General features: G+C 39.9%; 1 protein-coding gene across 5 annotated transcripts; it reads left to right on the top strand.

The window, feature by feature from the left end:
- Positions 1-4191: 4191 nt before the first annotated feature.
- PFKFB1 (6-phosphofructo-2-kinase/fructose-2,6-biphosphatase 1) lies at positions 4192-107609 on the top strand. Of its 5 annotated transcripts, none has more exons than XM_061410261.1 (16): positions 4195-4450; positions 10223-10735; positions 56461-56586; positions 59993-60086; positions 60899-60965; positions 61791-61865; positions 70703-70759; positions 82607-82728; positions 89257-89464; positions 92913-93059; positions 98722-98826; positions 102948-103077; positions 105783-105905; positions 106024-106086; positions 106876-106940; positions 107292-107609. In XM_061410261.1, the coding sequence occupies exons 2-16, from the start codon at positions 10354-10356 to the stop codon at positions 107349-107351; spliced, it is 1824 nt and encodes a 607-aa protein (XP_061266245.1). In that variant the 5' UTR covers positions 4195-4450; positions 10223-10353; the 3' UTR covers positions 107352-107609. The 5 variants fall into 5 exon arrangements, with proteins under 5 accessions (XP_061266247.1, XP_061266245.1, XP_061266250.1 ...); XM_061410266.1 differs by lacking the exon at positions 10223-10735 and adding an exon at positions 4970-5047 and having other exon boundaries at positions 4196-4450; XM_061410263.1 differs by lacking the exon at positions 92913-93059 and having other exon boundaries at positions 4192-4450.
- The last annotated feature ends 1866 nt before the right edge of the window (positions 107610-109475 follow it).

The raw sequence follows: 109475 nt of genomic DNA, 5'->3' as shown, positions 1-109475 counted from the left end.
AGGGAGCTTTGTGGCTGGAGGCCTGAGCAGTAAGAAAGGCTCTAGATTTTGGAAATTTAAGCACTTGTTGATAATTGTTTGCAATTACTTTCTCCCAGTCTATAGGTTGTCTTTTCCTTTTGGTTTCCTTTGTTGTGCAAAAGCATTTAAGTTGGATTAGATCCCATTTGTTTATTTGCTTTATTTTTTTGCCTTCGAAGACTGATCTAAGAATATATTATCAGGATTTATGTCAGAGAATGTTTTACCTGTGTTCTTTTCTAGGAGTTTTATTGTGTCATGCCTTATATTTAACTCTGTAAGCCATTTTGAATTTATTTTTGTGTATGGTATAAGGGAGTGTCCTAACTTCATTTATTTACATGAGGTTGTCCAGTTTTCCCAGCACCACTTGCTAAAGAGACTGTCTTTTTTCCACTGTATGGTCTTGCCCCCTTTGTCCAAAAGTAAAAAAAGAAAGTAAGCGTGTTGAGACAGAAATATAGACCAGTGGAGCAAGGTAGAAATCCCAGAGATAAACCCATACACCTATGAGCACCTTATCTTTAACAAAGGAGGCAAGAATACACAATGGAGTAAAGACAGTCTCTTCAATAAGTGGTACTGGGAAAATGGACAGCTAACTGTAAAAAAATGAAATTAAAACACTTCCTGATACCATCACAAAAATAAACTTAAAATGGATTAAAGACTTAATTGTAAGGCCTGAAACTGTAAAACTCTTAAGGAAAACATAGGCAGAACTCTCTTGGACATAAATCACAGCAAGATCCTCTATGACCCAGCTCCTAGAGTAATGGAAATAAAAGCAAAAATAAACAAATGGAACCTAATTAAACTTAAAAGCTTTTGCAAAGCAAACCATAAACAAAATGAAAAGACAACCCTCAGAGTGGGAGAAAATAATAGCAAATGAAACAACTGACAAAGGATTAATCTCCAAAATAAGCAAGTGGCTCATGCAGTTCAATATCAGAAAAACAAACAATCAAAAAATGGGCAGAAAACCTAAACAGACAGTTTTTCAGAGACATATAGATGGCTAATAAACACATGAGAAAATGCTCAACATTTCTTATTATTAGAGAAATGCAAATCAAAACTAGAATGAGGTGTCACCTCATACTGGTCAGAATGGCCATCATAAAAAAAAAAAAGAAAAGAAAACTCTACAAACAAATACTAGAGAGGGTGTGAGAAAGGGGAATCCTCCTGCACTGTTAGTGGGAATGTAAGTTCATACAGCCTCTGTGGAGAACACTGAAGATTTCTTTAAAAACTAGGAATAAAGTTGACCCATGACCATATGACCCATACCATATGACCCAGCAATCCTGGTACAGGGCATATACCCTGAAAAAACCACAATTTTAAAAGACACATGTACCCCAACGTTCATTGCAGCACTATTTACAATAGCTAAGACATGGAAGAATGTAGATATCAATCAACAGATAAAGAAATTATGGTACATATGTACAGTGAAATATGTGTGTGTTTGGTGGGGGGTAGATATCCATCACATATTGTGTGTGTTTGGTGGTGGATATGATGTAGATATCCATCAACAGATAAAGAGACACTGATGTATAGATCAGTCTTGTGGACTCTGTGGGAGAGGGAGAGGGTGGGGAGATTTGCGAGAATGGCATTGAAACGTGTAATATCATGTATGAGACAAATCGCCAGTCCAGGTTCGATGCATGATGCTGGATGCTTGGGGCTGGTGCACTGGGATGGCCCAGAGGGAGGGTATGGGGAGGGAGGAGGGAGGAGGGTTCAGGATGGGGAGCACGGGTATACCTGTGGCAGATTCATTTCGATGTTTGGCAAAACTAATACAATATTGTAAAGTTTAAAAATAAAATAAAATTTTTTAAAAAGAAATTATCGTACATATATACGGTGAAATATATGTGTGTTTGGTGGGGGGTTGGGTGGGTGTGTGAGCACATGCGTGCTCAGTTGTGTCCAACTCTTTGTGACCCCATGGACTGTAGCCCGCCAGGCTCCTCCGTCCGTGGGATTTTCCAGGCAAGAGTACTGGAGTGGGTTGCTATTTCCTTTTCCAGAGGATCTTCCAGACCCAGGGATCTAACCTGGGTCTTCCACATTGTAGGCAGACGCTTTACCATCTGAGCCACCAGGAAAGTCTATGCTATGTATATTTTACCATAATGAAAAATAATAATAAAAGGAATGAGGAACCATCACCTCTTCCTAGTTCCAAAACATCACCTAAAGGGAAACACATACCCATTAAGCAGTTAGTCCCTATGCCCTTCACCACGAGCACCTGGATGCCATCAATTTGCTTTCTGTCCCTCTGTGTTTATCTATTTTTGATTTTTCACATAAATTAAATCATGGCAAACTGTACTAAATCCCACTGAATCGTACACTTTAAAATTGTTAATTTTATGTTGTGCAAATGTTACCTTGGGCTTCCCCAGTGACTCGTCGGTAGAGAATTTACCTGCAGTGCAGGAGACATAGGAGACATGCGTTTGATCCCTAGGTTGGGAAGATCTCCTGGAGGAGAGAGTGGCAACCTACTCCAGTATTCTTGCTGGGACAATCCCATGGACAGGGGAGCCTGGCAAGCTACAGGTCAAGGGGTCGCAAAGAGTCACGACTGAGCACTCAAATTTTACCTCAATTTTTAAAAAGCATATACACACTATAATATATAAAATAGAGAATCAACAAGGACCTACTGTAAAGCACAAAAAACTCTACTCAATACTCTGTAATAACCTATATGAGAAAACAATCTGAAAAAGAATAGATGTATGTATATGCTGTACTTTGTTATACACCTGAAGCTAAGACAATATTACAAATCAACTATACTCCAACATAAAATAATTTTTTTTAAGAAAAGGAGAGGATAATGAAATGTTCTATGTGCATTTATATGGGAAGATATCAAAATATATTGGGGGCAGGCTGCAAAATAGTATTGAACCTTTTGAATAAACCATGGGGAAAATGAGGGGGAGAAAGCACCCTAATGGAGTAAGACTTAGGAGAGGGCCTCTGGCTTTATTGGGCTGGGAGAGGGAGATGGGGAAGTTTTATCCAGCCCACCCTGTAGCCATCATCTTTCTTTGACTTTATAGCATCCCTAGGATGCGACCTGACAAGTACTTTCTTTTCATTTCTCAGATGATTAAAATCAAGACCTAGAGAATTTAAGAGGATTATCCATGTTCCAGAGCAGCACTGTCTCCCAATATAACCCAAGGCTCTTCCATATGCATTTATCTCACTTCCTTGTCAGAGCAACTTTGTAAGGGACATTAAGGCTAAATAAGAGAGGTTCAGTGAATTTGAATTAGTATCACAGAAGTAGTAGAGCCAAGATTCAATCCCTATCTTAATCAGCTCAAGGAATACTTTCCTGAGTAAGTTTTTTTTTTTTTTTAAATAATCACCCATGCACTACTTTTTCTCTGGGCCCCCACACCACCCTATCGTCCATTCTGTCACAGCACTTACAATGCACAGCTACCACTGATTTATATTTCCATCACTAGGCTGCCAGCAGCTTGAGAGCAATGACTATGTCTGATTCATCTCATTAGTCCCATCCCCTAATATAGCACACAACACCTAATAGGAGTTAATAAATGTTTGCTGAATGAATGAACAAGCAAGAGCATCAGCAGGTTAGTGACTTGTTTTCTGAGAACATAAGAATAGAGATAATAGACGTGCCCAATATCCAGGGGAAAGTATAACTTTGCATCCTTAGGTTCCTTACCCAGAATTGCAGTATAATTACTTTTCCCCCAGAATTCCAACCATCACTCTCAATGTCTACAAAAAAGACCTAAAGATCTGCTTTTCCCCTTGGAGGACTTAAAAGGTTACATTCCCTCTGATGGACTTAAAGGTTGTTGCCATCAGAAAATAGTCTTGCAATTAAAATTAAAATGTTGGTGCTTTAAACTTTTTCATGTTTTGATGGTTATAAGCTTAGGATTGAGTCCCAAGGGTGGAATAATTAGGACAAAGGAAATGAACATTTGTATTGCTCTTACTTCATATTGCCAAATCACTTTCCAGTAAGGGATCATGTCAATTTGCACTGAAGACCAATATGAAACAGCCCTAAAGAAATCCAGATCTTGCCTCTTTCCATTGCTGGTTTTCATTTCCCCATTCTGCAGTTGCTTGTTAATATTAGTTCTGACCTTCGGGATTGGCCTGAAGAGAAAAGGCTCCGGATGACTCAGGAACTTCTTTGGCAACTACAACAGCTGATATTTCAACAGCGGGTACACTGCCCCTCTTACCAAGGGTACTTCCCAGCCTTCCCAGAGAATCAACAAGCACCTCCAGACTCCCTGTTTGATGCCACCCTCTGGACCTGCTTTGGGGGTCTAAATGCAAGAGTCGTGTGTCGGATAATTAGTGATGGAAGAAAAAGCCTCTAGGAGAACAGGTAAGTGAGACAGAAGAAAAATAGATAGGAGTTAATACAAATATAAATCCACTCTTTAGGTTCTCTGGAAATTTTTCTTAGTGTAGGCAGTCACTTGAACTGCTCACTAAAGGGTATGGGAAGTTTAGGATTAATATAATTTCTATATCTCATTATCTACCATCCATTCTGACCTGTCTTTGTGAAACACTGGCCCAAAGGGCAGTTCCCTAGCACTTTTAGAAGTCTCTCTAACTTGGTCTAGTCCAGTTTAAAAAAAAAAAAACTGGATGATAGATATTAATTTCTTAACTGCCAACTGGTGTATAAAGTAGGACTGGTTTGCTGTGGCACTTTGAACAAGCTTTTAGCTTCTTTGGGCTTCAGTAGCCTCCTCACTAAAATAAAATTAAAGTCCCTATCCTATTTACCTCAGAGGGCTGTAACAAGGTGAAGAAGAGTAGGATGAGAGGAACCAAAGCTCTTTGGAAATATTTCAGAATTTCCGTGATCTGTGTTAGTGATCTTACTTTTCTGTAGCCTCCACAGGCAATACCACCCACAACTCTCTTCTCCCTGAGTGACTGTGGTCTGTGGAGTGCAAACCTTGGGCTCCAGGTATGGCACTGAAAATAGTGAGAGGATAGTAGGTAAGAGAAGTGGCTAAGAAAGAAATGGCTCCTAGGCTGCTGCCACAAAAGGCCTAATATACACATATAGACACGTGACCTATAAGCATACAATCTCCGTCCTCACTCTAACACGAATGCATTCACATCCATACACTCCAAGAATTACGAATAAGGAGACTCCATTTGTGATTTTGATACCCATCAGTACTGTCTTGATATTGCTTTTAATGAAATTCTTCCATAAATTACATACTTTGGGAAGATGATCAGAATCTGCATGCCTCAGGAAGTCACACTTCATTCTTTCGTCTATACAGTTAATCCCAAATTAGAATTTGTGGTTCAACTCTTAGTCTTGAGTTAGGGTAAGTGAGTTTCTGATACTGAGTGAAACTTTCTTTTTCTGTAACCAGTTATTTGGATCATTTTTGGGAGTGAGGGGACTTCATTCTTTAGTTCTTTTTGTTTTGCCCCATTCAGAGTTGAGAAACTCTCTAGATCCTCCTACCACCTTCTACCTTCAGTTCAGTTCAGATGCTCAATCATGTCCGACTCTTTTTGACCCCAGGAACTGCAGCACACCAGGCCTCCCTGTCCATCACCAACTCCCAGAGTCCACCCAAACCCGTGCCCAATGAGTCGGTGATGCCATCCAACCATCTCATCCTCTGTCATCCCCTTCTCCTCCTGCCCCCAATCCCTCCCAGCATCAGGGTCTTTTCAAATGAGTCAGCTCTTTGCATGAGGTGGCCAAAGTATTGGAGTTTCAGCTTCAGCATCAGTCCCTCCAATGAACACCCAGGACTGATCTCCTTTAGGATGGACTGGTTGGATCTCCTTGCAGTCCAAGGGACTCTCAAGAGTCTTCTCCAACACCACAGTTCAAAAGCATCAATTCTTCAGCACTCAGCTTTCTTTATAGTCCAACTCTCATATCCATACATGACCATTGGAAAAACCATAGCCTTGACTAGACGAACCTTTGCTGGCAAAGTAATGTCTCTGCTTTTTAATATGCTGTCTAGGTTGGTCATAACTTTCCTTCCAAGGGGTAAGCGTCTTTTAATTTCATGGCTGCAATCACCATCTGCAGTGATTTTGGAGCCCAGAAAAATAAAGCCAGTCATGGTATCCACTGTTTCCCCATCTATTTGCCGTGCAGTGATGGGACTGAATGCCATGATCTTAGTTTTCTGAATGTTGAGCTTTGAGCCAACTTTTTCACTCTCGTCTTTCACCTTCATCAAGAGGCTTTTTAGTTCTTCTTCACATTCTGCTATAAGGGTGGTGTCATCTGCATATCTGAGGTTATTGATATTTCTCCCGGCATTCTTGATTCCAGCTTGTGCTTCTTCCAGCCCAGCGTTTCTCATGATGTATTCTGCATACAAGTTAAATAAGCAGGGTGACAATATACACCCTTGACGTACTCCTTTTCCTATTTGGAACCAGTCTGTTGTTCTATGTCCAGTTCTAACTGTTGCTTCCTGACCTGCATACAGGTTTCTCAAGAGGCAGGTCAGGTGATCTGGTATTCCCATCTCTTTCAGAATTTTCCACAGTTTATTGTGATCCACACAGTCAAAGGTTTTGGCACAGTCAATAAAGGAGAAATAGATGTTTTTCTGGAACTCTCTTGCTTTTAAGATGATACAGCAGATGTTGGGAATTTGATTTCTGGTTCCTCTGCCTTTTCTAAAACCAGCTTGAACATCTGGAAGTTCATGGTTCACGTATTGCTGAAGCCTGGCTTGGAGAATTTTGAGCATTAATTTACTAGCATGTGAGATGAGTGCAATTGTGTGGTAGTTTGAGCATTCTTTGGCATTGCCTTTCCTTGGAATTGGAATGAAAACTGACCTTTTCCAGTCCTGTGACCACTGCTGAATCTTCCAAACTTGCTGGCATGTTGAATGCAGCACTTTCACAGCATCATCTTTCAGGATTTGAAATAGCTCAACTGGAATTCCATCACCTCCACTAGTTTTGTTCATAGTGATGCTTCCTAAGGCCCACTTTACTTCACATTCCAGGATGTCTGGCTCTAGGTGAGTGATCACACCATGGTGGTTATCTGGGTCATGAATATCTTTTTTGTATAGTTCTTCTGTGTGTTCTTGCCACCTCTTCTTAATATCTTCTGTTAGGTCCATGCCATTTTCATCTTTGCATGAAATGTTCCCTTGGTATGTCTAATTTTCTTGAAGAGATCTCTAGTCTTTCCCATTCTATTGTTTTCCTCTATTTCTTTGCATTGATCACTGAGAAAGGCTTTCTTATCTCTCCTTGCTATTCTTTGGCACTCTGCATTCAGAAGGGTATATCTTTCCTTTTCTCCTTTTCTTTTTGCTTCCCTTCTTTTCACAGCTATTTGTAAGGCCTCCTCAGACAGCCATTTTGCTTCTATCTTCAGACCAAGTTATTTCCCCGACTCCCAGTTCCCTGAATAGCTCCCTTTTAATAAAATTTATCTTGTTGAATGGGGATTGTTTGTACACATGTTCATCTCATCCAGGCAGAGAGATGTAGATTAAGCAAGTATCCTCTGTTCCAAGGCCTGAGCTGGACATCTGGAAACAGATCACAGATAACTGAGATCCAGTACCTATCCTTAAGGAGATCAGAATCTAGTAGGAAAGTAGACTGGTAAAACACAGGTTGATACTTGCTCACATAAACAGAAGCATATAAGCAATGTGGGGACCAAAGCCAATGCTTCTCAGAGGAAGTGAGAATTGAGCCCAGCCTAGAAAATTGAGTCATATTTCATTGAGAATGGAAAGGAAGGGAAGGCATTCCAGGCTGAGCAAACACCCAGAGGCAAAAAAGTACACAGTAAGTTTGGGGGCCCAGTGAGTCAGCTGGTACAATTTAGCCATGGGAGTCTAAAGAGATAAATGACTGGAGAAGTAGGTTTGATTGAGAAGAACCAGGGCTGAGGCCCTTCAATAAGCTTGTTGAGTTTTCCTACTTCTGGGGATCACAATGGATAACAGTGGTTAAACACACAGACACACAGACACATATACATACACATACACACACAAACACACATACAGAGCTAGTTCCAGGCAATTATAATTTGGGTTTTCAAGCCTGGACCCCAAGTTTGCCTTTCAGACCTTGTCAAAAGTCAGCTAAGCTCCTATCTCAGATTTCCTGCTGCTAAAATTATCTTTCATGCAGGGTCATGAGGACAAAATTGTAAACATAGTAAAGGGGTTCATATGACTAGATTGATTACATTAGACAAGCCACTTTCCCTCCTGAGACCTCAGTTTCCCTGTGAGGCTAGTGAGAATGTTTGGAAGGAGCAACTATGAAAAAGAATATGTTTCTTTGTGGGCCTTGGAAAACATACTTGTAAAGCACTATTATTAAGATTATTAGCATTAGCAGAGTGATACAGTTAGGAGACTTATTAGAATTAAGAGAATTGTATCTCTTCCAAAATCTAGTTCTAGGACTCTAAATGTTATGAGCTAATCTGGAGGACCACATTCTTAAATCAAGCTATTTTTACCAGTTAAACCAAAGAAAAACCCTGGACTGGAGAAATTAGATCCCCAGTGTTTTATTCTTGACTTGGAGATTTAATTTGCTATAGGACCTTAAGAAAATACTTTCCCTCTCAGGCCTCTATTTTCTTACCTGAGAGAGTTGAATGAAATAATTTCTAGGGGTCTTCTGCATGATAAAACCAAAAAATAAAAATGAATTCATCTTTCTAATTGATTGGCATGAGTTCTTTATTATAAATGTTAACGCTTTGTCATAATTTTGTAAGTTTCTTTTGCTGTTTCCTGAATTCTCACCATCACATTAGAAATTGTAGATTAGCCCAAGAGGTGATTGATCTTTTACTTCACAGAGGGAATCACAGTGTTACATAATATATATTGAACATTTCACAGATTACTTTATATGTGTTAACACACCGAATCTTCAACTACCTTAAGATACTCTTATGATATGAAAACACAAAGTGTTTCACCAGGGCACTGAAAAGTTGTGTTCTGCCCAGGGTCTCCTAAGCAAGGGGAAAGAGGTGGAATTCCACTCAGGTAGCATGGCTCCAGAGCCCAGTGCTTTTAACCACTGTGATCCACTGCCTCAAGAGATTCATTTAGAAGGGAAGGCTCTGAAATGTATTGAAAGTTTGGTATGATCTATACACAGAAACTGGAGGGAATCTAACCCTTAGGTAGACTGGGATAATGAGAATGTATTTTAGGGAACTTCTTAAAAGGCAAAGTGGAGCTGAGAGCACTGGAGGTCAGGAATTGGAGATTTATATCCCCAAGAGACCGGCCCAATGTTGCCCAGCTCAGAGGAAGAAACTGAGCTTCCATGTAGCCAATCACTGGGGTCTATCAAGGGGTGGGAAGGTTGCAAAAGAATGAAGTAAGAGCACACTTGAACATCTTCCAGGTAAGCTATGCTGTTAGATGAGTTTTACACATAAAAGTTTCAAAACAATCGGGGGGAGGGTAAAGAAGAGAATTCTGAGTAGGATGGCTCTGGCCTATGGACTTGTCCTACTTTGAGGCCATTGCTCCCTATTCCCCACAGTGTGCTTGCTGCAGCCTCCCCCCAGGCCTCCATCCCCATGGCTTGGCATGAAGAACTTTAGTCAAGTTCTGGGTCAGATCACAATTCCGTTCTCCCTAGAGGACCTGATGACAGTTGGCAATCATACTGTGACTCTTCCTAGCAATGGCTGCATGAACGTCTCTTCCCAAGGTGTCAGGTTTACTCTGATTTATTTAGCTTTGGCTGGAGAGAGGATAAAGATGATCAAATACTGCCCATCTCTCTGAGAGTGTCCCAGGCAGCTCACTTTCACATTTTAGGAAAGCAGGACCCTCAATAGGAAAGGTAGCTGCATTCAGGGGAAGAAAAGGTTTGTAGTGCCTTTGGGAAGGCATTGAGGTGGTAAATCTTCCACTTCCAGTTCGGGACAATGATTGCTAGCTCAAAACATTTTTTTCAGTAGGGACATTGTGTTTGTGTGTTTGTATTTGGGAATCTTGCATTTCTGATGTGGATCTCTGTTTCTGGTCTGGAGCCTGACATTCTGCTTGGGCCTGTTTTTTTATTGCAAAGCTATGAAAGCTGCTGAGATCTGATTCCATCACCTTTGCTTCCCCACCTCACACAGGACATAAGCACATGATCTTCAGTCTTTTATTTGCATACTCTACTAGTCCTGTCTTCATTGGAGGGAAGTGATTGGCCAGATCTGGGCTGTCTTGCTGGCTGCCTTCCTTGCTGGGCTCCAACTTATCTCCTATGTACACAGCCCTTGGAGTTCAGAGGCCTCTGCTAACCTCTGCCCAACCTCTCCTCTGCACCCAAGCCCTCGATGGTACATACAAGAGCAGAGGAAGGCAAGGACTAGGAGACAAGAGAGAGGCTGGAGACAGGCTACAAAAGGGCTCAGAACCCCAGCACACCTCCCTGTCCCAACTCTGTCCACCACCTGCTGTGGCCACAGCAAAAGAAGAGAGAGCTATAAGACAGAAAGTAAGGCCGGGTACCTTGTGGACAGTAGTGTCGTTAGCTGTGACGCCCAAGATGTCTCAAGAGATGGGAGAGCTCACCCAAACCAGATTACAGAAGATCTGGATTCCACACAACAACGGCAACAGCAGGCTTCAACGGAGGAGGGGCTGTAAGTGGGGTTTGCTTCTGTGGGCTTCAAGGTGGTGGTGGTAGAATGGGTGTAGAAGATCAAAGGACATGGCCCCCTGTCCATCCCCACCCCAACCTGAAAGTTGGAAAAGATGAGCAGCTGGATGAAATAGCTGTAGGGTAACAAGATGCTAATGTCAAAAACAGAAAGAAGGAGAGAAAGAAAAACAGAAAGAGAGAGGTGAATACAGAGAAAGAATGATGGTTACATAAAGACCATCTTAATCAGAGGAATTTTTGACTAGGAATTTTTTCTTTTATCCAGAGCTTATTTGGAATACTTCTTGTTTGAAATCTGACTATTCTAGATCAGTGCTAGCCTAAATGTTTTATTTTGGTGACCTCAGTTAAATGTCTGGAAATCTGTACTGTCTGATAGCGCTTGGGTGAAATAAAGTTCTTGGCATTATTTCTTAGAGGACAGGTGCTGGGTACACAACAGTTCCATATCATTGGTCAGCTTTGGTCCTCCCTTTTCTCAAGCCTCCTTGAGAAACTGGGTTTAACTGGGTTGGAAAAAGCTGGGTGTCCTGCCTAACTGGGTTGGTAAAGACTGGTGTCCTGTCTCCTGCATTGCCTTCATGGCACATATGGACACATTTGCTGCTCTAGAAATTTGAGGGATAAGACATCCAGGGATAGACTACTGGTGTAATGTCCACTTTGAAAAATTAAGAAAGACTAGGGTCAAAGGGGGAAAGCAAACAAAACCTGTAAATATATTTTTAAGTAGATTATACCATTTCCCATAGATAACAGGGGACAGTTTGCAGATCAAGGTGTTTGCAGCCCAAGAATTTTGACCTGAGGAGCCATAAGGTGGGTGGAGATAAGACAGCTATGGACTGTGGGACCCACACATCTTAAGGACCAGCTGACCAAGCTTCCACTATGCTAATGCTAGAAGAGGTCCAGGCTCACAGCTAGTGAGAGGAAGATCCAGGAAGATGTAGGATGTTAAATATACTATGTAAAATGGAGGGTATGGATGGACGGAGAGAGGGAAAAAAAACCTAGCCTTTTGTTCTTCCTTTTCCTCTCCATCAGCAGTTTCAATCACTCATCTGGAGATCAAGGAGCCCAGATGAAACTGAAAATTACATCCCACCCTCACCCACCAAGCCACTTTTATTCCTTCTAAGGGGCTATTGGGTTAAGCTGGCAAGCAGGCAAGCCACTCTCTGCATACCTGGGTCCTCTATAGTTAGAGCCCTTATATTCCTGGGAACTCTTGTCTTTCAGTTGGAGAAATAATATACATAAATCACATAATATAGTCTCTGTCATATAGAGGATGCAAAATAAATATGCATTCACTTTAAGAGTTTGTCTCTCCTCAGCTATAAGACATAATTAATACCTACTTCCCCACGTTGTTGGGGTGTTTAGTGATTCAGACTGCCTAGCTTTGAGTCCCAGCTCTGCCACCTCCTGCTTCTGTGACATTGGATGTCTGGATCCCTCTTAACTTACATGTGCTTCCATTTCCTCATCGGTAAAAAGAAGTTAGTAATAGTATTGGGAGAATTAGAAAGCTAAAGCATATAAAATGCTCCAAAGAATGTCAGGTGTACAGTAAGTACTCAATGTTACTGTTATTATTTAAACAAGAAGGTGGGTGTGTGGTCTTTTGCCATCATATCCCCAGCATCAAGCTTGAAGCCTGGCACATAGCAGATACCCAGTAAATGGTAACTCTTTGCTACATCCACTCTACCCTCACCATAGCAAAGCATGGGGATCTGTGTGTACAAGATAGTGACTCATAAGTGATTCACTGAATTATGTCAGACCACAGATATAATAAACTTAGTGACCTGGGGGTGGTAGAGGTACACAATTATTTAATGACTATTCTGAGAAGTAAGTGCAGTAGTGTGTAAAGTTCTTGAACAACTGTGTATACTTTTTTTCTCATTCAACATTATATTTTGTGCCATCTATAATATTGTTGCATGCAATTGTTTATTCTCTTTGCTGTATAATATTACATTTTGCAAATATACCATGATTTATTTATCCATTTTACTGTTGATATATATTTATGTAATTTTTAGTTTAGGGTTATGAACAATTACACAATGAAAAATTTTGTCCCCATAAATTTTGGAATCAGTTTTTCAAATTACACACATGTATACAAATTTTGGTGTTTTGATTGGAATTGGAATTACAGTCAATCTATATATCATTTTAAGGAAAGTTAACATCTTTGTGATATTGAGTCTTCTATAAATATGGTGTGTCTCTATTTAGAAGTTTTTAATGTTAAGTGAAGTTTTATAATTGAAAAGGGCTTGTGTGTCATTATAATTTTTGTTTATTTTGTTGCTATTGTATACCTTTATAGAAAGTTACATTTTATACCATTTTATTGCTAATGTATACAGCTATAATTGTGGGGGTTTTTGTGTGTTGCATTTGCAACTAGCAAACTTGATAAACTTAATTTTGATAATTTATATGTAAATAACAGCTTTCTATTTTCCCTTCCAATCCTTACTTTTTAAAATCTCTTATTCTTATATTACATCACTGCTAGGACCTCCTACCTTCAACACATTAACACCAATGTCAAATAAAAATGTTAAAATTACTCATGTTTATATTGGACTTAATTTTAAAGGTAATGTTTTTAAAGTTTCACCATTGAGTAAGTTTGCTGTAATTTTTTTGTACGTATCACTTAACAGGTTAAGGAAGTTCCAGTTTGTTCTTTGTTTGCCAATAGGATTTTTAAAAAATGAGTAGATGTTGAATTTTATAAACACGTTTTCTGTATCCACTGAGATGATAGATTGCTTTTCTGTTTTAATCTGTTAATGTGAATTACACTAGAGATTTTTCTTGTCTTTTATTTGTCTTGAAGTCTTAGGATAAATATTGGATTTTGTTCATTAATATTTTATTTACGGATTTGGCATTTTGTTTATGAATGAGATTGACCTGTACTTTTTCCATTCTCATTGTTCCCTGTTTGACTTTTGTGTCATAAAATGAAGTGGGAACTACTTCCTTTCATTCTATTTTCTGACAGAGGTTATTCAAGGAACTATTTGTTCTTTAAATATTTGGCACAACTTCCAGGTAAAAACATCAGACCAGGTGTTTTCTTTGTGAGAAAAAAAATAATTGATATAATCTTTTGAATAGTTACAGAATCATTCAGGTTTGCTATTCCTTCTTGTCAGTTTTGTTAAATTATGCTTTTTTAGGAATTATTCTATTTCACATCACTTTTCAAATTTATTTGCATAAACTTACATCCATATTTTTAAAGTCTCTATTTCATTTGCAATTATATCCTCTTATCCTTGTTTATTTGTACCTTCTTTTTTTTATTCTTGATCAATATTGCCATACGCTTGTCACTTTTATAAATTTTAAAAAATATTCGACTTTTGGCCTTCTGATTCTTTCTGTTATGTCTCTGGCTTTTTATTTAGCCATTTTCCTCATCATTATTCTTTTTTTATACTTTTTTTTTTTTTTACTTACTCTGTTTTTCTTTTTTAACTTCTGGGGTTGGATGCACAGTTTATTAATTTTCAGACTCTCTTCCTTTTAAATATAAGCATCTGATGCTATAATTATCATATGAAACAGATTGGTATTCCACAGATGCACAGTTGTATGGACATATGAATTTTTAAAGTATTTCCAGACTATTTGGTAAATAGACACTGCTCAGGGCTTTCTTAGTTTCTATATCACTCAGTTGCCCTGGCCACCTCAGTCCCTTTCTCAGGACTGCTAAGACCTATAGATTATCATCTAGCAACTGAAGAGTTAATGCCTGACACAGACGGAGTCCTCTAGAAATTGGTGCCAAACCCTTGGGTCAGCTTCTGTTTTGCTAGATCAGTGCCCTTACCATTTCCTGTCTGATTCCATCCTTCTTCAAGAACAAACTGATTTCAGTTCTTTGATATCTATTGAGATTTGCTTTATGGACCAACATATGGTAATTTTTGGTAAAAATTCCATGAGCACTTGAAAAAAATATACATTTTACAATTCAATTAAGAATACTATATACTTCAATTAGTATTCTTCCAGGATTTTGTCTGCTTGTTGATATGAAAAATTTGTTAATATCTCCTTGTAACTATGTCAATTTTGAATCTTTGTAAATAGCTACAAATTTAAAATTGCTATATATTTCTGGTAAACTGAATATTTATCAACGTGTAAGGAAATTTCTGCTAATCTAGTATAATTAACATTTTGTCCTACAATTTTTTCTGACATTATTATATGTATATTTGCTTTATTTAGCTTTATATTTACCTAGTATATCATTTATACACTTTCAAATAATGTTTTTACCATTTTAGTGAAGTGTAGTTAACTTATAATGTGTTAGTTTCAACTGTGAGCAATTCAGAATATATATGTATGTATATATATATTCTATACATTCTTTTGCAGGTTCTTTTTCATTAGAGGTTATTATAAGATATTGATTATAGTTCCTTGTACTATACGGTAAGCCCTTGTTGTTTATCTATTTTATATAGGGTTACATATATTAATTCCAAACTCCTAATTTATCTCTCTCCTAACTCCCACTATATTCTTTGGTAACCATGTTTCTTTTATGTTTGTAAGTCTATTTCTGTTTTGTAAATAAGTTCACTTGTATCATTTTTTTTTTATTCTACTTATAAGTGATATCATATGACACTTGTCTTTCTCTGGCTTACTTCACTTAACATGATAATTTCTAAGTTCATCATGTTGCTGCAAACGGTATTATTTCATTCTTTTTCATGACTAACATTCCATGCTGCTGCTGCTAAGTCACTTCAGTCGTGTCCAACTCTGTGCGACCCCACAGATGGCAGCCCACCAGGCTCCACCATCCCTGGGATTCTCCAGGCAAGAACACTGGAGTGGGTTGCCATTTCCTTCTCCAATGCATGAAAGTGAAAGTTAAGTCGCTCAGTAAGTGTCTGACTCTTCGTGACCCCATGGACTACAGCCTACCAGGCTCCTCCGTCCATGGGATTTTCCAGGCAAGAGTACTGGAGTGGGGTGCCATTGCCTTCTCCAACATTCCATGGTATATATGTATCACATCTTCTTTATTCATTCATCTGTTTGTTTTTTTTTTTTTTCATTCATTTGTTGATGGACATTTAGGTTGCTTCTGTGTCTTGGCTATTGTAAATAGTGCTGCTGTGAACATAAGGATGCATGTGTCTTTTCAAACTAGATTTTTCTCTGGGTTTATGCCCAGGAATGGGATTGTTGGATCATATGGCAACTCTATGTTTAGTTTTTTAAGGAACCTCCACGCTGTTCTCCATAGTGGCTGTACCAGGTTACATTACAACCAATAGCATAGGAGGTTTCCTTTTCCTCCACATCCTCTCCATCATTTATAGACTTTTACATGATGGCCTGTAAGAAAAATGTTTCTGATAGAGATATAATACACATACCATAAAACTCATTATTTTAAAGTGTACAACTTAGTAGTTTTTAGTATATTCACGTGGTTATGTACCATCATCACTAATTCCAGAACATTTTCATCACACTCTCCCAAAGAAACCCCATATGCTTTAGTGTCATTCCAGATTTCCCCCTCCCTTTAGCCACTGGCAAACCACTAAAATCTACTTATTGTCACCATAGATTTGTCTATTCTGGATATTTCACATTAATGGAATCATACAATATATGTTCTTTTGTATCTGGCTTCTTCCACTGGGCATAATATTTTCAGTTAATCCATGTTGTAGCATGTGTAGATACTTCATTCCTTTTTAAAGCTGAATAATATTCCATTATATAGATATACAGAATTTTGTTTAGCAAATTCAAATATGAATTGAGGGAAATTTGGTTTATTTCCACTTTTGAACAATGTTGCCATGGACATTTGTGTACAAGTTTTTGGGTGGGCACATTTTTCATTTCTCTTGAATATATACATAGAAGTAGAAATGCTAAGTCCTCTGGTAATTCTACCTATTAATACAATGATTTAAAGAACTGCTAAGCTGGTTTTTCAAGTGAATTCATGTTTTATATTTCCAAAAGTAATATATGAGGATTCTAATTTCTCTATATCTTCACTAACAGCTGGTTTTGTCCATTTTTAAAAGTATAGTCATCCTAGAGGATGTTCAATCTGCACTTGAGAAGAATCTCTAATCCCTTGAATCTATTTCTCACTGCCACTGTATAATTGTACGGGATTTGATTTAGGTCATACTTGAATGATCTGGTGGTTTTCCCTACTTTCTTCAATTTAAGTCTGAATTTGACATGCTCTGAGCCACAGTCAGCTCCTAGTCTTGTTTTGCTGATTGTATAGAGCTTCTCCATCTTTGGCTACAAAGAATATAATCAATCTGATTTCAGTAGTGACCATCTGGTGATGTCCATGTGTAGAGTCTTCTCTTGTGTTGTTGGAAGAGGGTATTTGCTATTACCAGTGCATTCTCATGGCAAAACTCTGTTAGCCTTTGCCCTGCTTCATTCTGTACTCCAAGGCCAAATTTGCCTGTTACTCTAGGTATCTCTTGACTTTCTACTTTTGCATTCCAGTCCCCTATAATGAAAAGGACATATTTTTGGGGTGTTTGTTATAGAAAATCTTGTAGGTCATCATAAAAACATTCAACTTCAGCTTCTTCAGCATTACTGGTTGGGGCATAGACTTGGATTACTGTGATATTTGAATGCTTTGCATTGCAAATGAACAGAGATCATTCTGTCATTTTTGAGATTGCATCCAAGTACTGCATTTTGGGCTGTTTTGTTGACTATGATGGCTACTCCGTTTCTTCAAATGGATTCTTGCCTACAGTAGTAGATATAATAGTCATCTGAGTTAAATTCACCCATTTCAGTCTATTTTAGTTCACTGATTCCTGATATGTCGATGTTCACTGTTGCCATCTCCTGTTTGACCACTTCCAATTTACCTTGATTCATGGACTTAACATTACATGTTCCTAAGCAATATTGTTCTTTACAGAACCAGACATTACTTAAATCACCAGTCACATCCCCAAGTGGGTGTTTTTGCTTTGGCTCCATCTCTTCATTCTTTCTGGAGTTGTTTTCTCCACTTTATTCCAGTAGCATACTGGGCACCTACTGACCTGGGGAGTTCATCTTTCAGTGTCCTATTTTTTTGCCTTTTCATACTGTTCATGGGGTTCTCAAGGCAAGAATACTGAAGTGGTTTGTCATGCCCTTCCCCAGTGGACCATGTTTTATCAGAACTCTCCACCATGACCCATCTGTCTTGGGTGGTACTACATGGCATGGCTCATAGTTTCCTTGAGTTAGACAAGATTGTGGTCCATGTCATCAGTTTGTTTAGTTTTCTGTGATTGTGGTTTTCATTTTGTTTGCTCTCTGATGTATAAGGATAAGGATAAGAGGTTTATGGTAGCTTCCTGATGGTAGAGACTGACTGGTGGGCGGGGGTGGGGGGGGTGGAATGGGTCTTGTGTGATGGGAAAGGCCATCTTTAATCCAATTTTCTGTTGATGGGTGGGGCTGTGTTCCCTCCCTGTTATTTGAACTGAGGCCAAACTAATGTGGAGGTAGTGAAGATAATGGTGAGCTCCTTCAAAAGATCCAGTGCACGCACTGAACTCAGTGCCCCCGACCATGCAACAGGCCACCACCGACCCATGCCTCCACCAGAGACTCCTGGACACTCATGGGCAAGTCTGGGTCAGTCTCTTGTGGGGTCACTGCTCCTTTCTCCTGGGTCCTGGTGCACAAAAGGTTTTGTTTGTGGCCTCTAAGAATCTGTTTCCTCAGTCCTGTGTAAGTTCCGGTGGCTCTATGGTGGAGTTGATGGCAACCTCTTGCAAGAGGGCTTATGCCATAACCAGGTCTCCTGCACCCAGAGCCCCTGCAGGGCCTGTACCTCCACAGGAGACACTCAAACATGCAAAGGCAGGACTGACTCAGTCTCTGTGGGATCTCCTGCTGTGCACAAGGTTTTATTTGAGCCCTCCAAGCATTTCTGGCTGGCATGGGATTTGACTCTAAATGTAATTTTTTCCCTTCCTATCATCTTGCTGGGACTTCTCCTTTGCCCTTGGATGTAGGGTATCTTTTTTGCTGGGATCCAACATTCTGCTGTTGATTGTTGTTCAGCAGTGAGTTGTAATTTTGTAGTTCTCACAGGAGAAGATGAGTGCATGTCCTTTTGCACTGCCATCTTACAAATCTTGGTGAGTAGGGAAAGGTTATATAGTCAGGCAGGAGTTTGTGATAAGGATAAATGCAATAACAGTCTTGTATTCTTTCTTCAACACAATTAGGGTGTGTGCAAGTTCTTAGGTGGTCCAGCCTCCTAATTTTGATGAGCCCCTCTGGTCCTTTAATCTTACCTCAGGTGGTTTCATTGCTGTTCCTTCTTTGGTTAGCAACTGTTCTGACCTTTGAAACTGAGAGAAGAGCATGGATGCTGGAGTCTTGTCTGTAGGAAATGAGGGACAAAAAGGCCTCCATGCCAGGCGTCCCACAGGGCCCTGCTCAGCACCAGTAGTGGCTTCTTGGGGCACATTTACTTACTGACTGGGGTGTGCAATAGTTGCTTGCAGTAACAGGGACCAACAAGCAGTTTTAAATAAGCTAGCTCCCCAGTGCTGGATTTAGAAAAGGCAAAGGAACCAGAGATCAAATTGCCAACATCTGCTGGATCACTGAAAAAGCAAGTGAGTTCCAGAAAATCATCTTTTTATGCTTCATTGACTACACAAAAGCCTTTGACTGTGTGGATGACAACAAACTGTGGAAAGTTCTTCAAGAGATGGGAATACCAGGCCGCCTAACCTGCCTCCTGAGAAATCTATATGCAGGTCAAGAAGCAACAGTTAGAACCAGACATGGAACAACTGACTCTTTCCAAATCAGGAAAGGAGTACATCAAGGCTATATGAACTCACCCTGATTATTTAACTTCTATGCAGAGTACATCATTCAAAATGCCAGGCTGAATGAAGCACAAGCTAGAATCAAGATTGCTGGGAGAAATATCAATAACCTCAGATATTCAGATGACACCCCCCTTATGGCAGAAAATGAAGAAGAACTAAAGAGTCTCCTGATGAAAGTGAAAAAGGAGAGTGAAAAAGATTGCTTAAAGATCAACATTCAAAGAACTATGATCATGCTATCTGGCCACATCACTTCACAGCAAGTAGATGGGGAAACAATGGAAACAGTGACAGACTTTATTTTCTTGGGCTCCAAAATCACTGCAGATGGTGACTGCAGCCATGACATTAAAAGATGCTTGCTCCTTGGAAGATAAACTATGACCAACTTGGACAGCATATTAAAAAGCAGAGACATTACTTTGCCAACAAAAGTCTGTCTAGTCAAAGCTATGTTTTTTTCCAGTAGTCATGTATGGATATGAGAGTTGGACTATAAAGAAAGCTGAGTGCTGAAAAATTGATGCTTTTGAATTGTGGTGTTGGAGAAGACTCTTGATAGTCTCTTGGACTGCAAGGAGATCCAACCAGTCTATCCTAAAGGAAATCAGTCCTGAATATTCATTGGAAGGACTGATGCTGCAGCTGAAATTCCAATACTTTGGCCACCTGTTGCGAAGAGCTGACTCATTTGAAAAGACTCTGATGCTGGGAAAGATTGAAGGTGGGAGGAGAAGGGGATGACAGACGATGAGACGGTTGGATGGCATCAGCGACTCGATGGACATGAATTTGAGTAAGATCCAGGAGTTGGTGATGAACAGGGAGGCCTGGTATGCTGCAGTCAATGGGGTCACAAAGAGTCGGAAATGACTGAGCAACTGAACTGAATTGAACAGTGCATATACAGGCAGTTTCTGGCGTGTGGAGGTGATGGTGACCTAGCCCCCATACACGTATCTCAATAGTGGTGCCTCAGTTTCCAGGCACACTATGCCTTGTCTAGGAGCATTCATGGCTGTGCATCCTTTCCCTCCTTGTTCCCTTTGCTGTAGCCACACAGTCAACCGTGTTCCTCTCCCTGAATCAGTTCTACCAACCTCACACTTTAGCACTCAGTCCCCACCAGCATTGGCAGACTCTTGTCCCAGAGAGAGGCACCCAGTGGTGATTCCCAAGGAGGCTTTGGGATGATTGGTGCTCAGGCAACCAGAGCTCCAGAGGGCAGAGGAGACCCTGACCTGATAGCCCTCCCTGCTCAGAAGGGGACTCCTCTCAGTGCCTGCAGATGCTGGTGGGTGGGGGGAGGAATAATGATACTTTGCTTCTATGATGTCCTGGGCTTTTTCTGAGGATACTCCTAGTTGTGGAGCTCCTTATACCTGTCCCTTCAGACTGACTTTTCACAGCTAATAGCTGTCTCTTCCCAGTGAGATGGGAATCTGAGTTCTTGTCCACGGACCCAAAGAATGGAATCCATGAGCAAACACTCAAGGTAGCAAGCAAATAGGATTTATTAAAGAGGAGGAAAGTACAAAGCTCTCAGCATAGACCCTGACGGGGAGCAAAGAGTCCCCCCCCCCCCCCCGCCAAGGTGGGACTTACAGCAGTTTTTATATCCTTCCTTAAATCATGGGTGTCTACCCAATCAATTTAAAATTTAAGATATTTAACAACTTTATGGCTTCCCTTGATCCTTGGATTAACATCACCCTTTCTAATACCACCTAGACATTTTACCAGATATATGGGCTTAAGATTAATGATCACTGGTTGTTTTTCCCAGGCATTTGGAACAGAAGCTAATTACTGCCCTTTCTTGGATCTGAGTGCTGATAATTTATCAGACTAAAGACAGGCTCAGACGGTAAAGCGTCTGCCTGCAATGCAGGAGACCCGGGTTCAATTCCTGGGTTGGGACGATACCCTGGAGAATGAAATGGCAACCCACTCCAGTACTCTTGCCTAGAAAATTCCATGGATGGAGGAGCCTGGTGGTCTACAGTCCATGGGGTCGCAAAAAGTCGGACATGACTGAGCAACTTCACAGAAAGACACATTAGAGGATTTCAGGACAATGGAGTGGAATGTTTACTGAAAACAAGACCAAGGTCTCAGAGTTCTACACTGATTGCTACATATCTCTAGCAATGTTTTTTAACATCTTTTCATCTGATATTAGTATAGCCACTTCATCTTTCTTCTGGTTGCTCTTTGTGTGATATACTTTTTACATTCTTTTACTTTTAATCTATCTGTATCTTAAAATCTAAAGTGTATTTTCTGTAGGCATCATAAACCCGGATCTTGTTTTTTTATTTTTTTTTAATCCAGTCAGACATTTTCCACCTCTTTCTTAGATGGCTTGATCCATTAATATTTAATATTATTATGTATGTAGTTGGATTTAAATGTACCATTTTAAAATTTTCTATATAGATTATGTCATTTCCCCATATTCCTCCTTTCTTTTGTGTTAATTTTACCTAGTTTAATATTTAATTCCTTTAAATATGTTTTTTACTATATATTTTTGAGATATTTCCATAGTGGTTGCTCTAGGGCTTTCCATATACAACTATTAGAATCTACTTTCAGTTCAGTTCAGTCGCTTGGTCGTGTCCGATTCTTTGTGACCCCATGAACTGCAGTATACCAGGCCTCTTTGTCCATCACCAACTCCCAGGGTTCACACAAACTCATGTCCACTGAGTTAGTGCCATCCAACCATCTCATCCTCTGCAGTCTGCTTCACCTCCTGCCGTCAATCTTTCCCAGCATTAGGGTCGTTTCAAATGAGTCAGCTCTTCACATCAGGTGGCCAAAGTACTGGAGTTTCAGCTTCAACATCAGTCCTTCCAATGAACTCCATGCAGTCCAAGGGACTCTCAAAAGTCTTCTCCAACATGACAGTTCAAAAGCATCCATTCTTCGATGCTCAGCTTTCTTTAAAATCCAACTCTCACATCCATACATGACTACTGCAAAAACCATAGCCTTGACTAGACAGATCTTTGTTGACAAAGTAATGCCTCTTCTTTTTAATATGCTGTCTAGGTTGGTCATAACTTTCTTTCCAAGGAGTAAGTTTCTGTTAATTTCATGGCTGCAGTCACAAGCTGCAGTGATTCTGGAGCCCCCAAAAATAAAGTCAGCCACTGTTTAGAATGTTTCCCCATCTATTTGCATGAAGTGATGAGACCAGATGGCATGATCATAGTTTTCTGAATGTTGAGTTTTAAGCCAACATTTTCACTCTCCTCTTTCACTTTCATCAAGAGGCTTATCAGTTCTTCTTTCCTTTCTACCATAAGGGTGGTGTCATCTGCATATCTGAGGTTATTGATATTTCTCCCAGCAATCTTGATTCCAGCTTGTGCTTCATTCAGCCCAGCCTTTCTCATGATGTACTCTGAAGGGTAACAATATACAGCCTTGACATACTCCTTTTCCTATTTGGAACCAGTCTGTTGTTCCATGTCCAGTTCTAACTGTTGTTTCCTGGCCCACATACAGGTTTCTCAAGAGGCAGGTCAGGTGGTCTGGTATGCCCATCTCTTTCAGAATTTTCAACAGTTTACTGTGATCCATGCAGTCAAAGGCTTTGGCATAGTAAATAAAGTGGAAATAGATGTTTTTCTGGAACTCTCTTGCTTTTAAGATGATCTAGCAGATGCTGGCAACTTCATCTCTGGTTCCTCTGCCTTTTCTAAATACAGCTTGAACATCTGGAAGTTCACAGTTGACATATTGCTGAAGCCTGGCTTGGAGAATTTTGAGCATTACTTTACTAGCATGTAAGATGAGTGCAATTGTGCAGTAGTTTGACCATTCTTTGGCATTGCCTTTCTTTGGGATTGGAATGAAAATTGATCTTTGCCAGTCCTGTGGTCACTTCTGAGTCTTCCAAATTTGCTGGCATATTCAGGGCAGCACTTTCACAGCATCATATTTCAGAATTTGAAACAGCTCATCTGGAATTCCATCACCTCCACTAGCTTTGTTCATGGTGATGCTTCCTAAGGCCCACTTGACTTCACATTCCAGGATGTCTGGCTGTAGGTGAGTGATCACACCATCGTGATTATGTGGGTTGTGAAGATCTTTTTTGTACAGTTCTTCTGTGTATTCTTGCCACCTTTTCTTAATATCTTCTTCTTCTGTTAGGTCCATACCGTTTCTGTCCTTTATTGTGCCCATCTTTGCTGGAAATGTTCGTTTGGTATCTCTAATTTTCTTGAAGAGATCTTGAAGAATCTACTTTAGATTTGTACTAACAATTCCAGTCAGATATAGAAATGTTACCCTTATATAACTATATTCCATTTTCTTTTCTGTGCTATTATTTCATACATATCATATCTTTACATGCTAAAACCCCCAATATATTGTTGTTATTTTACAAACTTTTATGTTTTAAAGAAGCTGAGAAAATAAAAGAGAGCACGTAAATAAAGTTTATTATATTGATATTTACTGTCTGATTCTGTTCATTTGTTCCTGTGGGTTTGAATTATAACTCTTTGTGACTTGATTAGCCTATTTTAGAGAAGTTTATTTCTTTGCAGTGGGAAGCCTTTGGTGTTACTTCTTGGAGGCCGTGGGACTTTCCTGGCAGCTCAGTGGTAAAGAATCTGCCTGTAATGCAGAAGAGCCAGGTTTGATCCCTAGGCTGGGAAGATCTCCTGGAGGAGGGCATGGCAACCCACTCCAGTACCCTTGTCTAGAGAATCCCATGGACAGAGAAACCTGGTGGGCTGTAGTCCATAGGGTCACACAATGTTGAACATGACTGAAGTGACTCAGCAGTAGCAGCAGCTTGGAGGGCAAAGCCTTCAGGCTCACTTTGACTATCTCTTTCCCTGATTGGGCTTCCCTGCTGGCTCAGACGATAAAGCTCCGGCCTGCAATGCGGGAGACCCGGGTTCGATCCCTGGGTTGGGAAGTTCCCCTGGAGAAGGAAATGGCAACCCACTCCAGTATTCTTGCCTGGAGAATCCCATGGACAGAGGACCCTAATAAGCTACAGTCCATGGGGTTGCAAAGAGTCCGACACAACTGACTTCACTTCCCTGATTATAAAGCTATCAGTTTCATCTGGTGTTACATTCTGGGATTCATAAATTACAAGCTGATTGCTATTATATTTTACAATGCCCTTAAAGCATACATTGCTCAGCAGTGTTACCCAATTAAAGTCTGGCAAAGGTAGTCTTTGAGGTTAGCTCCGACCCCAGGAGGGCTCTTCTTAATAGGCTCTTTCTCTGGTTCTCTCTCAAAAAAGATGTCCTTTTCATTATAGGGAACTGGAAAGCAAAAGTAGGAAGTCAAGAAACACCTGGAGTAACAGTCAAATTTGGCCTTGAATTACAGAATGAAGCAGGGCAAAGGCTAATAGAGTTTTGGCAAGAGAAAGCACTGGTCATAGAAATCACCCTCTTCCAACAACACAAGAGAAGGCTCTACACACGGACATCACCAGATGGTCAACACCAAAATCAGATTGATTATATTCTTTGCAGCCAAAAATGGAAAAGCTCTATACAGTCAGCAAAAACAAGACCAGGAGCTGACTGTGGCTCAGATCATGAACTCCTTATTGTCAAATTCAGACTTAAATGGAAGAAAGCAGGGAAAACCACCAGGCCATTCAGGTATGACCTAAATCAAATCCCTTATGGTTATATGGTGGAAGTGACAAATAGATTTAAGGGACTAAATCTAATAGACAGAGTGCCTGATGAACTATGGACGGAGGTTTGTGACATTGTACAGGAAACAGGGATCAAGACCATCCCCAAGAAAAAGAAATGCAAAAAAAAAGCAAAATGATTGTCTGAGGAGGCCTTACAAATAGCTGTGAAAAGAAGAGAAGTGAAAAGCAAAGGAGAAAAGGAAAGATATACCCATTTGAATTCAGAGTTCCAAAGAATACCAATGAGAGATAAGAAACCCTTCTTCAGCAATCAATGCAAAGAAATAGAGCAAAACAGTAGAATGGGAAAGACTAGAGATCTCTTCAAGAAAATTAGAGATACCGAGGGAACATTTCATGCAAATATGGGCTCAATAAAGGACAGAAATGGTAGGGACCTAACAGAAGCAGAAGATATTAAGAAGAGGTGGCAAGAATACACAGAAGAAGTGTACAAAAAAGATCTCCATGACCAAGATAATCACGATGGTGTGATCATTCACCAAGAGCCAGACATCCTGGAATGTGAATCAAGTGGGCCTTAGGGAGCATCACCACAAACAAAGCTAGTGGAGGTGATGGAATTCCAGTTGAGCTATCTGTGAAAGTGCTGCACTCAATATGCCAGCAAATAGAACTCCTAATCGTGGAAAGATGATTTTTGTATATTGATCTTGTATCTGTCAACTTTGTCGAACTCATTTGTCAGTTCTAAGGATTTGTATGGTTTTGGGGATTTCTACATAGATAGTCATTCAGTCTTTCACGTTTAAGGCTAATAATGACAGTATGCTTTTGTTTTAAAGGTTCCTTATCAAGTTTAAGTAATTCACATCTATTCCTAACTTAATAATTTTTATTACTAATTGGTTTTTAAAGTATGAAGTGTTTTTCCTATGTGCATTGACATATTTTTCTTCAATAGCTTGTCAATATCATGGGTTGCATTAATTGATATTTTTGAATGTTCACCTAACCTTGCAGACTTGCACTGAATCACACTTAACCATTCTCTATAATTCCTTATTTGTAATATTGGATTTTTTGAGCTTATAGCAAATAATTTATTGAAAGCTGAGGATGGGCAACATTACTTTATAAGAACTAATAATATTTAATATTTTACTTTCTTCTTATTTAGCTTCTATGATAATACATTCATTCTTTAAAAGTTTAGAAAATATATAAAAGTATAAAGAAAAAAATGGTATGGATCTAACAGAAGCAGAAGATATTAAGAAGAAGTGGCAAAAATACACAGAAGAACTGTGCAATAGAGATCTTCATGACCAGATAACCATGATGGTGCAATCACTTACCTAGAGCCAGACACCGTGGAATGCAAAGTCAAGTGGGCCTTAAGAAGCATTGCTACGAACAAAGCTAGTGGAAGTGATGGAATTCCAATTGACCTATTTCAGATCCTAAAAGACGATGCTAATAAAGTGCTGCACTCAGTATGCCAGCCAATTTGGAAAACTCAGCAGTGGCCACAGGACTGGAAAATGTCACTTTTTTTTTTTTTTAATTTATTTTTTTTCTAATTTTATTTTATTTTTAAACTTTACATAATTGTATTAGTTTTGCCAAATATCAAAATGAATCTGCCACAGGTATACATGTGTTCCCCATCCCGAACCCTCCTCCCTCCTCCCTCCCCATACCATCCCTCTGGGCCGTCCAGTGCACCAGCCCCAAGCATCCAGCATCGTGCATCGAACCTGGACTGGCAACTCGTTTCCTACATGATATTTTACATGTTTCAATGCCATTCTCCCAAATCTTCCCACCCTCTCCCTCTCCCACAGAGTCCATAAGACTGTTCTATACATCAGTGTCTCTTTTGCTGTCTCGTATACAGAGTTATTGTTACCATCTTTCTAAATTCCATATATATGCGTTAGTATACTGTATTTATGTTTTTCCTTCTGGCTTACTTCACTCTGTATAATAGGCTCCAGTTTCATCCACCTCATTAGAACTGATTCAAATGTATTCTTTTTAATGGCTGAGTAATACTCCATTGTGTATATGTACCACAGCTTTCTTATCCATTCATCTGCTGATGGGCATCTAGGTTGCTTCCATGTCCTGGCTATTATAAACAGTGCTGCGATGAACATTGGGGTACACGTGTCTCTTTCCCTTCTGGTTTCCTCAGTGTGTATGCCTAGCAGTGGGATTGCTGGATCATAAGGCAGTTCTATTTCCAGTTTTTTAAGGAATCTCCACACTGTTCTCCATAGTGGCTGTACTAGGTTGCATTCCCACCAACAGTGTAAGAGGGTTCCCTTTTCTCCACACCCTCTCCAGCATTTATTATTTGTAGACTTTTGGATCGCAGCCATTCTGACTGGTGTGAAATGGTACCTCATAGTGGTTTTGATTTGCATTTCTCTGATAATGAGTGATGTTGAGCATCTTTTCATGTGTTTGTTAGCCATCTGTATGTCTTCTTTGGAGAAATGTCTATTTAGTTCTTTAGCCCATTTTTTGATTGGGTCGTTTATTTTTCTGGAGTTGAGCTGTAGGAGTTGCTTGTATATTTTTGAGATTAGTTGTTTGTCAGTTGCTTCATTTGCTATTATTTTCTCCCATTCTGAAGGCTGTCTTTTCACCTTGCTAATAGTTTCCTTTGATGTGCAGAAGCTTTTAAGGTTAATTAGGTCCCATTTGTTTATTTTTGCTTTTATTTCCAATATTCTGGGAGGTGGGTCATAGAGGATCCTGCTGTGATGTATGTCGGAGAGTGTTTTGCCTATGTTCTCCTCTAGGAGTTTTATAGTTTCTGGTCTTACGTTTAGATCTTTAATCCATTTTGAGTTTATTTTTGTGTATGGTGTTAGAAAGTGGTCCAGTTTCATTCTTTTACAAGTGGTTGACCAGATTTCCCAGCACCACTTGTTAAAGAGATTGTCTTTAATCCATTGTATATTCTTGCCTCCTTTGTCAAAGATAAGGTGTCCATATGTGCGTGGATTTATCTCTGGGCTTTCTATTTTATTCCATTGATCAATATTTCTGTCTTTGTGCCAGTACCATACTGTCTTGATAACTGTGGCTTTGTAGTAGAGCCTGAAGTCAGGTAGGTTGATTCCTCCAGTTCCATTCTTCTTTCTCAAGATCGCTTTGGCTATTCGAGGTTTTTTGTATTTCCATACAAATTGTGAAATTATTTGTTCTAGCTCTGTGAAGAATACTGTTGGTAGCTTGATAGGGATTGCATTGAATCTATAAATTGCTTTGGGTAGTATACTCATTTTCACTATATTGATTCTTCCAATCCATGAACATGGTATATTTCTCCATCTATTAGTGTCCTCTTTGATTTCTTTCACCAGTGTTTTATAGTTTTCTATATATAGGTCTTTAGTTTCTTTAGGTAGATATATTCCTAAGTATTTTATTCTTTCCGTTGCAATGGTGAATGGAATTGTTTCCTTAATTTCTCTTTCTGTTTTCTCATTATTAGTGTATAGGAATGCAAGGGATTTCTGTGTGTTGATTTTATATCCTGCAACTTTACTATAGTCATTGATTATTTCTAGTAATTTTCTGGTGGAATCTTTAGGGTTTTCTATGTAGAGGATCATGTCATCTGCAAATAGTGAGAGTTTTACTTCTTCTTTTCCAACTTGGATTCCTTTTATTTCTTTTTCTGCTCTGATTGCTGTGGCCAAAACTTCCAAAACTATGTTGAATAGTAATGGTGAAAGTGGGCACCCTTGTCTTGTTCCTGGGAAAATGTCACTTTTAATTCCAGTCCTTAGGAAAGGCAACACCAAAGAATGTTCAAAATATTGCACAATTGCACTCATCTCACACACTAGCAAAATAATGCTCAAAAATTCTCCAAGCGAGGCTTCAACAGTACATGAACTGTGAACTTCCAGATGTTCAAGCTGTATTTAGAAAATGCAGAGTAACCAGAGATCAAATTGCCAACATCCACTGGATCATCAAAAAAACAAGAGAATTCCAGAAAAACATCTACTTCTGCTTTATTGACTCTCCCAAAACCTTTGACTGTGTGGATCACAACAAACTGTGGAACATTCTTTAAGAGATGGGAATACCAGACAACCTGACCTGCCTCCTGAGAAATCTGTATGCAGGTCAAGAAGCAACAGTTAGAACCAGGCATGGAAAAACTGACTGGTTCAAATTGGGAAAGGAGTACGTCAAGGCTATATATTGCTACCCTGCTTATTTAACTTACATGCAGAGAATATCATTCAAAATGCTGGGCTTGATGAAGCAAAAGCTGGAATCAAGATTGCTGGGAGAAATATCAATAACCTCAGGTATGCAGATGACACCACCCTTATGGAAGAAAGTGAAGAACTGAAGAGCTCTTTGATGAAAGTGAAAGAGGAGAGTGAAAAAGTTGGCTTTAAACGCAACATTCAGAGAACTAAGATCATAGCATCCAGTCCCATCAGTCAGTCAGTTCAGTCGCTCAGTCGTGTCCAACTCTTTGCAACCCCATGAATTGCAGCATGCCAGGCCTCCCTGTCCATCACCAACTCCTGGAGTTCACCCAGACTCACGTCCATCGAGTCAGTGATGCTATCCAGCCATCTCATCCTCTGTCATCCCCTTCTCCTCCTGCCCCCAATCCCTCCCAGCATCAGAGTCTTTTCCAATGAGTCAACTCTTCGCATGAGCTGGCCAAAGTACTGGAGTTTCAGCTTTAGCATCATTCCTTCCAAAGAAATCCCAGGGCTAATCTTCAGAATGGACTGGTTGGATCTCCTTGCACTCCAAGGGACTCTCAAGAGTCTTCTCCAACACCACAGTTTAAATTCTTCGGAGCTCAGCTTTCTTCACAGTCCAACTCTCACATCCATACATGACCACTAGAAATACCATAGCCTTGACTAGATGGGCCTTTGTTGTCAAAGTAATGTCTCTGCTTTTCAATATGCTATCTAGGTTGGTCATAACTTTCCTTCCAAGGAGTAAGCGTCTTTTAATTTCATGGCTGCAGTCACCATCTGCAGTGATTTTGGAGCCCCCCAAAATAGTCTTACACTGTTTCCACTGTTTCCCCATCTATTTCCCATGAAGTGATGGGACCAGATGCATGGCAAATAGATGGGTAAGCAATGGAAACAGTGACAGACTTTATTTTCTTGGGCTCCAAAATGACTGCGGATGGTGACTGCAGCCATGACATTAAAATATGCTTGCTCCTTTGAAGAAAAGTTATGAACAACCTAGACAGAATATTAAGAAGCAGAGACATTGCTTTGCCAACAAAGGTCCATCTAGTCAAAGCTATGGTTTTTCCAGTAGTCATGTATGGGTGTGAGAGTTGGACTATAAAGAAAGCTGAGCGCTGAAGAATTGATGATTTTGAACTGTGGTGTTGGAGAAGACTCTTGGGAGTCCCTTGGACTGCATGGAGTTCCAACCAATCCATTCTAAAGGAAATCAGTCCTGAATATTCATTGGAAGGACTGATGTTGAAGATGAAACTCCAATACTTTGGCCACCTGATGAGAACTGACTCATTGGAAAACACCCTAATTCTGGGAAAGATTGAAGCCGGGAGGAAAAGGGGATGACAGAGGATGAGATGGCTGGATGGCATCACCGACTCAATGGGGATGAGTTTGAGTAAGCTCCTGGAGTTGGTGATGGACAGGGAGGCCTGGCGTGCTGCAGTCCATGAAGTCACAAAGAGTCTAACAGGACTAAGGGACTGAACTGAACTGAAATGGTGGGCACAGCCTTTCTTAGTAAAACTGTAATCCAATTATGTGCTAATGGGTGGAGTTACATTCCCTCCCTGTTAGTTCTTTGGCCTATGGTTACCCAGCCCTGGGATCTGTGGGCTGTATGGTAGGGTTAATGGCAACCTCCAAGAGGGTTTATACCAAGGGGGACCTTCCCAGCCTACTGCTGCCAGTGCCCTCATCTCTGTGGTGTGCCCCTGCTGACCAACACCTCTGCAGGAGACCCTCCAACACTAGCAGGTAATTTTTGTTCAGTCTCCTGTAGGGTCACTACTCCTTTCTCATATGCCTTGGTGCACACAAGATTTTGTTATGTTTTCCAAGACTGGAGACTCTGTTTCCCCCAGTCCTGTGGAAGTCCTATAATCAAACCTTGCTGGCCTTCAAGGCCAGATTCCCTGGGGACTCTCAGTCACTTTGTCAGATCCCCAAGTGAGAAGCCTGATGTGGGATTCAGAAATTTCACAACAGTGGGATAACTCCTTTCATATTGTTTTTCTCCAGTTTGCGGGCCACCCACCTAGCAGGAATGGGATTTGATTTTATCATTATTATGCCCCTCCTACCATCTCACTGCAGCTTTTTTGTCTTTGGGTTTGTGGTACCTTTTTGGTGGGTTCCAGTGTCCTCCTGCCAATGGTTGTTCAACAGCTAGGTGCTCTCACAGGAGAGATGTGCACATGTGCTTCTACTCTGCCATCTTGAACCTGAAGCCCCTTATTAACTTTTAAATGACTGCAGCATATGTAGTGATATCTCGTATATATTACTGCTGATATTGGTCATTTTTATCTCCTCTCTTTTTATATGTGTCAGTCTTGCCAAAGGTTGTTCATTGATTTTTCACTGAATGGTTCATTTATTTATTTAGTAATCAACTTTTTGTTTTATTCATTTTCTCTATTGTTATTCTGGTTTCAATGTCATTGATTTCTGCTCTTATCTAGAATTTCTTTCCTTTTGCTTGCTTTTGTTTATTTTGCTCTTTTTTCCTGTTTTTGTTTTAAGTGGCACTTAGATTATTGATTTGAGCCTTTTTTTCAATGTATAGCATTTTCAGTTTACAGCATTTTAGTGCTATAAACCCCTCTGTCATCATTGCTTTAGCTGCAACCCTCATATTTTGACGTGGGTTTTTTGTTTTTGTTTTTTACTTTAAATCAGTTTTATGTGTATTTTCAAAATTTCTTTTGAGACTTCTTTTATCAGTCATGGATTATTTGGAAGTATGTTCTTTAATTTTCAAGTGCTTAGAGACTTACCTGTCTTCATTCTTTGACTGATTTTACTTTGTTACCTTTAGGATAAGAGAATACACTATGTTAATGTCAATCAGTTTTTACTTACTGAATGTTGTTTAATGGCCCAGAGCATGAAAATGTGCCATGGTCACTAGAAAAAAATATTTATTCTGGTGTTTTCAAATGTAGTACTTTTATATGTCAATTAGATACTGCTGATTCATTATGTTGCTTAATTCTTCTATATTGTTGCTGATTTTCTGTCTAATGATTCTATTAATTCCTGAGAGTGTATGTTGGAGTCCTCAAGAGTCTTTGTGCATTTGTCTCTTTTCTCCTTTTAGTTTTGCTTCATTCATTTTGAGACTCTTTTTTCTGGTATGCATATAATTTGGATTATTATATATTCCTAAGGGATTGATCTTTTATCATTATGTAATTCTCTTTTGCATGTAGTATTTTTCTGTGCACTGAAACATAATTAACTGGATATTAATAGACACTCTTGCTTTTTTAAAATTAATGATTGTATAGTACATATTTTTCCTTTAAAATATGCTTTTATGAACCCATTTAAACATGAAAATAATAAACCAATTACATGTTAACATAAATAGCGTATTTTTCACAAAAATAACTATTTCCCCAAAAAATGATGAAGAAAAATTATTTCATGTATTTAAAAACCTATTTTATGTGTGACTTAATAGTAGATGTATTACATGTTCTGCATTCAATCTGTTGTAGTGCGTTATCTTGGTTGAAATACATGAAGAAAATTTGTCCTCCTCTACGACAGCTTGGGAAAACAACAATACCCTAATACCGTTTATTTTTAGATAATTGCATTTTTCTTTGATTTGATACCAAAATTCAACAACTGGCAGTTTTTTTTTTATATTGTGACAAGAACACTTAATATGAGATCTACCTTGTTAACAATGTTTTAAGTGAATAATAATTATTGTTAATTGTAGGCACAATTACAATAAATCTCTAGAACTTATTCATCTTCCATAACTCAAACTCTATACCCATTGAACAACCATTCTACCCTCTGCTTCTATGACTTTGACTAGTTTAGATACTTCATATAAGTATAATCATGCAGTATTTGTACTTGTGTAACTGATTTATTCCACTCAGCAAAATGTATTCCAGGTAAATCCACACTGTCACATATGACAGGATGTCCTTATTTTTAAGGAAATGGCAACCCACTCCAGTATTCTTGCCTGGAGAATCCCAGGGACAGGGGAGCCTGGTGGGCTGCCATCTATGGGATCACACAGAGTTGGACACGACTGAAGCAACTTAGCAGCAGCAGCAGTATTCAATTACATGTGTGTACCGTATTTTCTTAATTCATTTATCAGTTATGGATATTTATGTAGTTTCTATATCTTGGCTACTGTGAATAATACTTCAGTGAACATGGAAGTGCAGATAATTTCTTGATGATATTGATTTCAAGGAGAGCCTCTTAAACAAATGGTAGTAAGAAAGGTGGATATCCACATGCAAAAGAGTAAAATTGGACCCATATCTTACAACATACACAAAAATCAAGTCAACATTGATTAGCTATTTAAATAAAAGACCTGAAACAGTACAACTCCTGGAAGAAAACTTAAGGATAAAGCTTCATGACATTAGTCTAGGCAAGGATTTCTTGGATATCACACAAAAAACACTAGCAACAGAAGCAAAAATAAATAAGTTGTACTTCATCAAACTAAAAAGCTTCTGCATGGCTTTCACTGCATTCACTGCATTTGAGTGGATTTATTTCTGGGGTTTCTAGTCCATTCCATTGATCTATATGTCTATCCTTTGCCCACACTACACTGTCTTGGGTACTATAGCTTTATAGTAAATCTTAAAATCAAGTAGAAAGTTTCTTTCAAAATTTTTCTTGTCTTGTAGTTATTTTAGTCAGTCTAGTTCCTTTTACTTTCCATATTAATTTAATTTTATTTTTCAATTTTTATTTTATATTGGAGTATATTTGATTAACAATGTTGTGTTACTTTCAGATGTACAGGAAAATGATTCAGCTATACATATACATGTATCTTTTTTTTTTATTATTTTCCCATTTAGGTTATCACACAGTATTGAGCAGAGTTCCCTGTGCTGTACAGTAGGTTCTTGTAGATTATCTATTTTATATATAACAGTGTGTACATGTCAATCCCATCTCCCAATCTATCCTCCTCCCTCCTTTCCCCAGGTAATAATAAGTTCTCTAAGTCTCTGAGTCTGTCTGTATTACAAAAATGTTCATTTGTATAATTTTTTAAGATTCTGCATATACAGAATATCTTATGCTGTTTGTCTTTCTCTGACTTACTTAACTTAATACGGTAGTCTCCAGGTCAATCTATGTTGATGCAAATGGCATTGTTTCATTCTTTTTAATTTCTGAGTAGCATTCCATCATATATATGTACCACATCTATTTCATCTATTCATCTGTCAATGGACAATTTAGGCCTGCTTCCATGTCTTGGCTGTTGTAATGAACATTGCTGAAATGAATATCAGAATGCATGCATCCTTTCAAAACATGTTTTTTTTCCTCCGGATATATGTCCAAGAATGGGATTGCTGCATCATATGGTAGCTCTATTTTTACTTTTTAAAGAAACCTCCATACTATTCTCCATAGTGGTTTTACCAATTTACATTTCCACCAACAGTGTAGGAGGGTTCCTCTTTCTCCCCACCCTCTCCAGCTTTTATTATTTGTAGACTTTTTGATGATGGCCAGTCTGACTGGTGTAATGTGATATCTCATTGTAGTTTAGACTTATATTTCTCTAATAATTAGCAATGTTGAGCACCTTTTCATGTGACTCTTGGCCATCTGTGTATCTTCTTTGGAAAAATGTCTATTTAGGTCTTTTGTCATTTTTTGATTGGGTTGTTTTTTTTAAATATATTGATCCTCATGTTTGTAAATTTGGGGAATTAATTCCTTGTTGGATACATCATTTGCAAATATTTTCTCCCACTCTATAGGTGGTCTTTCTGTTTTGTTTGTGGGTTACTTTGTTTTGCAAATGCTTTTGAGTATAATTAGGTCTCATTTGTTTATTTTTTTGTTTTTATTTTACTCTATGAGATTGGTCAAAAATATATATTGTTCCAATTTACGTCAAAGAGTGTTGTGTCTATATCTTTGTTTAAGAATTTTATAGTTTCTAGGCTTACATTTAGGTCTCTAATCGATTTTGAGTTTGTTTTGGGGTTTGGTGTTAAAGAATATCCTATTTTCATTTCTTATCTGCAGCTGTCTAGTTTTCCCAGCACTCTTTATTCAAGAGATTGTCTTTTCACCATTGTATAATTTTTCCTCCTTTGCCATAGATTAATTGACCATAGGTGTACAGGTTTATTCCTGGGATTGCTATCCTGTTTAATTGATCTGTATTTCTATTTCTGTGCCAGTACCATACTGTCTTGATAACAGTAGCTTTATCGTATAGTCTGAAGACAGGGATCCTGACTCTTCCAGCTCCATTTTTCTTTCTTAAGGTTGTTTTGGCTGTTTGGGGTCTTTTCTGTCTCCATACAAATTTGAATACTTTTTGTTTTAGTTCTGTGAACATTGGTAATTTGATAGGGATTGCCTTGTTTGGGGTAGTACAGTGATTTTGCCAATGTTAATTCTTCCAAAACTCCAGAAGTTGGTGATGGACAGGGAGGCCTGATGTGCTGCAGTCCATGGGGTCACAAAGAGTCAGAGATGACTGAGTGACTGAACTGAACTGAATTCTTCTAATCCAAGTATATGGTATATCTCTCCATCAGTTTGTGTCATCTTTGATTTCTTTCATCAGCCTCTTATAGTTTTTGGAGTACAGGACTTTTGTCACCTTAGATAGGCTATTCCTATGTATTCTTTTTTTTATGAGATGATAAATGGGATTGTTTTCTGCACTTCGTTTTCTAAACTTTCATTGTTAGTGTATAGAAATGAAACAGAAAAAAAAAATGTAGCTGGAGGAATTAGGCTCCCTGAGTTCAGACTACTACAAAGCTACAGTCATCAAAACAATATGGTACTGGCACAAAAATAGAAATATTGATCAATGGAACAGGATAGAAAACCCATAAATAAGCCCATGCTCCTATGGTCAACTTATCTATGACAAAGGATGCAAGATGATGTCGGAAAGATGGTCTCTTCAACAAATGATGTTTGGAAAACTGGACAGCCACATGTACAAAAATGAAATTAGATCATTTTTAAACCCCATACACAAAAATAAGCTCAAAATGGATTAAATACCTAAATGTGAGCCCAGACACTTCAAAACTCCTAGAGGAAAACATTGGCAGAACACTCTCTGACATAAATCACAACAACATCTTTTCCAATCCATCTCCCAGAATAATGGAAATAAAAACAAATAAATGGGGATATTTAAACTCAGAAGCTTTTCCACAGCAAAGGGAACAATAACAAAAATGAAAAGACAACCCACAGATAGGAAGAAAATATTTGCAAATGATGTCACTGATAAGGGAGTAGTCTTCAAAATTTACAAACAGCTTGTGACACATAACAGCATCAAAACAAACAACCCACTCAAGAAATGGACAGAAGAGCTAAATAGACATTTCTCCAAAGAAGACATAGAGATGGCCAATAGACACATGAAAATGTGTTCAACACCACTAAGTATTAGACAAATGCAAATCAAAACTACAATGAGATATCACCTCATACCAGCCAGAATGGCTATCATCAAAAAGTCTACAAACAATAAATGATGGGGAGGGTGTGCAGAGAAGGGAACTCTCCTACATTGTTGGTGGGAATGTAAATTGGTACAGCCACTATGAAGAACAGTATGGAGGTTCCTTAAAAATCTAAAAATGTAGCTGCCTTATGACCCTACAATCCTACTCCTGGGCATGTATCTGGAGAAAAACATGATCTGAAAGTATGCATGCACCCCAATGCTCACTGCGGCACTGTTTACAATAGCCAAGACATGGAAGCAACCTAAATGTCCATTGACAGAGGAATGGATAAGGAAGATGTGGTACATATATACAATGGAATATTACTCATCCATTACAAAGAATAAAATAATGTCATTTGCAGCAATGTGGATGGACCTAGAAAGTGTCATAATGAGTGAAGTAAGTCAGACAGAGAAGGAGAAATATCATATGGCATCCCTTATATGTGGAATCTAAAAAGAATTATACAAATGAACTTACTTACAGAACAGAAAGAGACTCATAGACTTATAAGACTTATGGTTTTCAGGGGAAAGGGATAGTTAAGGAGTTGGAGATGATCATGTACATACTGCTATATTTAAAACGGATAACCAACAAGGACCTATGGTATGGCACATGAGGCTTTGCTCAATGTTATGTGGCAGGCTGGATGGGAGGGGGATTGGGAGGAGAATGGATACATGTATATGTATGGCTGAGTCCCTTCGTTGTTCACCTGAAACTATCACAACATTGTTAATTGGCTATACCCAGACACAAGATAAACAGTTCAAAAGAAAAAAAAATGAAATTCAACAGATTTCTGTATATTTATTTTATATCTTGAAACTTTACCAAATTCATTGATGAGTTCTAGTAGTTTTAGTGTAGCATCTTTAGGATTTTCTATGTATAGTATTATGTAATCTTCAAAAGGTAACAATTTTACTTCTTTTTCCATTTTGGCTTCCTTTTATTTATTTATTTTTTTCTTCTCTGATGGCCATGGCTAGGGCTTCCCAAACTATGTTGAAAAAAAGTGGCAAGAGTAGGCATCCTTGTCTTATTCCTGATCATAAAAGAAATGCTTTCAGCTGTTTACCTTTGGGTATGACATTAACTGAAAATTTGTCATATGTGGCCTTTACAGTGTTGAAGTAGGTTCCCTCTCTCCCACTATGCCCACATTCTGGAGAGCTTTTTTAAAATCACAAATGGCTGTTGAATTTTGTCAAAATATTTTTCTGCATCTATTGAGATGATCATATGATTTTTATTCTTCAATTTGTTGATATAGCACATTGATTGATTTGCAGATTTTAAAAAATCCTTGCATGCCTGGTATAACCCCACTTGATCATGGTGTATGATCTTTTTAATGTATTGTTGGATTTGGCTTGCTACTATTTTGTTGAGAATTTTTGCATCAGTGTTCAGCAGTGATATTTTTTGTGTGGTATTTTTATCTGGTTTTATCATCAGAGTGATTATGGCCTCACAGAATGAGTATGGGAGTGTTCCTTCCTCTGCAATATTTTGGAATAGTTTCAGAAGGATAGCTGTTAACTCTTCTCTAAATGTTTGATAGATGTTCCTGTGAAACATCTGGTCCTGGACTTTTGTTCGTTGGGAGTTTTTAGTCACAGTTTCAATTTCAGCACTTGTGATAGGTCTGTTTTTATTTTCTAATTCTTTCTGGTTCAGTCTTAGTAGATTGTGCCTTTCTATGAATTTGCTCATTTCTTCTATTAATATGATGTCAAATTTATTGGCATATAGTTGCTTATAGTAGTATCATGATCCCTTGTATTTCTGTGATGTCACTTGTAACCTTTCCTTTTCCGTTTCTAATTTATTGATTTGAGCTCTCCCTTTTTCTTAATGAGTCTGGCTAAAGACTTATCATTTTATCTTTTCAAAGAACTAACTTTTGGTTTCATTGGTCTTTTCTATTTTTTTTTTTTTGTCCTTATGTCACTTATTTATGCTCCAATCTATGATTTCCTTCCTTCTACTAACTATGGGTTTTGTTTGTTCTTCTTTATCTAGCTGCTTTAAGTGTAAGGTTTGGTTGATTACTTGAGATCTTTCATGTTTCCTGAGGTAAGATTTTATTGCTGTAAGTTTCCCTCTTAGAACTTTTTTTGCTGCATCCCATAGGTTTTGAATCATTTTGTTTTCCTTTTGATTTGTCTCTAGGTATTCATTGATTTCCTCTTTAATATATATTTTTAATAATTTTATTTATTTACTTTTTTTTGTCTGTGCTATGTCTTCATTGCTGCGTGGGCTTTTCTGTAGTTGTGGTGAGCAGGGACCTCTCTCTAGTTTTGGTGAGTGGACTTCTCATTGCAGTGGTATCTGTTGCAGAGCATGGGCTCCAGGGTGCACAGGCTTCAGTAGTTGTGGCTCATGGTCTCATAGATGTGGCTCTCAGGCTCCAGAGCACAGGCTCAATAGTTTTTCTGCAGAGGCCCAATTGCTTTGCAGCATGTGTCATCTTCCTGGACCAGGGATCAAACCTATGTCTCCTGCACTGGCTGGAAGATTCTTGCATTGCAGGTGGATTCTTTGTCTCTGAGACACCAGGGAAGCCCAGCAGTTGGATTCTTTCCCACCAAACACCAGGGGAGCCCCATCCTCTTTGATTTCTTCAGCTATCCATTGGTTGTTTAGTACCATATTGTTGAACCTCCATGCGTTTGAGATTTTTTTATATAATGTGTTTTCTTGTAGTTGATTTCTCATTTCCCATAGCTGTGTTTGGAAAACTTGTTTGATATGATTTCAATTTTCTCAGATTTACAAAGTTTTGCTTTATGTCGATCCTGGAGAATGTCCATGTACACTTGAAAAGAATGTGTATTCTGCTGCTTTTAGATGGAATGCTCGATAAATATCAAAAAAGTCAATCTAGTCTAATATGTCATTTAAGACCTCTGTTTCCTTACTGATTCTCCGTCTGGGTGATCTGTCCATTGATGAAAGTGGGGTGTTAAAAGTTCCCTACTATTATTGTGTTACTTTTGTTTTCTCCTTTTATAGCTGTTAGCACTTGCCTTCTATATTGAGGTGCTCCTATGTTGGGTGCACATATATTTAAAATTGCTAAAAAAAATAAATAAATAAAATAAAATTGCTATATCTTCTTCTTGGATTGATCCCTTGATTATTACATATCGTCTTTCTTTGTCTCTTGTAACCATCTTTATTTTAAAGTCTATTTTGTCTGATATGAGCATTGTTACTCCAGTTTTCTTTTGCTTTCCATTTGCATTGAATATTTTTTTTCCATGCTCTCACTTTCAGTTTGTAGGTGTTCTGAAATTTGAAGTGGGCCTCTTGTAGATAACATATATAGTGGTCTCTTATTTGTATCCATTCAGCCAATCTGTGTCTTTTGATTGGAGCATTTAGTCCATTTACATTTAAGGTAATTGCTGAAATATTCTTTTTTATCTTTTTAATTTATTTTTTACTGGAGGACAATTGCTTTACAATGTTGTTAGTTTCTGCTGTACAACATGAATCAACTATAAGTATACATATATCCCTTCCCTCATGAACCTCCCTCTACCACCCATCCCATCCCTCTATGTCATCACAGAGCACCAAGCTGAGCCCACTATGTTACAGAGCAGCTTCCTACTAGCTATCTCTTTTATATACGGTAATGTATATATGTCAATGCTACTCTATCTCAATACGTCCTACTTTCTCCATCCCCTACTGTGTCCCAAGTCCATTCTCTACATCTGCATCTCTATATCTGCCCTGCAAATAGGCTCATCAGTACCATTTTTCTAGATTCCACATATGTTCATTAATACATGATATTTGTTTTTCTAACTTATTTCACTCTGTATGACAGGCTCTAGGTTCATCCATATCACTACAATTGACTCAATTTTGTTCTTTTTTATGGCTAGGTAATATCCTATTTATATATGTGCCACAAATTCTTTATCTATCCATTCACGGGTCTATGGATATCTAGGTTGCTTCTATGTCCTGGCTATTGTAAATAGTACTGGATATGTATATTCTTATCACCATTTTCATAATTGTTTTTGACTTTTTTTTAGATTTTTTCTTCCTTTCTTCTTTTTTGTCTTCTATTTTGATTTGATGACTGTCTTCTGTGATGCGTTTGTATTCCTTTTTCTTTTTGTGTGTATATATATTGTAGATTACTGCTTTGTGGTTACCATAATGTTTTTTTTTTTCTTTTTTAAAATTTATTTTTAATTGAAGGATAATTGCTTTATTTTTTTTAATTTTATTTTATTTTTAAACTTTACAATATTGTGTTAGTTTTGCCAAATATCGAGATGAATCCACCACAGGTATACATGTGTTCCCCATCCTGAACCCTCCTCCCTCCTCCCTCCCCATACCATCCCTCTGGGTTGCTTTAAAATATCATGCTGGTTTCTACCATACATCAACATCAATTAGCCATAGGTATACATATATCCAGAGAAGGCAATGGCACCCCCACTCCAGTACTCTTGCCTGGAAAATCCCATGGATGGATGAGCCTGGAAGGCTGCAGTCCATGGGGTCGCTAAGGGTCGGACACGACTGAGTGACTTCACTTTCACTTTTCACTTTCATGCATTGGAGAAGGAAATGGCAACCCACTACAGTGTTCTTGCCTGGAGAATCCCAGGGATGGCGGAGCCTGGTGGGCTGCCGTCTATGGGGTTGCACAGAGTCGGACACGACTGAAGTGACTTAGCAGTAGCATACATATATCCCCTCTTTCTTGAACCTCCCTCCCAACACCCACCTCATCCCATCCCTCTAGGTTGTCAAAGAGCCCTGGTTTCAATTCCTTGCATCATACAGCAAACTTCCACTGGCTATCTAGTTTACATATAGTAGTATATATGTTTCCATGATACTTTCTCCATTTGTCCCACCCTCTCATTCCCTGCCAACAGCATGTCCATAAGTCTATTTTCTATGTCTACATCTCCATTCTAGATTCCATATATATATATATATATATGCATTAATATATAATATTTGTTTTTCTCTTTCTGACTTACTTCACTATTTATAATAGGCTCTAGGTTCATCAGCCTCATTAACACTGGCTCAATTCATTTGATCCAGTCCCATCACTTCATGGCAAATAGATGGGGAAACAATGGAAACAGTGAGACTCTATTTTCCTGGGCTCCAAAATACTGCAGATGGTGACTGCAGCCATGGAATTGAAAGATGCTCGCTCCATGGAAAAAGCTATGACCAACCTGGACAACATAGTAAACAGAAGACGCATTATACTGCCAACAAAGGTCCATCTAGTCCAAGCTATGATTTTTCCAGTAATCATGTACAAATGTGAGAGTTGGACTATAAAGAAAACTGAGTGCTGAAGAATTGATGCTTTTGAATTCTGGTGCTGGAAAAGACTCTTGAGAGTCCCTTGGACAGCAAGGAGATCAAACCACTCAACCCTAAAGGAAATCAGTCCTGAATATTCATTGGAAGGACTTATGCTGAAGCTGAAGCTCCAATATTTTGGCCACCTGACACATATAAATTGTCTCAGTGGAAAAGACCCTGATGCTGGGAAACACTGAAGGCAGGAGGAAAAGGGGACAACAGAGGATGAGATGGTTGGATGGCATCACCTACTTGATGGACATGAATATGAGCAAGCTCTGGGAATTGGTGATGGACAGGGAAGCCTGGCATGCTGCAGTCCATGGGGTCACAAAAAATCAGACACGACTGAATGACTGAACTGACTGAAATGCATTGATTTTTATGGCTGAGTAATATTACTTTGTATATGTATGTACCACAGCTTCTTTATCCATTCATCTATCAATGAACATATAGGTTGCTTCCATGTCCTAGATATCATGAATACTGCTGTGATGAACACTGGGGTACATGTGCTTTTTTTCAATTATTATTTTCTCAGGGTATATGCCCAATAGTGGGACTGTTTTGTTATATGGTAGTTTTATTTCTAGAGTTTTAAGCAATCTCCATACTGTCTTCCTTATGGCAGTATCAATTTATATTTCCACCAACAGTTGAAGAAGGTTCCCTTTTCTCCACAACCTCTCTAGCATTTATTGTTTGTAGTTTGTTTTTGTTTTTGTTTTATGATGGCCATTCTGACTGATGTGAGGTCATATCTCATTGTAGTTTTGATTTGCATTTCTCTAATAATGAGCAATGTTGAGCATCTTTTCATGTGTGTTTACTAGCCATCTGTATATCTTCTTTAGAGAAATATCTGGTTAGGTCTTCTGCCCACTTTTTGATTGGGTTGTTTGTTTTTCTGGTATTGAGTTGCATGAACTGCTTATATATTTTGGAAATTAGTTACTTTTTCAGTTGTTTCATTTGTTATCATTTTTTCACATTCTGAAGATTGCTTTTTCACCTTATTTATAGTTTCCTTTGCTGTGCAAAAGCTTTTAAGTTTAACTAAGTCCCATTTGTTTATTTTTGTTTTTATTTCCATTACTCTAGGAGGTGGATCATAGAGGATCTTGCTGTGATTTATGCTACATGTGTTCTGCCTATGTTTTCCTCTAAGTTTTATGGTTTCTGATCTTACATTTAGCTCTTTAAACCATTTTGAATTTATCTTTGTGTATGGTGTTAGGAAGTATTCTAATTTCATTCTATTTAAAACACCTAGGAATAGACCTACCTAAGTAGACAAAGAGCTATATACAGAAAACTATAAGGCACTGGTAAAAGAAATCAAAGGTGACATAAACAAATGGAGAGATATTCCATGCTCCTGAGTTGGAAGAATCAATATTGTGAAAATGACTATACTACCAAATGCAATCTACAGATTCAATGTAATCCCTAGCAAATAACCAATGGCATTTTTCACAGAACTAGAATAAAAAATTTCACAATTCGTATGGAAACACAAAAGACCCAGAATAGCTAAAGCAATTCTCAAAAAGAAAAATGGAGCTGGAGAAATCAACCTTCTTGGCTTTCGACTATACTACAAAGCTACAATCATCAGTAGAGTATGGTTCTGTCAGAAAAACAGAAATACAGACCAATGGAGCAAGATAGAAAGTTCAGAGATAAACCCATGCACCTATGAGCAACTTATCTTTGACAAAGGAGGCAAGAATATACAATGGGGCAGAGATAGTCTCTTCAATAAGTGGTGCTTGGAAAACTGGACACCTACCATGAGGTTTTGATAGAGCAATCTCTCTATACACACTATACACAAGATTGTTTTAAGTTGCTAGTCTCTTAATTTCAGATGCATTTCAAATATCTTGCATCTATACTCTTCTCGTTGCACAATTATTGGTTTTGATATCATATTTTTGTGCAGATTGTTTCCTGCCCTTATTATATGTTTGCCTTTACTGTTGAGCTTTTCCATTTGTAAATTTCTTGTTTCTAGTTGTGGGTTTTTCCACCTAGATAAGTTCCTTTAGCATTTGTTCTAAATCTGGGTTCATGGTTTTGAATTTTCTATTTTTTTAATTAATTAATTCATTTTAATTGGGGGCTAATCACTTTACAATATTGTAGTGATTATTGCCATACACTGACATGAATCAGCCATGGGTGCACATGTGTTCCCCATCCAAAAACCCCCACCCACCTCCATCCCCATCCCATCCCCCAGGATCATTCCAGTACGCCAGCCATGAGCACCCTGTCTCATGCATTGAACCTGGACCGGTGATCCACTGCACATATGATAATATACACGTTTCAATGCTACCCTCTCAAACCATCCCACCCTTGCCTTCTCCCACAGAGTCCAAAAGACTGTTCTTTACATCTGTGTCTCTTTTGCTGTCTCGCATATAGGGTCATCTGTACCATCTTTCTAAATTCCATATATATGTGTTAGTATACTGTATTGGTGTTTTTCCTTGTGACTTACTTCACTTTGTATAATAGGCTCCAATTGCATCCATCTCACTAGAACTGATTCAAAAGCATTCTTTTTAATGACTGAGTAATATTCCATTGTGTATATGTACCACAGCTTTCTTATCCATTCGTCTGCTGATTGACATCTAGGTTGCTTCCAAGTTCTGGCTATTGTAAACAGTGCTGGGATGAACATTGGGGTGCACGTGTCTCTTTCAATTCTGGTTTCCTCAGTGTGTATGCCAGCAGTGGGATTGCTGGGTCATATGGCAGTTCTATTTCCAGTTTTTTAAGGAATCTCCACAATGTTCTCCATAGTAGCTGTACTAGTTTGCATTCCAACCAACAGTGTAAGAGGGATCCTTTTTCTCCACACCTTCTTCAGCATTTATTGTTTGTAGACTTTTGGATAGCAGCCATTCTGAGCAGCATGAGATGGTACCTCATTGTGGTTTTCATTTGCATTTTTCTGATAATGAGCGGTGTGAACATTTTTTCATGCTCTTGTTAGCCATCTGTATGTCTTCTTTGGAGAAATGTCTATTTAGTTCTTTGGCCCATTTTTTGATTGGGTCGTTTATTTTTCTGGAATTGAGCTGAATGAGCTGCTGCTGTATTTTTGAGATTAATTCTTTGTCAGTTGCTTCGTTTGCAATTATTTTCCTCCATTCTGAAGGCTTTCTTTTCACCTTGCTTATAGTTTCCTTCATTGTGTAAAAACTTTTAAGTTCAATCAGGTCCTATTTGTTTATTTTTGCTATTATTTCCATTACTCTGGGAGGTGGGTCATAGAGGATCCTGCTGTGATTTATGTCAGTTAGTGTTTTCCCTAAGATTTCCCCTTGGATTTATATAGTTTCTGGTCTTACATTTAGATCTTTAATCCATTTTGAGTTTATTTTTGTGTATGGTGTTAGAAAGAGTTCTAGTTTCATTCATTTACAAGTGGTTGACCACTTTCCCAGCACCACTTGTTAAAGAGATTGTCTTTTCTACATTGTGTATTATTGCCTCCTTTGTCAAAAATAAGGTGTCCATAGGTTCAAGGATTTATCTATGGGCTTTGCATTTTGTTCCCTTGATCTATATTTCTGTCTTTGTTCCAGTACCATACTGTCTTGATGACTGTAGCTTTGTAGTATAGTCTGAAGTCAGGTAGGTTGATTCCTCCAGTTTCATTCTTCTTTATCAAGATTGCTTTGGCTATTCAAGGTTTTTGTATTTCCATACAAATTGTGAAATTATTTGTTCTAGTTCTCTGAAAAATGCCGTTGGTAGCTTGATAGGGATTGCATTGAATCTGTAGATTGCTTTGGGTAGTATACTCATTTTCACTATATTGATTCTTCCAATCCATGAACAAGGCATATTTCTCCATCTCTTTATGTCCTCTTTGATCTCTTTCACCACTGTATTATAGTTTTCTCTATATAGGTCTTTTTTTTTCTTTTGGTAGATTTATTCCTACGTATTTTATTCTTCTCGTTGCAATGATGAATGGAATTGTTTCCTTAATTTCTCTTTCTGTTTTTTCATTGTTCATCTATAGGAATTCAAGGGATTTCTGTATGCTAGTTTTATATCCTGCAACTTTACTATATTCATTGATAAGCTCTAGCAATTTTCTGGTGGAGTCTTTAGGGTTTTCTATGTAGAGGATCATGTCATCTACAAATAGTGAGAGTTTTACTTCTTATTTTCCAATCTGGATTCCTTTTATTCCTTTTTCTTTTCTGATTGCTGTGGCTAAAGCTTCCAAAACTATGTTGAATAGTAGCGGTGAGAGTGAGCACACTTGTCTTGTTCCTGACTTTAGGGGAAATGCTTTCAATTTTTCACCATTGAGGATAATGTTTGCTATGGGTTTATCATATATGCCTTTTATTATGCTGAGATGTTCCTTCTATTCCTGCTTTCTGGAAGGTTTTTTTAATCATAAATAGATGTTGAATTTTATCAAAGGCTTTCTCTTCCTCTATTGAGATAATCATATAATTTTTATCTTTCAATTTGTTAATGTGGTATATCACATTGATTGATTTGTAGATATTGAAGAATCCTTGCATCCCTGGGATAAAGACCACTTGGTCATGGTGTATGATCATTTTAATGTGTTATTGGATTCTGTTTGCTAGAATTTTGTTAAGGATTTTTGCATCTATTTTCATCAGTGATATTAGCCTGTAGTTTCCTTTTTTGTGGCATCTTTGTCTGGTTTTGGTATTATGGTGATGGTGGCTTCATAGAATGAGTTTGACAATTTATTTCCTCTGCAATATTCTGGAAAAGGTTGAGTACTATAGGTGTTAGCTTTTCTCTAAATTTTTGGTAGAATTCAACTGTGAAGCCATCTAGTCCTGGGTTTTTGTTTGAGGAAGATTTCTGATTACAAATTCGATTTCTGTGCTTGTGATGGGTCTGTTAAGATTTTCTATTTCTTCCTGGCTCAGTTTTGAAAAGTTGTACTTTTCTAAGACGTTGTCCATTTCATCCAAGTTGTCCATTTTATTGGTATACAGTTGCTGATCGTAGTCTTTTATGATCCTTTGTATTTCTGTGTAGTCTGTTCTGATTTCTCCATTTTCGTTTCTAATTTTATTGATTTGATTCTTCTCCCTTTGTTTCTTCATGAGTCTGGCTAATGGTTGTCAATTTTATTTATCTTCTCAAGGAATCAGCTTTTAGCTTTGTTGACTTTTGCTATGGTCTCTTTTGTTTCTTTTGCATTTATTTCTGCCCTAATTTTTATGATTTCTTTCCTTCTACTTCCCCTAAGGTTCATTTCTTGCTTTTCTAGTTGCTTTAGGTGTAAAGTTAGGTTATTTATTTGACTTTTCTCTTGTTTCTTGAGGTAAGCTTGTATTGCTATGAACCTTCCCCTCGGCACTGATTTTACTGAATCCCATAGGTTTGGGGTTGTTGTGTTTTCATTTTCATTCTTTTCTATGCATACTTTGATTTCTTTTTATATTTCTTCTGTGGTTTGTTGGTTATTCAGAACTGTGTTGTTTAGCCTCCATATGTTTGTATTTTTAATAGTTTTTTTTTTTTTTTTCCTGCAGTTGACATCTAATGTTACTGCATTATGATCAGAAAAGATGTTTGGGATGATTTCAGTTTTTTTTTTTAATTTACCAAGGCTTGATTTGTGGCCCAGGATATGCTCTGTCCTGGAGAAGGTTCTGTGTGCACTTGAGAAAAAGGTGAAATTCATTGTTTTGGGGTGAAATGTCCTATAGATATCAACTAGGCCTAACTGGTCCATTGTATCATTTAAAGTTTGTGTTTCCTTGTTAATTTTCTGTTTAGTTGATCTATCCATAGGTGTGAGTGGGGTATTAAAGTCTCCCACTATTATTGTGTCATTGCTAATTTCCCCTTTCATACTTGTTAGCATTTGCCTTACATATTGTGGTGCTCCTATGTTGAGTGCATATATATTTATAATTGTGTTATCTTCTTCTTGGATTGATCCTTTGATCATTATGTAGTGTCCTTCTTTGTCTCTTTTCACAGCCTTTGTTTTAGAGTCTATTTTAATTTAAATTTATTTATTTTAATTAGAGGCTAATTACTTCACAATATTGTATTGGTTTTGCCATACATCAACATGAATCCGCCACAGCTGTACATGTGTTCCCAATCCTGAACCCCCCTCCCCCCCAAAAAAAAAGAATATGAAAAATTATATATATATATATATATATATATATATATATATATATAAACTGAGTCACTTTGCTATACAGCAGAAATGAACATAACATTGTGAATCAACTATATGTCAATAAAAATTTAAAAAATAATAATAAAGTGTATTTTACTTGATATGAGTATTGCTACTCCAGCTTTCATTTGGTCTCTATTTATGTGGAATATGTTTTTCCTGCCCTTCACTTTCACTCTGTATATGTCCCTTGTTTTGAGGTGGGTCTCTTTTAGACATCATATATAGGAGTCTTGCTTTTGTATCCATTCAGCCAGTCTTTGTCTTTTGATTGGTGCATTCAACCCACTTAAATTTAAGGTAATTATTGATAAGTATGATCCCGTTGCCATTTACTTTGTTGTTTTTGGTTCGAATTTATACACCTTTTCTATGTTTCCTGTCTAGAGAAGATCCTTTATCATTTGTTGAAGACCTGGTTTGGTGGTGCTGAATTCTCTCAGCTTTTGCTTGTCTGTAAAGCTTTTGATGTCTCCTTCATATTTGAATGAGATCCTCGCTGGGTACAGTAATCTGGGTTATAGGTTTTTCTCTTTCATCACTTTAAGTATGTCCTGCCATTCCCTTCTGGCCTGAAGAGTTTCTATTGAAAGATAAGCTGTTACCCTTATGGGAATCACCTTGTGTGTTATTTGTTGTTTTTCCCTTGTTGCTTTTAATATTTGTTCTTTGTGTTTGATCTTTGTTAATTTGATTAATATGTGTCTTGGGGTGTTTCACCTTGGGTTTATCCTGTTTGGGACTCTCTGTATTTCTTGGACTTGGGTGGCTATTTCCTTCCCCATATTAGGGAAGTTTTCAACTATTATCTCCTCAAGTATTTTTCATGGCCTTTCTTTTTGTCTTCTTCTTCTGAGACTCCTATGATTCGAATGTTGGGGCATTTGACATTGTCCCAGAGATCTCTGAGGTTGTCCTCATTTCTTTTAATTCTTTCTTTCTTTTTTCCTCTCTGCTTCATTTATTTCTATCATTCTATCTTCTACCTCACTTATCCTATCTTCTGCCTCAGTTATTCTACTATTTGTTCCCTCCAGAGTGTTTTTGATCTCATTTATTGCATTATTCATTATTGATTGACTCTTTTTTATTTCTTCTAGGTCCTTGTTAAACATGTCTTGCATATTCTCAATCCTTGTTTCCAGACTATATATCTGTAACTTCACTTTTTTTTTCAAGATTTTGGATCATCTTTACTATCATTATTCTAAATTCTTTTTCAGGTAGACTCCCTATCTCCTCTTCTTTTGTTTGGTTTGGTGGGCATTTACCATGTTCCTCTACCTGATAAATATTCCTCTGCCTTTTCATCTTTTTTAGATTGCTGTGTTTGGGGTGGCCTTTCTCTATGTTGGAGGTTTGTGGTTCCTCTTAATTGTGGAGGTTCCTCCCTTTGGTTGGTTTGGATGAGTGCTTGTCAAGGTTTCCTGGTTAGGGAAGCTTGCATCGGTGTTCTGGTGGGTGGAGTAGGATCTCTTCTCTCTGGAGTGCAATAAAGTGTCCAGTAGTGAGTTTTCAGGTGTCTATGGGTTTGGTGTGACTTTGGGCAGCCTGTATATTAATGCTCAGGGCTATGTTCCTGCGTTGATGGATAATTTGCATGGTATGTCTTGCTCTGGAACTTGTTGCCTTGGGTGGAGCTTGGTCTCCTTCTAGGTATGGAGGCTTTTGGAGGAGCTGTTGTCGATTAATGTTTCCTGGAGTCAGGAGTCTTCTGGTGTTCTCAAGTTTTGGACTTAAGCCTCTTGCCTCTGGTTTTCAGTCTTATTCTTACAGTAGCCTTAAGACTTCTCCATTCATACTGCACTGATGATAAAACATATAGATTTTTGGTGAAAAAAATTCTCCACAGTGAGGGACACCCAGAGAGGTTAACAGAGTTACACGGAGAAGAGAAGAGGGAGGAGGGAGATAGAGGTGACCAGGACTAGAAGAGGGGGAATCAAAAGGGGTGAGAACAAGCTAGCCAGTAATAAATTCTCTAGGTGCTTTCTACAGTCTGGAACAACCAGAGAGGTTCACAGCATTGGGTAGAGAAGAGAAGGGGAGGGAGGAGATAGAGGTGACCTGGGGGAGAAAATGGAGAGTCAAAAGGGGGAGAGAGTAATCAAGCCAGTAATCACACTCCTAAGTAAAAAAAGAGCACTAAAGATTGGATTCTTAAAGGTACAAAATTAATAACAAATACCAAAAAGCAAAGATTAAAAATCTAGAGTAGAGGTTAGATTCTCAAAAATACAATATTAAAAAAGAAAACAAAATCACATGAATTCTAAAAAGTATGTATGAAATTTGCTTTAAAATAGGGCCTTTTTTGCAAGGTAATAGTCGGTTACAAAAATGAAAATTAAAGAAATAACAAAGGACTGAAAATTTATTTTTAATTTAAATGATAACAGTAAAATATATCTAGGAATTTCTCTGGAGCTGTTGTGGGTAGTGTGGGGTAAGCTCAGTTTCAGATAGTTCCTTGTTCCAGATTATGCTTCTTCTTGAGGTCTATAGACCCCTTCCAATGTAGTCAGTGCTAACTACAGGGTTTTAATCTGTTGCACCTGTTACTTCCAAAGCAGTTCCCTCTGTTTATTTTGGTTTCTTCTGTTTGCAAGTCTCTTCAGTGTCTAACTTCCACCTTGGCACAAGGGGACGGAAGTGGTCACTTATTTAGGCCCACTTGTTCAGTCGTGCTGTGGGGAGGGAGGAACACTGCAAACAAATATCACTGGTCTGTGTGGGGAGTGCGTGCAGTGTCTCGGCCACACTGGGTTTGCCCCCACTCACAGCATGTGTGCTTTCCCAGTCTACAATACTCAAGCTCCAGGTTGCTCTGAAGGGGAACTCTCTGAGGTGGGCCCTGGGTTGCATGCACTTCCCAGGTCTAAGCCGCTCAGGTTCAGGTTCTCGGGTACTCCACAAAGACACAGACTCGGTTGAACCTGTGTTTTGTGCCCTTCCCAGGTCCGAGCGTCTCAGACAACCAGGTGCTCGGAAAGCACACCCTCCCCAGGTGGGGCAGTGCGTCTTATCACCTCCCCAGTCCCAGCCGTTCATTTTCCTGGGTGCTCAGTGGGAGCACCATCTCAGTTGTGCCATGTGTCTCCTCTGGGGAGCTGATCTCTGGCTGTGACCCTCCTGGAAGATGTCAACCATCCAGGATCTCAGGAAGACTTGATAAGCAACTGGGAGCCTGCTCGCAGTTTGGTAGAGGATGCCATCTTTGGGGCTGAGATTGCCCCTTGCTGGCTCTGGCTGTCTCCTGCCTGCCTCTTTGCCTCCAGTGGAGGATGGGTCAGTCAGCAGCCAGCTAGCTCTCCTCTAGTAGTTGCTCAGTCCTTTGTTCTGTGAGCGGGCCTGGCAGTGCCTTAGGTTAGAGCTTTTTGTGGGAAAGTTCTCTCTCTTTCTTTCTTTCTTTTTTTTCCCTCTCTGGCTATCACACAGTTTGGGTTGCTATCTCATGTTAGCTCCCTCAGATTGTCTTCAGGGCATTCAGGCCTGGTCCTTACCTTAAGCAATGCAGCCTGCTCCTCCCTGTTCAGCCCCCACTTGCTGGTGGCAGATGCAAGCATCTAGGCTACTTCTCTGCTGGGAGTTGCAGTTAGGCACGTAATCTGTCGGTTTTATTTATTTATTTTTTACTCCCGGTTATATTGCCCTCTGAGATTCCAAAACTCCCCACAGACCCGCTGGTCCGAGGGTTTCCTGGTGTTTGTAAACTTCTCCTCCTTCACAACTTCCTCCCCAGGATGGGTCTCCTTCCCTAACTCTTTTGTCTTTCCTTTTATCTTTTATATTTTGTCCTACCTTTTTTCGAAGACAATGGGCTGCATTTCTGGGTGGCTGATGTCCTGTGCCAGCATTCAGAATTTGTTCTGTGGAAGTTGCTGAGTGTTCAAAAGATTGTTCAGTGAATTTGTGGGGGAGAAGGTGGTCTCCCTGTCCTATTCCTCTGCCATCTTAGCCAGCTCCAGTATTGAATTTTCTTAGCTTTTGCTTATCTGCTTTGTTTAGTCTGTAAGTCTGACTCTTTGCAACCCCATGAACTGCAGCACACCAGGCTTCCCTGTCCTTTACTATCTCCCAGAATTTGTTCAACCTCATGTCCACTGAGTCAGTGGTGCCATCCAACCATCTCATCTTCTATTGCCCCCTCCTCTCTTGTCCTCAATCTTTCGCAGCATCAGAGTCTTTTCCAGTGAGTAAGCTCTTCGCATCAGGTAGCCAAAGTATTGGATCTTCAGATTCTGCATCAGTCCTTCCAATGAATACTCAGGGTTGATTTTCTTCAGGATTGACTGGTTTGATCTCCCTGCTGTCCAAGGTAATCTCAAAGTCTTCTCTAGCACCACAATTTGAAAGCATTAATTCTTCTGGGCTCAGACTTCTTTATGGTCCAACTCTTATATCCGTACATGACTACTGGAAAAACTGTAGTTTTGACTGTATGCACCTTTATCAGCAAAGTGATGTCTCTGCTTTTTAATATGCTGTCTAGGTTTGTCATAGCTTTTGTTAGAGAAGCAAACATCTATTAATTTCATGGCTACTGTCATGATCCACAGAGATTTTGGGAGCCCAAGAAAATGAAATCTGACACTGTATTCCCTTTTCCTCATCTATTTGCCATGAAGTGATGGGACCAGATGCCATATTCTTAGTTTTTTGACTGCTGAATTTTAGCCAGTTTTTTTCACTCTCCTCATTCACCTTCATCAAGAGTCTCTTTAGTTCCTCTTCACAATCTGCCATTAAAATGGTATCATCTGCATGTCTGAGGTTGTTTCTATTTCTCCTGGAAATCTTGATTCTAGCTTGTGAGTCATCCAGCCCAGCATTTCATATGATGTACTCAACATGCAAGTTAAATAAGCAGAGAGCCAATATAAAGCCTTGACATACTCTTTTCCCAACTTGGAACCAGTACATTTTTCCTTGTCTGGTTCTAACTGTTGCTTCCTGACTTGCATACAGATTTCTCAAGAGGCAGGTCAGGTGGTCTGCTATTCCCATCTCTTTCAGAATTTCCCACAGTTTATTGTGATCCACACAGTCAAAGGCTTTGGCATAGTCAATAAAGGAGAAATAGATGTTTTTCTGGAACTCTTTTGCATTTTCCATGATCCAGTGGATGTTGGCAATTTGATCTCTCATTCCTCTGCCTTTTCTAAAACCAGCTTGAACATCAGGAAGTTCACGGTTCACATATTGCTGAAGCCTGGCTTGGAGAATTTTGAGCATTACTTTACTAGCATGTGAGATGAGTGCAATTGTGCAGTAGTTTGAGCATTCTTTGGCATGGCCTTTCTTTGGGATCGGAATGAAAACTGACCTTTTTCCAGTCCTGTGGCCACTGCTGAGTTTTCCAAATTTACTGGCATATTGAGTGCAACACTTCCACAGCATTGTCTTTCAGGATTTGAAATAGCTCAACTGGAATTCCATCACCTCCACTAGCTTTGTTCATAGTGATGCTTTCTAAGGCCCACTTGACTTCACATTCCAGGATGTCTGACTCTAGCTGAGTGATCACACCATCATGATTATCTTGGTCATGAAGATCTTTTTTGTACAGTTCTTCTGTGTATTCTTGCCACCTCTTCTTAATATCTTCTGCTTCTGTTAGGTCCATACCATTTCTGTCCTTTATCGACCCCATCTTTCGAACTAAAATGGACTGGAATGGGTGAATTAACTCAGATGACCATTCATATCTACTACTGTGGCCAGGAATCCCTCAGAAGAAATGGAATAGCCATCATGGTCAACAGAATAGTCCAAAATGCAGTACTTGGATACAATCTCAAAAATGACAGAATGATCTCTATTCGTTTCCAAGGCAAATCATTCAATATCACAGTAATCCAAGTCTATGCCCCAACCAGTAATGCTGAAGAAGCTGAAGTTGAACTGTTTTATGAAGACCTATACGACCTTTTAGAGCTAACACCCAAAAAAGATGTTCTTTTCATTATAGGGGACTGGAATGCAAAAGTAGGAAATCAAGAAACACCTGGAGTAACAGGCAAATTTGGCCTTGGTATACGGAATGAAGCAGGGCAAAGACTAATAGAGTTTTGCCAAGAAAACGCACTGGTCATAGCAAATACCCTCTTCCAACAACACAAGAGAAGACTCTACACATGGACATCACCAGATGGTCAACACCAAAATCAGATTGATTATATTCTTTGCAGCCAAAGATGGAGGAGCTCTATACAGTCAACAAAAACAAGACCAGGAGCTGACTGTGGCTCAGGTCATGAACTCCTTATTACCAAATTCAGACTTAAATTGAGGAAAGTAGGGGAAACCACTAGACCATTCAGGTACGACCTAAATCAAATCCCTTATGATTATACAGTGGAAGTGAGAAATAGATGTAAGGGCCTAGATCTGATAGATAGAGTGCCTGATGAACTATGGAATGAGGTTCGTGACATTGTACAGGAGACAGGGATCAAGACCATCCCAATGGAAAAGAAATGCAAAAAAGCAAAATAGCTGTCTGGGGAGGCCTTACAAATAGCTGTGAAAAGAAGAGAAGCGAAAAGCAAAGGAGAAAAGGAAAGATATAAGCATCTGAATGCAGAATTCCAAAGAATAGCAAGAAGAGATAAGAAAGCCTTCCTCAGTGATCAATGCAAAGAAATAGAGGAAAACAACAGAATGGGAAAGACTAGAGATCTCAAGAAAATCAGAGATACCAAGGGAACATTTCATGCAAAGATGGGCCCGATAAAGAACAGAAATGGTATAGAAGGTCTTAGTTGCTTTTAATTGTCAAGTCTGCCCCCACTCAGGTGGGTTTGGAACAGTGCCTTGTGAAGGTTTCCTGTTGGGAAGCTTTTGTCTGTGTTCTGGTGAGTGGGGCTGGATCTTGACTTTCTGAAGGACAGTGCCATGTCCAATAAAGTGTTCTTGGATGTCAGTGGGCTTGGCATGACTTTGGGTAACCTGTCTGCTAATGGGCATAATTGAGTTCCTATTTTGCTGAAGTATCTAGCACTGGAGCTTGCTAGCCTTTGAGTGTGTCTTGGTCTTAGTGTTGAGGTGGAGGCTTTGGGGAGAGCTCTCATTGATTAATGTTCCATGGGTTTGGGAGTTCTCTGGTGATACAAAGTCCTGGACTTGAATCTCCCACCTCAAGGATTTGGGCCCAACCACTTACTGTAGCAGGAATATTTCACAGGCCACACAGCATAGAAGACAAAACCCCAAGACTAATAGCAAAACCAACATAAACAGCCCAGAATACTCAAAGAAACTCACACACTCATTCTGAGGAGACTAACTTCCCTTTTTGGAAGTGTAAGCTCTTCTCTCAGTGTTCAGAAGGTATTCTGTAAGAGTTATCCTATATGCAGATGGATTTATAATGCATTTTTTGGGAGGAAGTTGATCTCCCTGTCTAACTCCACCACCTTGAAAGTTCTCAGGAATCTAGCTGTAACTTCTTATGTTTATATGTTATTCAGTAGTATCTGTAAAGATAAGCAAACTCCTAGGCCCTGTTTCTCCCTGCAGATGCCTGCATCTACAGATTTGGGGTTAGCATTTTGCACTGCAATCTCGGTTTGCTCATGAATTCAATGAAGATAAGTTTCAATTTTCTAGGTTTTTTTTTTTTTTTTTCCTTGTTATATAGTGGTTGGAGAGAGGCTCTTTTAAATTTTACATCTCTGTGATGATAAGTTAATATCATGTGAATCTGAGGATAAGATTTGAAGCTCTGTTTGTCTTCCAGCATCCATACCACAGTTTACAAATTCCCCCACAATGGTGATCATGGTGGGTTTACCAGCTCGAGGAAAGACCTACATCTCAACAAAGCTCACACGCTATCTCAACTGGATAGGAACACCAACTAAAGGTATGTCTCTGAAACCCTTTGTTCTACAGCCCTCTATAGAACACTGATGGACTATAGAGTAAGGTAGCTAACCTCAAAAGATCAAAGCCACTAGGAATGTCTCAAACCACTATTAACAGTACTAAGACTATTACTAATATTATTACTGCTGCTGCTACTACTACTACTATGACTGCTATTACTATTTCTACTACTGCTACTACTACCTTCATAAATTTTACAATTTCTTAAGTACATACCCAGTGCTAAATCTTATGTTAGGGGCTAAGTATAGGAAAATTAATAAGATTAAACATCTGTTTCAGAGGAGATCTATTTTGTAAGACCTCAAAATCACCCTATCAATAACATATTACTCTTATTACCATTTTTATTAATATTACATCAATAATACTATTTTATTAGCATTACCATTTCTTTACAACCTTAAGGTTTCCTTCAGAACGTAGGGATGTATGGAGTCAAGCACGTTGAAACTCCAGCCTGGAGGTCCCCACAAGCTCTTCAGTATAGCAGGGCACTTTAGCTCACCTCTCCAGTCCAGAAAGCGTCCTGTCTCCAAGCCTCTTCTTAGGTCTGTGCCTTGCTTCTCCCCATCCCCAGCCGGAAGTGACCCTGCCTCTTTCCGCCTCCAGAGGGGTCTCCTTCACAGCCTGTCAGCCTCCTCCCACACTCCCTGCTTCCAGCTTTCCTTTCTCCCCATGTGATCTCTTTTCTGCTTACTACCTCTTATTCAGCAATCATTCTCTTGTGTTCTCCTTTTGATTTCTCTATCCCCACCCCGTATCCCCATTCCTATTTGACTCCTCTGTTCTCTCTAGGACCATGCTTCTCTGGGCTCCCACACCAATGCTTTCTACAGCCCCCTCTATGCCAACACTAGTTACATAGTGTGTTGTGTGTCTGGGTCTCTCGCCCCAGGAGCTGCTCTGGGGTAAGATATTAGATCTTATTCATTTCTATTGCTCAAGCAGGACAAAATTAAGACATGTAGAGGTTTTAAACGCTAAGAGTTAGGGTGCCCCTGCATCATATGTAATTCAGAATAAAAACAGTAAATGTAACAACGTCTACCAATTTTTTTATTTATCCCCTAATGACTATATTAATGCTTTTAATGCATATCCACTTGGCTGAAAACTTTTACTGGGGCTGTGTCTTTACTGGTACACTAAGCAAGTGCTTAGCCTGTCTCTCTTGTGGAATGGAACACTGCCCCCCAGTGCAGAAAAAGTTCTTCTCAGGCATTCATTTGCTCAGTCATTAATTATTTGTTGAGCACAATTGTGTCAAGGCCCTTGTTGGATGTTGGGCAAAGAAAAACAAGTAAGATAGGACCCCTGCCCTCGAAGAACTCACATCTATTCTTAAGCTCTAAAACACCCACGTGGGAGGGACTAGTATTATCATCATCCCACAGTTGACAAAACTAATGCCCAAGAGTTGACACATCTTGTCTGAAGGCACATGGTCACCATGTGATGGAACACATCACATGTATGTAACATCAACCAAGGTGATGGAACACAAGGGGATGGAACCAAGATACGAACCCACATCTGGTTGATTTCGAAGCCTAACACTCACTGTGTCTGACACTGACACTCACTGTCTGATACTTGGCACTACAGATGGGAAGAGGAGAGAACCCACATTGGCCCTGTACTCCCCTCCATGTTCTTCCTCTCATTTCTTTTGACCATCCCAACACCCCATCTATCTGCCCCCTTCCCTCCCTCTCTCCAGTCTTCTCCTCTCCTTCTCCCATTTCTTCTTTCCCTTCATTTACTTTCTGTTTCTCTCATTCACTGGTGAGTTTCCCATGAATGGGAATTTCCCATGAATGGGAATGGAGTTTCCTCCATGTGCCAAAACCCATACTATGCACTGGACATCCAAAACTAGATGAGATTCACAACCCATCCTTGAAGATTTCTCCGTTTGGCTGGGGTGCATAAGAATACAACATGTCACTGAAGAATCCCAGAGCAGGGTACTGAGGGTCTCACAGAGGAAATCACCACCTGGAAGGCAGTGAAATCTTCCATATATGGTATATTTGAGCTGGGTGGGTCCTGTGGGAGGAATAGGACATTGGCAGAAGAGAAGGGGAGAAGGAATAGTTCTTGTAGGACTGCAGGCTCTGAGGAGCCTCTGCTGAGTGTAGGGGCACATGTGATGGTGGCAGATGGGTCTCTGCTCCTATGCACCTGCTTCCCATCTGCTCCACTCACACAGAGACCCTCAGAGTCATGTTTCAAACACATAGCTGCCCAAATCTGTAGCTACCAAAGATTCCCTTGACTGGCAGGTTTAAATCCAAGCTCCTTAGCCTACCATTTGTTCAAGGCCCTCCATGATTGGCCTCTGCCAAGCTCACATGCCTCAGTCACAATTGGATGACTCATGTTCTGCATTCTGCCAATGCCACACTCTTGCTCAAAATGTTCCTCTACCTGGAATGTCTTCATTCCCCTCTCCCACACACTATGCCTGCCTATAAGATCTTTTAAGATCTGCCTTCTTATAAAGACTGGCACAAATGCTGCTTTCTCCAAAATAAGCTTCTGAGACTACTCTAAGTTTAGTCTTTCCTTCCCCCTTAGTCTTTTGCATGACTCTGTCAGAGCACTTAATAAACTGGGTGAGAGCTCTGTGTTTACTGGTTTATTCTCTGTCCTGCCTTCTGGATGGTGAGCTTCTTGAGGATCCATCATGCAGATCCGATTCATCTCTGAGACCCCAGAACTCATGTCCTGATTTACAAAGTAGACATGAGAAAGAATTTGTTGGATGAATGAATGAAATAGTACATTACCTCTTTGCCTAGTATCCCTTCGTTCCCCCTTTCCCTCCTTCCTCTCTGGTTTTTCACCTCTACAAATGAGCAAGTGTGGCCTAAAAAGTCCAACAAATCTAGGCTCTCTATACTGATGCATAAAATATGATAGCATTGGACTAGGTATCTGAAGGCCAAGTCTAGTTATGCCCCCAGCTTGCTCAATGTTTGACCCTTGGTTTACTCACAGGATCCCAGTTTCTTTATCTTTCCAATGGAGTGGGGCATTAAAAGTTTTGTAGTTTATGATAAAACAGAATAGTGGAAAGATCACCAGCTTTGGAACCAAACAGACCTGTGTTTGAATCCCAGCTCTCCACTTACAATGAGAGTTACTTCCTTTCTCTGAAATTTCATTTTCTCATTTATAAAATGGGAATGGTGATTCCTACTTTTTAGGGTTGTTGTGAGGAGTAAGTGAGCTGGACGCCATAATTTGAGGCTTTGTATACACATTATATAATTAGAAACTCTACCTTCTTTTACCTCTGAGATCCCTCCCAGAAAGGACTTTTATTTTGCCACTGGGATCTTCCCAACCACTTCACCAGGGCTTCCTGCTTTCAGTGTTTAATTTAGGCCAATATCGACGAGAGGCAGTGAGCTACAAGAACTACGAATTCTTTCTTCCCGACAACATGGAGGCCCTACTTATCAGGAAGTGAGTACCTAACATTTTAAAGACCTTTGCTGCCCCCTGGCTGAGGGAGGCCTCTATTCAGATAAGAGTGGAGTACAGCAGAGCAATTTGGGTTAGTAAGGAGACTAGTTAAGACAACCCTTACACTATCTTAACCAAAACCTATTTCTGGTCATATCCATCCCCTGCTTAAGAACTTTTAAGAGTTTCCTACTTTTGACAGGACAGAGTGGAAATTTAGCCTAGTATTTAAAATAAGAGTCTCAGTAGTTTGGCCCACTCTGACCTCATCCATTCAACCTCAAGGTGTTTGTCCTCTACAAGGCTCTGAACACTTTCAGAACAGAGCCTGAGTCTCATTTATGGATCTACATCCTCATAATGGAACCCAGCAAAGAGTAATCACTAAACAGATTTTTGCCAAAAGTGTAAATACATTTCCATCATGTTACCTGTGTTTGCCCTGTTATATGTGCCAGTAATGCCTTCTACTTCACAGACTATGTATCCAGGCTCTTCTTGGGTTCAAGACCCAATTCAGTTTGAGCACTATTAGTTCAAGGTTTGGAGCCCTTGATAGTATGGCTCGGTCATTAGTCTAATTTTCCTGGGTATGTTATTCCCCTAAGATGTCTACACAGAGCCACTTTCAACTGTGTGACTTCTCTATGCTTGTTATAGTTCTTAAAACATAGAACACAGTTTGTAGATACTCAACAGATGAATAATGTAATGTATGACATATGAGATATAGTGCAAAAGATAATGCAGAATAGAGAGGAACCCAACTTTGGTATAGTAGATGTCTCTGTTTCTTTCTTCATCTTTTTCAGGCAGTGTGCCCTAGCAGCCCTGAAAGATGTTCATAGCTATCTCAGCCATGAGGAAGGTCGTGTTGCAGTAAGGAAATTTGCATTTTCTCTTGGGTTTCTGTTGGGATGGAGAAGAGCTAATATATATTGAGTGTTTATTATGTTCTATACATTATTCTAAGCACTTTGCATGTATTAATGTAATTCCACCCTCCCCCACAAGATAAGTATTTTTTTTATTATACTCCATTTTATACCCCAGAAAAATGTAGTGCAGAAAGACCAAATAGTTAAATATTTTCCCAAAGGGTAAGCCAGAACTGGAATACAGGTTGTATAGCTCCAGAATCTATACTCCTAACCAATAGAGTCTACCACTCTACCCCCAATAATTCAACAGGACTACACTAGAATTTGACTGCAATACAAACATTTTTTAGTTCTAGAGATTTACCTAAACACCTAGCCAATTTAATCTCATAAACCTCTGATATAGGATTTGGAAATTCTAAAAGGGCTTCAAAGAACTCCAAAGTGATAGGGAGGGAAGAAGCTTCACCTAGGAGTTGAGAAAATCAGTTTCAATTCTGCTTCGTCAGTAAGTCTCAGTGGCCTTGGGTAAAAGAAACCCTTCTTCTAAGTCTCAGCTATTTTACCTGTAAAATGAGACTAACAGAATTCCACAATTTTCCTCTGGCCTTTTTATGCCTACAGAGTCGGCTACATTTCTGGGCAGACAGCAAGGCCTCAATGAGTGCTTGAGAAATTGATATAAGTCGTTTAAAATCCTTCAAAACCCTGGTCAAGTTTTATCTCCTCCTTGAAATCATTTGCTTAGCATAGGGATGGTCAAAGAGTAGGCATTCTATCAGAACTAGACTTAAAGCAAACCAATCTTATCATGTGCCTCTAGGTTTTTGATGCCACCAACACTACCAGAGAACGACGGTCACTGATTCTGCAGTTTGCTAAAGAACATGGTTACAAGGTAGAGTAACTCTTCAACACTTATCTAGACCCTACTCATCTATGAGCAAACCCCAAAGAAAGCCAAACCAGGGGACAAAGATGCCAAATCAGCTACCATAGGCTCAGCATTTTAATTGAGTTATATGGCTTTCCATATCACAGTTAGAAACAGAAAAACAGAACAGGAAAGAAGGGATGCCACATAAGGCAATGGAAGATAATTACTGAGAAGCTGACACTGTTGGATGCGTATGAGGAAGGAGGAGATGGAATTACTACAATTTAGGGCAAATCTGCCTCATAAAACTCAGAATCCTAAAACCACCACTGTATGAAATTACATTGTCAGAAATGCCTCTAAGGGGGCAGTCCTAAGATGGCAGAGGAATAGGACAGGGAGACCACTTTCTCCCCCACAAATTCATCAAAAGAACATTTGAACACTGAGTAAATTCCACAAAACAACTTCTGAATGCCAGCAGAGGACATCAGGCACCCAGAAAAGCAGCCCATTGTCTTCAAAAGGAGGTAGGAAAAAATATAAAAGACAAAAAGAGAGACAAAAGAGGTAGGGATGGAGCTCTGTCCTGGGAAGGGAGTCTTAAAAAGAGAGAAGTTTCCAAACACCAGGGAACAATCTCACTGCTGAGTCTGTGCCAAGCCTTGGAACCACAGAGGGCAACATAATTGGGAGGAAAAACAAATAAAGAATTTAAACCCACAGATTACATGCCCAAGGGTAACTCCCCCAGCGGAGAAGCAGCACAGATGCCTGCATCCGCCATTAGCAAGCGGGGGCTGTGCAGGGAGGTGTGGGCTGCATTGCTTAAAGTAAGGACCAGGCCCAAATGCCTCAAGGGCAATCTGAGGGAACTAACTTGGGCTAGCAAACCAGACTGTGGGATACTTACCACGCAAAAAGCCCTAACCTAAGACACCGGCAGGCCCGCTCACAGAACAAAGGACTGAGCAGAGCTAGCTGGCTGCAGGCAGGCCCATCCCCCTCCAGAGACAGGCAGGAGAGGGCAGCCAGAGTTGGAAGGGGGAAATCGTGGCCCCAGAGAGGCATCATCTACCAAACTGCAAGCAGGCTTCATTGTTAACTAAGACTTCTTGGGATTCTGGATGGTCAACATCCGCCTGAGAAGGTGTGCCAGTTGTACACCCAGAAAACCGAGCAGCAGGGATGAGGGAGGCGATAAGTCGCAGTGACCATGCTCGCCAAACACCTGGTCACCTGAGCTGCTTGGACCTGGAAAGGGCACAAAATGCAGGCCCAACTAAATCTGCACCTCTGAGAAGTACCCAAGTAACTGAACCTGAGTGGCTTAGAACTGGGAAGGGCATACAACCCAGGGCCGGTGTCAGACAGTTCCCGGCAGAGCAACCTAGAGCCTAAGCAGTGTAGACAGGGAAAGCACACACATCGTGAGCAGGGGCAAACCCAGTGTAGCCAAGACACTGCAAGCACACGCCAGTGTTAATTGTTTGCAGCGTCACTCCTTCCCCACAGCACGACTGAACAAGTGAGCCTAAAAGAGTGTCCACCACTGCCCCTTTGTGTCAGGGTGGAAATTAGACACTGAAGAGACCAGCGAACAGAAGAAGCTAAAACAGAGGGAACCTCCTTGGAAGTGACAGGTGCAATAGATTAAAACCCTGTAATTAGTACCGACTATATAGGAAGGGTAGAGAAGGCAATGGCACCCCACTCCAGTACTCTTGCCTGGAAAATCCCATGGATGGAGAAGCCTAGTAGGCTGCAGTCCATGGGGTCGCTGGGAGTTGGACATGACTGAGCAACTTCACTTTCACTTTTCACTTTTATGCATTGGAGAAGGAAATGGCAACCCACTCCAGTGTTCTTGCCTGGAGAGTCCCAGGGACGGCGGAGTCTGGTGGGCTACCCTCTATGGCGTCGCATAGGGTCGGACGTGACTGAAGCGACTTAGCAGCATCAGCAGCATATAGGAAGGGACCTATAGATCTTGAGAAATATAAGCCGGATCAAGGAACTATCTGAAACTGAACTGAACCCACACTGCCCACAACAACACCAGAGAAAGTCCTAGATACATTTTTACTATTTTCACTATCATTCTTTAATTAAATTTTTTTTATTTTTAAGTCCTCTATTACTCCTTTAATTTTCATTTTTATACTATACTATTACTTTGCCAAAAAAAGAGAGAGAGAGAGAGAGAGAGACCCTTCTTTTTAAAGCAAACTTCATATTTTATTATTATTATATTATATTATTATATTTTTATATATATTATATATATATTATAATTTTTGTGACTTTTTTTTCATTAATATTGTATTTTTGAAAATCCAACTTCTACTCTAGACTTTTAATCTTTGCTTTTTTGTATTGGTTATCAATTTTGTACCTTTAAGAACCCAATCTTCAGTACCCATTTTTACTTGGGAGCGAGATTACTGGCTTGATTGCTCTCTCCCCCTTTGGACTCTCCTTTTTCTCCACCAGGTCGCCTCTGTCTCCTCCCTCCCCTTCTCTTCTCTACCCAACTGTCTGAATCTCTTTGTGTGTTCCGCATGGTGGAGAACACTTAGGGAATTGATTACTGGTTGGATCTGTCTCTCTACTTTTGATTCCCCCCTTTATCCTCCTGGTGACCTATCTCCTTCCTCCCTCTTCTCTTCACTGTATAACTCCGTGAACATCTCTGAGGTATCCAGACTGTGGAACACACATAAGGAAGTGATTACTGGCTAGCTTGCTCTCTCCTCTTTTGATTCCACCTCATCTCATCCTGGTCACCTCTAACTGCCTCCTCCCGCTTCTCTTCTCCATATAACTCTGTGAACCTCTCTGGTGTGCCTCACTGTGGAGAAACTTTTCATCTTTAACCTAGATGTTTTATCAGCAGTGCTGTATAGATGGAGAAGTTTTGAGGCTACTATAAAAATAACACTGAAAACCAGAAGCAGGAGGCTTAAGTAAAAATCCTGAGAACACCAGAGAACTCCTGATTCCAGGGAACACTAATCAACAAGAACTCATCAAACGCCTTCATACCTACACTGAAACCAAGCACCAAGGGCCAACAAGTTCCAGAGCAAGACATACCATTCAAATTCTCCAGCAACACAGGAACACAGCCCTGAGCTTCAATGTACAGGCTGTCCAAAGTCACTCCAAACCCACTGACATCTCATAACTCATTACTGGACACTTCATTGCACTACAGAGAGAAGAAATCCAGCTCCACCCACCAGAACAACGACACAAGCTTCCCTAACCATGAAACCTTGACAAGCCACCCATAAAACCCTACCCAGAGTGAGGAAACTCCACAATAAAGAGAACTCCACAAACTGCCAGAATACAGAAAGGCCACCCCAAACACAGCAATTAAAACAAGATGAAGCGACAGAGGAATACCCACCAGGTAAAGGAACAGGATAAATACCCACCAAACCAAACAAAAGAGGAAGAGATAGAGAATCTACCTGATAAAGAATTCTGAATAATGATAGTGAAAATGATCCAAAATTTGAAATCAAGATGGAATCACAGATAAATAGCCTGGAGACAAGGGTTGAGAAGATGCAAGAAAGGTTTAACAAGGACCTATAAGAAATAAAAAATAGTCAATATATAATGAATAATGCAATAAATGACATCAAAAACACTCTGGAGGGAACAAATAGTAGAATAACTGAGGCAGAAGATAGGATTAGTGAGGTAGAAGATAGAATGGTAGAAATAAATGAAACAGAGAGGAAAAAAAGAAAAACTAAATAAAAGAAATGAGGACAATCTCAGAGACCTCTGGGACAATGTTAAACACCCCAAAATTTGAATCATAGGAGTCACAGAAGAAGACAAAAATAAAATCCATGAGAAAATACTTGAGGAGATAATAGTTGAAAACTTCACTGAAATGGGGAAGGAAATAATCACCCAAGTCCAAGAAACCCAGAGTCCCAAACAGAGTAAACCCAAGGCAAAACACCCCAAGACACACATTAATCAAATTAACTAAGATCAAACACAAAGAACAAATATTAAAAGCAGCAAGGGAAAAACAACAAATAACACACAAGGGAATTCCCATAAGGATAACAGCTGATCTTTCAAAAGAAACTCTCCAGGCCAGGAGGGAAAGGCAGGACATACTTAAAGTGATGAAAGAAAATAACCTACAACCCAGATTACTGTACCCAGCAAGGATCTTATTCAAATATGAAGGAGAAATCAAAAGCTTTACAGACAAGCAAAAGCCAAGAGAATTCAGCACCACCAAACCAGCTCTCCAACAAATACTAAAGGATATTCTCTAGACAGGAAACACAAAAAGGATGTACAAACTCAAACCCAAAACAATAAAGTAAATGGCAATGGGATCATAATTATCAATAATTACCTTAAATGTAAGTGGGTTGAATGCCCCAACCAAAAGACAAAGGACTGACTGAATGGATACAAAACCAAGACCCCTATATATGTTGTCTACAAGAGACCCACCTCAAAACAGGGGACACATACAGACTGAAAGTGAAGGGCTTGAAAAAGATATTCCACGGAAATAGAGACCAAAATAAAGCAAGAGTAGCAATACTCATATCAGATAAAATAGACTTTAAAACAAAGGCTGTGAAAAGTGACAAAGAAGGACAGTACATAATGATCAAAGGATCAATCCAAAAAGAAGATATAACAATTATAAATATATATGCACCCAACACGGGAGCGCCACAATATGTAAGACAAATGTTAACAAGTATGAAAAGGGAAAGTAACAATGACACAATAATAGTGGGAGACTTTAATACCCCACTCATACCTATGGATAGATCAACTAAACAGAAAATTAACAAGGAAACACAAACTTTAAATGATACAATAGGCCAGTAGGACCTAATTGATATCTATAGGACATTTCACCCCAAAAACAATGAATTTCACCTTTTTCTCAAGCACACACGGAACCTTCTCCAGGATAGACCACATCCTGGGCCATAAATCTAGCCTTGGGAAACTGAAAAAAATTGAAATCATTCCAATCATCTTTTCTGACCACAATGCAGTAATATTAGATCTCAATTACAGGAGAAAAACTATTAAGAATTCCAACATATGGAGGCTGAACAACATGCTGCTGAATATCCAACAAAGCACAGAAGAAATCAAAAAAGAAATAAAAATATGCATAGAAACAAATCAAAATGAAAACACAACAACCCAAAACCTGTGGGACACTGTAAAAGCAGTACTTAGGGGAAGGTTCATAGCAATATAGGCATACCTCACAAAATAAGAAAAAAGTCAACTAAATAACCTAATTCTACACGTAAAGCAACTAGAAAAGGAAGAAATGAAGAACCCCAGGGTTAGTAGAAGGAAAGAACTCTTAAAAATTAGGGCAGAAATAAATGAAAAAGGAACAAAAGAGACCATAGCAAAAATCAACAAAGCCAAAAGCTGGTTCTTTGAGAGGATAAATAAAATTGAAAAACCATTAGCCAGACTCATCCAGAAACAAAGCGAGAAAAATCACATCAATAAAATTGGAAATGAAAGTGGAGAGATCACAACAGACAACACAGAAATACAAAGGATCATAAGAGACTACTATCAGCAATTATATGCCAATAAAATGGACAACGTGGAAGAAATGGACAAATTCTTAGAAAAGTACAACTTCCAAAATGGAGCAAGGCAGAAATAGAAAATCCTAACAGACCCATTACAAGCACAGAAATTGAAACTGTAATCAGAAATTTTACAGCAAACGAAAGCCCAGGTCCAGACGGCGTCACAGCTGAATTCTACCAAAAATTTAGAGAAGAGCTAACATCAATCCTACTCAAATTCTTCCAGAAAATTGTAGAGGAAGGCAAACTTCCAAACTCATTCTATGAGGCCTGCTGGTAAGTCACTTCAGTCGTGTCCAACTCTATGCGACACCATAGACAGCAGCCCAGCCACACAAAATGAAAGTGAAATTGCTCAGTCGTGTCCGACTCTGTGCGACCACATGGACTGCCGCCTACCAGGCTCCTCCATCCATGGGATTTTCCAGGCAAGAGCATTGGAGTGGGGTGGCATTGCCTTCTCCGTCTATGAGGCCACCATCACCCTAATATCAAAACCAGACAAAGATGCCACTAAAAAAGAAAACTACATGCCAATATCACTGATGAACATATGTGCAAAAATCCTTAACAAAATTCTAGCAATCAGAATCCAACAATACATTAAAAAGATCATGCATCATGACCAAGTGGGCTTTGTCCCAGGGATACAAGGATTCTTCAATATCCACAAATCAATTAATGTAATAAACCACATTAACAAATTGAAAAATAAAAGCCATATGATTATCTCAATAGATGCAGAGAAAGCCTTTGACAAAATTCAACATCCATTCATGATAAAAACTCTCCAGAAAGCAGGAATAGAAGGAACATATCTCAACATAATAAAAGCTATATATGACAAACACACAGCAAACATTATCCTCAATGCTGAAAAATTGAAAGCATTTCCCCTAAAGTTAGGAACAAGCCAAGGGTGCCCACTTTCACCACTACTATTTAACATAGTTTTGGAAGTTTTGGCCACAGTAATCAGAGCAGAAACAGAAATAAAGGGAATCCAAATTGGAAAAGAAGAAGTAAAACTCTCACTGTTTGCAGATGACATGATCCTCTACATAGAAAACCCTAAAGACTCCACCAGAAAATTACTAGAGCTAATCAATGATTATAGTGAAGTTGCAGGATATAAAATCAACACACAGAAATCCCTTGCATTCCTATACACAAATAATGAGAAAATAGAAAGAGAAATTAAGGAAACAATTTCATTCACCATTGCAATGAAAAGAATAAAATACTTAGGAATGAATATATCTACCTAAAGAAACTAAAGACCTTTATATAGAAATCTATAAAACACTGGTGAAAGAAATCAAAGAGGACACTAACAGATGGAGAAATATACCATGTTCATGGATTGGAAGAATCAATATAGTGAAAATGAGTATACTACCCAAAGCAATCTATAGATTCAATGCAGTCCGTATCAAGCTACCAACGGTATTTTTCACAGAGCTAGAATAAATAATTTCACAATTTGTATGGAAATACAAAAAACCTCAAATAGCCAAAGCAATCTTGAGAAAGAAGAACGGAACTGGAGGAATCAACCTGCCTGACTTCAGGCTCTACTACAAAGCCAGTCATAAAGACAGCATGTTACTGGCACAAAGACAGAAATATAGATCAATGGAACAAAATAGAAAGCCCAGAGATAAATCCACGCACATATGGACACCTTATCTTTGACACAGGAGGCAAGAATATACAATGCAGAAAAGATAATCTCTTTAACAAGTGGTGCTAGGAAAACGGGTCAACCACTTGTAAAAGAATGAAACTAGAATACTTTATAACACCATACACAAAAACAAACTCAAAATGGATTAAAGATCTAAACGTAAGACCAGAAACTATAAAACTCTTAGAGGAGAACATAGGCAAAACACTCTCCGACATACAGCACAGCAGGATCCTCTATGACCCACCTCCCAGAATATTGGAAATAAAAGTAAAAATAAACAAATGGGACCTAATTAAAATTAAAAGCTTTTGCACAACAAAGGAAACTATAAGCAGATGAAAAGACAGCCTTCAGCATGGGAGAAAATAATAGCAAATAAAGCAACTGACAAAGAATTGATCTCAAAAATATAAAAGCAACTCCTGCAGCTCAATTCCAGAAAAATAAATGACTCAATCAAAAAATGGGCCAAAGAAATAAACAGACATTTCTCCAAAGAAGACATACAGATGGCTAACAAACACATGAAAAGATGCTCAACATCACTCATTATCAGAGAAATGCAAATCAAAACCACTATGAGGTACCATTTCACACAGTCAGAATGGCTGCGATCCAAAAGTCTACAAGCAATAAATGCTGGAGAGGGTGTGGAGAAAAGGAACCCTCTTACACTGTTGGTGGAAATGCAAACTAGTACAGCCACTATAGAGAACAGTGTGGAGATTCCTTAAAAAACTGGAAATAGAACTGCCATATGACCCAGCAATCCCACTGCTGGGCATACACACCGAGGAAACCAGAATTGAAAGAGACACGTGTACCCCCAATGTTCATCGCAGCACTGTTTATAATAGCCAGGACATGGAAGCAACCTAGATGCCCATCAGCAGATGAATGGATAAGAAAGCTGTGGTACATATACACAATGGAATATTATTCAGCCATTAAAAAGAATACATTTGAATCAGTTCTAATGAGGTGGATGAAACTGGAGCCTATTATACAGAGTGAAGTAAGCCAGAAAGAAAAACACCAATACAGTATACTAACGCATATATATGGAATTTAGAAAGATGTTAACGATAGCCCTGTATGCGAGACAGTAAAAGAGACACAGATGTATAGAACAGTCTTTTGGACTCTGTGGGAGAGGGCGAGGGTGGGATGATTTGGGAGAATGGCATTGAAACATGTATAATATCATATGTGAAACTAATCACCAGTCTAGGTTTGATGCATGATACAGAATGCTCGAGGCTGGTGCACTGGGATGACCCAGAAGGATGGTGTGGGGAGGGAGGTGAGAGGGGGGTTCAGGATGGGGAACACGTGTACACCCATGACAGATTCATGCTGATGTATGGCAAAACCAATACAATATTTTAAAGTAATTAGCCTCCAATTAAAATAAATAAATTTTTTTTTAAAAAAGGAATGCCTCTAAAAATGATTCAGAGTCATTGAGAAGAGGTCAAGTTATGTTTAGCTCATACCAAACATAATTCCTTGCTGAAATCTCTCTTTTGTTTCTCTTATAGGTCTTTTTCATTGAGTCCATTTGTAATGACCCTGACGTCATTGCAGAAAACATCAGGGTAAGGAGCACCAGTCAACTTTTCTTTCCTTCTTATTTTGTCTCAGATTTGGATCATGCTTAGAAATATCTCTGTAGTTAAAGGAGGTATTTTTCCATGAGCTTCTCCTCCCACTTCCTATAGGAAGTATTCCTTCACCATCCTCACAATGGTTCTGTGAATTTCTTCTTAGTGTTGGAGAGGGGAAACTAAGGTTCCAAGGAGAGAAGTAAGTTGCCAAGAGTTCATACAGCTGGGAAGAGACAAAACTGGGGCTGAACCTCAGGTCTATCTGTCTTGAAAGCTCTTTTTTCTGCCCCACAATTTGTATCAAATTTATCACTGCTCTTAGATTCGTTATGTGGTCTAGATTTCGAACATTCACCACATTTTATTGTTTCTTATTTCATCAAATTACTGTATCTTGGGGATAGAGAAGACCTTAAAGATCACCTCCTTCAATGTTTAATCAGAAACTTGAAACCTTAGCTAAATGTTTGTCTAGATTTTCTTTTTCTTTTTTTTTTAATTTTATTTTATTTTTAAACTTTACAATATTGTATTAGTTTTGCCAAATATCGAAATGTATCCGCCACAGGTATACATGTGTTCCCCATCCTGAACCCTCCTTCCTCCTCCCTTCCCATACCATCCCTCTGGGTCGTCCCAGTGCACCAGCCCCAAGCATCCAGTGTCGTGCATCGAACCTGGACTGGCGACTCGTTTCATACATGATATTTATACTTGTTTCAATGCCATTCTCCCAAATCTTCCCACCCTCTCCCTCTCCCACAGAGTCCAAAAGACTGTTCTATACATCAGTGTCTCTTTTGCTGTCTCGTATACAGGGTTATTGTTACCATCTTTCTAAATTCCATATATATGCGTTAGTATACTGTATTGGTGTTTTTCTTTCTGGCTTACTTCACTCTGTATAATAGGCTCCAGTTTCATCCACCTCATTAGAACTGATTCAAATGTATTCTTTTTAATGGCTGAGTAATATTCCATTGTGTATATGTACCACAGCTTTCTTATCCATTCATCTGCTGATGGGCATCTAGGTTGCTTCCATGTCCTGGCTATTATAAACAGTGCTGCGATGAACAGTGGGGTACACGTGTCTCTTTCAATTCTGGTTTCCTCAGTGTGTATGCCCAGCAGTGGGATTGCTGGATCATAAGGCAGTTCTATTTCCAGTTTTTTAAAGAATCTCCACACTGTTCTCCATAGTGGCTGTAATAGTTTGCATTCCCACCAACAGTGTAAGAGGGTTCCCTTTTCTCCACACCCTCTCCAGCATTTATTGCTTGTAGACTTTTGGATCGCAGCCATTCTGACTGGTGTGAAATGGTACCTCATAGTGGTTTTGATTTGCATTTCTCTGATAATGAGTGATGTTGAGCATCTTTTCATGTGTTTGTTAGCCATCTGTATGTCTTCTTTGGAGAAATGTCTATTTAGTTCTTTGGCCCATTTTTTGATTGGGTCATTTATTTTTCTAGGGTTGAGTTGTATAGCAGTTGCTTGTATATTTTTGAGATTAGTTGTTTCTCAGTTGCTTCATTTGCTATTATTTTCTCCCATTCTGAAGGCTGCCTTTTCACCTTGCTTATAGTTTCCTTTGTTGTGCAGAAGCTTTTAAGTTTAACTAGGTCCCATTTGTTTATTTTTGCTTTTATTTCCAATATTCTGGGAGGTGGGTCATAGAGAATCCTGTTGTGATGTATGTTGGAGAGGGTTTTGCCTATGTTCTCCTCTAGGAGTTTTATAGTTTCTGGTCTTACATTTAGATCTTTTATCCATTTTGAGTTTATTTTTGTGTATGGTGTTAGAAAGTGTTCTAGTTTCATTCTTTTACAAGTGGTTGACCAGTTTTCCCAGCACCACTTGTAAAAGAGATTGTCTTTAATCCATTGTATATTCTTGCCTCCTTTGTCAAAGATAAGGTGTCCATATGTGCCTGGATTTATCTCTGGGCTTTCTATTTTGTTCCATTGATCTATATTTCTGTCTTTGTGCCAGTACCATACTGTCTTGATGACTGTGGCCTTGTAGTAGAGCCTGAAGTCAGGTAGGTTGATTCCTCCAGTTCCGTTCTTCTTTCTCAAGATAGCTTTTGCTATTCGAGTTTTTTTGTATTTCCATACAAATTGTGAAATTATTTGTTCTAGCTCTGTGAAGAATACCGTTGGTAGCTTGATAGGGATTGCATTGAATCTATAAATTGCTTTGGGTAGTATACTCATTTTCACTATATTGATTCTTCCAATCCATGAACAAGGTATATTTCTCCATCTATTAGTGTCCTCTTTGATTTCTTTCACCAGTGTTTTATAGTTTTATATATATAGGTATTTAGTTTCTTTAGGTAGATATATTCCTAAGTATTTTATTCTTTCTGTTGCAATGGTGAATGGAATTGTTTCCTTAATTTCTCTTTCTGTTTTCTCATTATTAGTGTATAGGAATGCAAGGGATTTCTGTGTGTTGATTTTATATCCTGCAACTTTACTATAATCATTGATTAGTTCTAGTAATTTTCTGGTGGAATCTTTAGGGTTTTCTATGTAGAGGATCATGTCATCTGCAAATAGTGAGAGTTTTACTTCTTCTTTTCCAATTTGGATTCTTTTTATTTCTTTTTCTGCTCTGATTGCTGTGGCCAGAACTTCCAAAACTATGTTGAATAGTAATGGTGAAAGTGGGCACCCTTGTCTTGTTCCTGACTTTAGAGGAAATGCTTTCAATTTTTCACCATTGAGGCTAATGTTTGCTGTGGGTTTGTCATATATAGCTTTTATTATGTTGAGGTATGTTCCTTCTACTCCTGCTTTCTGGAGAGTTTTTATCATGAATGGATGTTGAATTTTGTCAAAGGCTTTCTCTGCATCTATTGAGATAATCATATGGTTTTTATTTTTCAATTTGTTAATGTGCTGTAATACATTGATTGATTTGCAGATATTGAAGAATCCTTGCATCCCTGGGATAAAGCCCACTTGGTCATGGTGTATGATCTTTTTAATGTGTTGTTGGACTCCGATTGCTAGAATTTTGTTAAGGATTTTTGCATCTATGTTCATCAGTGATATTGGCCTTAGTTTTCTTTTTTTGTGGGATCTTTGTCAGGTTTTGGTATTAGGGTGATGGTGGTCTCATAGAATGAGTTTGGAAGTTTACCTTCCTCTGCAATTTTCTGGAAGAGTTTGAGCAGGATAGGTGTTAGCTCTTCTCTAAATTTTTGGTGGAATTCAGCTGTGAAGCCGTCTGGACCTGGGCTTTTGTTTGCTGGAAGATTTTTGATTACAGTTTCAATTTCCGTGCTTGTGATGGGTCTGTTAAGATTTTCTATTTCTTCCTGGTCCAGTTTTGGAAAGTTGTACTTTTCTAAGAATTTGTCCATTTCTTCCACGTTGTCCATTTTATTGGCGTATAATTGTTGATAGTAGTCTCTTATGATCCTTTGTGTTTCTGTGTTGTCTGTTGTGATCTCTGCACTTTCATTTCTAATTTTATTGATGTGATTTTTCTCCCTTTGTTTCTTGGTGAGTCTGGCTAATGGTTTGTCAATTTTATTTATCCTTTCAAAGAACCAGCTTTTGGCTTTGTTGATTTTTGCTATGGTCTCTTTTGTTTCTTTTGCATTTATTTCTGCCCTAATTTTTAAGATTTCTTTCCTTCTACTAACCCTGGGGTTCTTCATTTCTTCCTTTTCTGGTTGCTTTAGGTGTAGGGTTAGGTTATTTAGTTGACTTTTTTCTTGTGTCTTGAGGTATGCCTGTATTGCTATGAACTTTCCCCTTAGGACTGCTTTTACAGTGTCCCACAGGTTTTGGGTTGTTGTGTTTTCATTTTCATTCATTTCTATGCAAATTTTTATTTCTTTTTTGATTTCTTCTGTGATTTGTTGGTTATTCTGCAGCGTGTTGTTCAGCCTCCATATGTTGGAATTCTTAATAGTTTTTCTCCTGTAATTGAGATCTAGTTTTACTGCATTGTGGTCAGAAAAGATGCTTGCAAGGATTTCAATTTTTTTCAGTTTCCCAAGGCTAGATTTATGGCCCAGGATGTGATCTATCCTGGAGAAAGTTCCATGTGCGCTTGAGAAAAAGGTGAAATTCATTGTTTTGGGATGAAATGTCCTGTAGATATCAATTAGGTCTAACTGGTCTATTGTATCGTTTAATGTTTGTGTTTCCTTGTTAATTTTCTGTTTAGTTGATCTATCCATAGGTGTGAGTGGGGTATTAAAGTCTCCCACTATTATTGTGTTATTGTTGATTTCTCCTTTCATACTTGTTAACATTTGTCTTACATATTGCGGTGCTCCCATGTTGGGTACATATACATTTATAATTGTTATAACCTCTTCTTGGATTGATCCTTTGATCATTATGTAGTGACCATCTTTGTCTCTTTTCACAGCCTTTGTTTTAAAGTCTATTTTATCTGATATGAATATTGCTACTCCTGCTTTCTTTTGGTCCCTATTTGCATGGAAAATCTTTTTCCAGCCCTTCACTTTCAGTCTGTATGTGTCCCCTGTTTTGAGGTGGGTCTCTTGTAGACAACATATTTAGGGTTCTTGTTTTTGTATCCATTCAGCCAGTCATTGTGTTTTGGTTGGGGCATTCAACCCATTTACGTTTAAGGTAATACTGGTAAGTATGATCCCGTTGCCATTTACTTTATTGTTTTGGGTTCAAATTTATACACCGTTTTTGTGTTTCCTGTCTAGAGAATATCCTTTAGTATTTGTTGGAGAGCTGGTTTGGTGGTGCTGAATTCTCTCGGCTTTTGCTTGTCTGAAAAGCTTTTGATTTCTCCTTCATATTTGAATGAAATCCTTGCTGAGTACAATAATCTGGGCTGTAGGTTATTTTCTTTCATCATTTTAAGTATGTCTTGCCATTCCCTCCTGGCTTGAAGAGTTTCTATTAAAAGATCAGCTGTTATCCTTATGGGAATTCCCTTGTGTGTTATTTGTTGTTTTTCCCTTGCTGCTTTTAATATTTGTTCTTTGTGTTTGATCTTTGTTAATTTGATTAATATGTGTCTTGGGGTGTTTCGCCTTGGGTTTATCCTGTTTGGAACTCTCTGGGTTTCTTGGACTTGGGTGATTATTTCCTTCCCCATTTTAGGGAAGTTTTCAACTATTATCTCCTCAAGTATTTTCTCATGGTCTTTCTTTTTGTCTTCTTCTTCTGGGACCCCTATGATTCGAATGTTGTAGCGTTTAATATTGTTCTGGAGGTCTCTGAGATTGTCTTCATTTCTTTTAATTCGTTTTTCTTTTATCCTCTCTGATTAATTTATTTCTACCATTCTATCTTCTAATTCACTAATCCTATCTTCTGCCTCTGTTATTCTACTATTTGTTACCTCCAGAGTGTTTTTAATTTCATTTATTGCATTATTCATTATATATTGACTCTTTTTTATTTCTTCTAGGTTCTTGTTAAACCTTTCTTGCGTCTTCTCAATCCTTGTCTCCAAGCTATTTATCTGTGATTCCATTTTGATTTCAAGATTTTGGATCAATTTCACTGTCATTATTCAGAATTCTTTATCAGGTAGATTCCCTATCTCTTCCTCTTTTGTTTGGTTTGGTGGGCATTTATCCAGTTCCTTTATCTTCTGGGTATTCCTCTGTCTCTTCATCTTATTTAAATTGCTGAGTTTGGAGTGTCCTCTCTGTATTCTGGCAGTTGTGGAGTTCTCTTTATTGTGGCGTTTTCTCGCTGTGTGTGGGTTTGTACAGGTGGCTTGTCAAGGTTTCTTGGTTAGGGAAGCTTGTGACAGTGTTCTGGTGGGTGGAGCTGTATTTCTTTTCTCTGGAGTGCAATGAAGTGTCCAGTAATGAGTTATGATATGTCTATGGTTTGGGGGTGACTTTGGGTAGCCTGTATCTTGGAGCTCAGGGCTGTGTTCCTTTGTTGCTGGAGAATTTGCTTGGTATGTCTTGCCCTGGAACTTGTTGGCCCTTATGTGGTGCTTGGTTTCAGTGTAGGTATGGAGGCGTTTGATGAGCTCCTGTCAATTAATGTTCTTGGAGTCAGGAGTTCCCTGGAGTCAGGGTTTGGACTTAAGCCTCCTGCTTCCAGTTATTGGTCTTATTTTTACAGTAGTTTCAAAACTTCTCCTTCTATACAGCACCATTGATAAAACATCTACATTAAAGATGAAAAGTTTCTCTACCATGAGGGTCACCCAGAGAGGTTCCCAGCGTTACATGGAGAAGAGAAGAGGGAGGAGGAAGTTAGAGGTTACCCAAATGAGATGAGGTGGAATCAATAGAGGAGAATGGGATAGCCAGTAATCACTTCCTTATGTGCACTCCACAACTGGACCACTCAGAGATGTTCACGGAGTTATACAGAGAAGAGAAGAAGGAGGAAGGAGACAGAGGTGGCCAGGAGGATAAAAGGGGGGAATGAAAAGGAGGGAGACAGATCCAGCCAGTAATCAGTTCCCTAAGTGTTCTCCACCGTCTGGAACACACAGAAATTCACAGAGTTGGGTAGAGTGGAGAGGGGTTAGGGAGGAGACACGGGCGACCTGGTGGAGAAAAAGGAGAGTTCAAAGGGAGAGAGAGCAATCAAGCCAGTAATCTCGCTCCCTAGTGAAAAATGGGTACTGAAGATTGGGTTCTTAAAGGTACAAAATTAGTAACAAATACATAAAAGCAAAAATTAAAAATCTAGAGTAGAGTTTGGAATTTTAAAAAATATGATGTTAAAGAAAAGAAGAAGGAAAGAAAGAGAAAAAACGAACAAACAAAAACAAACAAGGTCGTGAAAATTATAAAGGAAATATTGGTACAAAATTGATAACTAATACCAAAAAGCAAAAGTTAAAAATCTAGAGTAGAGTTTGGAAATTCAAAAATACAATGTTAAAAAAAACAAGAAGAAAAAGAAAGAGAGAAAAAAACAAACAAACAAAAACAAAGTCACAAAAATTATAAAGAAAATACAGGTACAAAATTGATAACAAATACCAAAAAGCATAAATTAAAAGTCTAAAGTAGAGTTTGGAATTTCAGATATACAATGTTATATAAAAGAAGAAGAGAAAAAAACAGAGAAAAAAAATCACAGAAATTAAAAAAAAAAAAAAGAAAAAAAAAAAAACTATAGGTACAAAATTGATAACAAATACCAAAAAGCTAAAATTAAAAATCTAGAGTAGAGTTTGGAATTTCAAAAATACAATGTTAAAGAAAAGAAGAAAAACAAAAACAAACAAACAAAAAACAAGGTCAAAAAATTATAAAATATATATATATATATATGAAGTTTGCTTTTTTAAAAAAAAAGGTCTTTTTTTTTGCAAAGTAATAGGTTATAAAAGTGAAAATTAAAGGAATAATACAGGACTTAAAAAATTTTTTAATTAAAAGAAAAAAAAAGAAAGAAAGAATGATCGTAAAAATAGTAAAAATATATCTAAGACTTTCTCTGGCTTTGTTGTGAGTATTGTGGGTTCAGTTCATTTTCGGCTAGTTCCTTGGTCCGACTTATATTTCTCAAGATCTATAGGCCCCTTCCTATGTAGTTGGTACTAACCACAGGGTTTTAATCTATTGCCTGTAGCTTCCAAGGCGGTTGTCTCTGTTATAGCTTCTTCTGTTTGCTAGTCTCTTCAGTGTCTGGTTTCCGCCCTGACACAAAGGGGACGATGAAGGACACTTTTTTTTTTTTTAGGCTTACTTGTTCAGTCGTGCTGTGGGGTGGGGGGGAGGGAGGGATGCTGCAAACAAATAACACTGGCGTGTGCTCGCAGTGCCTCAGCCACACTGGGTCTGCCCCCACTCACGGTGCGTGTAGCCTCCCTGCCCACACTGCTCAGGTTCTAGGTTGCTCCACCGGGAACCATCCGTGGCCGGCCCTGGGCTGCCTGCACCTTCCAGATCCAAGCCACTCAGGTTCAGGCACTCGGGTAGTCCTCAGAGGTGCAGACTCGGTTGGGCCTGCGTTTTGTGCCCTTCCCAGGTCCAAGCAGCTCAGGTGATGAGGTGTTTGGCGAGTGCGATTGCTGCGACTTATCGCCTTCCTGCAGCTCGGTTACCTAGGTGTACAACCGGCGCACCTTCTCAGGCAGATGTTGACCGTCCAGACCCCCAAGAAGTTTTAGTTAGCAAAGAAGCCTGCTTACAGTTTTATAGATAATGTCTCTCTGGGGCTGCGATTGCCCCCTTCCGGCTCTGGCTGCCTGTCACCGGAGGGAGATGGTCTGCAGCCGGCTATCTCTGTTCAGTCCTTTGTTCCTTGTGTGGGCCTGGCAGTGTCTTAGGTTAGGGCTGGCTTTTCGCATGGTAGATATCCCACAGTCTGGTTTGCTAGCCCAAATTATTTCGCTCAGATAGCACTCAGGGTATTCAGGCCAGATCTTTACTCTAAGTGATGCAGCCCGCGCCGCACCTCCCTGCCCAGCCCCCACTTGCTAGTGGCGTGTGCTGGTGTCTGTGCTGCTTCTCCGCTGGGGGAGTTACTGTAGGGCTCACAATCTGTGGGTTTTAATTGTTCATTTATTTTTCCTCCCTCTTATGTTGCCCTCTGTGCTTCCAAGGCTTGGCACAGATTTGGCAGTGAGAAGGTTTCCTGGTGTTTGGAAACTTTTCTCTTTTTAAGACTCCCTTCCTGGGACGGAACTCCATCCCTCCCTCTTTTGTCTCTTTTTTTGTCTTTTATATTTTTTCATAACTCCTTTCAAAGACTCGGGTTGCTTTTCTGGGTGTCTGATGTCCTCTGCCAGTATTCAGAAGTTGTTTTGTGGAATTTACTCAGCGTTTAAATGTTCTTTTGATGAATTTGTGGGGGAGAAACTCCCTGTCCTACTCCTCCTCCATCTTAGCTCCTCCCTAGATTTTTTTTTTTGTACCTCCAATTATGAGGCTCACTGCCTTCATTAAATGCAGTCCAATCAAGCTGAAATCTGACTCCCTGTAATCTTCACTTATTGGTCCTATTTTTGCCTCTTGAGGCATAGAATATGTCCAAATCCTCTCTTTCCTTTTCATCCATCCACCTGTCCATCCGTTTGTTGATTAAACATAAATTGAATCCATATACCTGGACTGAACAATTTGGAGTATCAGAGACTGAAATAGATAAAGGAGAGTCCAGCCTTGAACTCACAGTCTAGTGAGGGACACTGACAACGTAAGAGATATAACTCTGTGAGATCAGTGCTGAGATAAATGAACAAAGGAGGCTGTTGAAGGTGTTGAGGAACTAACCTTGCATAAGAAAGCTTCTTAATGAAGATAACAGCTGACCTGCATCTTGAAGAATGAATATAGACATTTGGCGGGTAAAGAATGGAAAATAAGGGAATGGCATATACTAAGTATGGTGTCTTGGGGGAACTAGAAATAGCTTAGATTGGCTAAAGCAAAGTGTGTGGAGGACTAGAAGAGCAATGGGAGATGATGATGAAGAAATCATTCTGGGCACAATCATAACAAGCCATGTGTCACCTGCTAAAATATTTCATACATGCATGCTAAATTGCTTTAGTCATGTTCAATTTTTTGCAACCTCATTGACTATAGCTCACCAGTCTCTTGTTTCTATGGGGATTCTCCAGGCAAGAATACTGGGGTGGGTTGCCATGTCCTTCTCCAGGGTATCTTCCTGATCCAGGGATCCAACCTGCACCTCTTATGTTTTTACCACTAGCGCCACCTGCAAACCCAAAATATTTCATACTTTATCCTAAAAGATATGAGGAAATAGTGAAGGGTTTCAAGTAGAGGAATTCCATCTTCAGGGGTGCACATTAGAACTATCCTTCTTGCTACTAGTAAGGGAAAGTAAACTGTAAACAGAGTAACTTGTCACAAAGCTAGAGTGAGCATCCAAGGAAGAGAGATTGGAGGTCATTTGGGAAGATATTTAGAAGATATAGTGAAGGTATATATCTTCACTATATATACCTTATATATAGTGAGGTATATAGAAGGTATATATCTTCTAAGAGGTACCTTCTAAGAGGTGGGGGTGATAGAGACACATCTAGGATGACTCTCAGATTCATTTAAGGCTCAGAAGTGAAAGGCAAATTATAAAAGGAAAGATATATCCATTTGTATGCAGACTTCCAAAGAAGAGCAAGGAGAGATAAGAAAGACTTCCTCAGTGATCAATGCAAAGAAAAAGAGGAAAACAACAGAATGGGAAAGACTAGAGATCTCTTCAAGAAAATTAGAGATACCAAGGGAACATTTCATGCAAAGATGGGCTTGATAAAGGACAGAAATGGTATGGACCTAACAGAAGCAGAATATATTTAGAAGAGGTGGCAAAAATACACAGAAGAAATATACAAAAAAGATCTTTCTGACCCAGATAACCACGATGGTGTGACCACTCACCTAGAGCCAGACATCCTGGAACGTGAAGTCAAGTGGGCCTTAGAAAGCATCACTATGAACAAAGCTAGTGGAGTTGATGGAATCAGGAAAGGAGTAGGTCAAGGTTGTATATTGTCACCCTGCTTATTTAACTTCTATGCAGAGTACATCATGAGAAATGCTGAGCTGCATGAAGCACAAGCTGGAATCAAGACTGCTGAGAGAAATGTCAATAACCCCAGATATGCAGATGACACCGCACTTATGGCAGAAAGCAAAGAAGAACTAAAGAGCCTCTTGATGAAAATGAAAGAGGAAAGTGAAAAACTTGGGTTAAAACTCAACATTCAGAAAACTAAGATCATGGTATCCACTCCCATCACTTCATGGCAAATAGATGGGGAAACAATGGAAACAGTGACAGACTTTATTTTCTTGGGCTCCAAAATCACTGCAGATGGTGACTGCAGCCATGACATTAAAAGACACTTGCTCCTTGGAAGAAAAACTTTGCCCAACCTAGAGAGCATATTAAAAAGTAGAGACATTACTTTGCCGACAAAGGTCCATCTAGTCAAAGCTATGGCTTTTGCAGTAGTCATGTGTGGATGTGAGAGTGGACTATAAAGAATGCTGAGCACCAAAGAATTTATGCTTTTGAACTGTGGTGTTGGAGAAGACTCTTGAGAATCCCTTGGACAGCAAGGATATTCAACCAGTCCATCCTAGAGGAAATCAGTCTTGAAAATTCATTGAAAAGACTGATGCTGAAGCTGAAACTCCAATACTTATGCAAAAAACTGAGTCATTTGAAAAGACCCTGATGCTGGAAAAGATTGAAGGCAGGAGGAGAAGGGAATGACAGAGGATGAGATGGTTGGATGGCATCACCGACTCAATGGACATGAGTTTGAATAAACTCTGGAAGTTGGTGATGGACAAGGAGGCCTGGCGTACTGCAGTCCATGGGGTCACAAAGAGTCAGACACAACTGAGTGACTGAACTGAACTGAACTGAACTGACTTAAGTAGATGATAATGCCATTCACTGAGATGTAGAATATGGGTAAAGAAGTTAGATCCTAAGAGATTAGAAGATACCAGCCCTTCAGAAATCTAAAGCCAACATATGTTAAGTTATCCCAGTAAACACTTGATACATGTAAACCATTATGAACCCTGGTCAAGATCTCCTGTTCCTCTTCTTCACCCATTTCTCACACCACAATTTCCAGTCCACTTATAAATCATTATCTTAAACTGTGTATTCTAGAACTGAATATAATGTAATAGACCTTGTTTGAGCACACAGAGGTAAGGAATGAGGGGTTATACTGTTCAGATTCTCTTCAATTGTCTGATTTTGTAAACTTGAGCAAGGCCCCTCTCTAAGTCTCAATCTCCTCATCTTTATGTTGAGGGTTATTGAATTCAGTGAACTCTAAGAGCTCTTCCTAAGGGCACTGTCAGAATCTCTGTCTCCCATGGTTCTTTCTCCCTTCTTCCAGCAAGTGAAACTTGGCAGTCCTGATTATATAGACTGTGATCGTGAAAAGGTTCTGGAAGATTTTCTAAAGAGAATAGAGTGCTATGAGGTCAACTACCAACCCTTGGATGATGAACTGGATAGGTAAGAACCCAGCACCGCAAAGTATATGTCTGGATTCTTAGCCTGGTTTTGATGTCTTATAGGACCTGAAGAAATGCCTTTCCTCTCTGGGCCTCAAGTTTATTTGTAATATTAGGGAGCTACACTTGATCTGTCTTCAAGGGCCCTCCCAGCTCTAATTACCCACTACATGGTGATTCTTTGATGTGTAAGGTGTTCACAAGAGGATTGAAGTAATGTTTTACTGAACAATATGGACATATTAGGACCCTGGTCTCTGGGGGAAAATCCCTCTCCCCTATGGTTGTTACTATTATGTTCTCAAAAGTATTCTTCACATATGGATGACACTTCAGTTTCCAAAAGTGTTCACCTTTTTTTCTTTTGTTTCATTGAATGCCCTTGGCACTCCAGTTAAGGAGGCTAAAATAGGTCTTATGATCACAAATTTTCAAGAAGAGGAAATTGCATCTTAGGGAGCTTGAGCTTGCTCAATCTTCTGCCACGCAAGGCTAAGATTTTAATCACACATTCTGTCTCTTAATCATGTCTTTTTTCACAATGCACATGTACCTTTTTCAGTCACTATGTATTTGACTTCTTTGGGCTATGGAGTATATAAGGGCTGTAAATAAGGGCAAAAAAAGTAGGTTGTATCCTTAGGTAGCTTCCATATTGCTTTGATATATGAGAAGATGCATGAAAAATATGAAACTTTCATTCATAATACCAACTAAAGATTGGAGAGTTGTTAGCTGGAAGTACAGGGAAAATGTTAGCTTTAGACATAAGGTATTCCCAGAAGCTCACTTTCTTTCAAAATAGATTATGATGAGAAGAGACCCTCGTCACTCAGACCCTCTGGGCCTCAAGTAAGAAGTATAGGGAGGCTGCTGATAGTCATCACCACTCTAAGAAGTTTAAAGAGCATCCTTCCAGCTTTGCCCAACCAAAATCCCCAAGGTGAACATTGTTACTGCTTCACTTATTAGATGGGGAAACAGACATAGAGCAGGGCAAGGGCTTACCTGAGGCCACACAATGATTCAGTAGCAGAATATATACTCAAAAAATTCCTATCTTCTAACTTCCATCAAGATTATCCCCTCCCACATACCTATGTCATAAAAAGTGTCACATGATACTCAGTGCAAGGTGCATGACCTTATGTATGATTGTGAATATTGTTCACTGTGTCAGGTCAAGGGTACAATTGCTTTCTCATCAAGCCATCTGTGCTGGAGTGAGGGAAACTTTTTCAAATTTCCACATAGGCAGTATATGAAAAGTTCGAAGGAGGAGGGCTAAAGTGAAAGAACAGCATGGAGAAAGCTCTAGCCTTTGGCCTACAGTTCTGCAGGTACTCAGTGTTTCATGAATCAGTTCAGGTCTGAAGATAACTGATTCTGAAAGTTGGTTTTATCTAATCATTTTTCCATAAACAGACATTTACAATCCATGCATCAAGGCTCAAACCTAGTTGTGCACTAAGAATCCAAAAAGGGATAGGCTATCTGCTCTGATAGAATGACCACTTGGTTGAAGAAGACAATGCATACACAGCTGGCCAGAATTTGGGGATAGTAAAGCAAGTGGGGTGGGGGAACACAGAAGAGAGGATCCAGTCCAACTTGGAGGAAAAGATCTGGAAGAGCATGTTTACCAAGTATTTAGGGCACCAGCAAGGTAGAGACTACCAAAAATTAGAAATAAAAAAAGACAATCTTGAAAGCTTTTGATAGTTTGTATTGAGTTGGCCAGAAAGTTTGTTTGGGTTTTTCTGAACGAACTTTCTGGCCAACACAATATTTCAAAAATAGTATCAAGGTAGTGAAAACAGAAAATATCTAACCAGAACTCAATGGAACCTCCTCATATTATAATATAGCTTATAATTTTTAGTATAAAGATGTCTCTCCCATCAGGAAGCTTCCATAAGTCTCTTATCCTTATTCATTCTGAATGAAACCACAAGAATGAAAACCACAAGCACAGAAAACTAAAAAAACTGATCACATGGACCACAGCCTTATCTAGCTCAATGAAACTATGAGCTACGTCCTGTAGGGCCACCCAAGATGGACAGGTCATGGCGAAGAATACAGACCAAAACGTGGTCCACAGGAGAAGGCAATGACAAAACACTTCAGTATTCCTGCTTTGAGAACCCCATGAACAGTATGAAAAGGCAAAAAGACGTGACACTGAAAGATAAACTCAACAGGTCGGTAGGTGCCCAATATGCTACCGGAGAAGAATGGAGAAATAACCCCAGAAAGTATGAAAAGATGGAGCCAAAGCAAAAACAATGCCCAGATGTGGATGTGACTGGTGATGGAAGTAAAGTCTAATGCTATAAAGAACAATATTGCACAGGAATCTGGAATATTAGGTCATGAATCAAGGTAAATTGGAAGTGGTCAAATAGGAGACAGCAAAAGTGAACATTGACATTTTAGGAATCAGTGAATAGGAATAGATTGGAATGGGCCAATTTAATTCACATGACCATTATTTCTACTGCTAGGTGCAACAATCCCTTAGGAGAAATGAAATAGCCCTCAAAGTCAACAAAAGAGCCCAAAATGAAGTACTTGGGTGCAATTTCAAAAACGACAGAATGATCTCTGTTCATTTCCAAGGCAAACCATTCAACATCAGAGTAATCCAAGTCTATGCCCCAACCACTAATGCTGAAGAAGCTGAAGTTGAGTGTTTCTATGATGACCTACAAGACCTTCTAGAATTAACACCAAAAAGAGATGTCCTTTTCATCATAGGCGACTGGAATGCAAAAGTAGGAAGTCAAGAGATAACTGGAGTAACAGGCAAGTTTAGCCTTGGAGTACAAAACGAAGCAGGGAAAAGGCTAACAGAGTTTTGCCAAGAGAACGCACTGGTCATAGCAAACACCCTCTTCCAACAAAACAAGAGACAATGCTACACATGGACATCACCAGATGGTCAACACCAAAATCAGATTGATTATATTCTTTGCAGCCAAAGATGGAGAAGCTCTACACAGTCAGCAAAAACAAGACCAGAGCTGACTGTGGCTAAGATTATGAAATCCTTATTGCCAAATTGAGACCTAAATTGAAGAAAGTAGGGAAAATCACTAGACCATTCAGGTATGACCTAAATAAAATCCCTTACAATTGTACAGTGGAAGTGACAAACAGTTTCAAGGGGTTAGATCTGATAGAGTGTCTGAAAAACTATGAAATGAGGTTTGTGACATTGTACAGGAGGCAGTGATCAAGACCATCCCCAACAAAAAGAAATTCAAAAAGGCAAAATGGTTGTCTGAGGAGACCTTACAAATAGCTGAGAAAAGAAGAGAAGCTAAAGGCAAAGGAGAAAAGGAAAGACATACCCATCTGAATGCAGAGTTCCAAAGAATAGCAAGGAGAGATAAGAAAGCTTTCCTCAGTGATCAATGCAAAGAAATAAAGGAAAACAATAGAATGGGAAAGACTAGAGATCTCTTCAAGAAAATTAGAGATACCAAGGGAACATTTCATGCAAAGATGAGCACAATAAAGGACAGAAATGGTATGGACCTAACAGAAGCAGAAGATATTAAGAAGAGGTGGCAAGAATACAAAGAAGAACCATACAAAAAAGATCCTAATGACCCAGATAACAATGATGGTGTGATCACTCACCTAAAGCTAGACATCCTGGCATGTGAAGTCAAGCGGACCTTAGGAAGCATCACTATGAACAAAGCTAGTGGAGGTGATAGAATTTCAGTTGAGCAATTTCAATTCCTAAAACGTGTTGTTAACGTGCTGCATTCAATATGCCAGCAAATTTGGAAAACTCAGCGGTCACCACAGGAGTGGAAAAGGTCAGTTTTCATTCCAATCACAAAGAAAGGCAATGCCAAAAACTACCATACAATTGCATTCATCTCACACACTAGCAAAGTCATGCTCAAAATTCTCCAAGCAAGGCTTCAACAGCATGTGAACCATAAACTTCCAGATGTTCAAGCTGGATTTAGAAAAGGCAGCAGAACCAGAGACCAAATTGCCAACATCTCCTGGATCATAGAAAAATCAAGAGAGTTCCAAAAAAGCATCTACTTCTGCTTTATTGACTACATCAAAGCCTTTGACTATGTGGATTGCAATAAACTTTGGAAAATTATTAAAGAGATAGGAATACCAAGCCACCTTACCTGCCTCCTCAGAAATCTGTATGCAGGTCAAGAAACAACGGTTAGAACCAGACATGGAACAAGGGACTGGTTCCATATTGGGAAAGGAGTATATCAAGGCTGTATATTGTCACCTTGCTTATTTAACTTATATGCAGAGTACATTATGTGAAATGCCAGGCTGGATGAAGCACAAGCTGGAATCAAGATTGCTGGGAGAAATATCAATAACCTCAGATATGCAGACGACACCACCCTTATGGCAGAAAGCAAAGAAGAACTAAAGAACCTCTTGATGAAAGTGAAAGAGGAGAGTGAAAATGTGGCTTAAAGCTCAGCATTCAGAGAACTAAGATCATGGCATCTGGTCCCATCACTTCATGGGAAATAGATGGGGAAACAATGGAAACAGTGACAGACTTTATTTTCTTGGGCTCCAAAATCACTGCAGATGGTGACTGCAGCCATGACATTAAAAGACACTTGCTCCTTGGAAGAAAGCTATGCCCAACCTAGACAGCATATTAAAAAGCAGAGACATTACTTTGACGACAAAGGTCCATCTAGTCAAAGCTATAGTTTTTCCAGTAGTCATGTATGGATGTGAGAGTTGAATTATAAAGAAAACTGTGCACAAAAGAATTGATGCTTTTGAACTGTGGTGCTGAAGAAGACCCTTGAGAGTCCCTTGGACTGCAAGGAGATCCAACCAGTCAATCCTGAAGGAAATCAGTCCTGAATATTCACTGATGCTGAAGCTGAAGCTCCAATACTTTGGTCACCTGATGTGAAGAACGCACTCATTGGAAAATACCCTGATCCTGGCAAAGATTGAAGGCAGGAGGAAAAGTGGGTAACAGAGGATGAGATGGTTGGATGGCATCACTGACTCGATGGACATGAGTTTGGGTAAGCTCCGGGAGTTGGTGATGGACAGGGAGGTCTGGTGTGCTGCAGTCCATGTTTCAAAGAGTCAGACTAGACTTAGCAACTGAACTGAACTGATAATTTTTATTTTAAATTATAAATGATGGGGGTATGCTGAGAAGAAATAGAAAATGTCATAGTTTTGATGTGAACTACCTCTAAATGATTCACATGATCCTGGGCTTAAAAAAATCTTCGTAGAGAGAGTGAATATACCTACTCTTGGAGGATAGATGCATAGGAGCTCAGCTTTGGAAACCAGGGAAAGAACATCTTTTCAAGGAAAGAGAACAGTACCTTGTAAAGGTCTAGTTAAGTCTGAATAAAAAGTAGAGGAGTACAGAGAATATTTCAGCAAAAGCATTAAGGCTGAAATGAAACAAAGTTATGAGCATGGACATGGGACACTGAGGTGAGGCCAAGCACAGCCAATGTATGAAGGCACCTAAAATGTCACAATAAGCTAAAGAATTTGGAGTTTATCCTAGTGCCACTCAGAACCTAGTGTCAGGAACAAGACAACAAGATGACATCAGACATTTTCCACCTAGGCTCTAAGAGTCATAGGTTGAAGAGTTTGACATCAGGCAAATCACTTCCTCTCTCTGTGTTTCAGTTTCCTCACCTATAAACCAGAGATTATAGTCTCCACTTCCTAGAATGGCTATGAGGATTTATGGAGTTTGAAACCTCCCACCCCTGCCAGATGCGCACACACACACACACATGAAATGCTCAGCAAATGCAAATGGCCTATGAGATGTAGGCAGTCAGGGACAGGCAGTCAGGCACAGTTGGCAGCTGCTTTTTTTTTTTTTTTTTTGCTTTATGCAATAGATGTTTATATCAGAATATTAGGTGAGTTCTATTTTAAAATGTATTAGAAGGGCTGAATAATTTAAAGGGCCTACCCTTGCCAGAGTTCTTTAGTGACATGAAGAGATCTCCAGGTATTTCAGATATTTTTAAAGCATATTTGTAAGCATGACAGCAGATGCTCTGACTCTCAGACGTGAAAGAACAGTGACCATACCCCGTGCCTGACTGCCTGTCCCTGACTGCTTCCAACATCTCATAGGCCACTTGCATTTGCTTCCTGCTTGACTGTTGGAGGATTACTGTTTCTCTCTCAGTATGTCAGCAGTGTGAACCACAGAAGAGAGAATACTAGATGCATGGAGTGTAATGAATGAAAGTAAAAAAACAGTCTGGCTCAAACTGAGACTGAAGAAAGGAGACAAAGGGAGATGGTAGCAAGCAGTGAGCTCCTCAAGGTGGCCAGGAACCAAGTTTCTAGAACAGGTATGCAGAACAAGGCAAGGCTAGAGGAAAGGTAAGTGAGAGCTGTGTTATGGAGTAGGCTTGAAGGCAGGGTGTGTGGTTGGGGCTTTCTCTTGGGATCAGCTTCTCCAACATCAGCTCCTGAGCTGCCCTTGCTCCTGCTTGGACTGGCCCAGCCACCTGTCCTACATCAAGATCTTCGACGTGGGCACACGCTACATGGTGAATCGTGTGCAGGACCATATCCAGAGCCGCACAGTCTACTATCTCATGAACATTCACGTCACACCCCGCTCCATCTACCTATGCCGGCACGGTGAGAGTGAACTCAACCTCAGAGGCCGCATTGGAGGTGACTCTGGCCTCTCAGCTCGGGGCAAGCAGGTAGGGAAGGCCCCATGAATTCTGAAACGTTGACTGGGCTGGTTCAAGTGGGCCACAAGTTGGTGGGGTGGCTGCTGACTGAGTCCTGTGGGTGGAGGGACTCAGTGACAAGGTAAAAGCAGGTTCTGGCCACTCCTGCTCTTCCACCCCATTAACCACTCAGTCTTGACCCATCTTTGCATGGCTTCCATGTGCCACCAGCAACTCTGATGCTTTGGTCCTGGAATACCAGGCCTTCCCAGACCACTTGCTCCTCCAACCCCATTAAAATAAGTATTGTCTCTCCTGCCTAACTGGTCCCTTCATTTTTCTCACAACTCTGTGTCTTCATTTGTGCCGTTTCCGCCATGGAGGCTGCCCTCCTCTGTCCCTTCTGTCAGCTGATGACCATCCTTTGCATAGACAGCTGCCCTGAAGTGCCCCACACTTGAATCCATCTTCTCCTGCATTACTCAGGGCTGATGCTATGTTCCCAAACCCCCACTGCAGGTCATCACAGAGTTGACTCTTGTCCCCCACCAGTCACCACTTCTTTCCTGCCCTCCCTTCTCCACCTTTTCCAGGACCCATCTCCTGCTCCATGGGCTGACCCAGGAAGCCCTCCCCTGTCCTCTCTTGCCATCCCAGGCAGGTCACTTAGGCTCCATACCCCCAGTTCTGGCCCATCTCTGACTTTCATGGTGGGAGTCTCTTTTCTGAGTGAGTGAGTGAGTGGAAGTCGCTCAGTCTTGTCTGACTCTTTGAGACCCCATGGACTATACACTCCATGAAATTCTCCAGGCCAGAATACCAGAGTGGGTAGCCTATCCCTTCTCCAGCGGATCTTCCTGACCCAGGAATTGAACTTGGGTCTTCTGCATTGCAGGCGGATTCTTTACAAACTGAGCTATGAGGGAAGCCAATGGTGGGAGTCTCTTCTTTCTAGTCAAGAATAATGACCTGTATGTTATACTTGCTGCCCAAATAAAGAGACACATTTTCCTGCATTTGGCCCTCTCCCTGGGCTTGTTAAAGGGCCTTCCCAGGTGGCTCAGATGATAAAGAATCTATCTGCAGTGCAGGAGACCCGGGTTCGATCCCTGGGTTGGGAAAATCCCCTGGGGAAGGGAATGGCAACCCACTCCAGTATTCTTGCCTGGAGAATTCCAAGGACAGAGAAGCCTGGCTGGCTACAGTCCATGGGGTCACAGAGACGGACACGACTGAGTGACTAACATTTTCACTTTCACTAGGCTTGTTAACATAGGTATTGTTCTTGCTAGGAGGATGACTTGGGGTGGGATAAGAGGGAAATGAGGTGCAGGAGGGAAGGAGCTCCCTCTTTTATTGGGCACCTCTGCACATTCATGGCAGCATGTACTTCCATATGTGTGGCCTCATTTAATCTTCACAACTCTGTGAGGTTGGCATTGCCATCACTGATTTATGGAAGAGGAGGCTGAGGCCCAGACAAGAACAAGAAGTGGCCTCTGGTCACACATTCAGTAAAGGACAGAGCCAGGACTGAAAACCAGGCCTTCCTGCTTGCCCCTCAGCCTCCCCCACTACAGAGCTGGCAGTGCTGCAGGCAAGTCATCATACCAGAAGCCTCAGTCCTCCTGGCTCCTTTTCTGTTACTTTCAGACTGGCAGTATCCCCTCAAGGTGGACTCTGACTTCTGACTATTACCTCTCTCACTCCTCAGAGCAGAGTCAGAGGCCATAGAGATGCCACCCAAGCCTGTGGCACCACCTACAGCCAGGGGTCTCTTGGTTGGGGCTGTCCATGGCCTTGCCCACACAACTAAGCACCCAGTTTGGACACATGGCCATCTCCATACAATATGCCTCCTTAAACAGAAATGTGTACATGTACATGCACATGCCTGGCTCCAACTTTCATGCTAAAGAGTACAGTGCAACATGCATGGTTTCCAAAGTATTTTCCCATCAACTGTCATCCACAATTGAGCACAGTAGCTCTCACTATGTAATAGAGAGCACTCTGGTGGCTCCCCATCTACTATCTAATGTGACACTCATAGAAACCAGGCTGGGTGAGCTAATGCTGTTTGCATGCTACAGTCAGGAGATACAAAGCCAAGGTGGGCCCAAGATATGCCCCCAGGCCACAAAGGGACCCTGTGATGGAGCTGGGGTAGATTAAACCCCATCACTTGTCTCCCAATCAGGACTCCTTCCACCAGAGCACACTGACTGTTGACTCATAATCCATAATTAGAATGTGTGGACACAATGCCTATATTTGTACATAAAAATGTGTGCCTGTATCTGTACATTTGTGCAGATGTTCCCCACACATCATCTTGATTAAAAACATGCCTATCTGCAGAAGAAGAGTGAATCAGTTGCTCATATGCACTTCCACAAACCTAAGTGGTTCCTTTTGGTGCTGTCACTGTTTCCCTCACTGGATGGGCTGTCTATATATATGTATATATATATATATATATATATATATATATATATAAATTTATTTTAATTGGAGGCTAATTACTTTACAGTATTGTATCAGTTTTGCCATACATCAACATGAATCCGCCACGGGTGTACACGTGTTCCTTATCCTGAGCCCCCCCTCCCACCTCCCTCCCCATACCATCCCTCTGGGTCATCCCAGTGCACCAGGCTGTGTCTTGAGAACTGGCCACCCCAGCACCCAGCACATGCCCACACACACTCAGTAAATATTTTAATACCCTTAGAATCTTAGTACCAGGTCCCCTGCTCAAGCAGTGACCTTTCACAAGGTCAAAGAGAAATGTCCCCCACATCCCACCCACATACACTTCCAGACCACACTCCGAGTACCCAGAATCCTAGAATTTCCTGCCCAGAGTCTGCTTCCAGTAGCTATATGGGGCCTGTCCAAGAGTCTGTTCACATGAGAACAGGACATGTCACAAAATCTTTCACACCTAGGGAAAGGAATGGCCAAGGGGTCACTGTTCGTATGTCATGGGGATTGGGGATATGATATAGACAGAATTTGTTCCTGTGACTGGATTATCCATAAGCATGTACTTAAGATGCCTAGGAGTACAGGATGTAGCAGAAATGGGAAAAGAAGGGAGGTGAACTGTAAGTGGAGTGCTTCCATTTGTACTTTTGTCCCAGGCCCACAAATGTTAGAAGTGAGCTGTTTGAATGAATGAATAACCAAGCAGGAGGTTCTATGAACAAGCTTCAGTGAACACACACACACACACACACACACACACATGCACATATACACACATAAATACACATATTCTTTTCTATTCCCTTGGTCCTTAGTCATGTGGGCAACAATATGACTTTTTGTAAATTGGAAACATTTAAACTCTACTCCTCCTTGTTCATTATCACCCCATTATTTGTGGTAGATCTAAATTTATTCTCATGGTCACCTTGTCTTCTTTCATCTCTCTTTCTCCAATCCTCTCCTCCTTTGCACCCCCACTCCTCAGTATGCCTATGCCCTGGCCAATTTCATTCAGTCCCAGGGTATCAGCTCACTGAAGGTGTGGACCAGCCACATGAAGAGGACTATCCAGACAGCTGAAGCCTTAGGCATTCCCTATGAGCAATGGAAGGCCCTGAATGAGATTGATGCGGTGAGATGGAGGGGGATGGATTCCCTGGTGGGTGGTGACTCTAGACTTATCCCCTGGGTTGCCTTTACTCTGCCTCATATGCAGAACCTAATTAATTCAACAAACTTTTTTTGTGCTAAACACTGTTCTGTGCCTTGGGGATCCAGTGAAGTCCAGAACAGACAAGGTCTTCACTCTCATGGAGCCCAAAGTTAGACAGTGAATAAGACATTGCATTGCATGCAACAAAAGTTTGTGAGAGGGGAAATACAAGGATCTGCAGAGTCTCAGAAGGTGAGGATATTCTTGACAAGACAGTGGTAGAAGATTTGGAAGGAAAATTTCCTAGAAGCAGGCAAAATGGACTGGGGTAAGGGAATAATTTTATTTCAAGGAATAAGGAACAGTTCATGTGAAAGCCCAGAGGTGATAATAGAGCATGGCATGTTCAGGGAACTGAGGGAAAACAGCAGAGAGTCTGAGGTGATTGTAAGGTCTGGAGAGAAGGGAGATGAGGTTGGAAAAGAAGAGAGCTTATAGGGCTTTATAGTCCATATTAAGGGATTTGGATGCTACCCAAAAATGGGAAAACATTGATGTGGTCTAAGTCAAGGAGGAGTGGGCTACCATGTGCAAAATAGATAACTAGTGGGAAGCTGCTGTATAGTACAGGGAACTCAGATTGGTCCCCTGTGATAACCTAGAGGATGGGGGTGGGGAATGGGAAGGAGGCTCAAGAAGGAGGGGATATATGTATACTTAAAGCTGATTCACTTTGTTGTATAGCAGAAATCAATGCAACATTGTAAAACAATTATCTTCCAATTAAAAATTATTTTTAAAAAATTTACCTTCCTCGCCAAAAGGAGGAGTGGGCTGAATGTGATTCACATTTTCTTAAAGACCATGCTGTGAAGACTCCACCCATGACTCCATCATGATCATGTCTGGAGACTAGGTGGGAAGAGGGCCAGAATGAGAATGCATACCAGTATGGAGATGACTGCATTAGTCTAGGCAAGAAGTGAGGGTGTGATGGACCAGATGTGTATTGGAGATGAAATGAAGGAAAAACTTAGTGAATATTTCATCTGAGCCTCATGACATGACAGTCTTTCTTTAGAGTCAGGTTTTTCTATGAGCTCTTTAAGAAGATATTTCCTCTCCATTGTCTCACCTGCACTATAGGCACATTTACATCAGGTAACAGCCCACAGATTATGATTGTTAGATACTAAAGTAAAAGCTTCACCACAGATGTAGATAACTTCTGTGTAGGTAGGTTAACCTGATTGCCTGCTAGATAAATACAGGAAGTATGTGTGTGCATGCATAATAACATATATACTCAACTACAGATGTATAGAGACACACATATTTAGAAAATGGATGTACAACATTGTTATACATATCACATATATTATTATAGAATACATGTGAGACAACTTTTCATCATAATAGTTCAGTTGTTTGTTTCTGGCACACACGTGGTATAAGCATTTATTGGATCCCTACTCCATTTCAGACTCTAGAATAGTGCTAGAGAGAGAAATTGGTTTCTGTCTTCATTGAATTTTCAGAAAAAAATAGGGTAGTCAGAGGAATACAAAACAGCATGTGTGATGCAGACTCTGATAGGCTAGAATGTGGGCATCTGACCCAGCCATGATCTGCCTGGAGGAAGTGATGCCTACTTAAAACCTGAGAGCTGAGTAACAGTGAGCCAAGTAGAGAGGATCAGGAATCATGCAAAGAAAGCAGCATAAGCAAAGAGGGAATTGTGTATGTGTATAGAGAAGGCAATGGCAACCCACTCCAGTACTCTTGCCTAGAAAATCCCATGGACAGAGGAGCCTGGAAGGCTGCAGTCCATGGGGTCGCTGAGGGTCGGACACAACTGAGTGACTTCACTTTCACTTTTCACTTTCAGGCAGTGGAGAAGGAAATGGCAACCCACTCCAGTGTTCTTGCCTGGAGAATCCCAGGGACGGGGGAGCCTGGGATTAATTAATCTAAGCAATATTAATTATAGAGTAATATATTCCATTGATTGTTTTTTAAATGTGTCTTGTACATTCTATACTAGTCTCTTTTACATATATTATCTCTAATATTCAAAATACTGTTGTGAGATAGTTATAATTATCCTCATTTTGCAGATGAGGAAAATAAAATTCAAAGAAGTTAGGCGATTTTCTTTAAGTCAATAAGGAATCAGAGGTCACTTCCACAGGCAACAGATTCCCAGCATGCCTCAGAATAGAAAGTCAAAGCCAATCTGGAAGGACTTTGTGAATATACAGAGTGCACTTTCTCCCATGGGCAGTGTCAGATGCAGGTTTTACACTGCCTATCTTCTTGTAGGTTGGGGCAGGGGTGAACCTAACTCCTAAGAAAAGCCTGGTTGGTGACTCAAAAGACAACCAGAGCCCATTGCTTCACTACAGGAAGGTCTAATTGAAATCTACCAAACCAGAAGGGAATCTTATAAACCCAACATTGATCCCACCTCTAACAACAGACACCTCACTTCTGTGGATTTCTTAGTGAGAACTCATTCTTTAAGAGCCCTTAATTCCTTCTTTGGGTCAGGAGAGTGTATATCCCCAAGGACCACTCTGAAACTGAGGAATTTGCTAATTCTTGCATTCTGAGAGAGGTCTGTGGATACCTATTTCTTTATCTGCCAGAGGTCCTGGAGAAGAAGTGTAGGCAGAAAGGATGGGAAATGTGATAACATTGAAAAGCCCTGTTGTGGATGTGTACATACACATGCACTTGTGTACACAGTCACAGACATCCACCACAGGTATGTTTACACTCACAGATATGCATTTCACAGACACATAGACTAACTAGTCAAGCACAGGTTTCCTCTCAGACACATCTACCAATCATATGTGCACCATTCATGCACACACACACACTTACAGACAGACACACCTAGAGGTACATATCACATTCACTGTAGATACGCATGCAATCTTTGCATATATTTACATCACATAGATACATAGAGGCATACCATGGACACACTAACAGTACAGACATACAGCCTCAGCCATATTACCACAGATTCACACAGACCTCAGACATAGACACATAGATACTCACACATATGTTTATAGATATACACATTTCAGAGACACACACACCACAGACACACTGAGACCCACATGAAGAGACAGACCACAGAGACACCTATGCACACACATTCTTAGATGATGAGGCATCCTTTATATACATACATATACTCATACTTATATATATATATATATACTTACATATATATGCTGACACAAATGCACAACCAATAGCATAAGACCTTAAACATACCAAAAATATACATCATGAGCAAGCTACACACACACAAACACAGTCACAAATTCTTAAACCCACAAATTTATAAAAATACACATATATGTACAATGTACACCTATAAACCTGCTAGGATAATCATAGAGAAACACCACAGATACCCACCATGCACTCAGCCTGAACACACCTGTGCACATGCACTCATTCTCACATCCACACAGCTACATACCTTGTGCACACATATACACATATACCAGACAACAAATAGAATGTATTGTCTCCTTCCACAGGGGCAGTAAAGTGAAGTAGTGAAAGTGTTAATTGCTCAGTTGTGTCCAACTCTTTGCAACTCCATGGACTATAGTCCACCAGGAAGAAGAAGTGGCAAGTATACAAAGAAGAACTATACAAAAAAAGGTCTTAATGATGCAGATAACCACAATGATGTGGTCACTCACCTAAAGCCAGACATCCTGGAGTGTGAAGTCAAGTTGGCCTTAGGAAGCATTACTACCAACAAAGCTAGTGGAGGGGATGGAATTCCAGTTGAGCTATTTCAAATTCTAAAAGATGATGCTGTTAAAGTGCTGCACTCAGGATGTCAGCAAATTTGGAAAATTCAGCAGTAGCCACAGGATTAAAAGGTCAGTTTTCATTCCAATCTCAAAGAAGGGCAATACCAAAGGGACTACCATACAATTGTGCTCATGTCACATGTTAGCAGGATAATGCTCAAAATCCTTCAAGCTAGGCTTCAACAGTATATGAATCGAGAACTTCCAGATGTACAAGCTTGGTTTAGAAAGGGCAGAGAAACCAGAGATCAAATTGCCAACATGTGCTGGATTGTAGAAAAAGCAAGGGAATTCCAGAAAAATATCTATTTCTGCTTCATTGACTATGCAAAAGCCTTTGACTGTGGATCACAACAAATTGTGGAAAATTCTTCAAGAGACGGGAATATCAGACCACCTTACTTGTCTCTTGAGAAACCTGTATGAATGCCAAGAAACAATAGTTAGAACTGGATATGGAGCAATAAAGTGAAAGTGAAAGTGAAGTCATTCAGTCGTGTCCGACTCTTTGCGACCCCATGGACTGTAGCCTATCAGGGTCCTCTGTCCATGGGATTCTGCAGGCAAGAGTACTGGAGTGGGTTGCCATTTCCTTCTCCGAGGGATCTTCCCAACCCAGGGATCGAACCCGGGTCTCCCGCATTGCGGGCGGGCACTTTATCATCTGAGCCACCAGGGAAGCCCACATGGAACAATGGACTGGTTCAAAATTGGGAAAGGAGTATATCAAGGCTGTATATTGCCTCCCTGCCTATTTAACTTATATGCAGAGTACACCATGCAAAATGCCGGGCTGGATGAAGCACAAGCTGGAATCAAGATTGCTGGGAGAAATATCAACAATCTCAGGTATGCAGATGATACCACTCTAATGGCAGAAAGCAAAGAGGAACTAAAGAGCCTTTTGAGGAGGGTAAAAGAGAAAAGTGAAAAAGCTAGCTTAAAATTTAGCATTCAAAAACTAAGATCATGGTATCTGGCCCCATCACTTCATGGCAAATGGATGAGAAAAAAGTGGAAAGAGTGACAGACTTTATTTTCTTGGGCTTCAAAATCACTGTAGACAGTGACTGCAGCCACGAAATTAAAAGACACTTGCTCCTTGGAAGAAAAGCTATGACAAACATAGACAGTGTATTAAAAACCAGACATCACTTTGCCAACAAAGTGCATATAGTCAAAGCTATGGTTTTTCCAGTAGTCATGTATGGATCTGAAAGTTGGATCATAAAGAAGACTGAGTGCTGAAGAACTGATCCTTTCAAATTGTGGTGCTGGAGATGACTCTTGAAAATCCCTTGGAAAGCAAGGAGATCTAACCAGTCAATCCTAAAGGAAATCAGTCCTGACTATTGATTGGAAGGACTGATGCTGAAGCTGAAGCTCCAATACTTTTGGCCACCTGATTTGAAGAGCTGACTCATTGGAAAAGATTCTGATGTTGGGAAGGATTGAGGGCAGGAGGAGCAAGGGGTGACAGAGATGGTTGGTTGGTGGGGTGATGAGAGGGTTGAATAGCATCATCAAGTCAATGGACATGAGTTTGAGCAAACTCCAGAAGATAGTGAACAATAGGGAAGCCTGGTGTGCTGCAGTTCATGGAGTTTTAAATAATTGTACTCGACTAGTGACTGAACAACAACAGACAGCAGACCCAAACCTAGAGGTGTGTTAGCAGAAACCCAGGTGCTTGTGTGCTAATGTTCCACGATCATTGGCCTCAGAACTACGGTAAAGGCTGTGGAGATTTCAACTTGTGAAAACTTTTGTCCCCAAATAATTTTTCTCAGGGTGTCTGTGAGGAGATGACCTATGAAGAAATCCAAGAACACTACCCTGAAGAATTTGCACTGCGAGACCAAGATAAATACCGCTACCGCTATCCTAAGGGAGAGGTAAGATTTGGAGGGGTGGCCAGACTCTTAGGACTCCTCCCCAGTATCTTTATTCCAACTACCAGGATTCCATATTTCCCCAGACAGCTTTAGAAACAGGGTAAAGCAAATTTTGCATCTTCCATCCCACAAAGCACATGATTATCTGGCCCTGGGCTCTCTCATTCTTGGCTATAAGCAACATATTCCTCTTTTTAAAGGCTGTACATTTGCCTGTTTATTTCCTTCTTTCAGGAAAGCTCACTTTATCCTAGACTTTGTCTTTAATATTCTTTCACTAATGGCATCCGAAATATTTTAATGTACTTTAATTTTCTGACACTTTATTGCCAAGTTGCCTAAAGTTCCAGCCTTTCTGGACTGTGAGTTGGAGTCCCAAGTAACAATGGCTAATGGTTTAACCAACTCTTCTTCCACCATATGAGCCAGATTATCAGTTCCCTATTCCCATGCGGTGGTGAATCCTCATTGCTTTCAACCTAGCCTCCATTTAGCCAGTTTCACATGTTAGAATATTTATTAGTCATACTCCATTTCTGATACAGATTCCTGGGGGAAATTATCAGAAAGCAGAATATTAGAGAAGATGAAATGATAGATATCCTGTGTTACAAAGCACTTTAACATTTGTATTTTCATCTTCAGAAATGACATTATGAAGTCAGTGACTGTGCCCTCATTTTCCTTTTCATATTTTAAGGTTATATTATCAGAGGCATACAAATTTAAAGCAATTATATCTCCTATGTAAATTGTATATTTTATAATATAGTGAGCAAGCCTCTTTCCCCGCTAATAATGCTTCTTTTATATGATACTAAAATTTTATCTGCTCAGTATTTGGTTAGTTACTTACTTTCAACTTCTCTGTGTAGTTTTGTTTTGTTTCCTATAGACAACATAGAGATGGGTTTTGTTGGTTTTAATAAACACTGGAAATATATGACTTTTGAATGGCAAGTTTGGTATACTTTTATTTTAATTACTGACTTATGTGAATTTATTTCTATTCTCTTATTTTGAGCTCTCTAGGCTTGGTTATTTTTTGTCTTTTCCTCCCTTTAGAATTGATAAAATTTTCCATCTATGTTTGAGTTATGCAATCTCTTTCCATTCTTTTAGAGTTACTCTTAACATTTTAATATGTATGACTGACAAAATCTAAAAATCAATATCTCTACCTGCCTCCTGAACCAGTATAAAAACTTTACAACTCTGGTCACTCCCTCTCTTATATTGTTTGTTGTTTTTTATTTTACTTACTTCAAACTTGTGTCTTATTCCCTAAATGAATTATTATTCTTAGTATTAAATTTATTATTGTAAGCACAGCTTACTCAGTGAGTGTTAATTGAATGAATGCTTGCTGAAGCACTTCAATTTATACCAGTCTATCAGAATACATCACTATTTGTCCCTATAATGCCAACATATTGTATTTTGGGGTTAAATTGACATTACCAAAGTAAAATTATTATGAATTCTAGATAAAATAGAATTATTCCCAAACAATTAATAAACTTTGTACCCACACAGATGGATTTTTTCTTTTTAAAAAATTTTATTGGATTATAGTTGATTTACAATGTTGTGTCACATATACATATACTTATTCTTTTTTGGGCTCTTTTCTCATATAGGTTATCACATAATATTGAAGAGTTCCTTGTGTTATTCCATTGGCTCTTACTGATTATCTATCTTATATATAATTGTGTATGTCTATTAATCCCAAGTGCCTGACTTATCCCCCCTCCCACATTTTTCCTTTGGTAACCATAAGCTTGTTTTTGATATCTGTAAGTCTGTTTCTGTTTTCTAAATAAGACTATTATATCATTTTTAAAATTAGATTCCACATATGCGTGATGTCATATAATATTTGTCTTTTTCTGTCTGACTTCAGATAATCTCTAGGTTCATCCATGTTGCTGTAAATGGCCTTATTTCATTCTTGTGATGGCTGAGTAATATTCCATTATATATGTTAATTAATATATACACAATGAAATTTATATGTATACAATGGAATATATTAATATTCAATTCATCTGTTTATAGACATTTAGGTTCTTCTTCTCCATTCATTTGTGTTGATAGACATTTAGGTTGCTTCCATGTCTTAGCTTTTGTAAATAGTGCTACAAAGAACATTGGAGTACATGTATCTTTTTGAATTATGGTTTTCTCCAGATAAATGCCCAGGAGTGGGATTGCTGGGTCACATGATAGTTCTATTTTTAGTTTTTTTAAGGAACTCCATTCCCATTCTGTTCTCCTAGATGGGTTTTATATAGTAGAAATTAGGGGAAATCACTTATCTAATTAAAATATAATTTTTACTAGCTAAAAAAATATTGTATATAGTCAGTGTTTATTTAGATTAAACCACATATTTACCAATTCCTTTGATCATTCTTTCATGTTACATCTCAGGTTTTCCTTCTGAGTTAAATGTCTATCTTTTTTTAGAATTTTCTTTAGGAGGATCTGTTGGTAGTAGACTCACCTTTCCTTTTGTCTAAAAATGTCTTTTGGAGGGGTGGTCCTCAATCCTAGATGGTACTTTGGCAAGGTATAAAACACTAGGAACACAATTTTCTCTCTGGAGTTATCATCCCCACTGTCTTCTGGTTTCTAACATGGCTAAGAAGTCTCCTACAAGTCTAATTGTTATTTCTTTTCTCTCTGGCTGCTTTTAGGGTCTTTGGGTCTCTATTGCTTTTAAGTTTCACTCTGATATGTCTAAATATCAATTTCTTTTAATTTATCTTGCTCAGAATTAATTGGAATTCCTAAATCTGAGAATTGAGATTCTTCATCAATACTAGAAAATTCCCAGGCATTATATCTTTAGCTATTCCTCTCTCATATTTTCTTTATTATCTCCTTCTAGAAATTCAACTAGATATGTGTTAGTTTTACCTCTATGCTTCATGTCTCCAAACTTCTTATTTTCGATCTCGTTGCCACATTCTGGGTAATTTCTTCAGCTCTGTCTTCCAAAACATTTTATTTAATGCTCTGCATACTCTATCCATTGAGATTTCCATTTTAATGAATATATTCTTCATTTATAAAAATTCTACTTAATTCTTTTTCAAATCTGGATCTTATATTCAATAGCATCTTATTTCTTCCTTGCATTTTTGAGTCAATCTTTTACTTCTTTAAAAATCTCGAGAATATTTATTTTATATTGTGGATCCTTTATCTTAAGTTGTTAGAGTTCTTGTTGTTTCTGCTTATTTTTACTTATTATAGCTTATGTTCTGTGTATGTTATATGAGCCTCAGTTTGACAAAAATTTATCTGTGGAAAATCCATGCAGCCTCCGTTGAGAGAATCTAGAGAGAATTTACATTTGCTTTTTCCAGACACTCCTGGAAGCAAATGACTTGAAATCACTTTTTATTAAACTCTCAGCTTAGCATTTTCTGAAACACATGGGTAATATAATTCTGAACCACAAATCTATCTAACAATATGTTTGGGGTTATACATTCTTAGTGGAGGCTTTTCCTAATTTTTTCCACCAAAAGTGAGGCAGAGACATATTTTCTTATTGTTTCCCTTTGCCTGTGGATATATTTTTTAGTTTATAATTTTATTGAGGATGTAGTCCTTTGAAGGTCCCAGATAAATCCCTACCCTATATACACCTAAGGTTTCATCTCATATTTCTATTATGTTTTAAAAGCTCAAGGCTCTTGAATACTGTGATTGGCAAATGTCCCCATGGGAATTATGGCTTCTCTATCCATTTATCACTCTTTTCCCCAAGTTTTTCTTCATTTGGGAACCCTATATTCATAATGTTTTGTTTTCTTGAAAGATCAGCAATGCAAACATTTATTTTATCCAGCTTTTCTAGGGATTTTTTAGTGGAAAGTTTTATTATTGTTATTGTTATCTATTCCACTATATTGATTGCCCCATTTAATAGATGAAAAAGTAAGGCCCCAGGAAGGAAGGAAGTGAGTTGCCCAAGGTCATACTGCTGACTAACAACTGAACTGGCACCAAAATCAAGTTTTCCTGATTCCTGGTCTAGAGTTCTTCTCCTCAGGGCAAATGTGCCTCATTTCCTCTTCTTACCCAAATGTTTCTCTCCCTTTCAGTCTTACGAGGATCTGGTCCAGCGTCTGGAGCCAGTTATAATGGAGCTAGAACGGCAGGAAAATGTATTGGTGATCTGCCATCAGGCTGTCATGCGGTGCCTCCTGGCCTACTTTCTGGACAAGAGCTCAGGTACCACTTTTCTCTCTGTTCCTGGCATGGGAGCTGCATGTAAGTTGAGACTCTGACAACAGAAACTGGTGGTTTTTATCTTAATAGTTAAGAGTACAGTATTTAGAACAAGGGTGCATGAGTCCAATTTCTTACTCTGTCTCGTGATACCTTTGGCAAATTACTTTAACCTCTCCCCGGTGGCTCAGTGGTAAAGAATCTGCCTACAGACCAGGAGCCACAGGAGACGTGGGCTCGATCCCTGGGTCAGGAAGATCCCCTGGAGGAGAGCACAGGCAACCCACTCCAGTATTCTTGCTTGGAGAATCCCATGGATGGAGGAGCCTGACAGGCAACAGTCCATGGGGTCGCAAAGAGTCAGACACAACTAAAGCAACTTAGCAGGCAGCAGGCTCTGTTCTCAGTTTCCTCATCTGTAAAAAAGAGAGAATGATTAAGTTTAAATAAATTAATATATGTATAGAGCTTAGAACAGTTCATGACACAAAGTATGGGCAATATAAGTATTAGCTGCTACTATTAATATCAGTGTTATTATGAGTTAACATTTTCAAAGCCAACCTAAACAGTCTTTTTCAACCTGAGAAAGCTGAGCCAGTATTTCTCAGAGACATGCTGTCATCAGGTGGAATGGGACTTCTTGTGACTTTTTTTTTTAACTTTTTGGCCACATCGTGCATGTGGCATGGAGGCTCTTATTTCCCTGACCAGGGATCCAACATGCCCCCTGCAATGGAAGCATGGAATCTTAACAACTGGACCACCAGGGAAGTCCCTAGTGTCTTGATTTTGATTATAGGTGTCTGTCTTTGCTCTAGGGATGATTTCTCAAAGATAGTGGTGTTTTGATTTTTAAATGATAATTTCTTTTTATTAAAAAATCTGGATATTTTAATTTACGGAGTATCTACACACTGATTACAAATTGCAAGCTAGGGCAGCTGGTCTGGCAAGGGACTATCATGTCACCTCCAGGTGTGAAAGTCTGTTTCTGACATGGAGGCTGAAGTGTTGGCATCTCCAGGATACTGGAGTAAGGATGTGTGAGAACAGTGCAAAGTCATATTTGAAGTATACAATGTCCTGCAGACTTGGATCTTTTCTATGATGCTAGCTTTCAAACAAAGGGCTCTATAATATGGAGTCATCTAGAATTGGAACTGGGGGGACTTGAGAACTTGACATTGGACAAGTAATTTCCTTTGGTTGGTCCTCAATCTCCTCAATGGAAAAAAGGTGACAGGGGATGGGGTGGTGCTGCTGGATTTCTGATGCTGTTCACATCTGTACTGCTCAGTACTATTTCTGAGACTGTGAGGCTGGCCCTGTAACCCTGACTGTGCAGAAGAGGAAATGGAGGCTCTGAGAGATGAAGTGACTTGCCCAAGATCATAGGGCTCAGTGGGGCAGAGAGAGGCACTAATCTCAGGTGCATTCCAGAGGCACCTTATCTCAGACACATGTGGGGTTCATGGGAAGCACATGCATCTCCCATTTGCACACTGCTTTACCCACATACTACCTGCTTTCATGAACAGGCCATGCCGGCTTCTCACAGCTGTCCTAAGAGCTGGCTAGGCAGGACTGGGCACATGCTCTTTACTGCTATTGCTAAGGTAAGGAAACTGAAACTCAGGAAGATGCTGTGACTGAGAACTCAGATCCATAGGACCTCAGAGCTGGGTCCAATCCTGTGCTATAAGAGATAAGATCTTTGAAGACCAGAAAAAGAAAAGGCAGGGTTGAGATCACTTGTCTAGGCAGTGGCAGAACTGGGTCAGAGACCTCAGGCAAGTTGCTTCCCTTCTCTGAATCTATTTTGTCATGCATGAAGTGAGGAACAGTAACTCCCATAGAGTGTTAGTGAGAACGGAGTAAGGTAGTGGACCAAAAGCACTGGACCCAACACCTGAAGATGATGATGACAAAGGCAAGGAGGAGCAGATTGGTTGCCCAGGAAATCTTATGTGTCAGGAGGCTGGGTGGGCTGTGGCAGGCCTGAAAAGCCTAGCATGACCCTCAGGGCCAGGGAGGCCATGACGGGCAGGTTCTGGCTCAATGAAGGGAGATGGAAAGCTGAATATGTTTCCTGGGTGATCAGGAGGGTGGGTGTTTACAGAGAGGAATGAGAGGTGGGAGTGTCACCACACACCACTACGCATCCCTCGAAGGCAATGGCAGCAGACTGCAGTGGTCAGAGCACACATTTGGGCTCAAAGCAACCTGGGTTCCAGTCCCAGCACTGCCACATTCTGGCTGTGGGACTCAGGGCAAATGTCTTCCCTCTCAGAGCCTCAGGGTCCTCATCCATGGAATGTGCCTGGTCATCTGCTCCCTTGAGGCTATCTGGTGATTGCCGTCAAGGCCACGCAAGTCATTGCGTGCAAATCATCAGGAACTGAACACAAGTGAATCAGTGAATACTTGTCCATCAACAAGAGTCCAGGGAGTCAGAGGGCACAGGCCTGGGCTGGGGAGAAAGCTGCAAGAGCTGCCAAGGTGCATGCACACCTCAGCCAAGGCCCTGGCACATGGTAGGGCCTCAGAAAACACTGGCTGGGACCTGTTGTGACCTTTAGGGTGGGGGACCCCGTGGAAGGACTGAGTATGGGTGGGAGGGAGGCTTGTCTTGGTCTCATGTCTGCCCTGCAGTTGAGGAGGTCGGCCACCTCCACAGTGCCAATCGTTGGTTTCTGGGGACCCAGGGTCTGTCCCCGATCCCCAGTACCTGCAGTCCTCCTTGTTCCTGAGGCCTCTCTGCTCTCTTCCTCCCTCCCCACTGGGCTCTCAGCACTGCCCCCTGAAGAGTGTGGGGGAGCAGGACCCAGGTAAAGACATCCATGGGGAAGGGGGTGGAAGGGAAGAGTGCTTTAACCCTGGAGCCCCAGAGAGGTGGTGACATCCCTAGCATCCTGCCTCTGAAAGCTGCTCTCTCCTCCTTTCCAGATGAGTTGCCTTATCTCAAGTGCCCTCTGCACACAGTGCTCAAACTTACACCTGTGGCTTATGGTGAGTGCCCCCACCTTCATCTGCGGAAAAGTATATAGACGCTATGAGCATGCCTGCAGTGCCTACCATTTGTCCAGCAAAGTCCTAAGAGAAATTCCCTGGGTAGATATTTAGATGTCTTGGTAGAGGCAGGACTGGTGGTAGCAAGATGACAATGGGGGAAGGACTTAGGTAGCCTCTAAATCTGGGATGTGGTGCCAGCTTTCTCTGTCTCTACCAGAGCACCAATCAGGGCTTCCACAGGTTTTGGGCCTCCTATGCCAGCTCCAAACCCCAATGATACCACCCTCCTCTTTCTTGAGGCTCCCCAGAACTACCTTGTGGCCTTCCACACCTCTGATCTTTCAGTAACCACATAGTTCTCAAAATAAACTTTACCTGGGGTTGGTTGCCCCAAGGTAGTGGCCCCAAGATTCTTTTAGCACTTCAGCACCTAACACAGCTGGGAGGCTCCACAGAGCTCCATCCTTATCACACAGATTAGGTTTCTGTCTCACAGAAAAGACCTGGGGAGTGGGGCAGAAATCATCTGTTCTCAATTCTCATTCCCATTGACAAGGGAGGCTCAGCGAACACTGAGACTATTAGGGGCATAGCCTGCCTTTTAGGCCTGATGCCTTCCCCAGACATCACACAGCTGGTCTAAATTCCCCTCCATAAAGGGCAGCTGTAATCTGCACACAGCATGGAGCTGGGGGTGTGGGTGCTTACGGGGAGAGGGAGTGATACCTCAGGGGAGACCTGTGCTCACCTGGGTGGCTTATGGACGACGGGTTGTTCTTTTCCGAGGCTGCAAAGTGGAGTCCATCTACCTGAATGTGGAGGCTGTAAACACACATCGGGAGAAGCCTGAGGTAGGTAAGGGACTCTGTGGCTCAAGCTGGGGTGTTGTTAAAGCACCCTCCCCTGCAGAAAGGCAGCCCCAGTCCCACAGAGCTTGGGTGTTTCCACCAACATGTAGAAAAACCAGCACCCAGAAATGTAGGAACTGCAGACCAGACTTGAGATACCATAGAGAAGCAGGGCTAGAGCAACCCTGCCTAAAAGGACTCTGGCTGAAGTTCCCCCAGGCTTGCCTAAGGAAAGAGTCAGGATCCAGGCCTGGCTAAAAGAGGGGAGCCTGGCACTGAGAACAAGAGACAGGGAAGGGTCGGGGCTCCAGACTACTGGTTCCTTCCTACTAATACTAGATTCTTTCCTCTCAGAATGTGGACATCACCCGGGAACCTGAAGAAGCCCTGGACACTGTTCCTGCCCACTACTGAGCCCTTTCTTAGACATCAAACTGCCTCTGTCCTTTCTTGGGTTCACCTTTAGGAGCTGCTATTATTGCTCTTTTCTTACACTGAGAACACTCTGAACTTGGCCTCACTGGAAGAGACCCACTTCTAGTAAAGAAACTCCAAAATAGGCCTTGATTTCTAGCTATAAACGAGCTGTCTAGCTCAAGATGAAACTTGTTCCTTCTTAATTCCTATTCCCTGATCAATAAAGACTTCCCTTACTGCCTACAAAAGTAGAAAGGAGGTCATTGTGAGGCTTCTCCTACAAGATTTTCTTAAGATCCTGACCTTATGAAATGGCTCTGGTGCTGTGGGGGTATGGACTGGGTGAGAATTTCCTGGATAAAAGGGCTCTGGAGAAGCATCTCCAAATATGAAGGTGGAGCATCCATGTGCGTGCCTATGGCCTTGTTCCTTGGTGAGCAACATGACTGGGAACATGACACCTTCATCCCTATATGCAAAGAAGAATCTGTACTTAGACCACAGTTCTCCTTTCTTCAACTCTTGTTGCCATCCTGACTGATTTCACTGTCCATATAAATGATCCAAATACCCTGGTCACCTAGTGCCCTGCCCCCTCAACTTCAGTGATCATCTTCCCTTCAGTCAGTCACGCCATGGACCTTGATTGGCATCATCTAGACTTCTTCCCAGTTTGACTTCTTAAATACAAGCATCTCACTATCTGACCACCGGCCCCCTATTCCTTATAACTCTCTGTGTCATCCTCCCACACAGCAAGCATGTATGTAGTATTTCTTGAATGAACAATATTTACCCTTGCACTGCATGGAGTATAAGTCCTTTGATTCCTTCAGTATCTCCCAATCCATCAGTCCTCTCCCTCTTCATTTTCCTTCCATCCCTGGCTGTCTTGGATCCTACTTTCTGTCTCTTCAGCCAATCTCCATGCAGCTACTATGGGCAGGTACCAGCAACCCAGTTGTGAAGATACAGACTCATACACCCCCTGCCTTTTTTTTTCCCTTTTTGTCCTCCCATCACAACCACCAGCAAGACCCAAAACCTTGTATAATCCACATCATTTTTTTTAATTGGGATCTTTTACAGGGTTGGTGATCACTGCTTGAAGCAAATCTATATTTATCTCCTTCCACAGCCACCATTAAATTCTGTTCAAAGTCAGAGCCACTCTCTATTCTCTGGTATTCTATCCATCCCACCTTCTCAAGGATAAGCTGATTCAGTCAGTTCCTGATTATTCCACATCTATATCCTGTCCTTCTCTATTGGCTTTTGCACTTATAGTCTATGCAACATGCTTGGGTCTCTCTCCTATCCCAAGAAAATCCTCTGTTGTTGCCATGTCCACCTTTAGTTATGTCCCTCTCTATCTCCCCATTCGTAGACATCTCAAAATGAAACTGTACTTAATCTCAAGAACCTGCTCTCTTTGCCTTCTGTTCCAGGCTTCCCCTTCTAGATCTTGACTTAGGCTATTTTCTGCTGGTCTGCTATGCTTTCCCCAAGACTCTATCCCACTGAACTCATAGCTTTTATCCCACTAAACACATAGCTTTTAGTCTAAAGCTAGAGCCCAGCTTCCCCAAAGAGCTAAGCTGATCTCTAGCTCTTCTAAACCCAAAATGTCACCCACATCAACCTAAGCACATTAAAATACAGAACAAACTGAAATTAATTTTGCAAATTTAAAGCAACTATGATACCAAATATGATAGGACACAAAAACCAGAATTGGCAAACAGATTATTTTCATAGTGTGTCACCCTCAGCTGATTGGTAATATCTGCTAAGACTGCTGCATGGACAAAGATTCCAAGGATGTACCTTGGCTCCATGGGAAGGCCTGCTGGAATTCACTAGCAGTATCTATAAAAATGAGATAAACATGGGCTCAGGAGGGCCGAGAGGAGCTACTCCAAGTTCAAGGTCAGGAGGGGCGGCTGTGAGGAGATACCACTTGTCCAAGGTAAGGAGCAGCAGCTGCGCTTTGCTGGAGCAACTATGAAGAGATTCCCCATGTCCAAGGTAAGAGAAACCCAAGTAAGATGGTAGGTGTTGTGAGAGGCATCAGAGGGCAGACACACAAACCATAATCACAGAGAACTAGTCAATCTAATC

The sequence above is a fragment of the Bos javanicus genome, chromosome X, assembly GCF_032452875.1.
Source record: "Bos javanicus breed banteng chromosome X, ARS-OSU_banteng_1.0, whole genome shotgun sequence".
NCBI lineage: Eukaryota > Metazoa > Chordata > Mammalia > Artiodactyla > Bovidae > Bos > Bos javanicus.
Note: the sequence above shows the minus strand (reverse complement) of the source record. Positions and strands in the feature narration are given on the sequence as shown.

Coding starts and splice junctions, on each gene's coding strand:
- PFKFB1 (XM_061410261.1), top strand. CDS start 10,354: ATGTACACAGCCCTTGGAGTTCAGAGGCCTCTGCTAACCTCTGCCCAA. Junction 60,087..60,898: donor GAGGCCCTACTTATCAGGAA/GTGAGTACCTAA, acceptor CATCTTTTTCAG/GCAGTGTGCCCTAGCAGCCC. Junction 106,941..107,291: donor CACATCGGGAGAAGCCTGAG/GTAGGTAAGGGA, acceptor CTTTCCTCTCAG/AATGTGGACATCACCCGGGA.